We start from the raw sequence: 138205 nt of genomic DNA, 5'->3' as shown, positions 1-138205 counted from the left end.
CGCAATGCTGCGGTGGCTTGATCCTACCGTGTGGGATGGCTTGGTCAACTTTTGGTGTGAACCAAAATCAGAAGCAAAGAGTATCAATAGCCGTAAGGTCATGTGCATTGGGGGTTTCTCACCCAGATTCTGGGTAATATTAAAAACAAAAATAATGAAAAAGTTGAGAGATGAGAGAGAAGAGATTCTCATATGAGAAACTATGAGAAACTTGGTGAGAGACTTATATCATACATGGCATCATTTTATTGGTTTTAATTTATCTTTTATTTTTTTTGAATTTAAAACAAAAACTAATTTATATGAAATAGATTAAAATAATATATCTGAGAAACTTTTCCTTGTTCTACCAATGCACATGCCCTAATGCTCGCTACAGTGATCCTGATGGGACCGGAATATATATAAGTACCGTTCTGGTCAGACCTCTTTTAAAGCCCGAGCACGAAAGCTTGTAAGTATCTCTGTTTAACACAAGTTCATTAATCATATCATATCTACAATATAGTAATATAGTTGTTTCATTTCTCTGTTTTTAGTCTGAGAGGACTGGTGAGCCACTACCTGATTTCCTGCGAGTCCTAGAAGACACTCATAGGAAACCTGATGGGTCGTTTGTTGATGGACTGTCTGAGAAGGTGTACAATGAAGTATCGTCAAAGATAGCTGAAGCTGAGTCTGAGCTATTATCAGCGGATAACATGGAGAGTAGTGCTTCCGGCGGATTATCAGTAACTGTGAAGAACCAAATTTATGTCGAGGTAAAACATGCTTCATTGTTTATGTTTATGTTTGTTTAAACACTTATGTTTGTGTAAACACTTATGGTTTACCTATGTTTTGTTGGCAGGTTGCTCCGAAGAAAAAGAACCAGATATATGGGGTTGGTAACATGCAAGCAGAAGCTTCTTCAGCTCAGATTGGTCAACCGCCTCCTCCTTCTGAAGATCCACTTGTTCTAGCTGCAAAGCTTGCTGCTGTGGAAGCAACTCTTGCAGCTCAGGCAACTCAGTTACAGAAGATGCATAGTTATGATGCATACTTTGATTATCTTGCAGAGAAAGATCCAGAGTTTGCTGCAAGGTTTCGCTGAGAAGATCCAGCTGTCGGAGACACAACCAACGGAGAGGCAACCGGCGGTGAAGCTACCGGCGGCGAAGCAACCTGAAGAAATGTTTGATGGTTCTCTCTCTCTTAATGTGTAATGTTGTAATGTTTAGCTTAGAACTTGATCTCCTTTGTAAACTTATTTTCTTATTTGAAAACTTAGTACTTCTAATTACAGCTTTAATTTGCATAAGTTATAAGGCTTAATTCTAATTACAGGTTTAATTTTAATTATAGGTTTAGTTCTAATTAAGCTAACCAAAATAAAAAATTTAATTTTTTTAATACCATTATTATTATTTGCGACGGAAAAAATAATTGCAAATTTATCGCAAATTTGCGAGGGAATTACTAGATACTACATTTACGAGGAAATTGCTTTTTAAACAAGTGCAATTAGTTTGCGAGGGAATTTTATTCCTCGCAAAAGTTGCGAGGAATTTGCGACGTTGACCGATTTGCGAGAAGCAATTTGCGAGGAACGGACTTTCCTCGCAAACCTCTCGTTTTTGTCGATTTGCGAGGGATTCGCAACATATTCGTCCATCGCAAAACGCGTGTTTTCTTGTAGTGAAACCATGATATATCACATCTCACTCTCCAAACTCAGATAATTCATCTCTTAAGATTGTCCCCAAAGCAATGAAGCCAATACAAGGCTTTTGTCTTTTCAACCAAACGGTGTTATCTAACAATTGTGCAAGTATGCAGATGCTAGTGTAATGACAAATTTGGGATCAGTTTTGTCTATTGTTCACCAATTTCTCTACACAGGTTGTGTTATGCATGACAAAACACAATTTTGCACATACTGTATATATTTTCTAAGACTCGGTTAATCTCCATATCTCCTACTATCTCTACACTCAGAGTGTTAATGTGGTACAATATCCCAAATATATACCAACCCATAAATTGAAAAATGATGAAACTCCATCCACTCTACGCCTTATAGACTGAGCTATACTACAAGTCTTTTGAAACACTAGATTGTATTAAGTATACACCTATCGAAATGCATATCAGCATAAACTACAGAAACCTTACAGCTTCTTCAATGAACACAGATGAAGCAGCTCCTTTCCACTCGAGATCACTGATCAGAATCCCTAATAATTAGAAGCCTTAAGGATCTAAGAATCGGAACGACTACAGAACAGAGCAATACATCTTCTACAGCAAGCCACACATCACAACCAAATCAACAACAGAAATTAAGGAAACTGGTCTGTAGTGTATGCCAAATACTAATAATGCTCGTCAATGTGATGACCTAAGCAATAACAAGTTACAAATGAGGGAAAACATGTGAACAAATCGGGAATAACCTTGATTTTACTATGGTTAATGACCAAGAATCAGTAATCATTAAGATTTTTTTTTGAATTTAATGTTAAATTATATTCAAAGAAAAAAATAAACGTTTTACAATCCTTTCATAAACTGTGCTTTGAGACATTTTATTTGAGAAACCAAAAAACTTTTAGTAGAATCTTGCTGCGAACCACGCCTGAATGTGGGTGCCCTCCTTGTCCAACATTGTACTCAAGCTTACCGATCAAATGTATAACTAATTTGAAATAAATTACAAATTTACTCAAGCCACTAAAAAGTACACAATGGCTAATATAATTAAAGTTCCAAGAAGATGGTGAAGGAGCTACGAAAGTACAGAAACTAGTTTGGTCTCATGAGAGACCACGAGAATTCCGCTTTGTCATATTCATCTCTTCACTTTCAGACGTAGCTTCCTAAGCCAACTCCTAAAACCTGTATGTTTACTGGTTTTGATGTTTTCATCTTGAGATAACTTGGAACCTTTTGCTTCATAGTCTCCATCTCCATCAATGTTGTGATTATCGCCGCCTCCAGTTTCGTAAGAATCAACTTGCCTGCTGCTACTCTCAGTTACATAGCTGCCGAGTTCCCTGTTGCTGCTACCCTCAGCTTCCTCTGTCATGATCTGTACACCACACTCAATAATCTTGTCACCTTTGTACTTGTGGTTGAACTCAAATGTAATCTCGCTCATAGTCATATCCACTTCGCTCGTAGTCACATCCACTTCATGGCATTTGCTTCGTTGGCGAAACAAGTCACCATGACATATAACCAGATGTTTTGACTTAAAAGACAGTCTTGTGGACCATTTCTTTGTAAATTTGGTCCTCAACCACATACCAATTCTTTGTAAATTTGGTTCTCAACCACATACCAACCAACAAAATTTTTCTCTCTCCCACTGACTATTCCAGTCTCATTCCTGTAGATCTAACATTTGCAGACAGTGGGAATGACATTGGCTTTAATTATTCAAAGCGCTCTACCTGTTAAGTGTATCGGAATCCTTAGGAGCACATATATCCAAAAATATGTGTGTTAAGTGTTATCTACATTCTCAACTTTAGACGCCTCAACATTTTGGTAGCAGATGTTGCCTACGGCTTTAGGTTCACAATCCGAATAGTCATCATATCCATCTTTCAAGATCAGTATTCAATAATCTTGTGGTTATCTGAGGCAGGTGAATTCAAACAGAATCTCATTTGTATTCACATCCACTTCAGGGAATTTATTGGGATATTGAGAGGATATGGAGAACCGGAAATCAACGGTCGAGATAACAAACCCAAGAATATGTAAATTATGAAGATTGGGAAGAATCTAAAAGATATAGTTTAGGAATATTTACATTTATCTAAATATATTATTTACATTTATCATTATCTTAGTTTAGGAAACTCATCTCTATATAAGAGAATATATCTTGTACAATTATAACTATGAGAGTCTAATATAATTCTTCCTTGAATACATTATGGGGGGTGTATTGAAACTATGATTTTGGAGGATTTGATGGGACTTAAGAAATTTGGAATTCTGATAGATTTTAGGGGATTTGATATGATTTATGGTAAAATTCTTTCAAATCTCAACTAAAACCATGAGATTTGGATTTCTGTATTTTTAACTAAACAAATCCTCTAAAATCCTACAGAATCCCAAAAATTTATTAAATTCCAAATTCACGTGGATTTTAAAGTAGATTTTTAAATCATTAGTTCAATAACAGTGGATTTCATGAGACTTTTTAAAATCCATGATTGAATAACATAGGATTTGTAAATTTTACACAAATCACTTAAAATGTCAAGTTGAATATACCCCCTATGTGTTTTTACTCTCATCAAATTTATCATGGTATCAGAGCAAAGATTTTTGATGTGGTTTATGGTTCCACGACGTTGGAGTCTTTCTTTCTTTTTGTTCTAGTTGTGAGTTGGTAATGAGATTTATCCAAACTCCATCGACTATTTAAAAAAAAAAAAAAAGCTGGTATTTTATTTTCACACACACGTGAGTGTGTCTTGTGTGGCCATGATTTGGCTGGTGGTGGTGACTATGAATATTAACCAAGACTTATGGTTGTGTTCGGCCTGTTGGCCAAGTAAAAAAAATAAAAAAAAATAATGGTGTTTGTCTCTTGTATAAGAGATTTGGGCATAATAGCACATGTCTGTGCTATTTTACGTATCGTCATGTGATTTCTTTGTTTTACTTCGACGGAGTCACGACGATGACTTCGACGGATACGATGCTGATCCGGCGATGATAAATTCGAATTCGACCATGACTACACAAGTTTTTTCATGAACAAGAAGTTCGAAAAATGATCCAAACTTGTGTTTTTTTTAAATCGATGGAGATTGACTCTATGGCTGAGTATAAATGCCACGAAGATGACTCTACGGCCGAGTATAAACATCGGGTATAAACATCGATGACCTAGCGGCTGGGTATTGTAGCCGCATTGAACCCTACGACCGGGTATAAATGTCGATGATGACCTGACGGCCGGGTATAAAGCCGTTATTTTGAAGATTTGTCCAATCTCATCCGTGTTACCACGTATGAGCTTGTCGGGGGTATTGGGATATGGAGAGGATATGGAGAACCGGAAATCGACCGAGATCGACGGTCGAGATGACAAACCCAAGAATATGTAAATTATGAAGATTGAGAAGAATCTAGAAGATATAGTTTATGAATTTTTACATTTATCTAAATATATTATTTACATTTATCATTATCTTAGTTTAGGAAACTCATCTTTAAGAGAATGTATCTTGTACAATTATAATTATGAGAGTCTAATATAATTCTTCCTTAAACACATTATGTGTCTTTACTCTCATCAAATCTATCAGAATTCCGTTTTGTTGATGTGACAAGTCACCACCAAAGTATAAAGAGATGCTGCGTTTGAAATTTTGGAGGCTTCTCTGAAGTCAATGCCAAATAGTTTATCTGGTTAACAACCACACCTTCTTTATTTCTTAGATAACAAGTTACATGAAAAAGTGATTTGTCCTTAGATTGGCAAAAGCAGGAGGCACGCCTTAAATCTTGAGGAAGCACTCCTTGGGCAGAAGATGGCTATGGAGTTATATATCACATTAAATTGACATTAGAGTTAGTTCAAAATGTTAAACATCATTAAGGATACTTACAAGTATATTATGGGTTTTAAACATTACTTCCTAATCAACATATACTTCACCTTATGAAATCTCTTAGATACATCATTATATGAATCGAAATTTAACATACTAAGATGTTTAATAGCTTGTCAGTGTCTCCGGATTTGTAGCTTAAATAAAAGATATACAACCAAGCCACAGAGTACATATTAAGATGTTTATGATGATAGTGAAACTAGATAAGAGAAGAAGGTTTTGGAAAATATTCTTGATCATCGTCTAGGTACTTGAGACTGAATTTGCTTCTCATTTTGCTACTAGGAAGGATAGAGCAAGTGCGGCTCCTACAACGCCTCCTGCAGCGGCTGCCGCAGCTGCTATAACCATAGCGGTTATTTGGAGGCCGCCATTTCCACGGGAGAGTCTCCTCGAAATCAGTTTGCAAGGCTTGTCAGCTTCTTTGTAAAGAAAAGAATTGGCTACTCCTTCAGTGATGGCATTTTCGTTCTACAGGCATAGATAGCAGGTGAGGTCAGATCTATGAAGATACACCTCAACCACAAAATCATTTAACACAGTCAATATCTGCAACTCCTTGTTAGGACACTCATGTCCCTTATACAATTTGCCCTGGCACTTGAAACAAATACTTCGCCTGCGCATATCATCCAATTCGGCACTAGTTCTATGCCTTTGAGGACGCAGAGAAGCTGGTGGAGTGCCCCTCTCCACTGTCGGTTTCTCCATGGGTTTATTGCCTTCCGCAAACGTGGATTTTGCGTTCCAACTATTCAATGGAGTGGGAACATAAAACCTAGCCGCAGGCACCAACTGCTTCTGAGCTTCCACCACCTTAGGTAGCCCCCGTTGCATAACAGTCCTCAAAGTACTTGACTCCATCGAAAAAGCCACAGCAATCAACTCAGGTAAATCATGCGGTTTCATCATATACACCAATTCCTACATTTCTGGTCTTAAACCATTTAGAAAAATACCCTCCAACTTCACATCATCCAAACCAGAAACCTGAGCAGACAGATCCTCAAATTTCCTCACATAATCCGCCACAAAACCCTCCTGTTTGATGCAGAACATGCTCTGACCAGGAATGAACACTAGCACATCACTAGCTCAATTCAACATAAACTCTCATATGCAAGATCTTTCACAATCTCATATGCAAGATCTCATATGCAAGATCTTTCACACAATTCAACATAAACTCTCTAAACAATGAGAAAACGCTTATATACTAAATTGAAATCCCAATCCAGATATTTTTAGAGACTAAAAATATCTTCTTATTCCTTCTATTAGCCTAACGGCATAATATTCAAACTTGCTCACGGGCCTCCTCGTATGCCACTTCACACGCGCGTGCCTTATAACGTCTCACATACACCTTTCTTAGCTTATCACTCTCTAACGAGTGTTTGAGCGTTTCCATAGCTATAAGATATACTAACCCAAGACTTGGAAACTGATGAAAACTCCATCAACTTAGGGGTCTAGCTTATAAATGCCACACTCTATCAACAATGACAAAGCGTAAAGACAAGAGATACATACTTTACAGAATTTTTAAGAGGTGTCACTCATTCAGATTCACAAACTCACAAAGGTTTTGCAAGACGAAACAGATTTTGTAAATCCCAGTTACTCTCCATATCTACTAATACACATTCGTTTTCATTTAGGGACTTGAGCGAGGGTGGAAGAGTCGGAGTTGTCATGAGTTTTGAGCAACCGTCGTTTACTGGTTTTGATGTTTTCAATCTGAGGGAACTTCAAACCTTTGCTTCATAGTCTCCATCTCCATCTCCATCTGTGTGGTGATTGTTGTCTCTTCTAGTTTCGTAACAATCCACTTCCAGTTTCGTAACAGTCCATGGCCAAACACGTCACCATGATATATAAACAGATGTTCTGACAGAAAAGACAAAGGGAGGGATGGAAACTCGCAGCTATCAACTGTAACACCTCCTTTGCTTCTTATACTTCTTATATCGGCTGCTAAAGTACCTAAACCTTTTTAAGACCGCAAGTCCACCCTTGGCCCACCTGGTCTCATGGCCTGCAGGAGTCCTAATACACATTCGTTTGCATTTAGGGACTTGAGCGAGGGTAGAAGAGTCGGAGTTGTCACCAGTTCCGGGCAACATTCGTTTACTGGTTTTGATGTTTTCAATTTGAGAGAAATTGAAACCTTCTGCTTCATAGTCTCCATCTCCATATCCATCTGTGTGGTGATTGTTGTTGCCTCCAGTTTCGTAATAATCAACTTGGCTGCTACTCTCAGTTTCAAGGATGTCCAATTCCCTGCTGCTGCTACCCTCAGCTTCCTCTGTCATGATCTGTACACCACACTCAATAATCTTGTCCCACTCGTACTTGTGGTTGAACTCAAATGTAATCTCTCTCATAGTCATATCCACTTCGCTCATAGTCACATCCACTTCATGGCAATTGCTTCGTTGGCGGAACAAGTCACCATGACATATAACCAGATGTTTTGACTTAAAAGACAGTCTTGTGGACCATTTCATATTGTTGACTGTAACACCTCCTTTGCTTCTTATACTACAACTTATAGCTTCATAATTGTAGTCCGCAACTGGCGAAATGAGAAAGCAAGCCTTAAACCTTGAGGAAGCAGAGACAGTACCCGGAGCCAGAGGGATGGTTATGGATCTCCCTGTATCTTTGTGAGTGAACTCTGCAGGGATTTTTTGACCTGATAAGCATACATAATCGTAAATTGATTTTTGTATGATTCTTCTTCTTGATTCTTCCTCCAGTTTCAAACAGTTGTTGAATCTGAGTCTCTTGGTTGGGTTATGCAAAGAGAAGCTTACTCTCTTGAGTGATACACAATCTTTTGCATCTAGGCTATGGAGGGAGGGGGGAAGACCCGGAATTAACTCGAGTTTTCTGCATCTATCGATGTTAAGCCATGATAGACGAGTGAGACCTATGACGCAATATGGAATACTCTCAATATCACTGCCACTTAGAACTAGTGAAGTTATACAAAGTGGTAAATGTGTCAAACTCTTGAGGTTTCTGCTGGAAATGTTAAGGTGCTCGAGACGAGAAAAATATTCAACAAATGATGGAGGGACATCTTCTATCTCTGTATCATTGATATTGAGAATCTTGATGTTTTTGGAGATATCTGGAAAACTTCTCAACCGTGAGCAATGACTCATTTGGAGTCTCTCAAGAGATGCTAAGTTGATGTTGGTGGGAATAACTTGCAGCATAGAGCAGAATTCAACATTTAGAATCTCCAGTTTTTGTAGATTCTTAATAGAAGAGGGAAGCTCCACCAAACTTGAGCAGGCCTCAAGTATCAATCTCTCGAAATTAGTAGCATTTGAAAGATTTGGGATTTCTTTCAATCTACGGGATCGGTTTAGATCTATGATCTTGAGATTAGGAAGGGGCTGCATGTTAAAAGACAACAAATGAGAAATATCTTATTTAGTCGTCTGAATCATTATAGAAGCACAAGAAATATCAAATACCAACCTGGATTCCTCCCCACAGCTTCTCGAGATCACTAAATGGCATATGAATTTCGACGAGACGTTCCGGCTGAAATGTTGGAGGAAGATTTTTTCTCGGATAATGAGTCCAATGTAGTAACCTAAGACGAGGTAAAGACTCCACATCTTCTGGTATTTGCAAAGTACCTTTGCCATAGATTCTTAGGAAACGGAGATTAGGCATTCCTTTAAAAGCCCCCTTACTTACAGAAACCTCTCCGATCTTGGATGTATCAAATGATACACCTTTGACAGATCCAGTACCCTACCAAATATTGCAAAATAAGACTGATGAAATTGTTATCACTAAACATAAGTAGGCAATTAATATTACGGAATATATATAATTATATATGTAAGAAGTTAAACTTACTGTTTCGCTTACGAGTACATCACGAATCTCTTCCGCCTCTGTTAAAAATTGACGTCTCCCGGGCTCGTCAGACTGTTCAATAACTATTTCTTTACCCAATTGTTGTAGTAGATGGTGCATTACTATATGGTCATAGGTAGATATATGCACGAGAGATTTATTGGCTAGGGTCTCTAACCCATTTCCAACATCCAAGTTACTATCAGAAAGCACAGATATCACATGACCAACGACTCCATAGTTGAAGAAGCATGCAATGTGAAGAAACAGAGATTGGTTTTTCTTCGTCAATCTGTTATATCCCACTTTTAACACGTTCTCAATTTTTCCATCAAGACTAGCTTCGATCCTTGATAATTGAAGTACCCAGTCTTCCATGCTCTCCTCACGCAAAGATGAACCCACGACACAAAGGCCTAATGGAAGATTACCGCAAAGCTCAGCTACATATTTGGCAACCTCTTCAAAACCATCTGGTACAGAGCTTTGTTTAAAAGCAGAGAGACATAAGATCTCAAGTGCTTCTTCCTCGGATGGAAAATCCACATGGTAGATATCCTTAATCTTGTGTGCCTTCAAAATCTGCTTATCTTCTGTGGTAATGATGATCCGACTTCCGTCACCGAACCAAGAAAGATCCCCAGCCAAGGCCTCTAATTGCTCCAGATCATCTACATCATCAAGAATGATGAGCACTCTTTGATCGTGTAGCCGGTCTTTTATTGCGCTTAAATTATCTGTCTTTATATTATCTTGGCTCAAAATCTTAGACAGAAGGTGCTGTTGCAGAGACTTCTTGGATTCAGGGCCATCAACAGCCATTATGTTCGTAGAACCTTCCTTGCGGTTCTCCATCATATATTTAAGTATAAATCTGCTAGAGAGTTGTTCATATAAAGCTCCAGCAATAGTAGTCTTACCAATCCCTGCAGGACCGCAAATCCCAATCATCTTTGCCTCATTACTTTCCAAGCATAACAAAGAGTTCAATTTTGTCAAGTGAGCTTCCATCCCCACCATCCCCTCAAAATCCCTTGAAGGTGTAGTACGATTCAGTTTGTTTGAAACATCTGCAGCAATCTTTTGGATCATCTCTGTTTCATTAGCCCTAATAAAAGCAAAACAAAATGGCGTTGGTGGGTCTAAATTACAAAAGAAAATTGAAGCATTGTTTTAAGAAAAATAAAGGAAATGAGACATTTTTAAGAATATACTAAATTTTTAAAAAAATTTGAAAATTATACTTAATCCTACTATCCTACTATATTAATTGAGAAGTACAAATATGAAACTAACCTTAGAATGTGTAAAAAATTACATTCAATTGCCATTAGAAAAAATTAATTAAACATAATTAACTAATTTAAATAAATATAATTAATTAAAAATAAAAACACTCACAGATCAAAGATTAAAAAATCTAAAAAAATCTAAAAATATATTTTCTCTCTCTAATAAATTATGGACGAAATTACTAATTTTTTTAAAAAAAAATAAGTAAACCAATCAGAATTTTAAATACTAAGATTTTATATCCAAGTATACAATACAATTAACTAAATTCAAAAATTTTGTTAAGATTTCAAAATATGATTCTCCTATCATGTTTATTTTATTTCATTTACAAATTGTTTGGAATTTTCATATAATACTTATAATTAATAAAATGCATATTTTTTTCTGCATATGTTGTGATTTGAATTTTTTAAAACGAAGATATATTACTCAATGTATGAAAATGTGTGTTTTAATTTCCACATTGGCGGGTTGGTAAAACTAAATTTCTATAGATGATAAATTAATAATTTTTATTTGCTCACAATTATAATATTAAAATTACTATTTTATATTTCAACAAAAAATGATGCAAATACAACAAATAAACAATATAAACTGTAATAATACGTTAAAAATAAAATAATATAATTTTCTAAAATAATTAGTATTCAAATAGACTAATAGATTTACAAAAAAAATAAAAATAAATATTATCTCAAACAAAATAATTTAAAAAATTATTATTATTTTATATTTATTTTTAAAAATGTTGACCCGTGCTTTAAGCACGGGATATATCCTAGTATTATAGTTATTTGAAAACTACACATTTTGAAATGAAAATGGACAGATATACCCTTTTTATTAAAAGTTATTTTAACAATTAAATAAAAATAATAAAAACAATAAAACAAAATTTTAAAATTTAAAGTAATTCAAATTTAAAAATAAATTACTTTTTAAAATTGTTAAATTCGGAATAAATTATTAATAAATATAAATTATAACAAAAATGTATTTATTGTATTTTACATAATGATTACATAAATCAATTTTTTATCTTAAAATTTTGAATAAAGAAAAAGAATTTAAATATTTTTGTTGAATTTAAAATAAATAATTCAAAATTATACAATTTTTAATATATATATATATTTGTAATGTCGACTTTTTGAACAATCGTTTTGTTTTTTACTTCTGTTAACTTAATTATCTTTGTCATCAACTTATATTAAAACTATTGACTTATGTTATGGCTAGTGGATTTATAACATAGTCGATTTTTTTAACTGTTGACTTATTTTTTATTCATCCATTTATATTTTTTTGATTTGTTTATTTATTTTTGACTTATTACATTTTACATTGATTTATTAATAAGGTCGATATTTTGAATGGTTGATTTAAGTTTAATTTTTGTCGACTTATTTATTTTTCCATCGATATATTTTAAAATTCTCGACTTTTTTTTGTTTGATTGTTTTTTTACATAGTCGACTTTTGATGATGTTGACTTATTTGTTTTTTTGTTGACTTATATTTTTTTCTCGTCGATTTGTTTGGTCTTAGTAGACTTATTTCATTTTACGTTGACTTATTAATAAGTTTAACTTTTTGAACTGTCGACTTATATTTTATTCCTACTGATTTATGTTTTTTCTTTGTTGACTTATATTAAAAAAAGTCGACTTATTTTTTTATGAATTGATTTGTTACATAGTCGATTTTTTTGAACTGTTGATTTATTTTCTAAAAGCTCACAATATTTGATTATTTTATTAAACTTAATAATTTTTAAAATAAATTAAAATTATGTAACTTATACTCAAATTTTCAGTAACATATTAATATACTCCCTCCGTTTCAAAATATAAGATGTCTTAGAGAAATTTTTTGTTTCATAATATAAGATGTTTTCAAGTTTCTATGCATCTTTTAGATTAATTTAGTATTTTATATTATGCAGTATTATTTCTGATTCGTTGAACTTGTTAAAAGTAAAGGCTTCTTTAATCTACGTGTTTTATTTAGAACATCATATATGTTGAAACGGAGGGAGTATCAAAATATATATTTATTTTTCAAAAAAATTTATTGATTGAAAAAATTAAAGAATTATTAGTGAATTATATATATATATATATATATTTAAAACTATTATTATCTGAAATTTTACTAATCATAAATCCAAAAGAATAATTTTAATTAATTTTATTTTATTTTTATATAATAAATTTTTGAAATTAAATTACTAAATCATACCAGATATTTTAATTATTACTTAAGGGCATATTTTATTTATTTTATCTGAATTATTATCTTTTAGTTATTAAATAATATTATATATAATAAATTAATTCATCATTTTCTAAAAAAAATTAACAAAATTTCGAAGTTTAGGCCCTGCTTAAAAATGTGGCCGCCGAGACCGATTAATTGCCGATTATACGCTTGGCGGAGGGTAACCGCCGCGATTTTATCCTATGCGGCAAACAAATCGGAAATTTTCAAATAATTCAGTTTTTCACGTTTTTTAAGTTCGAAATATGTTTTTCTTTGTAGATCTATGATGTTGGGACTAAATCTACAAGTAAAAAAATAGAAACCGCATAGAAAAAGAAAAAAAAAAAGAAGCGGCACTGATTAGGTTTACAGGTCGCAAACACACAGGGAAGAAGACAGGGATATATTTATTATTTTGTTTATAATTAAGTATAATTGTAAGAAAATAGATAAAAAATATACTACCGCGTCGAACCATGGTACATAGAGTTTAGTTTACACCATAAACCACTAGACTACGCTACAACTTGGGTTAACAGTCACAAATTTACCATATTATACATATATCTACATAAAATACCTAAAACTAGTTCTCGATTAATCCTCGCGTAATCTCCGCTTAATTGATTAGACGCTAGGCACTGCCTCACCGCCTGATCAGCGCCTAGCGATTTTTAAAACTCCAGGCAATGTTTTTAGAAATAATTTTGTCTAATGAATTAATTTAGTTATATTGTATTTATTTTTAATTTTTAATTATGGACAAAATAGTTATTTTATGCAATATATAAACTATATTTCAAAGACTTCAAAAAAATTAGTATAGATTTTCAAATTTCCTACTAAAATTAAGGTATGTATTCAAATTTTTTCTAAAGGAAAAGCAATAAAATTCATTCCGACATACCAATGAAGATAGTGTTCCCCTTCTATGTTTGCGACATCAGTCAAAGCATTCTTCCAACTCTGTTCACCTCCTCGGTTCTACCTAGGCAAGTCTTGTCGAAAGCCCTCCCGAAGTCTCCCCTCTGTTTCCGAACATCAGAGGGATCAACTTGGTAAAAAATCGTCATCACAATCTGCTTCTGATCTTCTTTGCACTTGAAGATCTCAACCAGTTCATCTAAACACCAGCTTGAAGAAGCGTAATTCTTCGAGAGCAACACGATCGAGACTCTGGATTCTCTAATCGCTTGTACTAGCTCAGGTGCGATCGTGTGGCCTCTCTCGATCTTCTGATCATCGAAAGTCGTGATACCTTTGTTTGCAAAGTGATTGCGTAAATGACTGAGAAACCCTTTACGGACATCTGGACCGTGGAAGCTTGGAAAGACATCGTATCTCCTTATGTGAGTCAAACAAGATGAAGAAGCCATGACAGAGATTAAAAAAAAAATGTGCTTGAAGTTTAGGAAAGTGTTTTTGGAATGGTTTTTAAAAGAAAGTATGATTGGGAATGCAAGAGTTCGTGTGGCTTATGTAATGAACTAATGAAGCAAAACGCGTTGAAGGAGAAGAGAAATTTCGAAGAAAGTTGAATGTTAACTGGTACTTGCCAGTGGACCCTTAAAAAAAACATTAAAGATAAGGAGACGACGAAGTAGTTGACGACTCATTTGAAGCATGTTTCATTATTAGTCGTCGAGGACCAGTGGCCCCTTTTTTTTTTTTTTTTTTTTTAAAGCTTTTGTCATTTTCCGGTGAAATGAGCAGAGAGATGAAGTAGTTAGCAGTAGCTAGCAGAGAGTCAAGTTGGAAGAAGACGACTAATCAGGAAGATTCAAATTAGGGGGTTCTGTTCTCAACCAGATACCAATTATTTGTAAATTTGGTTTGAAAGTAAACGGGCCGGGGTCTTTTAATTCTTTTCTAAATAAATAATAATATCGAATTGACCATCAAGAACCAAACTTACTTTGCAAAGTTTGCAAACGCTTTGTAGTACTAGTTTAGGTTTTTAACAAGAAAAAAAATTCTTGTTTTTGGATGTGTAGTTTAGGTTTTATTCCTGCCAATGTTTTTCTGTTGTTGTGACTTACGTGTTACGCTATCGTTTGGCTTCCTCAGTTTTTTTTTTTTTAGTTTCTAGTCCTTATTGGTTTGGTGGTTGCTGCTACTACTCTCAGTTTCATAAACCATCTATGGTGGTTCCTTGTTAAATTACACTGGAAGCAAACAGGTTTGGATAATCAGTGTAATAAACACAAGACAATAACTAACCCTAATGTACAATGTTGCTTGCATTTAATAATCTTGTTCTCATTGTCCCAGTAAATGAACTCGAAACAGAACCCCTCGGCCCTTGCTCATGGTCACATCCACTTTGTAACATATCTTTTGTTGATGAAACAAGTCACCAACAAATAATATAAATAGATGTTCTGCTAGGTGCACATCTGATTAAAGACATGCAAGATTACTCTCCTTGATTATATTCCTCCAGTAGTCCAGTTTCACACAATTGCAGCAAATAACATCAATGATTCACACTTGCTTGAAACGAAGCACTACAAACAATCGAAATGTGACACAGATCAGTTTTCATTATTCTCTCTCCACCTGACGACTTTTCAAGTCTCATTCCTGTAAATCAAACATTTGCAAAGACAGTAGGAATGACATTGGCTTTGATTGCTAAGAGCTGACTCCATGACTCGATTAATTTTTTTCCTCAGTTTCATCATCTTCAAAATCTCTGAAATTATCCGTTTGCAGAAATGATAATTTTTTTCATTCGACGATATGACTTCTGCACAACTAACTAGCTCTGGAATTTCGGTTAGTCTGGTTACGAATTTCAAAACCGGAAATAACCAAAATTTTATTTTTCTAAAGGGTGTATCTGACTTATGTTGGTTGACTAATCTCATTCTGGTAAATATTGATTTTGACATAAATTTATTTGATAGTTAAAATAGTATATTTGAAAAATATTTACGTCATAGTTGAGGTATAAAAAGTAAAAACTATACGTACTTTTAAAATTGTTTAAATTTGGCCATTTAATTTAGCCAACCGGTCCTTGTGTTGTTCGTTTCACAGTTTAGTTTTTTTTTTTTTTTTTTTTTTTTTTTTTTTTTTTTTTTTTTAACTTTGAAAATTGATGTCTAAAATTTTAATTTTCAAGTAAAAACTTAAAGTATATGGATCTATACGATACATTCTTAAGAAACTAATTGGCTAAATTTTTAAAATAATAATTATCTTTAATTTAATTTAATATTATTTAGTTTAAATTTATTATAGTTTTAATTTAGTTTTAAATTAGGTTAATTTAGTTTATTTTTTTTGTATTTGTTTTATTATATATTTAATACTATTATTTATTTTATTATTAATTTTTATTTTTCTTTTTTGTAGTCGCTAAGTTGTTTGTTTATTAGTTTTGAATTGCTTTAAATAAATAAAAAAATATAACACAGTCTGGTAGTATGGAAACCACAATTGATTATGTGGAAGATAAAATTAGAAATGAATTAGAGGAAAGCAAAATTAGTCATATATAAGATAGAACTAGTAGTAAACCAAAGGAAATCAAAATTGATCCTCTATAGTGCATATCATAAGTTACTAGAAACAAAGACGCATGAGACAATACATCATGTATGTGAAGATAATTCTAAATACATCTTGAGGTACCATGGGTTATGGTTTAGATGTCGCTGACAGTTTCATTTATGTCTGCCTACATCTATGGGAATGCACTCTAAGTGATTTAATCAGTTTGCGTTCAACTAGACTAATCAAGAAAATATATTTATATGAGAATCAAAAACACTTTTTGAAGAAGTTTAATGAAAACAATAAGTTGTAGTAAAGTACTAGTCCTTGAAAACTCCTTTGTTGTTTAATCAGAAACATAGTTGCTAGTGTTGCAAATTTGCACGACTATAGGATTGTTCACTGAAATATAAACCCAAATCGTTTTCTCATTATTTCCAAGGGGAACTTCTTGAAGTTTTCCCATACTCAAAAGTTTTGCAATAATCTCTTTCCCTTGATAATATTTTTTTTATCATATTACATCATTATATTAGTCATTAGACACACATCCAAATATACAAAGTCATCGTTATCCATAACATCAAAACCAAACTTGCGAGAAATAATATATTATACGGGATTCCAAAGAACAAGGACTATTATATGGTGTGATTTTTGTATGCTCAAATGAGCGATCCTTGACATTTCAGGGTTTGCCTCAAAATTCTATTTAAGGATGTCTAAAATGCTCTTTAGTCGTCTCATTCTGATATACTATATAAATTGCAAAATAAAATTGAATTTTTGATTGGTTATGTTTTCCAGCATTTATATATACAAAAAGGGTTTTGGATACAAACAAATGTCCTGACAGATCTTATGGAAAGTTGAGTTGAGGGCAAGAACAATAGATGAGTGTTAATAATTATAGCAAAGAAATTTATAACAAAAGAAGTGTTAAAAATTGTATAAATTTATATACTCAAGACTCATTAAAAATGGCCACTTTAGGCTTGAACAAGGAGAAGCTTTTAATTAAAAACCTTTCACAATCCCTAAATGATTTTGAGGTTCTACAAAATCAGATCACTCCATGAATGCAAGTTCAAGATCAACTCTAGGCCAAGAACAGTAGTTCAAGGCTAACTATAGACTTATATAAAGAGTTTAATATACCATTTTTTTTAACTTTCTTTTTCTGAAATACCATTTCTGGAAGCTTCTATACGCATATACAGTAAAACCTCTATAAATTAATAATGTTGGGACCATGAAAATCTATTAATTTGTAGAGATTTTAATTTTTCGATAAATTAATAATTATTACTTTATAGAGAGACTTTCCTAATTTGGTAAAAAAATATTAAAAATAAGATTCAATCGTTATAACTAATATTTTATAAATTCAATTACAAGGAAAATAACAATTATCATGTTTTGAAGATAGCACTTAAAAATTTTTATATAATAAAAAAATATTAAAAATGAACTCTAGTAAAAATTAATGTATATATATACATATATTTAGATAATTTTATATAATTATTAATTTATATTATTGATGGGACTATATATTTATAAAGAATTTTTAAAAAAAATATTATCTTATTATATTATTGAATAGTGTCTAAAATTACACTAGTCTTAACTTGAGACAAATTTTTTTATTAATTTATAGGTATTATTAATATATCGAGTATTGATTTATAAAGGTTTTACAGTACCATTCCTCTTTTTTGAATGACCAAAATGCCCCAATTACACTTCTCCATAAACCAAAGCGACACGACCTGCACCCATTGGCCATTGGAAACCACATCACGCCACTTTCAAAGTAAAATAAAACATTTAACATTTACTACTTTGCCAAATAACATTAAAAAAAACATAGTCATTTGTAAAACCACATCGTCGTTTAACCTCTTTGAAATTCTCGCTATAATTTCTGATCCATCGTTTATTCAAGTTTGTCCACATGATTGACTTTACTTGTACACCATTTTTAAGGTTCATGGCAAACCTCACACCATTATCCTAGGATTGCTTTTTTTCTTGGTTGTACCTAGTGATGTTAAATGGGACTACCCTGCCTATTTAGACCCTGTCCATTTAAACTTTATCCGTTTTAGACCCGTTTATATCCTGCCCGTTTATACCCTGCCCGTTTAGATCATGTACCCCTTTAGACTTTGCCCATTTATTTGACCCGTTTAGACCCGTTTAGATGGATTTTTTTTTGCTTTGTCATTCTCAGAGTCCAAGAACTTTTCAACAGCGCTCCTACGCAGCTCAACACAGCTCGTTTCCAAAAGCTCTAAACTCTTTGTGCTACTCTTGTCAACACTGTTTGCTCCTGTACAAATCAAACAGCAAAATTAACACACAAAAAAAATCACTAAACAACTCTTAATTACTCTAAACTGAATCCAAAATCACAAAGATATGGTAACACTAACTAAGTATAAGAAGAGGTTCATTTAAAATTAAGCACTAGTACTACTCGCAGAGATAGCGGTCTTTTTACTGTCAATTTATTAAGACATCATGACCATGAGCTAAACTTTGATGGTATCACATAAAAGATGGTGGACCACTTCTTTCATGCGTTTTGCCTTTTTATGCTCACAACAGAAGGCACTGCTCCAAGAACCTGGAACTGATTGGACCATATGTTTGGACTTAGTTTTTGTCTCTGGAGAATCAGTGCCGCGTCAAAATTCCCTATCTCCTACCAAGGAGAAAGAAAATAATGTTAAGCGTCATATTCATGTAAACAAGAACCTTCATGAATCTACATTCATGTAAACAAGAACCTTAAGGAATCTTCCTAGGATAGCTTGATTCACATAAGCTTCTAACGCTGACGCAATCTACATTCTAACCAGAATCAGTTTGCGTTCACTCTGCTAAATGTAACTTGCAGCTCACACGTTGTTCTTATCAAAAAATAGTGTATCGTTCGTCCCTGGAAAAAAAGTCTTCAAACTCAGATAATACATCTCTTTAGAATATTGACAAATCAATGAAGCCTATACAATGTATTGGGATATGCTTTGTCACAAACTCAGAAAGGTTTTGCAAAACAAAACAGATTTTGTGAATCCCAATTAATTTCCATATCTCCTAATACATGAAGTTACTTTTCTTGATTCCTCTAGCTAGTTTCAAACAATTTACAAATCAGACCAAGCTTCCTGAAGCAACTCCAAAAATCTGTGTGTTTAGTGTTATCTACATCCTCAACTTTAGACACCTCAAACACTTTTGTAGCAGATGTTGCCTACATCTTTAGGTTCACAATCTGAATAGTCATCATATCCATCTTTCAAAGATCAGTACACCACATTCAATAATCTTGTGGTTATCTGAGGCAGGTGAATTCAAACAGAATCTCACTTGTATTCACATCCACTTCAGGGCTTCCGTTTTGTTGCTGTGACAAGTCACCACCAAAGTATAAAGAGATGCTGCGTTTGAAATTACGGAGGCAATTCTCTGAAGTCAATGCCAAATAGTTTATCTGGTTAACGACCACACCTTCTTTGTTTCTTAGATAACAAGTTACATGAAGAAGTGCATTGTCCTCGATTGGCAAAAGCAGGAAGGCACGCCTTAAATCTTGAGGAAGCACTCCTTGGGCAGAAGATGGTTATGGAATTAAATATTACATGAAATATTGACATTAGAGTTAGTTCAAAATATTATACATCATTAAGGATACTTATAAGTAGATTATGGGTTTTAAATATTACTTCCTAATCAACATACACATCACCTTATGAAAATCTCTTAGATATACTTTATATATGAAATCAAGAGAGCCAATTCTTGAGCATCGTCTAGGTACTTAGAGACTGAATTTGCCAATTCTCATTTTGCTACTGGGAATGATAGAGCAAGTGCGGCTCCTACAACGCCTCCTGCAGCGGCTGTCGCAACTGCTATAACAATAGCGGTTATTTGGAGGCCGCCATTTCCGCGGGAGAGTCTCCTCAAGATCAGTTTGTAGGACTTGTCAGCTTCTTTGTAAAGAAAAAAATTGGCTACTCCTTCAGTGATGGCATTTTCGTTCTACAGGCATAATAGATAGCAGGTGAGGTCAGATATGAAGATACGGGTGACATTACTAGTTATACCTTACAAGAGTTTAAGAAAGGCATTAATTATTGTGACAGGAATATTCCTTCATGACTCATTTTATGCTTTTATGCTTTGCTGTAACAGATACATTAAAATGTAATCTGGTTCAAGTTGGTTTAATTGTTCTTTGGTCCGGTTTGTGGTCCAGAGTGACACTATGTAAGGCATTTGTTGCCATTTCAGGAAAACCTAATAAATGAGTGTTGTCTTTTATCCCTCTTATCTCTCTCTCTCTCTTCCATCATCATTTGCGGCGCTTAAGCTTGTTTCCATCATGAATCCAGTCCTTTGAGGTGATCCTTCTCATCATTTGATCATCTTTCAGTTCTGTTTTCACTATTCTTATAACTCACGGTGAGTTCCTAGAGTGGGTTTTACCTTGTGGCTAATTTACTGTTCCATTGGTATCAGAGCTTACTGATCTTTGGACCGACGCAACCATGGCTGACGCTACTCGTTTCCAAACTCTGAGCAAGCAGATCGATGACCAAAAGCAGACGACCGACGAGATTAAAACCCAAATCGCAGATATGGTGAAATCTCAGGTGGATTTGATCAAGTCTCAGTCTTCCCTAGAGTCTATGGTGAAAAAGCTGGTGATGCAAAACTCTGGGCAGTCAAGGGAGCTAACGAATCTCCGATGACGAGCTCCGGTGAGTTAACTGGGTCTTCACAATAACTGCGACCACCGGATCCGCCAGATCTATCGAACAAGTGTCTCACATCTTCTGGCAAACGGCCTATGGGAACAGACCGCGCACCTCCTCAACAAATGGCCCCAAATGGTTTGTCCACACGGTTAACCAAGGTTGGTTTTCCGATCTTTAACGGAAGCGCGTTGAGAGACTGGGTTTACCGATGCGAACAGTTCTTTCTTTTGGACCACACCCCAGCCGAAGGAAAGGTTCAGCTAGCCTCCATCTACATGGAAGGTAAAGCGATGCAGTGGCTACAAAACTACTTAAACAACCGTTTTGGTGTCTTCCCATCATGGTCCGACTTTATCATGGCTCTATCCAAGCATTTTGCGGAGGCAAATGATGACCCGTTATCCGCCTTGGTAAGCATAAAGCAGGCTGGAGACTCAGTGGAGGACTTTCTAGAGAAGTTCGAGGATGCTCTGACCCGGTTGACTCTGCCGGACCAACATGCTTTGAGCATCTTCCTAACCAACCTCAACCCTCAGCTCGCTCTACATGTCCGCCAGTTCGAGGTAACCACTGTACCTGATGCTGCTCGGTTAGCTAAGCTCCATGAATCTTACCTATCCGTTAGCCAACACAAACAAAACCGAGCTCCCTTCAATCCATATCCCAAACAGAGCACCCCAAACCACTCAAAAAACCCAAACACCTCTCCCATATTACCTCTACCTGAAAACACTACCCCCAAACACTCACCCTACAGACCAAACACCTTTCCCAAACAACCAGATTAAATCCCGCGGAAATACACTTATCCTGAAATGCAAGAAAGAAGAGCCCACGGGCTATGTATGTTTTGTGATGAACCATACTCCCCAGGTCATCACCTAAAACATAAGAAATCACAAATCTTTGTGATAGAGGTTGAAGATGATGAGTGTCAGGAGGAAGAGGAGCTCATCACAAACCACCACGATGAACAAGCTGAGGAGATAGCTGAACCAGGACCAGTCATTTCCGTGAATGCGTTGAAAGGTACTGCACATTTCACTTGTATGATTATGAATGGTCATTATGGAAAAAGGAAGCTGCATATGCTGATAGATCCTGGAAGCACACACAATTTCCTCAGTCGGGCGGTCGCGAATGAAGTAGGATGCCTTTTGGAACCTACTAGGCCACTTACCGTGATCTCGGCTCTTGGTGGATCGATAATCTCCAAGAACAAATGCTCAGCTTTCTCGTGGAAGTTGCAAGGGTACACCTTCACCACAGAGGTCAGACCAATACCTCTAGACTGCTATGATCTAGTCCTTGGGGTTCAGTGGTTGGTTACTCTCGGACCTATTCTATGGGACTTCTTGAATCTGCGAATGGAGTTCAACTTGAGTGGGGTTAAGCACGTACTAGGAGGGACCAAGGTGAACTACAAGGAGGTTAAAGGGGGAAATTTGAACAAGATAATGGATCAGACTTCACAGATTGCCCTCCTGCAGGTTCAGTTGGTATCAGAATCTCCTGATCAACCTTCATTGCAGCCCGAAGCACTCCTCTCACATATTGCCACCCACCAATCAAACATGTCGGAGGACCCCTCTTTACAGTACCTGCTAGGTTCATTTCAAGACATCTTCGAGGAACCCTCTGAGCTACCTCCATTTCGAGAAGGGTTTGTTCACCAAATACCTCTATCAGCCGGTTCAAACCCAGTGAATCTCAGACCTTATCGTTACTCATCTTTACAAAAGGATGTTATTGATAAGATGGTAAAGGATATGATCTCTCAAGGAATCATACAGAGCAGCACAAGCCCCTATGCCTCTCCAATCGTATTGGTCAAGAAAAAGGACGGCACCTGGCACTTATGTATGGACTACCGCAGCCTCAACAAGCAGACAATTAAGGACAAGTATCCTATTCCACTGCTAGAGGACCTACTGGATGAGTTGGGAGGAGCCAAATACTTCTCCAAGCTGGACTTGCGAGCCGGTTTCCACCAGATCAGAATGTCCCCTGATGATGTGTACAAAACTGCATTTAAAACGCACGCAGGCCATTATGAATATCTTGTGATGTCATTCGGCCTCACAAATTCCCCCTGCACGTTCCAAGGCTTGATGAACCACACCTTTCAAGAGGTTATCCGGAAGTTCCTGTTAGTGTTCTTCGATGATATACTGATCTATAGACCTACCTGGGAACTGCATCTCCATCACTTGCAGCAGGTTTTCTTGATCTTGAGGGGTCAACAACTTTACTTAAAGCCATCAAAGTGCACGTTTGGTGCAACCATCATAGAGTATCTAGGACATTTCATATCGAGTGAGGGCGTGAGCACAGATCCTGGTAAGATTAAAGTGATAGAGCAATGGCCAACCCCGACGAATCAGAAACAGTTGAGGAGCTTCTTGGGTCTGGCAAACTACTATCGTCGCTTTATAAAGGGGTATGGAGTTATCACCAGAGCACTCACCAACCTGCTCAGGAGGGATGGGTTCCTTTGGAGTGAAGATGCTGACAAAGCCTTTCAAAATCTGAAAAAGGCCTTGACCACTTCACCGGTTCTGGCTCTTCCAGATTTCGAAAAGGATTTTGTTGTCGAAACTGACGCCTCTAACGTGGGTATTGGGGCGGTCCTTATGCAGGATAACCACCCAATATGTTTCATCAGCCGAGCACTGGGACCAAGACATCAAGCTTTGTCAGTTTACGAGAAGGAATTGCTTGCTGTTGTTCATGCGGTTCAAGTTTGGAATGCCTACCTTGCTCACCGTCCATTCATCATAAAAACGGACCAAAACAGCCTCAAGTTCCTCATGGACCAAAAGGTAACAACTCCATTCCAACACATGTGGCTCTATAAGTTGATGGGTTACACATTCGAGATTTAGTATAAGGCAGGAAAAGAAAACCACGCAGTTGATGCTCTGTCTCGTGTAACGGGGCTCAACTATTGCATATCACTCTATCCCAAGCACACGATGGTTTTTATGACTCTCTGATGCTCCTCTGGCAAACTGATACTCACCTAAGGAAGCTGATCTCTGAAATCAAGGTCAAACCATCATCTCACCCCAACTATACCTTCATAAACAACGATTTAAGGCGCAAGGAAAAGCTTGTGGTTGGTAATGACCCTGAGGTAAAGATGAAAATCTTCAGATGGTTGCACAATTCAGCTATAGGAGGGCATTCGGGCAGAGATGCAACACTGCACAGAGTGAAATCTTTGTTCTACTGGCCAAGAATGAGCCTCGAGGTCCAAAACTATGTACGAAACTGCAACATATGTCAGCGAAACAAGTATGACAACGCAGCTAAACCCGGCTTACTGAACCCTCTACCAATCCCTAAAGGTGTCTGGGAATCGGTTAGTCTGGACTTTGTGGAGGGCTTACCCCCCCCCCCCCTCTTCTAGCAAGCATTGCATACTGGTAGTGGTGGACAGGTTGAGCAAGAACACCCATTTCCTTCCCATGTCTCATCCATATACAGCCTTGGACGGTTATCAAGTGTACTTGGATCAGGTATTTAAGCTTCATGGGATGCCTAAGGATATCACCAGCGACAGAGATCCCACTTTCCTGAGCGAAGTGTGGCGAGAGATGTTCAGAGTCCATGGCACAGACCTGCAATTCTCCACGTCGTACCATCCTCAAACCGACGGCCAAACAGAGATTACCAACAAAACACTGGAAACCTACCTTCGTTGTATGATCTCTGAGGCTCCTCAAACGTGGAGCAAGTGGCTCCCCCTGGCTGAATGGTGGTACAACACCACTTACCACACAACAATCCGCTCAACCCCATTTGAGATAGTGTACGGGCAACCACCGCCAATTCACCTCCCATACCTCTCGGGTGAAAGCTCATCTGTTGTGGTTGATCGTACCCTACAGAAACATGAGGAAGTGCTGAACATGCTAAAGTTTCACTTGCTCAGGGCACAGAACAGAATGAAACAGACAGCAGATTCTCAGCGGTCTGACAGAGAGTTTAAGCTGGGGGATTTTGTGTACCTGAAACTGCAACCAACCGCCAGAACTCCTTGAAGGCGAAGAATGTCCCTCACAAGCTGTCCCCGCGGTTCTACGGTCCTTTCAAGGTCATCGATAAAGTCGGCTCAGTCGCTTATAAGCTAAAGTTATCCTCTCAATCCGCTTATCCACGATGTCTTCCATGTTAGCCAGCTGAAGCTTTGTCCAAATCCTCCAACCGATGCACCAGTATTACCACAATACTTGCTGGACATTGGAAACGCTAAGGAACCCGAGGCTATCTTAGACAAGAAAATGATCAAGTACCAGAACAAAGCAGTCACTAAGGTTCTTGTCCACTGGAAAGGTTCAACGCCCGAAGCTGCTACATGGGAGTTCTACCAAGACTTCATAAACAAGTATCCAACATTTGATCCTTGAGGACAAGGATGCTGTGAAGAAGGGAGTATTGTGACATGAATATTCCTTCATGACTTATTTTATGCTTTTATGCTTTTATGCTTTGTTGTAACGGATATATTAAAATGTAATCTGGTTCAAGTTGGTTTAATTGTTCTTTGGTACCGGTTTGTGGTCTAGAGTGACACTATGTAAGGCACTTGTTGCCATTTCAGGAAAACCTAATAAATGAGTGTTGTGTTTTATCCCTCTTATCTCTCTCTCTCTCTTCCATCATCATTTACGGCGCTTAAGCTTGCTTCCATCACTGAATCCAGTCTTTTGAGGTGATCCTTCTCATCATTTGATCATCTTTCAGTTCTGTTTTCACTATTCTTAGAACTCACGGTGAGTACCTAGAGTGGGTTTTACCTTGTGGCTAATTTACTGTTTCAATTACCTTTATCCTCAAGTTATGTATAACATCATTGACAGTGAGAGTATCACTCGGTGATGATAATAGTTTGAGGGAATGATCCTTCCATTCATCTGCAAGCTTTTTAAGAAGAGCAACACTAGCTTCTATGTTCTTTTTATAGAGAATATCCCACTGCTTGAAGCAATCAACGTTTTCAGTCACACACCTGAAAGCGATTGTTGTAGCTTCCTTGGCAAGAAAAGGATTTCCTGTAACTACACCATCTCCAAATAATTTGAAGGAAAGAGTGAATATCTGTTTCACTGTGTTTCTTCCTGGTGCAAACGCTACATCCTTCAACAAGGGGTAAACTGTCCCAAACCTCTCTGTTTCCTGTGCGCACCATGCATGCTTGTGATCAGAATCGACAATCGCATCAAGGTGTTTGTTTTGTTTATATAAACTCCAATACTACTACTACTACTATTTACCTCTACTCTAGCGGATGACGCAGGGAATGTAAGCCGCATCAAGATCTCAAATGAATAAGGTGGAATCATCAGCTGATCTCTCTTCCTAACATCAGCTTCTTTTAGAAGTATGGTCCGAGCGTCTGGCTCTGACAAAATGCTGATTTAAAAAGAAAAACAAAATCAGATGGTTGTTACATTACATAGAGCAGAAGAGGGAGGGAGAGGGAGATGAAAAGAGAAGAAAAAAACTGGACTCACATCTCAACAAATCGGAGGATGAGATCCACTGACTGAGGGCTGTAGCCCTTGTTATTATCGGCTAGTGGTAACAAGTTATTCGCCCATGAATACAAGCCAGCAGATAAATCACCTTTGAAGTAAGCCTGTCACCATTGTACAGTTGAAGGAAAAATTAACAAAAAAACACAAATTTCAGACACACTCGTACGTGGTCCTCCTATCCTAGCTAGTTTACAAAAATTAAAAATAACCTGAGCCATCATCCAAACAAAAACCGGAAGCTTGTCCTCGCCATGATACCTAGGTCTGTCCCTCAGCATGGGCAAAAGATAAGTCAAAGCAAGAGGTTTACTACGCAACATGATCGCTAAAGCAACAAATGATGCCACCTACAAGTAGAAAACAATGGAGTACGTATAAGAGAAACTAAAGGGTAACCGAGTGAGTGAATACAACACTACACCGGCCGTACCATTCATGTCATTCAATCACAGAAAACAAAATAAACCACCTGAGAAGAACAAGTAGTAGTATGTGCAGCCCAATCAATGAGAAGTAGGCGATCAATCGCCCACATAACGAAAGTACAGTGTTTATTAGTTTGAAGTTGGTTGATCCAAGCGCCTGATGTTTCGTAGACATATTTAGGAATAAGAGATGATGAGACATCATGGGACCAAGGAAATTCCTTGAACACGTTCAACCATTGTGATGATACTTGGGGGAATGCTTTCTCGAGGTGAAAGTAAAAACTCCATAAAGCGGCATCCGGCACAGCCTGATAACCCAAACCAAGGACAAACAAGGACTAAATAAAATTGAAATTTTGATTTTTATTTTTGTGGGGTTTAGGGTTATCGATTTTAAAAAACCAATATGTACCACCGAGCAGAGAAAAGAAATTTCACATTACGTTTCCTTTGGCGAGGAAAGCCGCAAGATCTGAGGGAACGATCTTTGCCGCAGCTTCGGACAAAGACACTAACGCCTTTTTGGTTTCCTCCGCCACAGCTTCGGGACAAGAAGACACTAACACCGCCTCCTCCTCCGCCTTCGGATTAGATTTGATCGGAGAATCCATTAATTAGGTTTTCTCGCTTGACCGGGTCGCTTAAACACACAACAATTTTGACCGCAGCCTTTTCAAAATTTAGGCTTTTATATCATATCCAAAATAAATAAATTATTAATTTCGGAGATGGTTAATAAATTATTAAATTTCCTTTTTTTTTTTTTTTGTAAATTTTCTATATAAAAAAAAAGAAATTAGTTTATATAAAAAGAAATACCAAACTCGGATGATGATGATTCCAAGTTAGTTACTCAGTCGAGGATTATGGGGAAGGGAAAGCGAGAAAACCTAATGGATCAATCGAATCCGAAGGCGGAGGAGGATGGGGAGGAGGAGGAAACCGAAACCCGAAAGGCGTTAAAGTCTTTGTCCGAAGCTATGGCTAAGCTGCGACAAAACCTAATGGATCTTCGAATCAAATCGAATCCGAAGGAGGAGGAGGAGGAGGAGGTGGTGTTAGAGTCTTCTTGTCCCGAAGCTGCGGCAGCGATCGGACCCTCACATCTTCCAATTTTGCCCGACGAAGTAGTAGAAGAAAACCCTAAACCCTAAACTCACAAAAAAAAATAAAAAAAAATAAATGAAACTCAATATTTTAGTCTTTGTTTTTTAACTAACAGGCAGCTACGACGACCGATAACGTCTTTGTCCGAAGCTGTGGCAAAGATCGTTCCCTCAGATCTTGCGGCTTTCCTCGCCGTAACATTGGTAAGTGCATGCAGGCTGCTTGTTTAATTTCGATAACCCTCCCTAAACCCAGTATTTAATCAAAACTTATTAAACTTACTCGATCTTGTTTGTTTGTTTAATAGGACGAGCATTGGCCTATTCCAACTAAGCAGATGTTGATATTCGTCGAATACTATGATGGTAAACTTTCCCAAGAATCATTCCGATGGGTCAAGATGTTCCAGGAGACTCCTTTATCCACGCTGATCCACGTGAGCGAGCTATATATAGTTTCTTATCAAGTCTATAGACGTTGGTTAATTAGTTTCTTGAAGCTGACCATATCTTGATTCTTCTTAATTAAATAAAATAGGTTCCGTTTTCTCAAATTCCTACATCTGTCTACGAATTATCAGTTGATTTTATCAACAAAGTTCCATGTGAAGCATCACTATGTGCCTATGTAATGTGGGCGTCTGATCTCATTCTCACTGAATGGCCTGGAGTTGTCAAAAAAGAACAAAACAATGCTATTGTTGGAATTTATATAAACAAAAAAAAACCTAGATGCATGCGCTTGTCGTTTCTGATCACAATCATGGTGCACACAGGCAACAAAGAGGTTTGAGGCAATCTATCCCTTGTTGAAGGAAGTAGCCCTTGCACCAGAGAGTGCGACAGGAAGCAATACAATGAAACAGATATTCACATTTTCATTGAGATTAGCTGGAGAAAGTGTTGGTAACAAACGAAAACCTTGAAATATTGAGTTTTCTACTTCCCTCTCTCTGTTTGCCAAATAGATTTGTAATGGATTACCGTTGTTACAGGAAACCCTTTTCTTGCCAAGGAAGCTCTAGCTATCGCTATCTGTTGTGTGACAAAAAACGTTGATTGCTTTAAGTACTGGGATAATCTCTATAAGAAGAACATAGTAGCTAGTGTTGCTCTTCTTAAAAAGCTTGTAGATGACTGGAAGGATCATTCCCTCACACTATCATCTTCACCAAGTGATACTCTCGCTGTCAAGCATACTATATATAGCTTCAGGATGAAGGTAATGTCTCTCTTTAGACTCGTATAAGCTATACCTAATTTCAATTTCACCCATATTTTCTTCTCTGACCTCACCTGCTATGTCTGTAGAACGAAAAAGCCATCATCGCTGAAGGAGTAGCCAATAGTATTATTTACAAAGAAGCTGACAAGTCCTGCAAGCTGATCTTGAGGAGACTCTCCCGTGGAAATGGCGGCCTCCAAATAGCACCCATTACCGCTATGGTTATAGCAGCTGTGGCAGCCGCTGCAGGAGCCGCAATTGCTCTATCTTCCTAGTAGCAAACATCTTAGCAAAATTGTAAAAATTGTATAGAACTCAAGAGAAGCATTCAAATGGCCATTTTAGGCTTTGAACCAGGAGAAGCTTTTATAAAAACAGTCTCAGCCGCCAGATGTTCTTAAGGTTCTCCAAAATCAGATCACTCCATAGAATGCAAGTTCTAGGGCCAATTGTAGACTGTATAAAGTAATTCACCAAGGCCGATGGAAACATTATTGTGATTCTAGATTCAAGATCACAAAGACAACAAGACTTTTTCTTATACTTATACCGCTAGTTAAGGCCAATGGAAACAGGATTACGATTCTAAGAGTAATCAATCTTCACCAAGACTTGAAAACTGATGAAACTCCATCAACTTAGGGGTGTAGCTTAGAAATATCACACTCTATCAACAATAACAAAGCGTACAGACAAGAGATATATACTTAACAGGATTTTGTGAATCCCAATTAATTTCTATATCTCCTAATACATGAAGTTACTTTCCTTGATTCCTCTAGCTAGTTTCACACAAATTGCAGCAATAACAATAGAATCTCTTCAATGATTCACACTTGCTTGCATTTAGGCACTCAAGGGAAGGGACTATAAACAATCGAAATGTGACACAGAGTTTTCATTTTTCTCTCTCCCACTGACATTTCGAGTCTCATTCCTGTAGATCAAACATTTGCAGACAGTGGGAATGACATTGGCTTTAATTGTTCAAAGCGCTCTACCTGTTTTACTCCTCAAGGAGGCTACGTGTATCGGAATCCATAGGAGCACATATATCCTTTGGCCGGATTCTTATTTTTGAAAAATATTGTTTTCAAAATAAAAATATTTGAAGTAGAACATAAATGTTTTAAATGTGTAAACATTTAAAAGAGAAGGTAAAGATGAGCTTAAACTCATGAAGAGAAAGATCTGAGTTTACTCTTTCATAGATGTTACAATACCTTCATGATCTTGGAACCATCAAGACGGTAACGAGTACGCTTTCCAACAATCTCAGCGGGGAAAGCAACATCTTCGAGCATTGCTTCATGAACAGAGGTTAGAGTCCTGTTACGTGGCCTCTGAACAGCAGCACCTTTCTTGGGAGGACGCATTATCCTTCTGAATGGGACGTAAATCACAACAACTTTGCGGTTTCCAGAGATATCCATGTGCCTGCAATGAGAAATCAAATTATTTTCCCTCTGTAAAACAGAATGCAACCATTAAATGAGAAGGGGAAGACACTAAATAGAGCAACAAACAAAGCCTAAGAGAAGATGAAAGTTTGTTAACAATCAATAATTCCACAAAGGAGGACAAAATTACAAACAAAGACATAAAAAGGTATTAGTTACCTGAGCAACTTGCTCCTCGCACTCTGTTGGTTCAGCATTCTTATCCTTCTTGATCTTGTTCTAAGCGGAGAACATCTTCACAGATCCTGAATTGCAAAGAAACAAAACAAGAAAAGGTCAGACTTTAGGCATAGGAGATTACTACTAACATAACAGGTGACCTTGTAATGTAAACTCAAGCACCCAGATACGAATCATTTCTACAAAATTCAGGAATACACATTTTAAAAGTCCATGAACGCAAACTGACAAGTAATAGTTTCAACCAAGGCTGAAGGCTTTCAATATCTAGAGAACAATCTATCAAGAAGACGTAAACACAAAATTTGTTCGATTCAATCATACTAGTCTACAGCAAAAGACAATGCTTGATAAACCACAGAGACTTAAAGTATATCTTAACCACAATAAGACAACGTTTCAGAAGACTAATCACAGAAGCTGAATTTTTATATCACCATTTTACAAAGCTCTAAGATTTTAGTAGAAAACATCAGCATTGCCTCTGAATCAATTTCAAATGTGATCCAAAAATTACGGTTTCTAGCCTAAGAAGACATAATTTTCAAAAATTAAAGAACCCTAATTTCCAAAATCAAAGAACACTAATTTCTAAATCCTTACTAAACAAAAATTGATACAAAAATAAAGACAAACATACCATGAAAAAGAGATTGGTGATTGAACATTTCTGAATTGGTGAAGGAAAGGCTCCGATTTGGTGGTCTCCGATTTCATCCAACCAAGTCGTCGATTAATTCACCGAGAGTCGCCGTTGAGATCTGCCATTGGTGGAGAGGCTGAGCTAACGGCCAAGAACAGACGAAGGGTGACCAAAAATCGAATCAATTTCGCAACCTTTGTCGCCGCTAGAGTTCACTGCAAGAGAGAAGAAGAAAAAAATTACATTTTTATCCTTATATATTAAAGATTACATCCAACCATTTTTTAGCACGTTTCTTATAGATTCTTAATTGCTATTTTTGATTTATTTTTAATCAGATTAAAGTTAAGAAACGTGACTAAAGTCCCCATCAGTTGATTTTATCAACATACTTCCATTTGAAACAACACTACGTGCCTTTGTACTGTGGGCGTCTGATCTCATTCTCACTGAATGGCCTGGAGTTGTCAAAATAGAACAAAACAATTCTAACAAATCTAAGGTAATTAAAACGGAACAATGCTGGAGTTGTCAATTTTGTGTCATTGATTGAATGGGTGTATTCACTCACTTAACTTTGTTTGTTTGACTGAGACTCCAATGTTTTGTTTTCTACTTGTAGGTGGCAACATTTGTTGCATTAGCCATGCTGTTGCGTTGTAAACCTGATGCTTTGACTACTGTTTTGCCAAACCTGAGGGAGACCCCTACTTATCAAGGCGAGGACAAGCTTCCCTTTATTATTTGGATGATGGCTCAGGTTCATGTCCTGTTATTATTATTATATTTGTGAACTAGCTAGGACTGTACCAGAAATTTGTGTTTTTCTTTAACTTTCCAACATTTATACAGGCCTCCCAAGGTGATTTATCTGCTGGCTTGTATTCATGGTCACGTAACTTGCTCCCACTAGTCGGTAAAAACAAGTGCTACAGCCCTCAGGCAATGGATCTCATCCTGCAATTTGTTGAGATGTGAGACCAGTTTTTTATGTCATCTCCCTCCCTCCTCTGCTGTATGTAACAACCATCTGATCTTGTTTATGCATCTAGGATTTTGTCGAATCCAGAGGCTCGGACCATACTTGTAAATGAAGCTGTTTGGGAGGGAGAGCGGCTGATTCCACCTTCGTCATTTGAGATCTTGGTGCAACATACATTTCCTGCTTCATCCGCTAGAGTAGAGGTAAGTGGTAGTAGTGTTGGAATTTAGATAAACAAAACAAACCCTTGATGCATGCTATTGTCGTCTCTGATCATAAACATGGTGCGCACAGGAAACAAAGAGGTTTGAGGCAATCTATTCCTTGTTGAAGGAAGTAGCCCTTGCACCAGAGAATGCGACAGGAAGCAACACAATGAAACAGATATTCACATTTTCATTGAGATTAGCTGGAGAAAGTGTTGGTAACAAACGAAAACCTTGAAATATTGAGTTTTCTACTTCCTGCTCTCTGTTTTCCAAATAGAGTTGTAATGGATTACCGTTGTTACAGAAAATCCTGTTCTAGGCAAGGAAGCTATAGCAATCGCTATCTGTTGTGTGACCAAAAATGTTGATTGCTTTAAGCACTGGGATAATCTCTATAAGGAGAACATAGTAGCTAGTGTTGCTCTTCTTAAAAAGCTTGTAGACGACTGGAAATATCATTCCCTCAAACTATCATCTTCACCAAGTGTTACTCTCGCTGTCAAGCATACTATATATAGCTTCAGGATGAAGGTAATGCCTCTCTTTAGACTCGTCTAAGCTATACCTAACTTCACCCATATTTTCGTCTCTGACCTCACCTGCTATGTATGTCTGTAGAACGAAAAAGCCATCATCACTGAAGGAGTAGACGATAGTTTTATTTACAAAGAAGCTGACAAGACCTGCGAACTGATCTCGAGGAGACTCTCCCGTGGAAATGGCGGCCTCCAAATAGCACCCATTACCGCTATGGTTATAGCAGCTGTGGCAGCCGCTGGAGGAGGTGTTGCAGGAGCCGCACTTGCTCGATCTTTCCAGTAGCACTTGCTCGATTTGCAACCATCTTACCAAAATTGTAAAAGTTGTATAGAACTCAAGACTCATTCAAACGGCCATTTAGGCTTAAATCAGGAGAAACTTTTATAAACCAGTCTCAGCCGCCAGATGTTTTTGAGGTTCTCCAAAATCAGATCACTCCATAGAATGCAAGTTCTAAGGCCAATTGTGTAGGCTGTATAAAGTAATTCACCAAGGTAGAAATTCCTCTAGTGTACACAAGCTAACATTTGCATTGGAACCACCCATGTAAACTCTTAAAAATTGGAGATTACGCACTTTTTCAAATGCTCGTGCACTTATAGACAACTCCCTGGTCTTGGACATATCAAAAGATATACCAATGACAGATTCGGCACTCTAACATGTACCCAAAAAAAATATTGGTTGATCAGTTTGTTATCAGTTATCACAATAAGCAAGACGTACCAAGTAAAATATATGTAAGAACTTACTGATCTATTTGCTAGACTGTACCAATTACACTCAGAACATCTTCGGCTTTTACTAAAAACTGACGCTTTCCTGGCTCGTTAGACTGTTCCACAACTTCCTGCCTACCCAATTTTTGGAGTAGATAGTGCATCATTACCTTCCCATTGGTAGATATATACACGAGAGCTTTATTGGCTAGGACCTTCAACCCATTTTTGACATCCAAGTTACTATCAGCAAGCATTGATGTCACATGATCAACATCCTCATTATTGAAGAAACACGCTATGTGGAGAAATACAGCTTGATGTTTCTTCAATAATTTTTGTCATATCCCACTCTTAATATGTCCTCAATTTTACTATCAAGAATAGTTTCTAGACTATATAATTGAAGTTCCCACTCTTCTTTGGTCTCAATTAGTCATGTATTCGTCCTCTCATATCCCACTCTCAAGAGCTTCTTTCATAGATGGAAATCCACATGGTAGATATAATTGATTTCATGTTCCTTAAAAATCTTCTCATCTTCTGTGGTAATGATGATCCGACTTCCGTGAACGAACCAAGACCAAGAAGGTTCTTTAGCCAATACCTCTAACTGCTTTTGATCATCTACATCATCAATAATGATAAGCACTCTTTGATATTGCAGCCAATCATCTTTGCATCATCACTTTCAAGGCATAACAAAGAGTTCAATTTAGTCAAGTGAGCTTCCATCCCCACCATCCCCTCAAAATCCCTTGAAGGGATAGAAAGGTTAAGTTTGTTTGAAACATATGTAGCAATCTTTTGGATCATCTCTGCTTCATCAACCCAAAAAAAAAATTAGAGCATCGCTTGTGAAAGATGATAAAAACACTAATTCATTCAATAAAGACATACCAATTAAGAGAGTGTTCGCCAGCAATGATTGCAACATGTGCCAAAGCTTCGGTCCATCTCAGCTTCACTTCCTCAGTTTTCCCTTGACAAATTTTCTCGAAAGCGCTTCCGAAGTCTCCCCTATGTATCCGTACATAGGAGGGATCAATTTCGTAAAAAATGGTCATCACAATCTGCCCAAAAGCTTCTTTGCACTTGAAGATTTCATCCAAACACCAGCTGGAAGAAGCATACTTCTTCGAGAGCAACACTCTGGATTCTCTAATCGATAGTACTAGCTCAGGCCCGATCGTGTGGCCTCTCTGGATCTCCTGATCATTGAAAGTGGTGATACCTTTGCTTGCGAAGTGATTGTGTAAGTGACTGAGAAACCCTTTGCGGACATCTGGACCATGGAAGCTCGTAAAGACTTGGTACCTCCTGATGCGAGACGAAGAAGAAGAAGAAGCCATGAGACAGAGAGAGATATTGAAGAAGGTATCTATTGAGATTAGGAACCGGTTTACTTCTGGTTCAATGTAATTAATTGGTTTGGTAGTTTGGTTATCTTACTATACTTGTATATAAGAGAATAGTTGTACATTTGTGGATAATTATCCGAGTAATTTCAGATAATCTTAACAAACTTTGGATTCTTTTCTCTCTCACGATCGATAATATGGTATCAAAGTTCATGGTTGGTCCAACAAGCAAATTCTCACCAAAATGGTTTCTCACATATATGACTTATATAAGTAGCATGTATTATTGTATTTTCGAGATATTGGGATAGATCCTTGGATAATATATATGTGATGTGGCAATTCTCCTCTCTTGAACTAGCTTTTGAGAGTGAGTTAGACCCACAGTTGGTTTTGGATAAAACTATCTACGGAGGAGAAAACAAGTCCCTTCGTTTGTACTTTTATATACAATTGAAGCAAAACGCGTAACGAAAGGACTGAAATTTCAAAGGACAAAAATACAAAAAAATGTTTCCCCCATAAGGTTTGAAATTTTTGTGTAATTCGGAAATTTCTCAGTTTTATTTCGTAAAGATTGCAGTTGAGATGAGCTCAGGCCTCAGAACTGACTCCATGAGAGAAGATCAGAGGAAGAAGAAGATAAAAAAGAAGCATACATTTTCCTCAAATTAGGGATTTAAAAACCCAATCCACTTTGTAAATTTTGGTTTGTAAACTAAACCGAAATTGTACAAGAAATACGGATTCATTAAGTAACATTTTTTTCCTTTGTCGTCGTCAACGTCAACTATTAAATTACTAACATTTAATTAAAATACCCTTCTTAAAGTATTCATTTTCGAGAATACCAATTTTTTTAACATTTTTATTTTTTTATCTTTTACATAATTCTAATATACTAAATTATTTTTTTTTTAATTAATTTTTTTTTAGGTTTAAGTTCTTTATTTTATATTTATTATATAGTTTTGATGAGGTAGGGTTTAATATTTGAAATTTAGGATTTATAATTTAGTCATTTAATTCATAGAAAACGAGTATTTTTTAAAATAAGTAACATGAAATGATATTATTGAAAAGTGACATATAAAAAATGATATTTTTGAAAATACCCCTTAAATTAATAACATTTAATTAATATTTTTTATCACATCATTTATGGTTATCTAATTCCATAGGAAGAAGGAAATCCTACCTCCATATGATTGATTCTCGCAATGTCTAATAATATTTTTCTTGTCATCCCACCTCATCATTACACAAGAAACACGCATTCAAATATTGAAAATCAAAAGAAGTGATTAACAAGCAAACAATAAATATAGCACCTGCTAGAACAAAATTAGTGAGAGTTTTAAGAGTAGTCTTTTGGTACAAGATCTAGCAAAAATTTGATAGATGAGAAGCAAACCGATTGCTATGGCGAGGTTGGTCAAAGCTATTGTCCAGGTATTCAGATATTGCTCAAAGAAAATGTACAAGACATAGTATGAAAAGACTTCGATCTGCATTAAGAAAGGCGTGCTTACTATATAAGAAGCATAGCATGCAGAAGAAAAAAGACACATGATGGATATGGACCATCCTCCTTCAAGCAAAGCCAGCTAATCTATTCTTTCTTACCGACTAAAATGGCTAAAGATTGTACTATTTTGGGTGTTCCAAGTTAACTTACAAGTAAGACAACGAATCCATGCAAGAAGTCGATTATAACCAAAGCCACCATTTGGAAGTAATACACCTGTAATGCACCAATACATATCCATTTGCAGGATACATCACCTGAAGACTGAAGCTAACCATAAGCACATGTTAATAAGAGGTTAAGCAATAACACTGCACGTCACCTCTCTTTTGCAGGGTGCCTTGACCTCATCCGTTCGGTCCTTTGGAGCATAGTTAGTTTTTGGATGAGTGCTTTTCGACTCCCACGGGAAGCCATTACCGAGCTGGACAGTTTATGTTCTGCGTTTTTATGGTCTGGTCCGACTCTGAATACTAATAAGGCAAAGTTACCCTGGGCTGTGGTGTGTCAACCGAAGTGTGAAGGTGGATTAGGACTGAGATCTTTGAAACAGACAAATGATGTAAGTTGTTTAAAGCTGATATGGTGTTTGGTCTCTGGGGGAGTATCATTATGGGTTCAATGGTCAAAACTGAATTTATTTAAAGAGGGTTGCTTTTGGTCGATACCGCCTGCATCACTATCTGGCTCCTGGATGTGGCGAAAATTGTTGAAATACAGAGATTTGGCAAAAACTTTTGTTAAGGTGGAAGTGCAGAGTGGAGCTCTTACGTCTTTCTGGTATGATAACTGGTCGGTGCACGGGCGATTGTTGGATAAAGTGGGTCCACGGGGTATGATTGATTTGGGTATCCGAGAACATATGACCCTCCATGCCGCATGGTACGAGAGACGGCGAAGGACTCACCGTAATCCCGTGTTGAATGACATTGAAGAGGTTTTGCATCAAGTGTATCAGTCTAGAACTCCTTCTCAGGCAGATCGTGTACTATGGCGCGGTAAAGGTGATGTTTATAAGGACACATTTTCTACAAAGGATACCTGGAACCATATACGCACAGCTTCAAATCAAGTTGCTTGGCATAAGGGTGTTTGGTTTGCTCATGCAACTCCGAAATATTCTTTTTGCGCATGGCTTGCAGTTCATAATCGGTTGTCGACGGGGGATCGAATGGTCACTTGGAGAAATGGAGGTGCTGTAAGCTGTGTGTTCTGCTCTGTTCCGGTGGAGACAAGAGACCATTTGTTCTTTTCTTGTCCTTATACCGCTGCAGTTTGGTCTGGTATAGCACAAAATCTTTATATGACTCGTTTTACTACCTCTTGGTCACAGCTACTCGACATTATTTCTGGAACGCAAGCTGATCGGGTGTCCGGGTTCTTAACTAGATATACCTTTCAACTCACGGTGTACTCTGTCTGGCGGGAGCGTAACGCAAGGCGCCATGGGGAGACTCCTACATCTGCGACAAGTCTTATTAGCTGGCTTGACAAGCAAATAAGAACTCAACTTTTGGCCATTGAAAGGCAGGGTGATCGACGCTATGCTATGGGTCTCCAGGCTTGGTTAGCTACCCGATTTTGAGGAGATAGTTTCTTGGCTTTAATAACTTAGGGATTTTGTTAAAACAGTCTAAGTTTTATTCTTTCAAACAAAGCTGATGTAAAACGTTATTTTTTCTTTGAATATAATTTAACATTTTATTCCAAAAAAATAAAATAATAAATAAGGCAATAAGACCAACATCTCTAATGCATTGACCTTGTTGGTGATGAGTGCTAAGAATTACGAACAAATGAGTATGAGAACAATAAAGAATAAGATAGAATGAGAGAGAGATTCTCATGATAATGACCTAGTTACAAACTATTTATAGGAATACAATGGAGTCTATATAAAAAAACTACTATAATGTACATTTATAACGTAAGGAGAACGTGTTATTAAAACATAAGGAGAACACATTTTTATAACATAAAAAGAACACGTTCTTAGTATATTCATGTTCACAATGAGCATATTCAGCAAGAAAACTATCAACCTACAACATCACAAACATCCTCGTTTGTGTACTAGGTACTTGCATATTGTTCAATAACCGAGACACAAAATGATATGCTGATATACAGTGAGATATATATTACATTTGTCACCCGAAGATCATCACATCATAGACAAAAGAAGATAAATAATTAAACTAACTTTTGTTAGTGAAGTAGAATATGAAATCCTCTTCCGCCTTGAAGTGTTTGAAGACGATATTGTGCACTTACACCATCAGATCCGGATGCTTCTTCGTAAAATACTCCAATATTGATGTTTAAGATACTCCGACTATTCCTGTAATATCAACAACAAAAAATACAATTAGTAAATACTATGTTTAGAATGTGTTATAAATTAGTTGGTAAATATGTGTAAAAATACAAACCTTGACATCATTATTGTTTTCACGGATATGCGCTAGACGTCCTGAGCTTTTTGTTTTGCTTGGTCACCTCCGTTCTCTAATATGCCAATCACTGCCTCATATAACTATTTGTGTATTTTTTTGGGTTGTTGATGTCAATAAACTTTGATTTAGAATACCCAGTGCCAGTCTGGCAACATCCGGGGCCAATTAGGGCTTTTTAAAAAAAAAACTGATTTATTTTTTGTTCATTATGGATTTTTAATAATTTTTAAAACTAATTTTGGGAAAATTATTGTTTTTTTAGCCCAAAATATTTTTTATTAATCATTGTTTCCCATAATTTTGTTTTTGTTAATTTGGGGAATTATGGGGATTTTTCTTAATATGGGATTTTTTTTTGCTAATTTTGTAGTTTTTTTTTACTAACTTTGGGCTATTTTATTAATTATGAGGCCTTTTAATTAAACTTGGGTTTATTTTTGCTAATTTTTGGAGCCTTCTTTAACTATCGAAGTGAGACTTTTTATTAATTATGGATCTATTACTTTATTACTTGTTTATATTTATCAATTTTTTTTTTAATTATTTCTACAAAATGGGCCTCGAAAATATGAGGCCTAATACAAATGTTTTTTAAAAAAAAAATTGGTGCATGACCGGGCCTAACAAGACCCATAAACCGGTGACTAGCCAAATTACAGAAGTTCACATTCTTCTGACATGACCAAAAAATCAAAAATGGTTCGCCAATGTTGTTTCTGCAGTTTTAATAAACTAAGGAGATTGGTTGGTTTGTTAAGTTTATTTAAATAACTACAAAAGAAGAAACAAATAGCATTATTGGTATGTATGAGGTAGAAAAAGACATCGTTTGGCAAACCTTTTCTTTATACACTAAAATTACAAAATATATTCACTATATCATATGATGAGCAGTATCTTTGATCTTGGATGTATAGTGTTATCGAGCAAATTATAAACAGTGTCACTAAAATATGTTGAATGATATTTTTGTAATTAGAACTAAAAATAAGGATAAATGTTGTTTAAAAAAAGAAGAACAGAGAACTAATAAATTTATAACTCAGACTATATAATTTATTTTTCAGTCAACCATGTATATTAATTAATATACCCCATATTATTATATTATATTATATGATATGATAACTCTTTTAACTCAATAGTTAAGCATGTAAGACATACGATGTGCAATTATCATGATACTATAATATTTAACATATAAATAAAATAGTTATCTACACAAATCAAAAATTACTTGACACTATTTGGTGATAAATAGTATAATGGATATCAGAAAAGCAAGTTTATATCGATATCAATAAATGTAAAATTGTAAACTTATCGTGATTATTTGCTAAAATTACAAAATATATTTACTATATTATTATGATAAACAGTATTTTCGATCTTGGATGTAAAGTTTTATCGAGCAGATTATGAACAGTGACAATCGAATATGTTGAATGATATTTTTGTAATTAGAACTAAAAATAAGGATATACAGTAAAACCTCTATAAAGTATTAATGTTTTGGAATCATGACATTTTATTAATTTATCTAAAAAAATAAAATTATAAATTTATAGTGTAAATTAATATTAATTTATAGATTGTATATTTTAATTTTTGTCAGTGGAGTGGTGTACAAATACGAAATCCTCTTCCGCCTTGAAGTGTTTGAAGACAATATTGTGCACTTACACCAACAGATCCGGATATTTTTCTGTTAAATACTCAAATATTGATGTTTGAGACACTCCCACTATTCCTGTAACGTCAACAAAAAAATACAAATTAGTAAATACTAAACACTATGTTTGGAATGTGTTATGAAATAAAAACTAGTTAGTAAATATGTGTAAAACTACAAACCTGTATATCATTACTGCTTTGACGGACATGCGTAAGACGTCCTGAGCCTTTTGTTTTGTTTGTTCGCCTCCGTTTTCTATATGCCAATCATGTCTTCCATAACTATGATCTAGAATAACCAATGCAGGTCCCGCAATATCTGATGCCAAATAAGAAAACAAATTTTGGACCTTTTTTAAAAAAAATGATATATTTTTTGTTCATTATGGGTTCTTAATAATTTTTTTTATTAATTTTGGGGAAATTTGTTAATTATTTTAGCCCAAAATAATTTGTTTTATTAATCATTTCCTCCCATAATTTGTTTTGTTAATTTTGGGGCTTTTTCCTAATATGGGATTTTGTTTTGCTAATTTTGTAGCTTTTTCTGCTAAATTTTGGGCTATTTTATTGATTATGAGGCATTTTTGCTAATTATGAGGCCTCTTAATTAAACTTGGCTTATTTTTGCTAATTTTTGGGGTCATTTTAACTATTTTAGTGAGACTTTTGTAGCTTTTTCTGCTAAATTTTGGGCTATTTTATTGATTATGAGGCATTTTTGCTAATTATGAGGCCTCTTAATTAAACTTGGCTTATTTTTGCTAACTTTTGGGGTCTTTTTAACTATTTTAGTGAGACTTTTTTATTAATTATGTTCTTAATACTTGTTTAGATTTAAATGACATTTTTGTAATTAGAACTAAAAATAAGGATAAATGTGATTTAAAAAAAGAGGAAGAAAGAGAACTAATAAATTTATAACCGAGACTAGATAATTTATTTTTCAGTCAACTATGTATATTAATTAATATAGCCCATATAGTATTATATTATATTGTATGATATGATAACTCGTTTAACTCAATAAATATGCATCTAAGACATAAGATGTGCAATTATCATGATACTACAATATTTAACATATAAATAAAACAGTTGTCTACACTAATCAAAAATTATTTGACACTATTTAGCGATAAATGGTATAATAGATATCAGAAAATAAAGTCATTAAAATTAGATTAAAAAGAAGTATATATCAATAACAAAATCTGTAAAATTGTAAACTTGTTGTGATTATACGCTAAAATTACAAAATATATTTAGTATATCATATGATGAACAATATCTTCGGTCTTGGATGTAAAGTGTTATCGAGCAGATTATGAACAGTAACAATGAAATATGTTGAATGATATTTTTGTAATTAGAACTAAAAATAAGGATATAAAGTAAAACTTTTAAACTAATAATGTTGGGAAATGACATTTTATTAATTTATAGTGATATTAATTTATCTAGAAATTAATAATTATTATTTTATAGTGTAAATAATATATGGTGTAATTATTAATTTATAGATGTATATTTAAATTGCTTAAATTCTTAAATATTATGAATTAAGAAAATTTTAGCAAAAGAAGATTAGATTTTCTGATGTTATAAATTTTATGGTTTTACAACTGAATTTGTAATATTTAGAAAAAATTAGTGACGATAAATTATAAATACTATAAACAAATTCACTTATACGCATGACATACACAAATTCAAATTTATGAATAATAATATCAATTGTCTTATTTTATCTAGAAATTTGAAAATGATGTAGTTATTGTCATTTGTCAATTGTCAATTCAAATTTATGAATAATAATATCAATTGTCATTTTATCAAAATGAAAATGATGTTTATCTAGAAATTTGAAAATCTTTAGCTATTTTTAGGACATGTTATAGAATATTTTATATTATTGTAGTTTGAAAATACAGCATAACAATTTTTTTATAGTTATGAGCTCTAGGGAAAATTCATAATCTTAATGCATGTGTGTAAATTTACATGATTATTAATTTATGATTTTATTGGGACTATCTTTTACATAGAGATTTTTAAAAAGTTATTATCTTACTATTTTATCGAATTTTGATATTTTTTACATTGGTCTGACTCGACAAGCAAAATTTATTAATTAATACGGTATTAATTTATAGAGGTTTTACTATATGTGATTTTAATAAAAAGGAGAAAGAATGAGAACAAATAAATTTATATCTGAGACTAGATCTTTAATTTTTAAGTCAACCATGTATATTAATTAATATAGCCCAAATTCAAAACCATCAAGCAAAACATTCATGTAAATCAATCATTTGCAGACAGTGGGATTGACATTGGCTTTGATTAGTTCAAAGTGATCAACCTATTTTACTCCTCAAGTAGGCTAAGTGTGTGGGAACCCTTAGGCGGCATATATATGCTTTGGATGGAACCTGTTCACCTGATAGGTTTGTGACTTGAATCAAAAGATTATTATTCCAAATTGTAGGAAAAGATGAAATAGTTAGAAATTTTACAAATCAGAATGGGAGCGTTTGACCAAGCTTCCTGAAGCAACTCCAACAACCTGTGTGTTTTAGTGCTATTCTCAGCTTTAGACACCCCAACAATTTGGTAGCAGATGTTCCCTACAGCTTTAGGTTCACAGTCAAAATAGTCATCATATCCATCTTTCAAGATGTGTACACCACACTCAATATTCTTGTTATTATCTGAGCAGGTGAATTCACGATCATTACACCTTCTTTGTTTCTTGACAACAACTTGGTATTGGACATATCAAAAGATATATGTACCGTATAAATGACACATTTAGTGCCCTATAGCATGTATCCAAAAGAATAAGCAGAAGATTTAATCGATCAAGTTTTTTTGTAAAGACTGCACCTGAGATGAGTTCATAGCTGACTCCATGAGAAGATTCGGAGGAAACAGAAAATTTCCAAATTAAGGATCTGAAAACCCAATCCATTTGTAAATTTTGGTTTGTAAACCAAACTGGAGTTGCATTTTTTTAAAACACAATTAGTAAATTTTTAAAACACATCATTTCTGTTTATTTAATTCGTCTATAAAATGTTGTCATGCCACATATCGATATTTTTTTTTGTTCGACAGCACAACACATTCACGTATTGAATCATTTAGTGCTGAGTAAAAATCTGCAGGACGCATGGATAATTTGGCGACGTGACGACCATAACATAAAAAGTATCTTATAGTATGACAAAACTCGCAGGATGACATTATTACTCCAACGAACCAGGACATGTTTTCAACGATTAATCACAATTCTGGGAAAGAAAAAAAGAAAAAAAACGTTTCTGTCCACCTTTTGATTCCTTTCTCCTTTGAATCCTGCCCGTGAATCTAAGTTCATTGTCCGGTACGGTGAGAGACGTTCTCTACAGGTAAAATTGAGACGGTTGATATTTCCATTCTCTCTTAAAGATTCTAAATGCCGGTTTGATGAGATTCTTGTTTGGTGTGATCAGTATTTTTTTGTGATTGTATTATGTGATTTTTGTATGCTCGCTCCATTGATCGATTCTTGACTTTCTATAAAAGGATCTTCGTTTTAGGTTTTTGTTTTTGCCTCAAAACCCTATTTAATAATGTCTGAAATGTTTCTTTGGTCTAATTCTGATCTGCTGTAATTGAAATTTTGATTGGTTCATTCAACAGTTTTGTTGGTTTTGATTAGAGAGATAAAAGAGATTTTGAGGATTTTCACAACAGAACATTTGCTGTCTGATGGAGCAATTCAGACAAATCGGCGAAGTTCTTGGAAGTCTTAATGCACTTATGGTATTACAAGATGATATCTTGATCAACCAAAGACAATGCTGTCTCTTGTTAGATATCTTCAGTTTAGCTTTCAACACCGTTGCAGAAGAGATCAGACAGAATCTCAAGCTTGAAGAGAAGCAGACTAAATGGAGAGCTCTTGAACAACCTTTAAGGGAGCTTTACAGAGTTTTCAAAGAAGGTGAGTTGTACGTTAAGCATTGTATGGACAGTAGTGACTGGTGGGGTAAAGTTATCAATCTTCATCAAAACAAAGATTGTGTTGAGTTTCATATACACAACTTGTTCTGTTATTTCTCTGCCGTTGTTGAATCCATCGAGGCCGCTGGGGAGATTTCTGGTTTTGACCCTTCTGAGATGGACAGAAGGAGAGTTGTGTTCTCAAGAAAGTATGATATAGAGTGGAATGATCCTAAGCTGTTTCAGTGGAGGTTTGGGAAACAGTACTTGGTACCAAGGGATATTCTCAGCCGGTTTGAGAATTCTTGGAGAGAAGATAGATGGAATCTGGTGGAGGCATTACAACAGAAGAGGAAATCAGACAGCGATGATATTGGCAAAACCGGGAAGCGTTTAGCTGACTTGCTTTTAAAGAAGTTAACTGGTTTGGAGCAGTTTAACGGGAAACTGTTTCCAAGCTCTATACTTCTTGGTTCAAAAGACTACCAGGTGAAGAGACGGTTAGATGCAGATGGACACTACAAGGAGATTCAATGGCTAGGTGATCGCTTTGCACTAAGGCACTTTTTCAGCGATCTTGAGCCGCTAAGTTCTGAGATTTCATCTCTTTTAGCGCTTTGTCATTCTAATATACTTCAGTACCTATGTGGATTCTATGATGAAGAAAGGAAAGAATGTTTCTTGGTTATGGAGCTGATGCACAAAGATTTGCAGAGTTACATGAAAGAGAACTGCGGACCAAGAAGAAGATATCTCTTCTCGGTACCAGTAGTGATTGATATCATGCTGCAAGTTGCAAGGGGAATGGAGTATCTCCATGGAAACGATATCTTCCATGGAGATTTAAACCCTATGAACATTCTTTTGAAAGAGAGGAGCCATACTGATGGTTATTTCCATGCGAAAATCTCTGGATTTGGTTTATCTTGTGTCAAAGCTCAGTCTTCTCGGTCATCCTCGAGACCAGGCACTCCTGATCCTGTGATATGGTACGCACCTGAAGTTCTAGCAGAGATGGAGCAAGACCTGAATGGTAAAACTCCTAAATCCAAGTTGACGCATAAAGCTGATGTATATAGCTTTGGAATGGTGTGTTTTGAGCTCATAACAGGTAAAGTTCCATTTGAAGATAGTCATCTTCAAGGTGAACAAATGGCCATTAACATTAGGATGGGAGAGAGACCTCTATTCCCATTCCCTTCACCAAAATACCTCGTTAGTCTTATTAAACGGTGTTGGCACTCAGAACCGAGTCAGCGTCCTAACTTCTCTTCGGTTTGTCGGATACTACGTTACTTCAAGAAGTTCCTGGTTGTGAATCCAGATCATGGTCATCCTCAAATGCAAACTCCACTAGTTGATTGTTGGGATTTAGAAGCAAGGTTCTTGAGAAAGTTCCCAGGTGATGTAGGGTCTCACACGGCGTCCGTGAACCTAATCCCTTTCCAACTATACTCATACCGGGTTCTGGAAAGAGAGAAGATGAATCCAAACACAAAAGAAGGCTTAGAGGGAAGTAGTGAATCTGAAAGCGTTTCAGTTGTTGAAGATCCACCCAATGCCATGATTACAAGAGATACAAAGTCATTGAGTTTAGATACAATATCTGAATACTCAGATACAAGATCAGTCTACTCAGAAGCTCCCATCAAAAAGGTCTCAGGTTTAAAGAAGAGCGGCGAAATGGCAAAGCTCAGAAAAAGTCCAAGCTTAGGTTAGTCCTAATCACTCTAATTATCACTATATTGACATGCATGATTTTTAAGTTGTTAGATCATCAAAAAGACAACTATCTTTACGTTAATATCATCAATGCAGGTTCAGAGAAGTTGAGATCCACAGGAACTTCACCGGTAAAAGCAAGATCATCGCCAAAAGCATCACCATTGAGTCCATTTGGAAGAAGCATCAAAGCAAGGAAAGATAATAGATTGCCTATGAGTCCAATGAGTCCTCTAAGCCCAGGAATACGTAGACAACAAACTGGTCATGCTTCAGATTCTGAGCTTACTTAGCTTTTCATCAAAAATAGAGAAGAAGAAGGAGAAGATCCATGAAAAAGCAGAGGACATAGTTTTTTGGTCAGTATTCAAAGCAGAGTTCGTAGTTTCATACATGAAAAAAAAAACACGAAATCGAAAACAATGAGATATTTGTATACAATTTGTGGTTAATATTTAGAGATTTTGTCTTCAAGATATGGTTTATTTGGTAGTGGAAGTTTGGAACTAGACTCATATTGTGGGGCCAAGAGTGAATTTTCAAGATTCAAATTTTTGTAACCCATTCAATAATTCTCAATAATTATTGATGTGTGTCGTCGTCTGGGTTACTATGTCACGACTCTTTCAATCTTTTTTTCTTTAGTCTCCACAAAAAAAAAAAAAAAAAAAAAAAAAAAAAAAAAAAAAAACTAGAAAGAGAACAATGAGTGAATATATTACAATTTTCCTGATGCTGTCATGCATGTTTTTTGGGTTTAAGTACTCCATTCCCTCCATTCAATATCACTCCCTGCTCATAACTTTTAGAGACACCGAAGTGTTTCCTTTTGATTCTCACTTACAAATGGTGACTAAAAATGATACTTCTTCAGTAAGTTCTTCATCATATGAGTCTTCCTCTAACGAAGAGGAACAAATATCCACTCCATCCGGACCATCAGTTACTACTCATACTAAATACACCTTGAGTTTGCAGACTAAATCTTCGTCGTCTCAAGAAGAAGAAGAACATTGTGGTGAACAGAGCTCCGAGGAGGATGAGGTTTCCTCCGATTCTGAGCAAGAGGAGCTCACCACAGAACAAACTCCTTCCAAAGCTGAGATAGCCAAGGAGAAAAAGATTTGTGACTCCTCCGAGGAGGAAAAGAAGAGAGCTACGAGGAGGATGAGACTTCCTCGGATTCCACGAAGGAACAAACTCCTTCCAAAGCAGAGATGATAGCCAAGGAGAAGGAAATCTGAGTCTCATCGTCTGAGGAGGAAGAAGAGGACAGTAGTGGAGAAGATCTCTCTGAGAAAGATGAAGCTTCTTTGTATAATGAAGAAGTTTCCAAAAAGAAAGAAACACCTTCCAAAGCTGAGATAGCTAAGGAGAAGGAGATCTGTGTTTCCGGCAAGGACAGAAGCGTGTGAGTGAAGGTTTTTCGTCTGAAGACACCAATGCTGCAAAGAAAATGAAAACGAGTGGCAAGAAGGTTGTCCCTCTACGGTTTTGGAGGGAGGATGACGAGGTATGATTGCTTCATTACAATGCATGTCAAAAATTACATCACTCATGATAAGCTCAAATTGTAATACCCTATTGGTACTAACAGCCTCGCAGTTGTAATACTCTAGGGGTCGAATCCACAGATACTCTAGATCACACAATAGACTTATTAATCTTTTAATTATGCTAAATCAAAATATTAATTTAAAAGCAATACAAAAACAGAATTCAAAAGTGTTGTAAATTCAGAAATTAAAAACGCTAGGTCTAGGGAAATTCTCAGAAATTTATGAAATATTAAATCAATTAATAAATTAGGATTCAATCAGTTAAAATCAGATCTAAAACTCTAAAAACAATTGTAAAATAAATCAGTTCTATATGCAAATATTATCTAAATTTAAAACCCGAAAAAATTCAAATCTCTTTGCAAAATTCAAGGTTAAAAATCAGCTATAAAAACAAGTTTAGATTGTTCACAAAATTACTAAATCAAATCTCTTTGCAAGAAGTAATTTTGCTCATCAATGGTTTAATCTGGAAAATCAATTATATTCTCATAACAATTTATTTTTCTAAGTTATTAATTCTAGGTGATCAATCAAGAATTAATATTAAGAACACCCATTATGCTCCAAATCTTCATATTTTAGCTCTATTATGTTCCATCCGTGTCAATGAGTACCTAATCCTATAAAGACTCAAAAGCAACCTAGGAAACAACTCAAAAGACTCAAAAAGCACACTTATATCATGGTTAAAAACCATAAAAACCATGATCTTAAACTGTCTGCTTTGAAACCTCTTGATCTTAAAGATTTTGAACTGTATGAGAAGATTTGGGGAACCCCGTTAACAGGAACGATTGCTGCTGAAGATTCAAAAAGGAGTGAAAGAATTCAGAAGCTGGAAGGTGGTCAAAAGGATGTGATGAATTATGGACAAGGAGGAGATTGGTTTAGCCACTGGGTTTTGCTTCGTTCGGTTGCTTATCTTGGCAGGGATGAAGATGCAGTGAAAATGGATTGGGGTCGGGTTCCAGATCAAGAGAAGAAGAGGGAAGTGATGGACCGATGGAGAGTCTTGAAGGCCAAAGATGACGAAACTCTCTTACAAAAATTAGCCTTTTTGGATGATATTGTCTCTTTTATCCATCGTTGATACCTTTAGATGCAACAATGTCTCTTTGCAACTTTGGATTTGGTTTATGCTTTTTTGATTATTTCTTTTGATTTTGGATTATGCTATCTTTAAATCTACTGGTTTATGTTATGCGTTATAACTTTGTTTTGGGATTCTTACTTTTTATGTTAAGATATTGGTTTTATGTTTTGCTTATTTATATTGAATTTCGCATTTGGAATTAGACCAACTCTGTTTTAACTGGAGTATTCGTTTACTATGTTCTCTCGTTGATACAACTTTGAAGTATGAAGTGTTTCTTGCACAAAAGTTTAGTTGAACCGTTTTCTCCTGTTACATGTGAAACTGTAGTGGTATTGGTCTCACTTTGAATTGGCTAATGCTCTTCATTGTCTTGGTTCCGTATACATATATAGGCACAACTTCTGCATTCTTAATAAATAAAAAAATCAAATTTTGTATAACTTTTTTTTTTTTGGTTCTAAACATAAACACATCAGCTTTTGTATAAGAGATCAAATTTTAATTATTCTGTTTTGTTTTGTTTCTTTAAAACAATTACGCAATTTATGTTTGTAGTTTTTAACATTGTTTTTGAACAAATCAATCACCCATTCATCAATTTTTTTTTTTAAAAAAAGGTTTCTGTAAATGGAAACTAGTCTTTGATTTTAGTAGCCAATTTTCAAAGAAAATGTACAAACCCTATTATTTTGGATTTTTTTTCTCAAGAACTTCCTTTTTCACATAAACTATTTTTCCATTTATTGAACGGAAAATAGAATATACAAATTTTCACCAATCAATATTCTATATGGTTCGTTGTTATAAAAATAATAAGTTCATAAATCAAAATTTGATATATGTGATCAGAGAGACCTACACATATTTAATGAATTTTAATTTTAATTAATATGAAATTATTTTTGTTGATATATGGTCGCAAACTCGCAATAACTATCAATATTTGATCAAGAATATGTCTTACCTTACGAGTCAGAAAATGTATGATCCCTTCCTACTCAGACTACGTCAGAGTTGGTATGAATAGAAAAGCCAATTACCAAGCAAAGGCGTGCCGATGGAGAGGGAATATGAGAAGATAAATGTATATCCAAGTATTCCATGTTGTTATCGTATTTTTATTTATTTTCTGAAAAAAATATATCATCATTTACCTCTGTTTTACTTCATACTAGTGATCGACCCGCACGTACGTGCGGGGACATTTTTTTTTAATGTTTAGAAACTTTTATACTGTTAGTTTTATCATAAAATTAAAGATTATGTAAGTCTATATGTTAAAATGTCATAGCAAAAGTAATAGGCCATTAATATTGAAGTCCAAATTTATTTTGGAGATGGTTCGTTTGTAAAAAGTTGGGTCATTATTGGGTCCAATATTCATTAACAATTATATGTATTGAACAAAGAAAACAAAGATTACTTCAAAAAAAAAAAAAAAAAACAAAGAAAAAAGATGAAACGACAAACACAAAAAGGTGTGTCCAAAACAAAAATCGATTCCAGCAAATTGATATGATTCATCCGATAATCTTTGAGGCGAATCCGAATCCAATCCAAAAACTCGATTAAAGCTCTATCATCAAACTATCTCGTTCGATTATCTAAATCCTGTTTTAGACAAATCCAAATATTTAAGGGTGGATGTAATTCCTTTTCCGTTTCGTCGTGTCCCATCTAATTGTGTCATACACTCTTTCCTAAATTCCTGTTGCATGAGATACTTTTTATTTCTGATTAAAAACGACATTTAGGCAAAAACAGGAATTTTTGGACATCCCGTATGGAGTAACACAAACACAAATATAGTATATTTATATATCATATGTTATAATATAAATATTACAAAATTAATTGACTTTTTCTTCTTGTTAATTTATAGATAATTCATCTAGTTTAAAATTTTTAATTGTTATATAACATATTATGTATTTAATTTTTATTTTGAACTTATGCTTGAAAATTTCCTGCGGGTTTATTTTAATTTTAACCAAAACGTGCGGAGTTTATTTTGAATTTTTTTCTTCTCAAACTATTTCTTGTTTAATTTTAGATTTTTGTGATTGTATGATTATTATTTATCATAGGTTTTTTTAAGTTTAGTTGTAATTTTTATAAAATAATGGTATTAGTGTTAGTATTGGCCTATTGGGTCATTTTGTACATAATACCCACAACATGTTAATGAGCCTGTATGATTTCACTTTAACTGGGCCGTAACACCCATGAAATGTTATTAGGTGTTTTGTGAAAAGAAAAAAAAGAAGAGAACGAAAGGACATACAAAATTGGATCTTCTTCTCCACTCCTCTTCGACTCTTATTCTCAACGAAGCATATACGATTACAGCTGAATCTAAATCGTTATTCTCTTTTTTTCTGAAATCCAGTTAGAATACTGATTGTCTGAACAAGTAAGTTAACAGTTGAAATTGTTGTTTCAATTTCGTTTAACAATTGAATTTGTTATTTGCCTTCTCACATACTTTTTGTCTATCGTTTTAATGGACTTTCGATGTGAGATCTGTATTCTTACAGATTATTTTAAACCTGGTTTTTGTTGGTTTTGAAGATTTTAATATCTTATTTTTTTCAAAAAAGTAGCGTTCTAAATAGAGTTGTTGTTAATTCATCAAACATGTCAACCGATTTCCTTAGGACAAACTCAGATCCACCACTACAATAACTGCTTTTTGATGTTACTGGAAATCGATTGAACTGGTAAGTTAATAGTTGGATCTATTTATCTAATTAAACCAACAGTTTAATTTATTATTTAATTTGTAATCTAAATATCTAATTGATGCATTTCGTTTGAATATAGCCTTGACGCGGAATTTGTCCAATGTAAATCCGGTATGAGACTTGTTGATCCTTTAGAAATAAGTTTGATTCATATTCTTTTTATTAAAATTTTATAAAATTACATTGTATACTTGTCAATTCTTCTTTTTAATTTTGGGTTTTATTGACCTTTTTCAGGATATGAAACAGTTGAGGACGACGATATCAAAGATAAGTAGCTAAACCAATTTTAAGTATAAATAATTACGGGTTTTAAAGTATACTAAACTCTAATACGAATTTGTTTTTTTACATTAAGATGAGTACACTAACAAACTGGCTGTGGAATAAAGAATACATCATCATTTGTTACTTGTAAGTTTTTCATGTTTCATATTCATCGCAATGTGTTGCTTTTTAATCTTGTCTCTGTTTTGTGATTATCTATGATTGACAAAGAATAATTAAAGAAAATAGTTTATATTCAATATTTTTATAAATCTAACAAAGGAATCAAATATTTATTTATAGAAAACAAAAGTTTTTAATAGTATGGAATTTTTTTTGAAATAAACTTACGATAGATATAGTAGGTATACTTCAAACAGGAAAAACCACATTAACTTATTACAAAATAATCTTAACAATAAAGATAAATCATTTATCCTTGAGATAATACATACAACGAAATTCCTTCACAAAAACGTTTCTCTGTAACAAAAACCATACTCTCTACACCATCTTCGACAGTCTTTTCATCCATTGTAATATCTTTTTCGAATATCAGAAGTGGTATAGGTTATATATTCAAAAATACGTAAAAATTTAAATCTTAAAAAATATTAAAATACAGATAACACTAAAGAAATGTTCTTACCTTGAGGAATGATTTCTAAGAGGTATTTCAAATTTTGAAACACTTCTTTGAAAACAACATTCATAGTTTCCTTACTTCTTTGAAAACAACATTCATAGTTTCCTTACTTCTTTGAAAACAACATTCATAGTTTCCTTATGAGGGTTTCCGTCTTTATCAACAATCAAAATCTTGTAATGACCATTGCATCATTTGCATCATGACATGCTGTCCAATTATTGTCATCAAACTTTCCACACAAAGTACATGGCAGATGCTGGTCAATGCATTGAAAATATTTTGTCTTTATTATGTTTTAGCTCTTTCTCAAGAGAGAAAATCTGTAATCACTACCTTGTGTCTCGTAGCTCAACCTCTAATCTCTTTTTCGGTTTGTCACTGAGCTCTGACGTTTTCATGTCACCAATAGAAAGCACTTGGCCAACAACATCTGCATTAGAAAATATTAAAAAAATATTTAATACTAATATTAGAAATATTAAGCTATATATAATTTAAACAAACAATACATTATACGTACCTATCCTGAAACTTTCAGGAGGCTCTTGTAAGTTAAAAGTTCTCTATTATTCGCCACTCACCAAAGACAATACGCCTTTGAAACTTGTTCAAGTGCTGCTTCTTAACAGTAGCATGAATGAGGGTACCCTAACAATGAGAAATAACGAAATTATATATTTAGAAAACCTTCCAAGATCATTGGAACATATATAAAATATGTCAAAAGTTTTTGAAAAAATAATAAACTTACTGCGGTATGAGCCAAAATCATCTCTAGAGTCTCTCTAGTGTATGTGGTATACTGCTTCTACATATGCATAATGTTGACTCTTATTTTCCATGTTGTTTTGAAGGCCTTAAGTTTGAAGACATGAGTGAAACCATCATTGGGAGCCATCTCTTCTACTAAGGTGAATTTTTGATCTATTTTTCTACGTTTCATGTGTTTTTAAGTGTATGTCGTATTCTCTTGTTTATATAGAAGTTTTATTTGAGTTGTTGCGATTGTGGTAATTGTAGAATATTCGGAAAATCAATTCTAGATTTTCAGTTAATGTTTTCATTTTCTTATTTGTTTGAAGAGATATGGTAGAAGATGATTGTTGATTGCATTAAAATTGTAACTGTTTTTGTTTAACATGATTGATATTATGGTAAGTTTTTGATATCAATATTGTTTTCATTCGCATAATTTTAGCAGATTAAATTACGATATGGAAATAATTTACTATGGTGATGATTATGGCAACATAATTGTTATGGTATATAATTGAAACAAAGCTGTTTGGATTCGCTGTGTTTTTTGCTGAATAATTGACGAACATATATGGCAATTATTTACTATGGTGACGTTTGTGGTGAATGGTAAGTTGTCTAAAACAGTTTTGTTTAGAATCCCTGATATATTATAAGTGTATCTAAACACTCTCTTCTTCTTCTTTTACATGTAGGATAAAAGAAATAAAAAAAATACATCATAATCATCATAATTGCGGAGGAAATATAAAAATGTCAACTAACAGAATCCCTCATGATCCTCTAGCGTATCATAACAAGAGGCGAAATAAAATCAAATCATTAACTGCATATATTTCAGTATAATCACATATATTCTCATTTCAGGCAATCACACCAACCCTTACCTCTTAATTACCATTTGTTCGTACCTCAATAAATAAGTAAATCAATAGTCAAAACAGAAAAGGGAAACAATTTGATCCAATCCCTATTCTTACTATCCTATATCATATCAAAATACAAAATCAAATCAAAAACAGAAAATCTTCTATTCAATGCAGCGAATATTCTACCTTTCACCCAAAGCAACATCAACTACTATATAAACCATAGTATAGAACGTCAATATTAAACTCATCAAACATACAAACAAACTGAATAGAAAATAGAAAATCACCTTCATATGGCTGCCACCGATGGTTTCACACATGTTTCCAATCTCAAGGCCTTCAAAACAACATGGAGGATAAGAGTCAGTATAGTTCATACTTGGAAGCAATAAGTGAGTCTATGAATCTACCCCATCATCATCATCTAAGCGAGTCTATGCATCTGAACAATCATTAACACCCAAGAAGTTGTCTAGACAACCAATACATTTGGAGAAATATGAAGAAGAAAATGGTGAGCATACGAATGATGTGGATTTGACTGACAAAAAGATCGAGACACTAAAGCTGAAGGTTGAGAATAAGTGATTTGTTGTCGTTTTCTAGCAGTTTAGAATTTTAGATTATGTATAAATCTGTTTATCCAGCTATAAACATTTCTATGAAGAAAATAGAGAAATGCAATGAATTTCTATGACGAACAGAAATTTTTTTTTGATCAAGTAACCTTTAGAATCTTTATTAGTTTTATTCACCATACTTTAGCTCCTCTATATTGAAATTTTTTTCATCATGTAATAATACAAAATACGGTGAACTGCACCTTACCATTGACTTAATGTATATAAGGTTTGAAAGTATATAAAAACGTACCAGGATCTGTAGGAGGAATGGAGGATAGTAGATGAAAATATGAAAGCAAGTCCAGCAAATCTGTGCAATCAAGAAAATATAAATCTCTTAGACCACAAGAATTCATACACTCAGATATAAGTTTGCTATAGCCTGAGCATATCTTTATTTCGGTTATATGAGGAGGCCTGGAATCCCACTTTTGCCTTTGCATCAAATCAAATATACATTATGATCCTATTTGTATTCTCAATAGTAAAAAAAAAAAAAAAAAACATGTACTATTATTATTCTGTTATTGTCTCAGTCTGATTTGTTTTCACTTTGTCTGATACCAAAAGCAAAGTATGAGATGATGATGATAAGCAAATCGTTGAGTTAAGATGAGAGATTAAAAAGGAGTCAATAAATATATATATATGACTATGATAAGAACTAAAATCTGAAACATGATTACTCTACTTGATAAGCCATTATAAAGAGGTTTTGTGCTGTTGCACTTGAACTGCGTGCATGCGTTAATCTCACATCCCATAACAATGCTTTCCATTCTTTTTCGTTTCTCTCCTCTGCAAAACTGAACAAACAATTAATGAGAAAAACAAAGGAGCGGCAGCAAAGAAATAATATAAAGATTGAAGAGACAGCTCAAGTCGACGGATTCAAATTGAATACAGGAGAAGGATGATGGAATTTGGTAAATAACGTCAAAACCCAATTGGGGCTGCTGCTAATAATAATAAAAAAAAAAAACAACAACTTATTGTAACTAATTAATTAATTAAGCTTTGTGCTTACTTAGAGTGTGTGTGAGAGAGAGAGGGGATCGTAACTCCAAAACTAATACCAGTGACATGGAAGCTAAAGCAAATCCAGCAAATGGAGTCAATCTAATTAAAGAGCTTCAAGTCTTAAACTTACATTGTACCAACAACAGCAAATCTGAGCATTTTATAATTAATCTGGATCGGAAACTTGATTTAGAAAGAAAAAAAGAAGCAAAAAAAAAACCCTCGCTCACAAATTTAAAAGTTCATGAAACACACAAAAAATCCCAATATGAGTAACTCAAGACTCAAATCTAAAACATAGCAAATCGACTTGAATCTGATTTGATTTTGTCGGAAAATAATACTAATATGAAAGAGAGGTGATTAGATTTACCTATGATGGTCATAGCCTCATAGGATTAAGCTCAGAAGATTTAGAGATTCATAAGAAATAGGAATCGAAGGTAGAAATGAGAAGAATGAAGGAAAAGGAAAAGGTATCAAGGAAGAGATCCATTGGCTGACAGGTAAAATAAGAAATTGTTTTCTCAGGCGAAACTGAAGGCGGAGACGGCAAGAATGATGTTTTTGTCGTTTCATTTTTTTCTTTTCTTTTTGTTTTTGTTTTATTTTTTGTTTTTCCCTTTTAATAAACTTCAACCAATACAAAGAATGAGATCCAATTAATTTTCAACATATGATCTATTAAAATATTAATGGACTTCTAAAATTATGGTCCTTGGGTCGATTTTTTTTTTTTTTAATCAAAATTTAACTACTATAACTCTTCTCATTATTTTAAAGTAAAATCAAATTTATAAAAAACCCCGCACGAAAGAATATATGTGAAATAGTTTAATAGTTTATAATATATATGAAATAGTTTAATTTCTATGGAGATTCGTGCAACCCTTAAGGTTCGGATATTATCCCATGAGGTTCAGATAAACGGATTTAGGTAAATAGAACCCATTGGTTATTTTTTGATATATGGGTTCGGTTTGGTTCAAGTATTACCGGGTTTAGGTATCGTAAAAAAATATTTAAATAAATTTAGTTAAATTTTGACTTATCTAAGAAATAATTTTAGATATTTTGATTATTTTTGATGTTTAGGTTTAAAACTAATTGAAAATTGAAATATTCAACATTATAACTAAAATTTTGGGTAATTGAATTATATTAATGCTAAATATTATAAATAGTTTTTTAATATATTTATATATTCGGGTTATGATGGATACCCGAATGGATATCGAGTATTATCCAATCATGACCCTAACCCGAACCCACGGTATTAGAAAATAGAAACCAATAGAGTTTTGTAGGTAAACCCGTATCCAAACCAAACCCAGTTTTTGGGTCGGATTTTGGGTTGGGTATTCGGATACGGTTTTTATGCCCATGCCTATTCTATATTATACAATCTTAAAGTAATTTGTATATTATAATTTTTTTATTGAAACGTTTGTTATCCATAGGTTTTGCAAAATCAAACAAGATGAATGGAACACATTTCTCTTATGGGTTTCGCGGGATGGGTTTCTATAGTTAAAAAATAGCAAAATCATTACAAGGCAGGTCTAACGAGATAGATTTATCCAGCTACAAAATTTAGGTCATTTGATTTGACAAATTTTAATTAATATTACTGGTAAATTTTATCGGTTTGATAGTTCACGGGAGGATATGAGACGAGTTTTTTTTGTTAGTTCCGGTCTGGGATGGGTTTTCTGTTAGTTCCGGTCTGGGACGGGTCTTCAGTTAGTTCCGATTTGGGATGAAACGGTTTCATAGTTCACAGAAAGGGAAGAGATGTGTTTAAACTTTAAACATATCACCTTTCTCTTACATTTTTTTAATGTGCCACTAATAATAATAAAAACAATCAAATCATTTTTTTCTCTATACCGAAGTAGTAACAAATCAACGAATTTGGACTATGAATGTTAATAATATTTATATAAAATACGCTTACAATATAATCTAACACGTACATAACATATTGCAAACTTGATCGTAAACTTAGTTTTTGAAATCAACCTCGCACGTACGTGCGGGTCCGAACCTAGTAATGGATAAAAACGGCCGACAAGCTATAGCATAATTACTATACGAAACAAACAAAAATGAGTGAAGCCTATGAACAGTGCTAATAGAAAGTCGTCTAACTTTGTGAGTAGGATATGGTACGTAGAACAATGGATATAAGACGATTATTTTGATCTTTAATTAATTCGCTTTGTGTGAGAAAACTTGGCTTATTTATCAAAGAAATATCATGAGCCCAATCATATCCTTTGAGAAAAACATTGTGTTGGTTATTGAATAGAGATGCATATATGTTAGTATTTACGTACGGTTGCAGAAACACTATATATACGCCTTAGTACATATATTTGGAAATTAAAATGTTTCAAAAATTACTTATAACAAGGCAAGCTATACATAATGCTTTAGCGGAAGTGTAAACAAATAGATCAGTTTATGATACTCAATGTGCACAATTTGGTGCAAATGAGTTAATGATTAAGGGTTTGAATGATTAATGCGGTCAGGGCGGCCAAATCCGTTTGCGATCTGGACAGCTCTATTTTTGGGGCGGACTACAGACCGCTGCGAATTAATCCTATTTATATGCAAAAGTGGTACTCAGTTGGTCTGCAGCGGTCTTCTCTCTGCTTTATTTGGACCGCACCACTGCGGACTACATTTGCTGAATGATAAATAAAAAGCGGTCCAATCCGCAGACGGATTTGTCTGCCCCAACCGCTGTAACCATTCACACCCCAAATATTTTCTATCCGAATGTATATATCATGCATGCTACATACATGAACACTCTCTAATATACCATCGACAATGGGCATACCCAACCCAGGCCAACATTATATGTTTATTCAACCATTTTTATTTAGCAGTACTTGTTGACACAAACAAAAGATTTGATAGGCAATAAGTGATTTTTATTTAAATTATATTATCATTCAGGTCTATTAAAGAAAGATAGACAACAAAAACTAACATCTAGGTTTCTCTAAATATCAGGGAAACCAGTCTTTGATGATTTTCGTAGCCAATGTTTAAAGAAAATGTACACAACCTATGATTTAGCATTTTCCCTCTCAAAATTTTTCTTTATAACAGAGACTAATTTTCCATTTATTAAAGGAAAATGCTATATATAAATTTCACAAAACAATTTTATATACTGTTAATTGTTATAAAATTAATTTTAATATATTGATAAACCAAAGTTTGATATCTTTTTTTTAACATCTAATTTTAGTATCTTGAACCAGAAATTACATGATTATCCATAAACATACATATACAACCAAAGTTTGATATCTATGATCAGATAAATATACATAGTTAATGAGTTTTAATTTTAATTAAAATACAATCATTTTTATTAATAAATGTTTGTAAATTCATTTCACTAGTTTTGAAAACAGAAAATTAAAATTAAAGACCAAAGACTGAGAAACTATAATATCTTTTCTATAGTTGACAACAAGAAATAAAAATAAGCAAATTATCATTCAATATTTTAAAAATTAAAAATTAAAATCTATAACAAAAAAAAAACAAAACTGCATACCAATATCTGAAACTCATTAAAAAATACTACAATTAGAAACCTAAATATTACTTAGTGATTGATTTGTCTTACAAAGAAAAAAAAATAAAGTCCAACAAAATCATTAAAAGTGAATAAGTGAAGATTTATGAAGATTCTAATTTATGAAGATTTTTGAAGAGTTCAATAAAATCATTAAAAGTGAATAAATGAAAGATTGTTAAAGATTACTAGAGAGTTTTGTTGATTAGTTTTCTAAACTCTTGTAAAATCCTCCAAAAAATATATGTATTTTTATGATACTTTTCATGACTTTGTTTTGTATAAAAAGTGTCTATAAGCATGAACCAATAATATAATAATTGAACTCATTAATAATCCTAGATTCTTTTGTTTTAATTGAATAACATAAAACCTTTAATAACTTTATAAAAGTCTGAATCAAAAAACCCAAATTTGTTAAGATTTTAAATGATTCTTTTGTTTTAATTGAATAACATAAAACCTTTAATAACTTTATAAAAGTCTGAATCAAAAAACTCAAATTTGTTAAGATTTTAAATGATTTTTTACAAATCACAAATCACAAACTAGTAACACTAAACTTTAACAACAAATTTTACCTAGCATTTAAAAATCTTTAAAACTCTATCCAAATCTCAAACCAATAACTCCCACTAAAATAATTGATAATTACAGTATCACATTTATTTCTATTTGAAACCTTATTGATATAAGAGATGCATCGGTTTAAAAGGAAACCAACATAACTTTTAGTAATAATATATAAAGAACAAAATGGAGGTAGTAAACAATCTCCAATAGATAACCTCTATTAATTAAGTTGCTTATAATTAATTATTCTTGACAAATTAGGGTATCCTTTTCACTATAAGTAGGGGATTAATCATCCAACATTTCATATTCGAAAAAAAAAACTTTTTCTATTTGATCTAATCAGAATAATTATTCCTCTACACAATGGCGACGATGAATAATTCTCCGACAACGATGATGAACGAAGACGTGATGCTAGAGATCATGTCTTATTGTCCTGCAACGGAGATGGCAAAGTTTCGTCTACTGAACAAAGAGTGCAACAAACGAAGTTACGAGTTGAGTTTTATTAATCGTAATCTCCATAGAACCAACTCTTTCTTCGGTTACATATTTCTTTACCGAGAGGTCCGGAACAAAAAGTTTGCGCCCTATTATTGGTATCACTCCAGTTTTGTCTCTGTTTTCGATAGTAAAGAAAAAAACCGAATCAGTCTGGATATTCGTCCTCCCTGTCGCAATAATGCAGAGATCAAAGCTTGTGATACACATCATGGCATTTTGCTCTGTGTCAAAGATGATAATTTGTGGGGAAGAATACCACATTACATCGTCTGTAAACCGGCTACAAAACAGTACCGGTTAATACCAAATCCGGAGACTCGGTTTCACACTGTCGCAACCGGTTTAATGGTGGTATCCTCTAACCCGTTTCGGTGTAAGATCATTAGATTTTCTTATATAAATGCCTATAATCTCTCTTGTGAAGTTTACGATTCCGATTCGGACGCGTGGAAGAGACTGAGTAACTTGGAATCTTCCGAGTTTTATCATAGAGGAGTGCAACCGGTATCGGCCTACGGTTGCTTGCATTGGTTAACGGAGAAGAACAATGTGATGCGGTTCTGCATGCGAACGGAAACTTGGTCTACCTTCCCAGTTCCGGACGAACTAGTAGACGATAACTGTCTCCTCTTGGTCAGTTACGAAGGGAAACTAGGTGTGATCCATTCGAGATGGGGAGAAGGATCCAATATATGGGTTTTGGAGAAGAGTTTTGGAACATCGTGGGTAAGATTTGAAGATGTGAAAATCAAAGCGTTAGAGGATGATATCTCCAATGAAGAACCTATATGGTTCCCAAGTAATGACACCATATCAAGGGCGGCCAGTGGTAAGCTCGGTCTCTACAACATGAGTAACGACAACTATCGTTATTTGTATACGATACCAGATTTCTACTATTACCTCCCTTTCTACTCAAACTTCGAGAGAGTTTGTTTGCATAAAGATGACGTTGAATAAAAAAAGGAGTATAAGTATTTGTAGATGATCGAGATTCGAGAATAAGGAATATGAAGAAAAATGGAAGATAACACTCTTGTAGAAGTATTTGTTTTTTGTTATTATATTGTTATTTAAATCTCTTTTTTTCATATCCTCAACTCTCTAAAATATATCTTGGGTAAGTTAAATACATTTGTAAAACAATCACCATGGATGCAAGGCTATTTTAAGATTTTTTTTTTGTTTTTTTTTTTAATTTCAAATACCTTAAATTCCAAGACAAATAATTTAGCACAAAGTGCAAGTATTTACCCAATGACATCATTCAATTATGTGAACTCTATTCCTCTGGTTTAGGTTCTTGAACCATTTAAAATTGGTGTTGTTGACAAAAACAGAACATTGAACAACCAATCAAAGATTTGGTTTTTTAGTCTTAAATATTTCATAATTTTTTTTTATATACTCTTTTTAAGAACAATTTTGATACATCAAATAAATTGTATTTCTATGATAAAAAAAAATTATAAACACACAATTGTTCAAGTTTTTCAAAAAGACATTCAACAAAAAAAACCAGAACAGAGACACATTAACATTTAATAAAATCATTAAAAACTTACTGCTATTAGGAATAGAAACTTAATGTAAAAAGATTGACATGTCGTTCAAGGAGAAAAATATGAAAAGGAAAAAATGAAATATACTATAAATTAAACGGAAAAGGTGATTTAATGTTGTTGTTTTGCTTCTTTTTTTTCTTTTTTATTTTGGAAAATCGCAAATAAGAAAAGAAAATTTTGTACCCCCAAGTCCTCGACAAATTACTATTTATTTATGGATTAGGGTAATTATTTTATTCTCTATATATAGATAAAGGATAGAGCCATCCAACTTTCAGATACGAAAAGCCTCTTTTTCTCTGATCAATCTAAAAACAATCCTCTCAAAGGTTTTTTCTCTGTCCACGCGCGATGTTGAACCAAGACGTGATTCAAGAGATCCTCTCTCATTGTTCAGCGACGGAGATTGCAAGATTCCGTCTACAAAACAAAGAGTGCAACAAACGAAGTTACGAGTTGAGATTTATCGATCATCATCTCCATAGAGCCAACTCTGTTTTCGGCTATTTTGTTCATTACGAGGACAAATGGTTTAGGTATCGCCCCCGTTTCGTCCCCGGCGTTGAAGCAGAACAAGAAGAAAAAGAAGATAAAACCCAAATCTCGCTTCAGTTTCTTCCTCAGAACAACGCAAAGATCCAAGCTTGTGATACACATCATGGGATTTTGCTCTGTATCGGTGATAGGTTTAAAGGAGCCAAAACGATACCAGAGTACATCGTTTGTAAACCTGCTACAAAGCAGTTCCGGATCATACCAAACCCTAAAACTCGATATCTGACGATCGCAACCGGTTTAATGGTGATTTCTTTGACCCCGTTTTGGTATAAGATCATTAGGGTTTCTGAACCAAGGACATGGATGAACAAGGAGGGTTTCTATAATCACAACTGTGAGGTCTTCGATTCTGATTCCTTCGCGTGGAAGCGACTGAATGATTTCGAGTTATCAGAGTTTTTCCCGAGAGAAGCAATACCGGTATCAACATACGATTTCTTGCATTGGTTAACAAGGAAGAACAACGTGATCCGGTTCTGTATGCGAACCAAAACTTGGTCTATTTTCTCTGTTCCGGACGTACTATTAGGCGATAACAGTCTCATCTTGGTCAGCTACGAAGGAAAGCTAGGTGTTACTCAATATTCGGAATCAAGAAACGGAGCTGAGTTATGGGTTTTGGAGAACAGTTTGAGAAAGTCTTGGGTAAAAGTGGAAGACGCAAAAATTACAGCGTTGGAAGATGATTATGTGCAACCCTTTTGGTTCCCAAGTAGCGACGTCGTATCAGTGGCGGCTAGTGATCGGCTCGGTCTCTACAACATGAATAGCAACAATTGTCGATATTTGCATAAGGATAAATTGTTCTCGTCCGGCCACCCACCCAGTTATCATCTTATACCTTTCTACTCAAACTACGACAGAGCTTGTTTGGATAAAGATGAAGCTGAAAGAAAAGATACGAAAGGAGTGAGAGATGGAGAGAGTAAGCTTTAATATGGTCAAGAGAATAGTAAAAAAACATAGAAGATGATTGTTAAGTAAGATTTTTTTTATTGTGATCGGACAGATTATGTCTCTCTTTTTTTTTTTTATCTTGTTTTCTCTGTTGTAAATGAACATATATAAAAGATTTATTCTATTAAGATTATGAAATTTTATCTTCTAAAGTAAATCTAAATTTAGTTTTGATATATGAATATTAAATCATGTGTTCTAAAAACCGAAATAGTAAACAACAAATGATGAAAAAACTTATATTTTGGATATTAATGGAAGATATATGATGATTCATAAAATGTTTATGGAAGATTTGACTATATATAAATCTATTTAAAACAGATTAATCCAATAACAAATGAAATGATTCTGCAATTTTATTTTCTAAAGTAAATTTAAATTTAGTTTTGATATTTGAATACTAAATCATGTGTTATAAAAACTTAGTAAACAACAAATGATGGAAAATCTTATATTTTGGATATTAATGGAAGATATATGATGATTCATAAAATGTTTATGGAAGATTTGACTATATATTAACCTATTTAAAACAGATTAATCCAATAACAAATGAAATAATTTTGAAGTTTTATTTTCTAAAGTAAATTTAAATTTAGTTTTGATATTGAATACTAAATCATTGTTATAAAAACCGAGATAGTAAACAACAGATGATGGAAAATCTTATATTTTGGATATTATTGGAAGATATGTGATGATTCATAAAATGTTTATGGAAGATTTGACTATATATAAATCTGTTTAAAACAGATTAATCCAATATCAAATGAAATGAGATGTCATCTTTACAAAATAAAGGTTATATTTTTAATTTTCTTCTTAATGATATCATATGAAGTACTATATGATAGACCTTACTTAAAAATTTTAAAATATCACAATAAAGGAACATTGCATGTAATAAGTGTGAATAAATTTCCTAATGACACTAAAAGAAAGCAATTCTAGAGATGGTAGCAAATTTGCAATAGACAATTTTGTTATAATATGTTTCTCTAAACAGACGTGGACCAACAATGAATTTAACTAACACATTTGTTAAACCAAATCTATAAAACTACAGAAGCTAAAAATTGACAAAACAAAATATATATAAACCCTAAACAAGTCATCTTGCTAACTTCTCTCTATCATCAAAATGAGTTATCCTGCAATGAACCAAGACATAATCTTAGGAATTTTGTCTTACTGTCCGGTGAGAGCAATTGAAAATTTCAGATTTCTAAACAAAGATTACTACAAACGAATGTCGGAATCTTGGTTTATCAACCTGAATCTCCTTAGAACCAATCCTGTCTTTGGAGTTTTTATCCAATACAAAGGATCTTTTTCAACATTTTATTCCACTTATTATGTCCTCACTTCTGAGAACATTCATAATAGATCTAAAGTCCCCCTCGATTTTCTACCGGTAGAGAAGGTAAAGATCGAAGCTTGTGACCCAAGTCATGGGATTTTGCTCTGTGTTGATCCTAAGTGCTATGGAAGAACAACGTATATTGTTTGTAAACCAACCACAAAACAGTACCATACTATATCAAACCCGGAAACCGGATGTTTTCGGACAACTGTAACGGGTTTAATCGTCACTCGAGCAAATCCTTTTCGATATAAGATTGTCAAACTATCTCACCAAAATAAGATAACGTTTTTAGAGAATGATAATTGCTACACACTCATATGCGAAGTTTTCGATTCTGATTCGTTTACTTGGAAACGATTAGACGATGATACCAGAAGGAGAATTCTTAAGGATTTCAAGTGTACCGGTATCGATCAACGGATTCTTGCATTGGTTAACGACTTCGAACAAGAATGTATTCCGGTTTTGTATGAAAACCGAAACATGGTCTCTCCTTCCGCTTCCGAACGATTTAACAAGAATTAGTCCTCTAGTGTTAGCAAAGTATGAAGGTGAGCTAGGAATAATACTCTGGAAACCGAAAAGCGGAGAAAACTTAAAGGGGGTTTAGGTGCTGGATAGTACTTTTGGAAAGACATGGGTGAATATGAAAGAAGAGAAAAGTATAGTAGAAGAAGATAAATTAGTTAGACCTGTGTGGTTACTCCCACAACTTAACGTTGCAGTGATGTGTGGTTTTGATTGGGTTGGTCTTTATGATATGAAGACTAATAGCATGAAATCTGAGCGTTACAAGATAAGCCTTCCATTTACTGTTGATTACAATTCTTCTTCCGTTGATTATTTCCCTTTTTACTCTGACTATGAAAGACTTAATCTGAACGAAGGTCCAACAGTTGTTAAGACAGTCAAGAGTGTGCCAAGATAATTGGTAGAATGGTAGGTAACCAACTTTTGTTGTATTGAAATTATCCTTTATTTTTAGTAAATCAAAGACTATAGAGTATGTTATTTATGATTTGTAAAATTATATTTGAGCATATTCAGTGTTTTCTTGATGAATTTGTAGAGTATATAAAATATGTGAACAACATATATATTTTTTTAATAATTATTGTATTTTGTTAGAGTTTTTAATTGTAATCATTTAGATTTTAATATTTTGGAAAAAGGAAAAGAGTTCTTAAAATGAAAATATCGAAAGATAATTGTGCAGAAAAAACCGGTTCTGTACACTCTCTGAAGAAAAACCTACATTAATACCGGTTAGCAAATTTAACAGCCAAAAACCGTGTCAATCTGGTTCAAGATCCACAAACTTCTTTTGCCGCTTCCCATAAATCTGAAGTGTATCTCCTAAACTTACTTAACTAAGCTGGAGTGATTTTGCGGTGGCTCTGTTGTCACGAGCCGGGGAACTAATGTATCGCACTACTTCCAGAAGGAAACAGTTTTGGAACTGGGGAAGCTCCTGGCCATTTGGATACTCCTGGTCCTGGAAGTGGATTAAACTCCTCGAAAACTCTCTGTCTTGTAGAAGTCATATACATACTGCAAACTGCAAATGATCAAAGTCCAGCCTCCTGCAAATAGCTAACACATGCGAACACGGGTACTAGTAAACTTTTTTTTTTGGTGAAAGGGTACTTGTAAACTTGCCATGTTACACGTGCAAAGTCGATCGCTGCACTAAGAAAAATATTTCTTGTTTCCATTTTGCAGCACTTTTGTGACCTGGAACCTCTCTGCAGTCTGGTCTATAGGCAATACATGGTGTGTTCGAGAAGCTAACGTGTACTCTTCTAGCTTTGCCATGACATGTTTAGCATAGACCTCTCCTCTGTTCTTTTGAGGCTCCTCGAGAAGACCATGTCGCGATTTGAAAAGCTCTGCCAGTGCCAGGTGATCAAATATTAGCAAGATGCAGGCTGTGCTTTGTTTACAAAACTTCTGATGCACGAAAAGAACCAACACCAAGTACCAGCTGACAAAATATTTTGGGTAATAATCGCAAACCCAAGTGGTAAAAGCATGTTTTCGGCATCAAATCCTGCAGCAACCAACATTTTTCCATGGTAATTACCTCTCAAGTCTACTGAATCCACAATAATCAGAGGTCTGCAGTAAGGAAACCCTTCTGAAACGCCCAAAACACAGAACGAAAGGATGCACCTTTGGTAACAGAAAAAATATCATGTTGCCATTCCAAGAGCATCTTGTTAGATGAACTAAGGGCAGCCAGAAAATCTGAGCTCACATCTTGTAGCTTACAGCTATGCGGACCGGTATGTTCTATTATCTCAAAGACATTGCTTTCCGTTTAGCTACCTTGAGAGCCCATCCGCAGTGTCCCTTGCATACAAATTCACATAAATTTTCATACGCATTGTACTCACGTTGCCATCTATTAGAGTACAACTTCACTGCTTTCTCCAGCTCATATCTATCTCTAAAAAGCATCGCAACATGAACTCACATTCATCAAGCCATGAACTAAAGAAATTAACTGTTTTGCCACACTATAATTGAAGCTTGATTGACCTGGCTTTTTTCAAATCCAAATTCAAATTATTACCACCATTTTTCCACAGTTCCCAGCATCCGTACTCTGCTCATACTTAATCCACCCGTTATTGGTATGATTTTGCGGAGTTCTTAGTGTGTTATCTCTTGCACTTGCATTTACATCAGCATCAACATAAGCATCTTCTGTCCGAGAACTCTTTTGGGTAGCCTGATTTGCGGAAGAACTAACATTATTTGCCAATGGCGACTGATGAGAAACAGGACCAGAATCGGTTTCATCTCCAAGTACAACTCCACATTGTTGATAGAAGGATGGTAGCTTGGAACCTCAAGCATGATGGTCTCAAGGATACAAGCCTACAATCATCCACAACGGGCAAACACATGTACTTCACCAACGATTGTTGAACAATAGAAGGGTACCTACCAATCAAATCAATCTGAAACTTTCCCTTCTCAAAACCAGTAACTCGATGCAGATCCTCCAACAATTGTGATAGTTCAACTTTGCTATCAACTCTGATCACTCTTGGGCTTGATCCTTGGTAGAATAGACCATCAGGACCATCTTTTATACACCCATTCCAATAACAAAACACTGAAATCTTTCTTGTATCCATGAGCACCACAAACCTTGAGAAAATACAAAGAAACACAAAAATATCAGTCAAGGGTTTGGATTGAAATACCCAAAGCCATGTTATTGATCCTAAACGAGAAAACCCTAAAAACTTAATTTCAAACGATCAAGGAGAAAGCGACGACGACAAAACCCCATCAAAAGAATAACTTGGAACTGCGAGGATAGGGACAATAACGGTATATTTTAAGGCGGGAAAAACTCAAAGAAAAGTGGAAGAAATGTACGTGATTCAACGCGAATGAGGAACCCTAAAATTCAATTTCATACGATGATGGTAGCAGTAGCCAGCAGGAACAGTAGACTATTCTAATGTAAACAATGTTGGAACTACAATTTTGACAACATAGCTTTAGCCATCTTTCCGGTGAATTTTCCGGTGATGTTCATCATCGGAATGACCGGTTTAAGGACTCTTTGGATTCCTTGTAATGAGCACTATAACATAGTGTAGTTACTTGTCAAAATCGTTGTTATAATGAATGAGAAGTGGTTAGCTTGAGATGAGTGACTGTTACAAACCACACATGCCTTTGTGTCGTATCAAACTGAACTCGAGTTTGGGTCTTGGTTAATGGGCCTTTAGGTCCAACAAGATATATCGTTTTGCATAATGAAGTCGAGAGTTGAAATCTTATCAACTCCAAACGGAAGAGTTAGTCGTTCCGGAAATCTCACTAACGTGTGATACTCGGGCGCGTCTTCAGCTCACCTCAACTCCCCGATATCTCAGTCGACGAGCCCAGATTTTGTGGAGAGCATCTCGTCGTTCTCTCCATATAAATACAGAGCTCTCTCGTTCATTGTTTCATGCACTTGCGAAGAAACAAAACTCAAAACAGCAAAAGTCCAACTCTCTCTCACTCCTCTTTCTCTCTCTAAGAAACGTAAGTGTTATCAAGAGTGTATCGTTGAGCCAACGTTCGTTTGAGTCCGAAATCAAGTGCTGTGATTCGGGCTCGTCTCGGTTGTATCCTAGGATCCATGTACTCACTAATCCGCCACACTGCGGGAGCTACTTTGGGTTAAGGAAAGAGATCATATCTCGCCTCCGAGAATCTATTCTTTCTTTATCGTTTTACATAGGCATCATATTCGTTATCTAATATATTTGGATTTTCGCGGTCCTACAGTCTTAACCCAAAGTAAAGATTCGTTTTCTACATATAGTTTAAAACGGATCTTACGACGCGAACAGTTGATAAACGATTAATGCCGTAGTGTAATCGATTTGTGAATGTTTATGTGAAGGCCTTCGGGTTGTATTTCGCAAAACTTCACTACAAGATTCTCGAGATTCTAAAACAGTTTCCATGAAGACCATGCATGTGGTAGTTTCGTGAAACAGTTCTTCGAGCAATCAAAAATTGTTTTTTCTACAATAGCTTTATTGCAAACGTGTTATAACGTTCTATAAAGCTATCTACAGAAAATAATTAATTTTTAGCAAATTAAATTAATTGCTAACTCTTGATTAATAATTATATTTGTTCAAAAATATTGACATATCTTTTGTCTTTTATGAACAGATGACTAACGGTGTTGATAACAACAACAACGGAGGTGCTTTCGAGGAACCTCGTGAGTCGACAACCCAACCTGGGTACGGTCCACCACCTGCTCCTCTCCTTCCGACCGAGCTGAAACCGAGTATCCCGAGCTCTGCAGTGACGCCCAACAAGTTTGATGGCACAAACTTTGAATTGTGGCAACAAAAGATGCACTTCTTCTTGTGTACACTCAACCTGCAGAAGTTTCTCACCGAAGATGCTCCGGCACTGCCTGTTGATATCAACGACGTGCATGCGAATGCAAGCGTTGATGCATGGCATCACTCGGACTACTTGTGCAAAAATGCCATCCTTGTGCACATGGAGGAAAAGCTGTTCAAGGTGTTTAACAAAGCACTAACCTCCAAGGTTCTCTGGAATCTTTTAGAAACCAAGTACAAAGTCTACAATGTGGGCTCAGGGAAACACGCCACAAGGGAGTTTCTCAACTACCAGATGGTGGATTCCAGGCCCATAATGGACCAAGTACATGAGCTTCAAGTGCTTGCACAACAGTTAGCTGATGAAGGAATGAACATATGTGAGACATTCACAGTGAATTGCTTCATCGAGAAGCTACCTCCAAGCTGGAGCGACTTCAAGCAATATCTGGATCACAAGCAGAAGCCAATCACCTTGCTCAACCTAATCTCAAGGCTGCAAAACCAATCAACTGAACGTGACAACGCTGTGTCCGTCATTGATGAGAATGCAAATATGGCTGAGTATAGGAGAAAAGGGAAAGCCAAGGTTGTCTACGGCAACAAAGGAGCTTCACCAAAAAAGGTTGTACCAGGCAAGATGGCACCTCAGTCCTCCACGTTCTTCAAGAAGCAAGGCGGGGCTAAGAAGTTTGCTGGAAAGTGCAACTACTGTGGCAAGAAAGGTCACAAAACCGCTGAATGTCGCAGCAAAGACAAGGGTAAAAATCAAGCCAATTTGACTGAAGAAGACTTGTGTGCGGTCGTCACGGAAGCAAATGTGGTGATGAACAATGAGAACCCAAGGGAGTGGTGGTACGACACTGGAGCCACTACCCACATCTGCATTCACAGAGACATGTTCAGCACTTATCAGAAATCCAAGTCTGGTGAGAATCTGATGATGGGCAATGTGTCTCACTCCAACATCGTTGGAACCGGAAAGGTGGTCTTGAAGATGACTTCCGGAATGGCCGTCACGCTCCACAACGTGAAGCATGTTCCAGACATGAGGAAGAATCTGGTCTCTGGGACCATATTGAGCAAGCATGGCTTTGCTGCTAACCTTGCGTCCGATCAGATGACTCTGAGGAAGAATGGTGTCTTTATTGGCAAAGGTTTTGTTAAGGGAGGACTTGTTAAGCTGTGTGTTGCAACAATCCTTAAGAAAAATGATGTAGCTTCTACTTCTGTTTCAAACAATTCCATGAATAAAAATTCAGTTGCTTATTTGGTTGAGTCTTCTAATTTATGGCATGAACGATTAGGACATGTGAATTATAAATCTTTGCAAAGATTAATTAATTTGAACCTAATCCCAAAATGCAAAATACCCAAAGAAAAATGTGAAGTATGCGTTCAAGCGAAAGAGCAACCAGTGTTTATGACCTGGATTATGGTAAAAAAACTTATGGGCTGCACTATGGTAAAGAACCAGCAGTTTTAGAAGGATACAGTGACGCCAATTGGATAGCTGATTCCAAAAACTCAAAATCCACAAGTGGATATGTCTTTACTCTAGGAGGTGCAGCAGTATCATGGAAATCTGCGAAACAGACTCTAACGGTTGGATCAACCATGGAGTCGGAGTTTATAGCTTTAGATAAAGCCGCAGAAGAAGCAGACTGGCTTCGTAATTTTTTGGAAGATATTCCGATGTGGGAAAAACCTTTGCCGGCATTATGTGTACACTGCGATAGCCAATCGGCTATTGCCCGAGCACACAATACTCACTACAATGGCAAGAACCGTCATATTAGAAGACGTCATAAGACCATTAGAAACTTGATCACTACTGGTTTAATTACAGTAGATTACATAAATACAGTTTTTAATCTTGCGGACCCCTTTACTAAAGGGCTAGCTAGAGATCAAGTTGTAAAATCATCAAGAGGAATGGGTCTAAAGCCTACAATCTAAGAGGATGTTTGATGGAAACCCCACCTAAATGACTGGAGATCCCAAGAATTAGGTTCAAAGGGAAAACTAAATCAAACAAAATCAATCTGGAGTACTGTATGACTAATAGTCACAGCCCAGTTCCTAAGATGAAAAACAGTACTTCATGTGTCTTTAGAGGTTAAGCAATGCTTTTAATGATCAAGTCCATAAGCTTTGATATATCAGTGGAGCATTTCCTAAAGGAAAACTTCTTAAAACAAACGCTAATGGCGAATCACCTAGTGAGTGTGAAATCAGGCCGTTTCTAGGAGAATAAAATGTAAGGCTATATTCTCCAACTTCACTCATGAAATCCAGGCATGTTCATGGCCAAAACGAACACAATAGAGAACTTGGTTCTTCGAGAAAAAGAAGCTGGGTTATACATGTTGTCTCGGTTTACATAAATATCCGGGTGGTTCAAGACATCATGTTCACCTCCTGGCCAGTAAATCCGACAGATATTAACAATAAGTAGTTCAAAGCTGAAAAATGCTACTATCTCAGACACAGTTATTTTTCGCATACACTCTTGAAAGTCGAGTCAGTCTAGTTCGTCTAGTCTTTTAGTCTATTAAGTTTAGTTAAGTCTTCATATGTCTAGAGTCAATTCTATTCATGTGGGGGATTGTTGGAACTACAATTTTGACAACATAGCTTTAGCCATCTTTCCGGTGAATTTTCCGGTGATGTCCATCATCGGAATGACCGGTTTAAGGACTCTTTGGATTCCTTGTAATGAGCACTATAACATAGTGTAGTTACTTGTCAAAATCGTTGTTATAATGAATGAGAAGTGGTTAGCTTGAGATGAGTGACTGTTACGCAAACCACACATGCCTTTGTGTCGTATCAAACTGAGCTCGAGTTTGGGTCTTGGTTAATGGGCCTTTAGGTCCAACAAGATATGTCGTTTTGCATAATGAAGTCGAGAGTTGAAATCTTATCAACTCCAAACGGAAGAGTTAGTCGTTCCGGAAATCTCACTAACGTGTGATACTCGGGCGCGTCTTCAGCTCACCTCAACTCCCCGATATCTCAGTCTACGAGCCCAGATTTTGTGGAGAGCATCTCGTCGTTCTCTCCATATAAATACAGAGCTCTCTCGTTCATTGTTTCATACACTTGCGAAGAAACAAAACTCAAAACAGCAAAAGTCCAACTCTCTCTCACTCCTCTTTCTCTCTCTAAGAAACGTAAGTGTTATCAAGAGTGTATCGTTGAGCCAACGTTCGTTTGAGTCCGAAATCAAGTGCTGTGATTCGGGCTCGTCTCGGTTGTATCTTGGGATCCATGTACTCACTAATCCACCACACTGCGGGAGCTACTTTGGGTTAAAGAAAGAGATCATATCTCGCCTCCGAGAATCTATTCTTTCTTTATCGTTTTACATAGGCATCATATTCGTTATCTAATATATTTGGATTTCCGCGGTCCTACAAACAATAAAGGAGAAAGCTTTTCTATTGAAGAAAAACCCTAATTTCTATCACTTGGTTAGTTAGGGTTGAAGCTCAAAGTCAGACTACCCGGAAAAAGGAGTTCTGCCGGCGTTGATTTCATCGGAGAAGAAATCAAATCCACTGTTGCGAGATGTCGGTAAATACTAAATTTAATAAAAATAAAAATAGAAAAATGCTTTTAATTATTAAGCGAACCGGTCTAAACCGGAATATTGTGTTTAGCGTTTAAGTATAGTTAACTTAGAGCTTATGTCACCAATTCAATATGTGCCTCAGTGGTTCGAATTGGTACCTTCGATGTCGGCTCTTCCCTGAGGTAATTTAAATTACCTTTTCCTTTCTTGCTTTTGTTTAATTTTTTAAAATATGATATAAAAAACATTAGATTAATAATTTCTCTTTTTTTTTCTTAGGACATACAAACAAATAATTTCTAACAACAAAATACAGTACTTGTACATTATCAAAATACAAAAGAACATCTCCGCACAACAACCAAAACTACTTTTGAGAAAACATTACATGAACAAAAAACCGGTTTTATACACCCTCAAAAGATATACATTAACCTGGTTAGCTAGCATACTTTTAACAAACAAAAATTGTTCCTAACTGGTTCATCCACCCAATTCTCGTCCCTTCTAAGTTTACTTTCTCCTAAAATCTAAAATGGCAATTATTTTGAAACATAAAATTAATATTAAAATAACACTATTCGTGAAACAGAGAAAATAATTTCCAACAAAAATTTTAACTTAATAAAACAATTTTTGACTCACATAAGGCTCTCCAGCAAAAGAAAATAAAAACTCAGGTTTTCCAGACTTAAACAACAAGGTCCCAATGTTATCAAGCATAATATTGGTGAAGAAAAATTAAAAAAAAAAAACTGAAGTTTTACGGAAATAGATTAAAAAAATTGGATTATCACCATCTGTTGTTGGTGGTGTCAAGCGACACCCTCTACATCTGGAGAATAAGTTCAAAAATATGAGTTGGAACTGTTGTTTAATGTGACTAGGTACTAACCTCCGGTCTTTACCGTGGACTGTACTTTTTTTTGTTTTAATGTAAATTTGTAATAATTTATTTTGTTATTATATCATTTATAATCGTTTATAATTATAAATTCGGTTTGCTTATATAATAATTTTGTATTTTAAACATATTTATTGAAAACCTCTGCATGTAACGATGAATAAAATTGTTTAAAACTTTGTCAATAAAAAGAATTCCTTGCTATAATTCTAAAATAAGTAAAAAATGTAACTAACGTTACTGTCATGTATAGTTCATCAGACGATAATAAACCACTTGTCTTCAGAATCTTGACGCGAATAAGCCATTAATTCTTAAAAGACTTTTGATCTTTCAAAGGCCTGAAAGGTAATGGGAAGGCTAACATTATTATAGTTATGTTTTCTAATAAATATTCGTGTGTGGGATTTGATGATGGTGTGAAACAGAAAAAAAACCTTCTATATATAGGGTTGAGGGTGATTATATGGAATATGGTTAGGACCGCGTACTCTAGTGATATCGTGGTGAGTAATTTTTTTAAGATACGGTATTTTTTATATTATAAATATAATCTTATTTTTCGGTTAAAGAAATAATCGATGTACCTCATGAGATGTTAGTTTCTGTTAAGAAGATAAAGATTCGGAAAGTAGATATGATATTGGACATGTTTGTTTGCCTGTCGCCAGCGATAACGACAAAAAGTTGTTTGTTTGTTTGTGGCTAGTTTAGCGATCAGTCGCAGCGACTGTCGTCAGCGATCAGCGATCGTAATTTTTAGTCGCTAAAATTATCAGCGATCAGTCGCTGAAACTAGTCGCTGGATTCAACGATAGGCAAACAAAAAACATAGCGACCAAAAAAAATTAAAAAAAAAATTGATGAATTAAAATATGACCAAAATTAAAGTTAATTAAATAAAAATATAACTACATATAGTTATTAAAATTAAACTAAATTAAACTAAATAAAATAAGAAATTAATTTGCATATATTTAAATAAAATTCTAAAAAAATCATTTATTAAATTTAACAATATTAAAATGAATAAATTAAAAATAAAATTTAAATTAATTATTTAAAAATATGTAAATATGTTTTTAATTTATTTTCATCAGTCTATGTAATTTATTTTTAAAAATAAAACTACAAATTATCAAAAATAAATTTTATTAATTTTAAATATATATATATATAGTAATTAGTCACAACGACATGCAAACAAACAACTCAACGACAGTTTCTAGTAATTAGTCACAGAGAAGGTGAACGACGACGTACTAGACGAACACACCCACAATGAGATAACCCATCAATAGAATTCTAGACACTCCGGAGACACTCAACAACATACTGCTGGAATGGGTCTTGATCCGTGGGTGATGCAGGAAATTCTAGAAACTCAAACGGAGAGGTGCAGAAGACGAAGAGGCTCTGTGTTTACCCCCAGCAGAGTTAGTAGTCGTAATGTCCTCCGCAGGTGTAGGAGCAACACGAGGAGGGGCACCTCTGCGACGTCGAGTGGTCGGCTGAGTGACAAGGTCACACGGGTCAGGCTCAAATTGAAGTTGGTGATAATCCTCTCCAATGTCAGTAAGATCAGCTTGTGGCAACTGAACCATATATGCCCCTCTGTTGTCACTGAAAGGCCACAACAAAGTCTTCTTCATCCACTGAGCATGCATCATGTACTCAGCATCCATAACAGGACAATCAGTAACAATCCTGCAACTCTCTAGGTCGATCCTAAAGTGCCTGAAGATCGGAGTCAAAAGACTTCCAACGCTCTCTATCTTCTTCCCCTTTCCAGTAAAAGGTTTGGTCTTCAAGGAAACCAAATGATGCGCGAAAACTGCACCCATGTTAACAGGCCTATCCAACTTAGACCTAGGGCAAACTTCAGCAATCAAGTCTCTCAATCCAAAGTACAATAAAACCATCTCAGTGACCCTCATCTACCCAGGCTCCATCTTGCACAAAAATGTGTGCCCAATGAGACGAGTAACATACCTTAGGACCGGATGTCTAACGTCTGTCTGTGTAGATGCCTTGAAATCATACAGCCCGTTTCCGAACAGGTTCTAGAAATCCTGCGCCATAGGAAAATGAGCAGGAAGTACAACTTTTGTAAAGTTTTTCTCAAAACCATAAATCCCGCAGAGATCCCTGAGTGGTAGCCTGTAACGAATACCTCTAATAAAGAAAGACAAAATTCCTTCATGTGCATTCTTCGATCGCTCATTCTGATAGTATACGCCCACTGTGGCCATAAATTGACAAACAAGATCTGGATACATCTCATACTGCATATATGCAATGGTCCCTAAACCAATCTTATCCAACAAAGATAAAACCGCAGTCTCAATTCCCATTTGTCTCGTCACAACCCGATCAAGAATCATAGTAGTAGGGGTGTCAAGTTGGATAAACCAACTCAAACCAACCCATAACCATAGAAATTTAGTATTTATTGGATAATAAGTCAACTCAACTCATTAAGCAAATGGTTTGGATCAACCCACAACTCATATAGTTTAATGAATTAATGGGTTAAATGAGTTGATCAATTTTATATCATAATCAGAAATTTAGACCTTGTATAATTTTATAAAGTCATCAAAGTTTGTGTAATTTTATACATAAACTATTTATATATATATATATATATATTTTGAAAAAAAACATAATATATATATATATATATCTCCAATTATTCAAATTTTGAAAACCAGAAATTTTAATCTTCTTAATCTTGAAAACCAGAAATTATAATAATCTAGAAAATAACACCATCAACTTTCTTAATCTTCTTCTAAGTTGTCTTCTAAAATCAGCTTAGCAAAACCCAAAATCCGATACAAATCTTACAAAATAATAATGATAACAAAAGAAACAAATCAGAAAAATCTGGAGCATGAGAACAGAATCAATCAACGACATGAAACTTCGACAACCACACAAAAACTCTGATCTAGGTTTACTCATTTATCTGGGTTTATCTCTCTCTCTCTCTCTCTCTCGAATCTGGGTTTATCTCTCTCTCAATCTGGGTTTATCTTCTTGTTCAGTCGATCAATTAGAAGAAGAAAGAAGTTGAGTCGAAGAAGATGAAGTAGGAGAGAGTTTGGTTTGGTTTTGTTTATTTTGGTTGGTTCAATTCGGTTTACTCATTTAATTAAAAGAAAAATCGGTTTAATTTGGTATTCGAAATCATTTTAACTATTTTTGGTTTGGTTTTGGTCAACCCATCAACCATTTTATCTCAATCCATTTCAACCTAATCCATTAAACTCATAAACCATTTTGATCCATTAACCCATTAAAACTCAAATTATCAATCCAATAAGTTTTTAGATTGGTTTGGTTTGGGTAGATCCATAAATTTGGAACCATTTTGACACCCCTACCTAGTAGGCTTAAGCTCTACTCCTAGCCAAGCATTATAGAACAAAGTATCATACTCATCCCAATCATCTAAAGCAGGCCGATTGATGTATTCCTCCTTTTCAAACTCCTTCCTAACACAATCATCCCAAAATCTATTAGAACATATCCTTTTACCTTCAAGCTTGGCCCAAAGAGGACGAGATAGACCTGTAGCAGCTGAAGAAGAGGCCGCCGGAGGTGGAGGAACACTCATCGGAGGCGACGGTGGCCGGCTGCATGGTGGGATGGAGGTGGAAGGTTGGGAGGCGGTGTTCTTTTTGTGACACTTGCAGCGTTCACTGACGTCTTTCGTTAGAGTTGGCTTTTTCAATTTTGGATCCTTTTGTGCAACCCCGTTATCACAACAGTTTTCGGCATCTGTACTCTTCTCATCTTCAATCCACCCATTATGGTTATCCTCCGGCACATCTGTACTCTCCTCATCTTCAATCCACCCATTATGGTTATCCTCCGGCAGACTTCTTAGTTTAGTATTCCTCACAGTCACATTTACATCTGCATTGACGCTAGCCTCCTCCTCTTGCCGAGAACGCTTTCGGTTTGCATTATCTTCCAATGGGGACTGATGATACAAGGATGGTAGATTGGAACCTCTAGGACGCACATACTTGACCGTCTGTTGCTGAACGATGGAAGGGTACCTACCAATCAAATCACTCTGAAACTTTCCCTTCTCAAAACCAGTAACTCGATACAGATCCTCCAACAATTGGGATAATTCCATTTTTCTATCAACTCTGATCACTCTTGGACTTGAACCTTCATAGAATGGACCATCAGGACCATTTTTTATACATCCATTCCAAAAACAGAACACTGGAATCTTTCTTGTATCCATGAGCACCACAAACCTTGAGAAGAATGCAAAGAAACGCGAAAAAATCAGTCAAGGTTTTGAATTGAAAACCCCAAAGCCATGTTACAGATTCTAAACGAGAAAACCCTAAAAACTCAATTTCAAACGATAAACCCAGCAAAAGAATAACTTGGAACGCAATGTACGTGATTCAAAGCGAATGAGGAACCTTAAAGTTCAATTTCATAAGAAGATGGTAGCAGCAGGAACACAATACTATCCTAATGTAAACGATAAAGGAGAAAGCTTTTCTGTAAAAGAGAAACCCCAATTTGTATCACTTGGTTAGTTAGGGTTAAAGCTTATCTGGAGAAGGAGTGTTTTGAGTCGATTTACCCGGAAAAAAGCAGTTCTTCCGCCGGCGCCGTTGATTTCGTCGGAGAAGATATCAAATCTACTGTAGCGAGAAGACGGTAAAAACTAAATCCAATGGATTTTAACTATTAAGTGAACCGGTCTAAACCGGAATATTGTTTTATTTTTTTTTTTATTTTTTTTTTGGCAAACATCTAAACTGGAATATTGTATTTTAGTATAATTAAATTACAGCTTATGTCACCAATTCAATATGTGCCTCAGTGGTTCAAATTGGTACCTTCGATGTCGGCTCGTCCCTGAGGTAATTTAAATTACCTTTTCTTTTCTCGCTTTTGTTTTTTTTTTTTTTTTTTTTAACGACTTTCTTTCATTTATATTGAAGAAGTGTGATTCTGGCTTTTGTTTAATTTTTAAAAATATGACATGAAAAATTAAAGGAAAACTAGGTTAGATCCGCGTTATGCCGCGGGATACTTTTTTATAACTATTTTTAGATATATCAAATTGTTGATTTTTTTTTTGTAATTGGATTAATTGTAAAAACAATGGTTTATCCAATAATAAGATATAACAATGCACTAATAAAATAATAAAATAGAGAAATCTCAAATAGTCTAACTAAACCTAATGTATGTTCTTCTTTTTTATTTACCTTTTGTGAGAGATATATTAGTGTAGTTTGAATTTGTAGTTTTTTTTTAATACAAATTTAACCACATAATTGTTATAGAGTATTTTTTTTGTTGTTATAAAAGTTATTATTTGTAAAAGTACATAGACATATTTTTACTTTAGTCTCGTTTTGTGTGTTATTTAATATTATTAGGGGCATTTTAAAGTACCATTTTGCAAAAATACTTTCTCTTATTTTCTATTTTTAATAATACATTCTTTCAATATACAAAATGACTAAATTATAAACTCTAGACTCCAAATACTAAATTATACTCCTTAAAACTATACCCTAAGGTAAAATAGAGAATCCAAACCTAAAAAAAAAATCTACAAATCAATTTAACACATTGTAATTATGCAAAAGAGTACAAAAATGAAAATAACCAAAAAATGATATTTTTGAGAAGGGTATTACTAACATTTTCTCATATTATTATACTTATGTTGAATAGCATAGCAATTAGGTTAATTGTCAAAGTAATTTTAAGTCACTGATTTTAAACTAAAATATAAAATCTTCAATTCTGGAACTTAAATATTGTTCAATTTATCATTAGTTGGTGTTCTTATATATAAAATCACTATCAACATTAATCTCAAATTTTATTTTATTTATTTGTTGTGAGAGATATATTAGTGTAGCTTGATTTTATGGTGTATTATTTTTGTAGTTTATACAAATTTAATCACATAATTTTTATATAGTTTTTTTTTTGTTCTGAGAGAAGTTATTTATTTCTTTTTTTGTTCTTTTTTTTTTAAAATCTAATTGTTTTGTTTTGTTTGATACTAATTCCATGTAAGTCAATATACACATACATAGTTTTACTTTAGTTTGGTTTGTGTTATTCGTGGTTAATCTTAATTTATATTCTATTTGTATTATATTATATTTATATTTGACTAATATTATACTTTACTAATATGATACTTATGTTGAATTGATTTTATTATTATACTTGGTTAATATTAGTATATTTTTAAAAGTTATAAATGATTTATTAATTTATTTTAAATTTAAGCTATAATTTTAAACCTTTGTTTTTGGAAAATATTATTATTATAATTGGTTAACATTAGTATATTTTTTAAAATTAGAAATGATTTATTAATTTGTTTTAAATTTAAGCTATAATTTTAAACCTTCGTTTTTAGAAAATATTGATACGACATACAATGATTAATATACTTAGTTGATATTATTATATTTTGAAAATTGTAAATGATTTATTAATGAGATTTGTTATAAATGCCTTTTTAAGATACCCTTTTTCAAAAATATATTTTTTTAATATTTTTATTTTTGCCCTCTTTTACACAATTACAATATATTAAATAATTTTTTTTTTTTTTTTAGGTTTGGGTTCTCTATTTTTACATTTACAGTATAGTTTTTAGGGGGTAGGGTTTAAAGTTTAGATTTTTTTTATTTTATATATTAAAAAGGGGTATTTTTGAAAATTGATACCATTAAGGGTATTTTTGAAAAGTGACATAGAAAAAATGGTATTTTTGAAAATCCCCCTTTATTAATTTAGTTTAAATTTAGGCTATAAATTTAAACATTTATTTTCCAAAATTATTGATGATTTTTATTATTTCTTATAATTTAATTGGTTACATAATTTTTTTTTGGTGAAATTGGTTACATAATTTAAATAATGTGTTAGTTCCTAAAAATATATAAATACTAATGTGGAACATGAATTAATTATTATTGGCTAATAGATATGAGTTGTATTAATGAAATATTTTCATTGGTAAACAAATAAACTGATGTGTCAACTCTTCCTTCAATTAAAAAGCTGATGTGTCAACACTGGAGAGCAACTCCTTCTACTTTTATTGTATTGATGATACACACAAACACAACTCATAAGGAACAAAATACTTACATTAGCAAAATACAAAAGTACATCTCCGAACAACAACAAAAAAACTACTTTTGAGTTGTTTTTTACACCTACAAAAGACCTACATTAACCTGGTTAGCTAGCATACTTTAACAAACAAAAATCGTTCCTAACTGGTTCATCCACCCAATTCTCTTTAGTCACGGCTTCTAAGTTTCCCCTAACATCAATAAGCAAACAAACACTAACCATCTTCTCGATGCATATCAATATTTCTACCATTCAAGTCCTTATTTGACATATCTGCTGTTCGGCTTCTTTGGTCGCCCTGATCGTCTCGTTTCGCTTCCTCCTATCGCTCCCATGTCCGCATCATTTGGCTTAGCTGACTTCCCGCAGGGTGACTCGCTAGCCACTGGCAGGAAAACTGATATCTGACCACTTCCACGAGGAAACAGTGTTGGAACATCGGAAGCTTCTGGCCAGTTGGAGACTCCTGGAAGTGGATTAAACTCAGCAGCATAAACTCCAAGAAAACTCTCTGTCTTGTAGAAGTCATTTACATACTGCAAATGGTCATAGTTCAGCCTCCTGCAAACAGCTAACACATGCGAACACGGATACTTGTAAACTTGCCATGTCTGACACGTGCAAACTCGATCGCTGCAGTGAACAAAATATTTCTTGTTTACAGTTTGCAGCACTTTTGTGACCTGAAACCTCTCAGCAGTCTGGTCTAAAGGCAATACGTCGAGTGTTATAGAGGTTAACTTGTACTCTTCTAGCTTTCTCATGACATGTTTAGCATACACCTCTCCTCTGCTATTTAGAGACTCCTCGAGAAGACCATGTCGCGATTTGAAAAGCTCTGCCAGGTGATCAAAGATTAGCAAGATGCAGGCTGTGATTGGAAGATCACGGGACTTGTTTACAAAACTGTAAGTTGTAAAGATTAAGTTTGTAGTCATGATCCCGTATCTCAGCCTGTCACTATCGTGAGCCAAAGCCCATTGGTGCAGAGGTATCTGGTCTAACCATTTCCGAGCCTCCGGATTCATCTCTTCGATTTTCTTCAAGTACTTGTCAAAGATTGATATATATTTCGTGGATCCAGCCTTGTATACAAACTCTGTCATGAGATTGTTATTGAAAACATCATAAAACTTGAAGCACAGATGCCTAAGACAGAACCGGTGTTGCACCCACTGACACTCAGGTTCCTTAACAACTGCAGCGATGTCAGTATTCAGACTTGTTATCAGACAAAGGCCTTCCCTTTGCCTTACTTTCTTTTTGATGCACGCAAAGAACCAACGCCAAGTATCAGCTGACAAACTTTCTTCGGTAGTAATCGCAAACGCAAGTGGGAAAAGACTGTTTTCAACATCTAACCCAGCTGCAACCAACAATTTCCCAGGGTATTTACCACTCAAGTCCACCGTATCCACTAAAATGAGAGGTCTGCAGTGAGGAAACCCTTCAACTGACTGCTGAAACGCAAAAAACACAGAACGAAAGGATGCATCTTTGGGATCATAGAAACTATCATATTGCCAATCTAAAAGCATCTTATTAGATGAGCAGAGAGCTGCCATGAACTTTGGCAACACGCTAAAACTCTTGTCGAAATCTCCCAAGATTGCAGTGATCGCTTTCTTTTTAGCATTCCGCATACTATCATCCGAAACTCCGTAGCCAAATTCTTTTTTCACCCACTTAATCAGCTCTGCAATTGAGAGCGAGGGCTGAGCTTTTAGTAGACCTTTGATTTCACCTGCAAGAAAATCTGAGCCCACATCTACTGGCTTACAAGTATGTGCATCTGTATATTCTGTTATCTCAAAGCCATGGCTCTTCGTTTCAGCTGCCTTGAGAACCCACCCGCAGACTTTCCTTTTCTTGCACGTGAATATATTGTCTTCGTACGCGATGTACTCACGTTGTCTTCTATTAGAGTACAACTCTACTGCTTTCTCCAGTTCAACTTTATCTCTAAAAACCATCCCAACATGCAACTCACGTTCATCAAGCCATGAACTAGAGAAAATCACCTTCTTTGAGACACTATCGCAGACCCCTTTCATTAGACCTGGCTTTGTCATCCTAGAATCCTTCTGTGCAGTCGCTTTACCACCACCAATTCCACAGTCTCCATCATCCAAATTCTCATCATCTTCAATCCACCCGTTGCTATTATGCACCAGTGGAATTCCTAATGTGTTATCTCTCACACTCCCATCAAAAAAAGTATCCTCTTGTCGAGAACGCTTTCGAGTCGCCTGACCAGAAACCGGTTTGACCTCTAGATACAACTCCAGATTGTTGATAGAAGGATGGTGACTTAGAACCTCCAGCATTATCATCAAACTACAATCATCCACAATGGGCAAACGCACATACTTGACCATCTGTTGTTGAACAATGGAAGGGTACCTACCAATCAAATCAATCTGAAACTTTCCCTTTTCAAAACCAGTAACTCGATGCAGATCATCCAACAACTGGGATAGTTCGATTTTGCTGTCAACTCTGATTGCTCTTGGACTTGATCCTTCATAGAATGGACCATCGTAACCATCTTTGATGCAACCATTCCAATAACAGAAGACTGTAACCTTCCTTGTATCCATGACCACCAGAAACCTTGGAAAAAAAAACGCAAAGAAAGACGAAGATTAATCGAAGGTTTGAACTGAAACAACCAAAGACATGGAAGACATAATTTAGTTAAAAGGCGGGAAACTCTCAAAGAGAAATAGAAGAAATGACCAACGGATAAACCTTAAATTCATGATTTATAGCGAATGAGGAACCTTAAAGATCAATTTCATAAAGATTAAAGCTTTCGATACGAGAAGCCCAGTAGAAAGGATAAACCCTAAATTCTTCAAAATGGTCGAATCCAAGGAATTGAGAAGATAAAGATGAAAATGGCTCACTTTCGGAAGAGCCTTTTGAGTAGTTTTTTTACCTGAAGTAGAACGTCTTCCGCCGCCAGCTCCGGTGACCTCGTCGGAGAAGAGAAACACTTAAGACTGCGCAAAAATGGTAAAAAAGTTGCTTCTTTTAATCCTTCGGCAACGACGACGATTCAGTTGTAAACGATAAAAAAATATCAATATTCATGAAAATGACTGAAAAAGCCCTCTAATTTCTAACAAATATCAAATAGTGCCCAAACTTTTTTGTATTTTTTTGGGGGTACAATTTAATAAAACACGAATATAATGTCTCTTCGAAAACACATATCTACAGAAAAAATACAATTATCTTAAGAATAAAATGCCTTTAAATCTACTGTATTAGTTCGAAGAATTGTAATTTTAAAATTACGGTGTTTTCTATCCAACAACCCTATGTGCCTCGATGCGCCTACCACATATTGTAATCGGAACGGTGTTTGGTGGTATAGTTTCTATATTTATGATTTTTCGGTTATGTGGCAGTCGTTATTGCCTCGTGATGAAGTCGATGGTTACGGTTTTCGTGGTGGTTTCTCTTGATGTTTGTCGTCGGTGTATGGGTAACCATTCACTTCTATCTCGAGTTTGGTCTCTCGATTGTTGACGTCAATGTTCGTTTTAAATATTTTGCTTCTCTTCTGCTTTTGAAATAATCATTTGTCGGCCCAATATTATCAGATATGCATATTTAATGAGTTTTAATTTTAATTAAAATATAATCACTTTTATTAATACTAAATGTTTGTTTATCTATTCATTTTTCACTTATATTGAATACAGAAAAATGAAAATCTAAGCTTTTTAATTATAATATCTTTTAATTAAAATAAGCTTTATAATTGGCAACAACAAAAACTAAGGTTTCTTCTGAAGATGTTCCCAAGTCAATATATCCTCTGTTGCCAATTAGTTTTTGTAGCCGCCCCAAACGCTAGCAGCTTTAATCAAACCAAAAAGAAGGTGGAGTGACTGGAGTCACCATTTTGAACGTTTATCTTGTGAAACTCTGCAGCATTTTTTCTCTATACTTGATCACCAACATCGTCAAATTCTCAAAACGCAAAAGTAAAGGAGAATTCAGCTACTACTATGTTAATCAAAACTCTGCAAGACTTCAATAAAGCGATTTGGAACATATATATATATATATGACTGAATTTACTGAATTCTGAAGAATTACGGTGTAATTTTAGTTCAATTAGTTCAGTTTAGCTATTGTTTAAAACATAAGTAGAGAGTTACTGTTTAAAACATATGTAGAGAACATAAGTAGAGTTACTGTTTAAAACATAAACTAGTCGTCGTAGGTGTTGTAGTGCTTTGCAGCCTTTTTGCTGCTCAGGCGTGTAGCATTCTTACTCTTGTTTCTCAGTATTTGCCTAGCTCTGGCAGCCTTGAATTCTTCAAATTTTATGGACCTCTGCATTAACACATAGAGAGAATATCATCAGATCAGCAAAGATAAGACAAAAGAATATCAGATCAAAGGACAAAGGAAGAGAGACTTAGACTTACATTAGGAGAGCTAGGGGAGCCAGGGGTCAAGACAGGATCAGAAACCTAATCAAGGCATGAAGCTTCATTACAACTAACGGATAGGGCATTGAAGAAGACTTATATGGTAACATTTCCTATGAGCACTAAACTAACGATAAGGTATTGAAGAAGACTTATATGGTAACATTTCCTATGAGCACTAAACTAACGGATAGGGTATTGAAGAAGACTTACATGGTAACATTACGGTGTAAATTTAGTTCAATTCATCGAAGTGTAATTTTAAAATTACGGTGTTTTCTATCCAACAACCCTATGTGCGATACGCCCTACCACATATTGTAATCGGAACGGTGTTTGGTGGTATAGTTTTTACGTTTATGATTTTTCTGTTATGTGGCAGTGGTTATTGGCTCGTGATGAAGTCGATGGTTACTCTTGAATTTTAATGTTTGTCGTTGATGTATGGGTAACCATTCCTTCTATCTCGAGTTTGGTCTGTTGATTCTTGACGTTCTTGGAATGAGGAAGAAGGAACTATACTCATTATCAACCTTTTCACAATGCCGGTTGGTAATGAGCCGTCAATATTCTGGGAAGAAGGAACTATATACTCATTACCAACCAGCATTGTGAAAAGGTTGATACTAGACCATCAGTACTTGGAACCTTTGCATCAACATCTTGGAAGCAATGAAAATCAACATCACAGGGGAAACCATATCTACAAAGTATTAAAAGATTGGACAGTGCAAAGCATCAAAGGAGTAAAGAAAAAGAGATCCACAGAAAAGTATTGCTAGTTTTCATGTGACAAAGATCACATCTGCTTTTTAACAAATAATGAAAAATATTAAAAATGACAAAAAAAAAAAAAGTATTTACCATTTTTTTTGTTCTCAATCTTTATAACTAAACCATTTTTCCGAACGTATTAGGAAACACTACAACAAGATGGAGAGGCTCTACTGATTATGCATTACAAACTGAAATCAAAACTCAGACTGAAATAGGCGGATTATTAACCTCAATAAACTCAATACCTTAGTCACCAGCTGAATGTATCCTTAGACTTCTCAATTTTGGTCTTGTGTGAACTCTCTATTTCTTCCTGCATGAGTGCAGACATTTCATTAACATACATAACTCTTTCAATAACTGTATCTGAACCCTTAAACATACTACGCATCTATTCAGAACTGTGGGTAAAAGTAGAGCAATATTGAGTGATTAACCATGCAGGATTTTAGTAATGGTTCTAGGAATGAGGATCTGAAGAATTTGATTGATTTCCCAAGTCAAATTCTCTCTTTTTTTTTTTTTTTGAACAAATCCCAAGTCAAATTCTCAAAACGCAAAAGTAAAGGAGAATTCAGCAACTACTATGTTAATCAAAACTCTGCAAGACTTCAATAAAGCGATTTGGAACATGTATATATATATAGGACTGAATTTACTGAATTCTGAAAAAACTTACTGAATTCTCCTATAATAGGAGCTTTTACAAGTTGCTATCTGATTAAAAATCCTTGTTAGCTTTCTACAATTTTGTTTTCGGCTTTCATATGCACACACACACACACATACCTAATTCTGAAGAAAAGAAAAAGTCCGAGGATATATATATTATAGCTCACTACGCATTCATAAACAATGTATATTAAAGTAGATCACCAAAAAGTATTTTCCAAAAGCGAAAACATTAAAGAAAATTCAGCTACTCTGTTTATTAACTTAACAGAATCAGCCCTATTTTTATAATTGACTAAAAAAAAACTTGTAATTACTCCCTTTTGCCTGCCAATACCTCCTCAATGAATTTGAACCAAACTAGGAACATAACTGACGAGAAATGGCCAAACAGTACCCTGTGGTTCTTGTACAATCAAATTATGAACTTGTATACCCTCTATAGCAAAGTAAAATTTTGCCATGGTATCAGTCAATCTTGGTAACTCTGTATATCAACACACAACCATTTTATTCTTCTCGTCAACCAAGAAACTCATAATATGGCTCCTCACATCTGGTCCTGGTAACATAACTTTACCCAAATCCACTACTAAGAAGTTGCTCCACGACAAGTCTTTGGCCTCATCGATCATCTTAGTTTTGGTCACCCATATATCCATCTTTAATGAATCTATACCAACCCCATGTTGTTGTAACAAGGCAAGTTTCTCTTCTCTAACAACTGAGAGAACCACACCAGCATAACTAGTTCTCTTAAAAGATAGAGGGAGACGCATACGTCCAAATCTCTCAGTAGCGAAATCAAACTTCAGTATGAAAACAAAGAGGGGGTCTTCTTTATCTGAAGCGTACCAGTAGGCATTTCCCTTGAGAGTCACGCCATTAGAGTGAATGAAAAATTTAGGAGAGACGTCATCAAGAATCCTCCATGAATATTCAGAGTTGAACTCATAGATTTCAAACTTAGGAGGAGAATACTGTAGGCAGCTTTGAAAATGGTCAAAAGCCAATATTTTGTAGCTATCCCAAGATTTGCCGCTGTTGTTTACGTATCCTAAGACATACTTGTATAAGAATATACGATGATCATCGGATTGGATCCACCTGGTTTGACCAGTATAAGGGTTCCAAACCACGAGTTTACTGTCCTCTGTAGTACACAATAATAAACCCTCGCAGTGAATTAAGATGGACGATAGCTTGAACAGTTGAACTGTTCTTGTTAAGTTTAACTGCAACCTCAAAGGATGGATCAAAGCTGTTTTGGATTCCATGGAGATTGACGCTATGAATTAGAGTATCCATTAATGTGGCTGAATAACCCTTGTAATCATTAATTAAGATCACCTGCGCTGCTGCTTTGCCAAAGTTCTTCTTGGCAAATCTCGGGTCTCTGAATAAAGCGTACCAACGTTTGCAAGTAGTTTGCAATTTCTGTAGACAAGTGGCCGGAACCCTAGAGAGTATCTCTGTTTCTAAATCATGTGGAAGATCAGTAACCATCATAGTGTTTTGTTTGTCTTGTGATTTCTATTATGACGAGACCTGAGGAAGAAACAAGAAAGCGACACGACTGCGCTGATCGAAATTAGGGGTTAAGAATTGGTATAAAACAACTATAAACCGAGATATGTGAGCCAACATTGAACCGCACCGGCAGACCCGATTGGCTTCTTATCTCGGTGTAGGCATAAACGAAAGATATCGTGAAAAAAAACGAAAGTGCATACACTGACTACTGCATACAAATACATCATCATCACAAACGTTACCCTAGTCCAGACATTACAGGAACCAAACCGGTTTTCATACAACCTCCCAAAAAACAAACACTAAACCGGTTAGCATATCATACAAACAAAAAAACTTTTACTACTTATTAGGTTTAAGCATTCACCAAACTACTTTAGCCGCTTCTTTGTACATATTGAAAAAAACTGACTTTTAAGTTTCCCTTAAACTCAAACTGAACCAAACCAAAGTACATCGGTAACAAACGTAACCATCTTCACCATTTTAGTTCAGTTTGGTTCAACGTTTAGGACCTTTGTTTTTGCCAGTGTTGGATCGTTTTTGGCCTCCAATAACCTTGCTTGGCTGAGCTGATATCTGACAACTTCCAGGAGGAAACAATCTTGGAACTTGGGAAGCTTCAGGCCAGTCAGATACACCCGGAAGCGGATTGAAATCAGCTGCGTACACTGCAAGAGAACTTTCGGTACTGTACTGCAAATGATCAATGTTCAGCCTCCTGCAAACCGCTAACACGTGTGAACATGGACTCTTGAAAAGTTGCCATATCCTACAAGTGCAAACCCGATCACTGCGATGAACAACAAATCTCGTTTTTCTAACTTCCGTGACCTGAAACTTATTCCCCCTCTGGTCTAGAGGCAATACATCGTGCGTTCTAGAAGCTTCCTTCCACTCTTCAAAAAAATCCATGACATATTTAGAGTATAGGTCTCTTCCATTCGGTGATTCTCCAAGACGACCACGTTGAGATTTGAAAATCTCTGCCAGGTGATCAAAAATTAGCAAGATGCAGGTTGGGATAGGAAGATCAAGAGATTTGTTTATGAAACCATATGTCCCAAATATTGTGTTTGTTTTCATGATTCCAAATCTCATCCCACCATCATCGTAAGCCAGAGCCAACTGATGTGGAGGTATTTTATCTAACCATTTTCGAGCCTCCAAGTTCATCTTTTCGATTTTCTTCAAGTACTTCACGAACTTTGATACGTACTTCGTAGATCCCGCCTTGTAAACAAACTCTGTCATGAGATTGTTATGAAAAACTTCATAAAATTTTAAGCACATATGCCTAAGACAGAACCGGTGTTGTGCCCACTGACACTCACGCTCCTTAACAACTGTAACTATGTCAGGATCCGGACTCGTTATTAGACAAATGCCTTCCCTTTGTGTTACTTTCTTTCTGATGCATGCAAAGAACCAACGCCAAGTATCAGCTGACAAACTTCCTTCGGTAATAATTGCAAACGAAAGTGGGAAAATCTTGTTTTCGGCATCAAATCCCGCTGCAACCAACAGTTTCCCAGGGTACTTACCGCTCAAGTTTATTGTATCCACTATGATCACAGGTCTGCAGTGAGGAAACCCTGCAATTGACTGCTGAAACACCCAAAACACAGAATGAAAGGATGCATCTTTGGGATCAGGAAAAGGATCATATTGCCATTCCAAGAGCATACTGTTAGATGAGCTAAGGGCAGCCATGAATTTGGGCAATACACTAAAACTGTTATCCAAATCTCCCAAGATTGCAGTGATTGCTTTCTTTTTAGCAATCCACATATTAGCAAACGAGACTGTGTAGCCAAATTCTTCTTTCACCCACTTGTTCAACTCTTCAATAGAGAGCGAGGGCTGAGCCTTTATTAGACATTCGATCTCACCTGCCAGAAAATCTGGGCTTACATCTGCTGGCTTACAAGTATGTGGTCCTGTATATTCTGTTATCTTGACGACATTTCCATTTGTTTTAGCTGCCGTGAGAAACCATTCACATACTTTCTTGCACGGTATTTTAAGGTATCCTCATTGGAATAGTCGTATTTACTGTACTCACGTTGCATTCTATTAGAGTACAACTTCACTGCATTCTCAAGCTCATCTTTATCTTTAAAAATCATCCCAACATGCAACTCACTTTCATCAAGCCATGGACTAGAGAAAATCAACTGCGGGCTTTCTTTATCATCTTTATTCTCCTCATCCGTACTCTCCTCAGTCTCATCCATACTCTCTTCATCTTCAATCCACCCATTATGGTTATCCTCCGGCGGACTTCTTAGTTTAGTATTCCTCACACTCACATTTACATCTGCATTGACGCTAGCCTCCTCCTCTTGCCGAGCACGCTTTCGGGTCGCATTATTTTCCAATGGCGACTGATCATGAGATATAGGAACAGTTCCTTCATCAGACAACGGTTTGATCTTTAAATACAACTCCAGATTGTTGATAGAAGGATGGTGACTTAGAACCTCTAGCATCATCTCTAAACTACAATCATCCACAATGGGCAAACGCACATACTTGACCATCTGTTGCTGAACGATGGAAGGGAACCTACCAATCAAATCAATCTGAAACTTTCCCTTTTCAAAACCAGTAACTCGATGCAGATCATCCAACAACTGGGATAGTTCGATTTTGCTGTCAACTCTGATCCCTCTTGGACTTGACCCTTCATAGAATGGACCATCAGGACCATCTTTTATACACCCATTCCAATAACAGAGCAACGGAACCTTTCTTGTATCCATGAGCACCACAAACCTTCAAACAGAAACAAAACAAATTATGGGTGTCAATCGGAATACCCTAAAGCCATGTTCGCAATTTTGAGAAACCCTAGAGCTCAATTTCAGAAGATAACAGTATCAGCTACAATACGAAATGGAAGACAACAATAAAGGAGATGACTTTTTCAATAGAGAAGGTGATTCAATAAACCCAGTTAAAGGATAAACCCTAAAAATTTGAATTTTTGTTTTTCTTTTGTCGAATGCGACATAGTATATGAAGTTATGAACTCTGAGTGAGGTCAAAAACTACAAATTTTTAACTTTTAGTTAGGTGGAAAATGCTTACTTGCAGTTGCAGCCAGCAGGACTCTTTCAGATTCTTCGGAGATGAGAACACTTCACTTCACTGCAATGGTAAAAAGTTCTCCTTTTTTTCCTTTTCCGACGGTTCAATTTTCATTAAGCTTTTTGTGGTTTTAAAAAAAACATCTAGAACAGTCCATTTATCTTTAAAATATTCATTTATTAGAACACACTGTTTCTCATTTACCCTTAATAAATTATAAACCTTCAGAATTTCAGATAGAGGTGATGATAATCAAACCCACAAACATTTTTTTTTTCAAACCAATAAACATATATAGTACAGACGCTTCTTTGATAGAAAAAAAAGAAAGAAAAAGTTGATATTTTAAACATTTTATTGAAGTTAAATCAAGAAGAAGAAATAAAACATATTTAAATAAAAGCATAAACAGGTGCTGAAGCAGAAGAATCTTTTGGTTAGCCCATGGCATACTTCTGAGTCCAGTTTCTTGCAGTTGCCTCGTACTTGGCTCTGTCGGTTTTGTACATGTGTGCAATCTCTGGCACCAACGGATCATCTGGATTTGGATCCGTTAACAGCGAGCATATCGAGAGCAACACCTACCAAAATCGTATTAATCATTTCCATTAAAGAACTAGAGCAAGATCCTAGCTGAAAATGTAGATGATCTTTACTATACGTTTGGAACATAAACGAACATTGGAGAAACCAATATTTCCAAAAGATGTGAAACTCACCTTGGAAATGGTTAGAGCGGGGCTCCATTGCTCTTTCAAGATGTCGAGGCAAATGCTTCCATTGCTGTTGATATTTGGGTGAAACACCTTCGTCCTAAATGCAACCTACAACAAAAAAAACAACACAACCAATCTAAGTGTCAAGATTAAAGGAAATATACTAATGAGAAGTACCACACAAAAAGAAAAAGTTTATGAATAGCAAATCCTTTACTAAGCTTTTAGGAAACCTTACTAAACCTAAAGTTTCTGGTACTTTTTAGAGTTGTTCAATATTGAATACCTTTGGTGGCTTGAAAGGATAATCCGGAGGGAAGTGAATGGTAACGAGAAACACACCGCCTGAATACGGACTCTCTGCAGGACCCATAATTGTAGCTTGCCAATGAAACATGTCTTCAGCAACTGGACCTATAAATTTTCATGCAACTCAATTTCTTCAGTCTGTGACTCAACTAGTAAACTGAGTTAATCTTAGATAAACAAAAGCCAAATTATAAGCAAAAAAAAAAAAAAACACAAGCAAAGAAGGATTCTACATTTCTCAAATCTTCTAACTCTGATTAGTCTTATAACTAGAGAAAAGTAACAACTGATAAACTGAGATTCGTTACAGAACATTAGATAAACATAAGCCAATACATAAGTAAACAACAAAAAGAAGGATTCTACATTTCTCAAATCTTCTAACTCTGATTAGTCTTATAACTAGAGAAAAGTAACAACTGATAAACTGAGATTCGTTACAGAACATTAGATAAACATAAGCCAATACATAAGTAAACAACAAAAAGAAGGATTCTACATTTCTAAACTCCTCTAACTCTGATCAGTCTAATAATTAATTAGCAACAGAGTACCTCTGTGATCTCTAGAACACTAAATATATGGCAGATTTGTGATCATACATAATAGTTAATCAGAAAATTAAGTAATGGATCCAACAACAAGAGTTCGGGATTTTGTTTTTTTTTGGAAGTAACCTGCACTGCAGGAGGTTGGAGGGTCTTTCTGGAGATCCTTCAGCTCCTTCAAGATCCGTTTCGACGCCATTTTCTCACTGAAAAATCCCTAAAAAAAGCAATACAAGTTAAACCTAGATCAATCCAGCTCAAATCCGATGAACTTTTACCAATCTGATTGAATCGAACAAAAAAAGAGACGAGCTTTTTTGAATTTTCCTATAAAGAAGCTAGCTTTGATCTCATATGGGTTTGTTAATCAAAAAGGAGAAAGCTTTGTTACCTCAGAAAGAATCCTCCAAATTCGACTTTTTTGCGAATCACACTCCTGCCTGCAGATTGCTTAGAAGAAAGCAAAAACGAAAGAGAAAAGTTTGGGTTTTTATGCTTAGAAGAAAGGAAGAGAGAGAATCATATTTTTAATTGGATAAAATATTATTTATTGTAGTAATAATTGCTGCTTAGGGAAATATCTGTAAAGTTTTAAAATACTACTCCTATGCCTGTTTATTTTTCAAGAAATTATAAAGGGTGGGGCTATATTTCAATTGACCCCACTTAGATTCCAATGATTCTGAATCATGATGCAATTTAAAATTATATATTTGTCTTTGCTACATATTCTATCTTTTTCCTTGATTCTTAAAAATATAGCCAAGTGTAGAGATATGAACGGTTGAATATATTTGTCTTTGTTAGAAATAGCAATGAAAAAATCAGTACTTTAATGAAAATTTTATCTAGTTTTTTTGTGACAAAATTATTTTCAATCTCTATCTCAAACTAAATATATTCTGATTTATCCATACCAATTACATTTTTCATTGAATGTAAACTTATTTTTTTTATAACCCTCAGTTAATATAAGAATATTTATTTAGTATTGTAAAATAATTTTTAAAATTGTGTGAAAATCTCAAAAGGTATAGATCTTTAAGTTTTGTAACGATAATAGTTTAATGTCATATCATGCAGTCATCATGTCGTCATAGTGGGATTCGTATTACTGCAAATGACTAATGGTAATATCACGAATTAGTTATGGATAAATGACAAGATAGGCAAATGGTTTAAGACGGTTCTTTTCTAATCAGAAGGCATAATGGTGGCCTAGTGGATGGATGGATATATATAAACTCGATATGGTGAATGAATTAGCTATCAAACAAATATTAAGAGTTTATATTTATTTACTTACAAGAGTTTGTTTGAAAAAGTTGTCAAAAAAGAAGTACATCTATGGTTGAGATGGGAAATTATTTATTTTATACATCAAATAAAGAGATATGTGTGATTCATATTACAATTAAAACATTAATCTAAATTTACTTTATTGATTTTTAAATTTATGCAAAATCATATATTTGTTGTTACAATGACAAAATAAGGGAATATTATTCAATTTGGCTTGGTTATTTTCGGTTGATCTGCTCTAAACCGGTTACGGTAAGCCAACAAATATCGACTTTGATAAATAAATAGATAATTCTTTTCAATACCAGAGAATTAATCGGTTCAGTTTATAAAAAGAAAACGAAATAAGAAAAACCAGTTTTCGATATATCAATTTGGCTCGGTTTATATTCAATGATTCCTTTTAAAACAAAATGTTTTTGACAATTAAAAAAAGAAAGAAAGAAACATTGTTCTATTTCCACCATTGCATATCGATCGCTTCCTCTCTCACCTTTGCTCCTCTCCGCAGTCTCGACGTTTGCCGTCGGTGGGAAATGAGAGCCGTAATCGAAAGAGCCTCTCTATCATCTTCCTCCGTCACGGTTAGTTACACTCGTTCTTCTAAATCCCCCCCCCCCCTCCCTCCCCAAATTTTCCATTTATTTTGTTTGAACTTGGTTGATCGAATCGTGCGTGTCTCTTGGGTTTTTAATCGGGATTCATGAATCAGATACACAGATTTTAACGCCGATTACAAAAGTATATCTTATTAATTCTTCTTCGATGTTACGGTTTCATTTATAATTTTTTTTTTTTGTAGATTTTTTCATAAATAATTTGTATGGATATGTCGAACATGAGATTTGTTACCTAATGCAGAGAGACGGAACCAGGAAGAAGAAGAAGAAGAAGAAGAAGAAGCACGATGTGCATCTTTAACAGGTACCAATAGAAAAAGCCCAGCCCAGCCCAGCCCAAACCAGAGTCCGTTATTGTACTTTTTTATAAATAAAAAGTAAACTAGGGTTATTTGAAATTATTGATTGCTTGCTGCTCTCTCAACGCTTCCCGGACAAATATACACAAACCGCTCTTATCAAAAGCTTGTTTTCATCTTCTCCGATGGCCAAAGCTAAATATTTGGGTTTGTTATTGGTGGCTCTGAGCTCTTTGTCTAATGTTTTACTACACCCACACTTACTCTTGTCTCAAGAGGTCTTTTTTTTTTTGGCTGCTCTTGTTGTTAGGTAAGCGAAAGCTGGAAGATGATTTGGGGACCAAACCCACTCTCAAGAAACAAAAGAAAAAATCCAAGAACAAGGTATAACCTAAGATTATACGGATTCCTCTTGTTTCTTCGCACGTACTGTCTTCTAATGCCTTACTTATGTAAACAGGACACAACCAAAGAATCTGCTGATAGTCTCAAGCAGGTTGAGTTGTTAGAGCCAAAGTCTGATCAGGCTAATGTGATCTCAGCGAAGGTATAATTTTTTGAAAAATGTTGTACTGTTTGTTGCATATATTGCACAAGTTCATGTTCTATCAAGCAATTTGAGTCTTTTTCTCCTTAAAGTTGTGCTAACACCTTCATGGCTGTTCAATTCAGGAAGCTGCCGTAGGAAAAAAGACTCTCTTCGTTGACAATCTCCCTTGCGAAACTAAAATACCAAATATGTAAGTAAACAACACTTTTTTATATATATTTTTTTAATTTCCTATTCCCTCCTCAGAGCAAGTTTTTCTAGGACTGATAATTATATCATCAATTTTCACAGCATCGATTTCTTTAAAAATGTTGGACAAGTTGTTCGTGTTCGACTTCTTGTAGACTACAATTTTAAGCTTGTGGGCTGTGCCTTTGTTGAGTTCCCTTAAGCTGACGAAGTAGAAAAGGTGAGAGTAGTTTTCATAGTAATGATGAAAAAGTTATTTAAATAGTCATCTGAAACGTGGTTTATACTTATGATGAAATATATACAAGTAGTTATTTGTAAGTACGATTTCTGACTCAAATCTTTTATACTCTAGGCGCTGGAAAAGAAGAACGGTGAATATTTGCAAGATAATAAGATTGTTCTTGATGTGGCTGATATTGTTCTTGATGTGGCTGATAAGGGAGCTACATACCTTCCACCCAAGTAAATGTTATGGATATTTGTTTCTGTAAAACTGGTTGTAACTTATTACTAGAGTTTTATGACGATTATAGAAGACTAACGCTTTTGTTTTTGTGAATTAGGTATTGCATAGATCACAAGGTTTGGTAAGGGATTTAGCTATTTGCATATTGAGTTTGTCATTAAGAGCACATTTAGTCAAGTTTTTTGTATACATGTAGAGATCACAAGAGATTTTCGATATTTCAGGTATGAAGAAGACCTTCGACGAGAAAGCCTTCCGATAGAAGAAGAAGATGAGACACCCAATTTTGTTGAGGTACCTGTTCTTATATCTTCAAAACATCTCAAAAGAAACGCACAACATTTAATAATAATTGTTGCCACAAAGTCTAAAAGATGACTTAATTCTGCGGATGAATCCTTAGATTGGGCTAATTTTTGTTGTTATTAAATTCAGGAAGTACTCTTTGTTGCCAATCTCTCTCCCCAAACTAAAGTATCAGATATGTAAGTAGCTCCGTAAATTTCCACTTTCATGCTTGGAGCAAGTTGTTCATAGACTGATATTTTGTCATCCACTTTTACAGTTCCGATTTCTTTAATTATGTTGGAGGAGTTGTTAGTGTTCGACTTATTGTAAACAACGAGGGTAAGCATGTCGGCTATGGATTTGTTGAGTTTGCTTCTGCTAAAGAAGCAAAGAAGGTGAGGTAGTTTTTGTAGTAATGATAAGAAAAGTAGTGTATACTTGTGATGAAAAATATACTAGTTATTTGAAAGTGCCGTAGCTGATGAAATATTTTAAACTGTAGGCGCTGGAAAAGAAGAATGGTGAATATTTACACGATCGTAAGATTTTTCTTAACGTGTCTAAGACAGCTCCATACCCTCCACGACCCAAGTAAATTGATTTTCCATGTTATGGGGTTTTGTTTCTCTAACACTGGTTATAACTTATTGTTAGACTTTTGATGCCATTACAGAAGATTAACACTAATACTTTTGTTAACTAGGTACAACTTTGCAGAGAAGCTTTGGTAAGGGATTTAACTCTTTGCTTCTTGAGTTTGTTATCAAGAGCACATTGGGTGACGTTTTTGGTCTACTTTACATGGAGATATCACTAGGGTTTTGATATTTCAGTTATGAAGACTACCTTCGACGAGGAAGCCTTCTGACAGAAGAAGATGGGGCAATGAAAAGACTATATGAAACTCCCGATTTTGTTGAGGTACGTGTTCTTCTTATCTCCAAAATATGTCAGGCTCAGACGAAAAGCTTAGCTTCTAATAACATAACTGTTTGTACTGGGAATTGCACAACACTAAATAAATATCGATTTTAGGGGGAAAGAGTGAAGTTTGTTCTTTATTAACGATAGGAATGTGAGGTCGTCACTAAAACGAGTCAAGATCGTGCTCGTCAGTTCACAGGAGAACTGACAAGTGAGTCACGACGAGCTCGGAAGCTAACAGAAAATTATACAGAGAATAACAAGAGTTTTTAGACGCAAAGTATTGCTCTCGGGGTATTGTACGCGAGTCTCTCTCCTTTCTCCAGTGAGTACTGTTTCTTTATATAGTGGACTGTAAACCGAGGGTTTTCTAGGGCTCCCATCGTGAATTCCCGAGATTGCCCTTTACGGATTATTAGTGACTTGCATCCATTTTGGTCGGGCCGAAATCATAGAATTCGTCTTGTTGGGCCGAGTGGCATATTGGGGCGCAGCCCATGTCCAACAATAGTCCCCCCCTTAGTCCGGAGAGCGTCAGTTTTTCTGCGATCGGCGGGCATGCTTGATTTATTTGTAATATGCCTGCTCGGCGCAGATCGTCTCGGATTGCTTCTGGGAAATGAAATTGCTACAGTGATTCTTCTACAATCTCTTCTGTAATTTCCAGATTCATTTTTCGAGAGACACTGGGAAAAATCCTTTGGTCTTTATTCTGAATGCGGTTTTCAATGATATCCCCAAAAAAGAGAAGAGAGTCGCGGATTGAGATGATGGATTTGACAGTAATTTTTCCATTTTATTTACTTATTTATGCACCTTCTTCCTTCCCATTTTCTTCACTTGCTCCTTCCTCTTCATAAAAGGTAATTTATTCTCTCTCTCATTTATTACTTTCATGCTTTTACTTCTTTCTTTCTCTACTTCTCTCTTTGGTCGATTGCATACCCAAAACCCTAGCCGCCGCCCGTCGATTATTCCTGCTTGCGAGGTCGCCAATGGTTGATCAGCCGGATCCGCCATTGGTCGTCCATTGAGTTGAGCTATCAACGCCTAACGACCATAGATATTTCAAGGTCGGCCGGAGTGAGACCCAGCTCGGCGAGGAGATTCGAGTGGAGAGATCTGAGGTCGGTGGATCCGAGCTCGGCGGATCTGAGCTCGGCGAGTTCAGGGTTCGGCGGATTGCGAGGTTTCCTGCGAGTGAGGCATTAGGTAGTCCCTCGGAGATTGACGCCGAGGTCGGCGGTCGAGTCGTTGGTGAGGTCAGCTCGAGGATTGGAGATTGGCATAGGGATGTCGATCTCGACATGGAGAGCTGGCGGGCCGAGGTCGGCGATGATGGAATCCGGGATCCAGTGTTAGGTAGTTCTCGCGTGGTTGAGAGGGACCGGCGAGATGAGATCGAAAATGAAGATCTACAGAGTAATTCGAATGCGTTCGGCACTTCTTTTGGGATCGGCGGGCTCGAGGTCGGCGTACCCGAGGTCGGCAGACCTATCGGCAGGTTTTGTGAAAGTGGGTTTGATAATGCAACCGCGAGGAATGATGAGGATAAGATTGATTTCGAGGGCGGAATAGTTGAGATGGGAGATCGGCGAGGAGGCATGAACGAGGTCGGTGGTTCCGGGACAGGCGGATTCAGTGGCCCTGAGCTCGGCGGTCATGGGATCGATGGTGGACAGGCTGCTTGGCATAAACGCGGATTCGTCAGGTGGTAGTGAGCTCGGCATGGGGCATGTTCGGCTGAGAATTCGGAGCTCTCAGGTTCATGAGACTGCGGTTGATGCCGAGCTAAGTGAGCGGCTAGATGGGTCTCGTTCATGCGGAACTGGGGTCGGCATGGAGGATTTCGGGGGTCAGATTGATAATTCTAGTCGCGTTGATTCTGACGCTTACTCCGACGATGGCGGTGCCGATCTTATGATGGGAGGTTGCGAGGTCGGCTTTCTTTGCAGGAAGGTTGGCCGACCTTCTACGAGTTCTCGTGTTCCAACACGTGCGCGTGGTAAGACTCCTGCGGGGATCCGACGTGCTTTCACGAGGGAATCTGGTACCGGCTATAAGAATGCTTCCGATGACGTTGGTGTTGACATTGGAGTAGAGTGTGGAGATTTTGATAGTTTGGCTAACGACTACGATTTCGCTGATATTTTCGAATTCAGCGAAGATAGCGACAGTGGTTCCGGTGGGAGTCCTATGGACGTTGTCCCGGCCGAGGATATTGGTCCCCGTTCAGCTGTTTTGGGTCTTAGTGCTGCATCGATTGGTGCCAGTCTTTCAGCCGGTCCGGCCGATCATGGTCCTTCGTTGTGCACATCAGATACTATTGCCGAGATGATGCGGTGGTGTAAGATGCCCGAGGGTTTGGTTTTCCGATCTCCTGAACCCCACGAGCGTCCTTGGACGCCTCCAGTAGGTTTTATCGCCCTCTATGAGCATTATTTTATTGATTGCGGTCGTTGGTTTCCTCTGCCGGAGTTTTTGACGCGTTACTGCGCGAGGCGTAAGATAGCTATCTCCCAGCTTTCTGTGGGAGGTATCCGCAACGCAGCTGGTTTGGCGATACTGGGTACCGATTGTGGCGTAGAGGTTGATGTACATTTCCTTGAGGAGGCTACCAGGTTTACGAAAGTCAGAGGTAGTCCGGGGTACTTTTATACTAGTGTTAAATCGGGTTATCTTCGCGTGCTCCTTCGACCCGCTCCCCTCTGTGGGTTCTCTCTATGATCCCGAGTTGTATCGGTCGTGGGCTCGGAAACACTTCCAGGTTGGTATTTCTTTATGTTCTTGATTGACTTTTCCCAATTATTACTTTGATTCTTTATTTCTTGCGTTTCAGGATGGTGGTGGCGTGAATCACATGGTCGTCTCGTACGAGCGTCGCATTGCCGAGCTGGAGAAGCAACTTGCTGATTCTCGTACCTCTGAACCATCGAGGAGATCGGCTGAGGAGCTTCGTCAGGATCTCGATAAAGAGCGAGGGATTTCTGCTGTTCTCACGAAGCAAACTGCCGGTTTCAGGAAGCAAGTGGCCGATCTCAAGGCTTCTCTTGACGCTTCCCCCTCTCGTCTTGAGCAGTTCGAGGTTGATCACGCGTTTCAGAAGGCGCAGTTGCAGCTGCTGCAAGCGGAGCGGCATGGCATCAATGTCGAGGTTGCCGACTACAGGTCTCGTATTGAGAGGATGAGGAGGCATATTATTGACAACAGAGCGGCGCAGGAGTCTCTTCTGACTTTGAGCCAGGTGAGCGGCACCTATGATTGTCTTCAGGAGCTGGTGAAGAGTGGTACGGTCATTCCGTCGAAAACTTTGCTCAGCTTGGAGGCTGACGTGAAGATGTGGGAGGACAAGGTTCTTGGTTTCGATATCGCCGATGTTTTGGACAGCGACCTCGAGGCTTTTCCAGAGACCGCGATCGTTCCTACGAACCTTCAGGCGGCGGAGGTTCCCGTAGTTGCAATAGAGGAGGTCGTCATGGCAGGGGCACCTGCGGGCTCGGGCGCTCAGGTTGCTGCCGAGTAGTGACTTGCTTTTGTCTTGTTTTATTAGAACCTATTCCCGCTTTGTAGCGGATGTTGAGCCGTTTAGGCGATGTATTTTCTTTTTGGGACCTTGCATTATCGTTGGATTGACCGGATATTGAGCCGTTTAGGCGTTGTACTTTTCCTTTTTGGAACTTTGCTATGTTTTATCCTCTCGTTTTTTGACATGCGTTGATCGTTTGATGGATGTGGTCTTCGAGGGTCACTGTATTGGCCACTTCACCTTGAAAATTGTATCTTTTGTTCTATAAATTGCTCCTCAAATGCTCATTTCTTGCCATTCCGCTTTTCCAACCATTTCTTTTTCTTTTTTTTTTAAGAAGAAAAAATCTCTCTTTTGGTTCTGAGCGGTTTGAGGTTGGCATTATGCCTGTAACCACGAGAGCGGCCTGGCTAAGGAGAGCGCGAGAGCGGCTTGCTGCGAGATCGGATGATGTAATTCGTTCCGAGCTCGAGTTTTATCGTGCTTGGATCCAGAGATTGAGAGCCTACACTCTAGCTTTGCGCCGTAAGTTCGAGCTATGCTTCCAGTTTGATCGTGTGGATGGGACTGTTGCGTATCTCGAAACTATGATCGAAGAGGGGTTCTTCGTTCCGAAATGGAGATGGGATCGTTTGCTGGAGGAGCGTTCTCGTCGTGAAGCGGCAGTGATTGCAGTGGAGATTCCTGATCTTGAAGAGGGTGATCTTGAACCTCTTAACACTAGACCTTTCGAAAGTAATGCGGAGATCGATGCTTGCCGAACTCGGATCGACGTATTGCGTCGTTACATTATTCAGCTAGAGTGCACAGACCATATCTTTGTTGAGGGCATCCGTGCTGAAGGAATCTGCACGTACCTTGAGAGCATGGCTGCTAGAGTTGTGGACGTTCCACTGGACACGTTGGAAGGTTTGCGTAACGATTGCCGAACTTTTCGGGAGACGGTCGATGAGCTCGAGTTTGATGTGCCCTCTAATGCTGATCTGGGGATAGATGATTGATCGTCTGTGCGCGATGCTTGTGCCGAGCGTGGCTTTATGTTGCTTGTTTTATTTTGAATCTATGCCGAGCATGGCCTTTTGTTAGTTGTTATTTTGAACTTGTGCCGAGCATGGCCTTTTGTTAATTGTTATTTTGAACTTGTGCCAAGCATGGCCTTTTTGTTAATTGTTATTTTGAACTTGTTTGTTCTTTGGTTATCGAATAAAATTGCGCTTTTCCTATCTTTGGTATCGAGTTGTACTTTACGGTGCAAGACGTCTCTTGGCTTATCCTATTACGTGTGTCGAATACCAAATGTTTAGGGTGGTAATCGAGATGAGCTCGTCATACCTTTTAGGTGCGGCCTTGGTGTCCGGCTTACCCTGTGTTTGCCACGAGGTCGGCAAGAAAGTGCGAGTGAGAACCCGGCTTATACAAACTTAACTGCCTGCTAGCTGAATGCGATCTGCGTCGGCTTATTTTGTGCGGATTATTTCGCCGCTGCATCCATGAGGAAGGCGTTTTAAATCGTTCCCTTGGCCAGAGGGTCGATGTAAGAGCTGGACATCTCGCTGAGACGGACTCGTTCGAGAGAGCTCGTTTTTGTTTTAAAGTTTTCAAACTTTTGTTTTTATTATTATTATTTTTTTTTTTTGGTATAGCTGTGCCTTCTGACGGGCTGCCTACGTACCCTTAGAAAGAGATTAAGCCATTCGTAGTTCGTATTAAAGAAGTTGAGCTCGGTAGTACGAGCGTTCTTTTTTTTTTTTTTTTTTTTTTTTTTTTTTGACGATGCTTCGTCTTCTAGTGGTAATAACGTTTCAGGTTTCCGGAATTCCATGAACGGGGGTTGGGGGTGCCATCCAAGGTGAGGAGCTCGTAGACGCCGGGAGTGACAACCTTGGAGATCAGGTATGGGCCTTCCCAGTGGGCGCCCATTTTACCGGCATTGAGCTCGGCAGTGTTTTCAAAGACTTTCCTGAGGACGAGATCACCTTCATCGAAGTGGCGAGGCCTGACTTTCTTGTTATAGAACTTCGCCGCTTGTTGCTGATAGTTCTGGATTCGGATGAGTGCTCTGCCGCGCTCCTCTTCGAGAGTATCTAGAGTATCGAGCATCATTTCTGTGTTCAGAGCAGGGTTATGGACGAGCATAGAGCGTCGCAGGGTTGGCACGCTAATTTCTTCTGGTGCAAGTGCCTCCATTCCGTACGCAAGGGAGAACGGGGTCCGTCCTGTAGATCGGCGGGGGGAGGTACGGTGCGACCATAAGACACCATCGAGCTCGTCAGCCCAGAGACCTTTCTTATCCTCAAGTCGTTTTTTGAGTCCGTCAATGATTGTCTTGTTGGTCGCCTCGGCTTGTCCATTTCCCTGCGGGTAGCGAGGAGTAGACTTGCTCAGGCGAATTCTCCATTTCGCGCAAAAGCCTTCAAATTGTAGTGAGGTAAACTGCGTGCCGTTGTCAGTGACGATCTCGTACGGGAGTCCGTGTCGACATATAATGTTTTTCCATACGAACTTTTGGACTTGCTCAGTTCCGATTTTGGCAAAGGCTTCTGCTTCGACCCACTTAGTGAAATAATCCGTCATAATCAGGATGTATTTCTTCTGACGAGAAACGGGGAGTGGTCCGACGATATCCATTGCCCACCTCATGAAGGGGTATGGCGGCGTTGTTGTCCTTAGGAGCTCGATCGGTGCATGGATGATGGGAGCGTGGCGCTGACATTTTTCGCACTTTGCGACAAATTTCTCGCAATCGTCGTTCATAGTAGGCCAATAATGACCATTGTTGCGTATGCGCATTGCGAGCGCGCGAGCCCCAGAATGATTGCCACCGGAACCCTCGTGGACTTCTCTCATTACGTCATCGACTTCTTTGGGACCGACGCAGGTCAAGAGTGCGCCAGATGCAGTCCAGCGGAAAACGTTACCATCCAAGAGAGTGTAATGTGCGCAGCGGGCCCGAAGGCGCCGAGCTTCCCATTTGTCGGACGGAGCAATGCCATCGGCGATGTAGGAACGGATATCTGCTTGCCAGTCATATGATCGTTCTTTTGGTTCAGAACTGGTCTGCCCTTGATTGACGGACTCGTGCTCGACAGATGCTTGTCCTGTTTCTCGTTCGACAGATATTCGTTCGGTGGATCCTTGTTCGGCGGATTCCGATTCTTCAGCTATTTGTTCGTTGGATATCAGCTCGGTGGATTCTTGTTCGGCGGACTCTGATTCTTCAGCTATTTATTCGTTGGATATCAGCTCGGTGGATTCTTGTTCGGCGGACTCTGATTCTTCGGCTATTTGTTCGTTGGATATGAGCTCGGTGGATTCTTGCTCGGTCGTGCGTCTCACAGAAGTTGATGGCGCACCGGCCGATGGTTCAGAGATACGCAATGTTAGCATGGGAGGACCCTCACCTGTTCTTTGTTTCTTTGAGGATGGCATGTTGATGCTCGCATCCTCCATAACCTTTTTCTTTTTATAATCTTGAGCAATGGGATCGATGTTCGTTGGGAGATTGATGCTCGGCTGATCAATACTCTTGACAGGAATGATTCGACGGAGGTCAAGGTCGGATGTTGAAGCGAGGACGGCCAGGGCGTCAGCTGGAGCGTTGTTGCTACGAGAGATTTTCGTCAATTCAAACGGCTCAAATGAGCCGGACAGCGCCTGGACAACCTTAAGGTAAGCGTCCATTCGGTCGTTTCTGCATTCGTAATCGCCGCTGAACTGGTGAGTTACTAGTTGCGAGTCGTAAAAAACTTGTAACTTCTTAACCCCGATTCCACCTGCCAATCTCATTCTTGCGATCAGGGCTTCATACTCGGCCAAGGTTGGATATCGGAGCTCAGCTCCATCGAGACTTTTACTCACATAGAAAATGGGATGCTGATCTCCCCTGTCCTCTTTAATGAGTACACCACTGACCGCCGAGCTGGAGACAGCGATGTACAGGTAAAGCGTTTCCCCCTGATCAGGTTTAGCTAGGACTGGAGGAGTAGCGAGATAGTTTTTGAGCTCCTGGAAGGCAGACTCACACTTATCATCCCACTCAAACTTTTTGTTGCTGCGAAGCAGCTGGTAAAACGGTAGACACTTGTCGGTAGATCGTGAGATAAATCGATTGAGGGTGGCAATTCGCCCAGTAAGTCGTTGAACTTCTCGAGTATTTCTTGGAGATGGTAGGTTGGTAAGCGCCGAAATCTGTTTCGGGTTAGCTTCGATACCCCTCTTGGTGACGAGGTATCCTAGGAACTCTCCAGAAGTTACGCCGAACGAGCACTTAGCTGGATTCAGCTTCATGTTATATCGGTTGAGAACTTCAAAGCACTTAGCGAGATGTGAAACGTGGTCGGCAGCGTGAGTTGATTTCACCAGCATATCATCGATGTACACTTCCATTGTTCGGCCGAGCTGCTCGGCAAACATCCGGTTGACAAGGCGTTGGTAGGTCGCACCAGCATTCTTCAGGCCAAACGGCATAACCTTGTAGCAGTAAGTGCCTTGATCGGTGATAAAGGCCGTCTTTTCTTGATCGTTTTTATGCATCATTATCTGGTTGTACCCGGAGTATGCGTCCATGAACGATAGAAGCTCGTTCCCTGCGGTCGCTTCGACCAGTTGGTCGATTCTTGGTAGAGGAAAACTGTCCTTTGGGCATGACTTGTTAAGATCGGTAAAATCGATGCACACCCGCCACTTGCCGTTCTTTTTCTTCACAACTACTGGGTTACTTAACCAGTCGGGGTACTTGTCTTCTCTGATGGACCCAGCCGTGAGTAGTTTTTTGATCTCTTCGTTAACGGCGGCCGTACGCTCTAGTCCGAGTTTTCTTCGCTTTTGCTTGACCGGTTTAAACGTTGGATCCACATTGAGTTCGTGACATGTTATGCTGGGATCGATTCCGGTCATACTGCTCATGCTCCATGCAAAGGTTTCAACGTTTTGGGACAGAAACTTTACGAGCTCGTCCTTGATAGTCTGCGGCAGGTCGGCAAATGTTTACCTGGATGATTAGCTCGGTGTTGGGACGGACACGACCATCTGGCTGCTCGGCGGGGTCTGAGATTGCGAAGGTGCGGGCACTACGTTGTTGTCGTTCGATGATGAAGCAAGTTCTGGCGATCAACGGGTCTCCTCGTAGCGTGAATATTCCTCTTGAGGTTGGAAACTTTACGCACTGATGGTACGTCGACGCCACAGGTTTCATCTTATGCAACCATGGAGTCCCCAGGATGAAGTTGTAGACGATTGGTTTATCGATGATGGCAAAATTGATGCAGTGCATCGTTCCGCCTACGTAGACTGGTAGCATGATCGTACCAACTGTCATAACCGTGTCGCCGTCAAAGCCTGTGAGGGGTTGGACGTCATGATCGGCCATTCGCAGGTCTACCTCCATCTGAATTAGTACGTCTTTGAAAATGACGTTTACCGAGCTGCCAGTATCAATCAAGATTTTGGTGACTATGCTTTCACCAATTGTCATCTCGACTACGAGGAGGTCGTTGTGCGGCCCGGCTAGGCCTGACGCATCGTCTTCCGTGAATGTGATCGGCTCATAGGTTGTGGTCGGCGATGTACTTTGAGCCATCCAGTCCTGCTTCACTTCTAGTCCCCGCCGATAAGCTTTGATGGAACACACCGAGTCTCGGCAAGTCGTTAGGCCGCCCATAATCATATTAATTCTTTGGCGCGCAGCTGGAGCGTTTGGGTCGTCGGCCGGCTCGGGGTTCCTTTGAAGGGTTGGTGCTGGGGGCGGGGGCAGGGGTAGGGCCCTTGTGCTGTGCTGTGGCGCCGGAGCTGTGCTGTACTGCCTACTGGGGTTCTCGTTCTCAGGGTTAAAAAATTGATTATCCCTGTGGGCCGTTGTTAGTCGTCGCTCGTGTTCGACGTCAATGTGGCCTCCCTTGAATTTATCCAGCAGTATTTGCTGGAGGGTGCGGCATTCTTCAGTGGTATGCCCTGCTCGTTTATGGTAGTTGCAGTACTTCTTTCCACCCTTACCCGATGGGTCCCGGACCCATTTGTTATTCCAGGGTTTCGATGATGACGCTTAGGGGTCCTCATCGCTAACAGCGAACGCTTGAGCTTTCTTTGCTTTTTCCAGCTTATCAGCGTATTCCTTGTCGAAGTGCTGACGAGGCTCATGATGCTCGTCCTGTGCCTTTTCCTTTCCTTTGGCCGACTTTGAGGTTGGCGGTTCTGGCAATGGTCGGTTCGCTCTCGATGCGTTTTCTTCGTCCAGCTCGATGTACCTGTTGGCGCGGTGTAACGCGTCATCCAGGGATAGGGGCTCGTGGATGATGATGTCTTCCCGAAATCGGGAACCATGAGTAAGAGCATTACGGAGAGCTGAGATTGTTGTGTCGTCGGCGATCGAGAGTTTCGAGACTATTCTTTTGAATCTCTCCATGAATTCCCGGAGTGACTCGTTGTTTTGTTGAAACATGTTCCAGAGGTCGGCATTCGAGGCACCTCGAATCATGAACGTGGAATGGTGTTGTAGGAAAGCGGTTGTTAGCTCGTGATAGCTTCCGATCGAGTTCGGCGGGAGCCGGGAGAACCATCCTAAGGCCTCGTGGGCCAAGTTTTCAACAAATAGCGGGCAGCAGCCAGCTTCGTACTCCTCCTCGCTGAAATGAGCTTGGCCAATCGCAACACTCATTGAAGTTAAGAACGGTTTTGGATCATCCAATCCATTATACGGGGCGAACTTGAATTTGTTCACGTAATGAATGCGAACGCGGGAGATCCGTGCTGTAAATGGCGAGCGCTGGACTTCCTCCAGTACTCGATCGAGATTGGGAGCGGAGCTCGTCGCCCGGTGTACTCTCGAGGAGAGCTCGTGGAGCATCGTCTCGAGGCGCCGTATTGTTTCATCCTTGAGGTCTCCTTCAGACTGTCGGGCCGGTAATGTCGGAGTCCGTGGGCTTCGGCTCCGCTGGCCTTGACGGTCCTGGTGTTCGTCAGCTGGTTCCCGCCTGCTACGTCGATTGATGGATCCTACAACTATAGACGCTGGGCGGCGTCTGTGGCCTTCGTAGCGTTCTTCGACGGACAGCGGTGCAGGGGGCGGTGGATTCGCATGCTGCTCGCCATGGTCGTTCTCGCTCCGGCGCTCGCTCCGTCGTTGCTGGAGCCTGCTTATTTGATTTTGCGATGCTTCTTGTGCCGCCACGATTGCTTCGAGCCATTCGTTTGTTCGCGCTTCCTGACCGTCGACTCGATCGAGTATGACTTGCATCAGGTCGTCGAGCCCGCTCCTCTGGACGGGCAAAGCATTGGGGAGGGCGGCATTGGGGTCAGCGGCGGCGTTGGTGAGAGTGGCGCTGGGGAGAGCGGCGGCGTTGGTGAGAGTGGCGCTGGGGAGAGCGGCGGCGTTGGTGAGAGTGGCGCTGGGGAGAGCGGCAGCGCATGTGAGGGCGGCGCTGAGGAGAGCGGTGGCGTCAGTTACCAGCTGGTCGGTGACAGGTCTGGGTCCGGCTGCAGCAGTTGTAAGAGGCTCGAAGGGCGCGTCGGGCGCTGGCGGAGGTGTCGTGCTCGGCAAGGGGCCTTCGGCTGAGACGATTGAAGAGGGTAGAGGCGGTACGGTTCGTGCTCTCGTTCGCCCCCATCGCTGCTCCGTTAGTTGCTCCGTCGGTTGCTCCGTTGCTTCGTTGAGATCGTCGCTAGGGTTCGTCATGAATCTTGAAATTTCGAGGAAGTGAGGACCGTCGGTATTGATTCGTCAAAAAGAAGTGTTCTACTCTTGCCCCACGGTGGACGCCAATTGTTTGTACTGGAAATTGCACAACACTAAATAAATATCGATTTTAGGGGGAAAGAGTGAAGTTTGTTCTTTATTAACGATAGGAATGTGAGGTCGTCACTAAAACGAGTCAAGATCGTGCTCGTCAGTTCACAGGAGAACTGACAAGTGAGTCACGACGAGCTCGGAAGCTAACAGAAAATTATACAGAGAATAACAAGAGTTTTTAGACGCAAAGTATTGCTCTCGGGGTATTGTACGCGAGTCTCTCTCCTTTCTCCAGTGAGTACTGTTTCTTTATATAGTGGACTGTAGACCGAGGGTTTTCTAGGGCTCCCATCGTGAATTCCCGAGATTGCCCTTTACGGATTATTAGTGACTTGCATCCATTTTGGTCGGGCCGGAATCATAGAATTCGTCTTGTTGGGCCGAGTGGCATATTGGGGCGCAGCCCATGTCCAACAATAACTGTTGCCACAAAGTAGAAAGATAACTAATTCGGGGGATGGCTCTTTAGATGAGCCTACCTTTTGCTGTTATGCAATTGAAGTCCCTTTTCTCTTTTAAGTATGGCTAAAAACACCTTTGGCTGTTAAATTCAGGCAGTTTCCGTAAGAAAAAAGACACTTTTTGTTGCCCATCTCTCTCGCAAAACTAAAATATCACATATGTAATTAGCACCTTTAATTCCCTCTTTCCTTCCTGGAGCAAGTTCTTCATGGCTATTATTTTACCCTCCACTTTTATTATTTTAACAGCAACGATCTCTTTAAAGATGTTGGAGAAGTTGTTCATGTTCGACTTATTGTAAACCACAATGGCAAGCATATGGGATGTGGCTTTGTTGAGTTTGCTTCTACTAACGAAGCAAAAGAGGTGAGAGCAGTTTATAGTAATAATGAAAAGTATTTTAGTAGTCATTTAAAAAGTAGTTATTTGAAATACGATTGCTGATTAAATATTCTATATTGTAGGCGCTGGAAAAGAAGAAAGGTGAATACTTGCACAAATGCAAGATTTTTCTTGAAGCGGCCGAGATAGCTCCATACCGTCCACCCAAGTATATTGATTTTCCATGTTTTGGAGATTTGTTTATGTAACTCTGGTTGTAACTTGTTTGCTAGATTTTGTATGCCATTACAAAAGATTAACGCTATTTATTTTTGTTGATTAGGTATTGCATAGATCACAAGGTTTGGTAAGGGATTTAACTATTTGCATCTTGCACTTGTTATCAAGAGCACATAAAGTGAAGTTTTTGGTAAACTTAAAAGGGTTTTTGATAATTCAGGTATGAAGACTACCTTCGACGAGAAAGCCTTCTGATAGAAGATGAGGTTGTGGAAGGACTTGATGAAACTCCTGCTTTTGTTGAGGTACCTGTTCTTATTATCTTCAAAATATGTCAGAACTGTTGCCACAAATTTGAAAGATGACATATTCTGGGGATGAATCAAGGTTTTGTTGTGATGTAATTTGAGTCATTTTCTTTATGGAGTTGTGCTAACACCACTGACTGTTAATTCAGGAGGTTGCTGTAAATAAAAAGACGCTCTTTGTTGCCAATCTCTCTCACGAAACTAAAATATCACATATGTAAGTAGCACCTTTAGTTTGCTCTTTCTTTCTTGGAGAAAGTTTTTCGTGAATGGTTTCTTATCCTCCATTTTTACAGCATCGATTTCTTCAAAGATGTTGGAGAAGTTTGTCGTGCTCGACTTATTGTAAATCACATGGGTGAGCATGTGGGCTGTGGCTTTGTTGAGTTTGCTTCAGCTGACAAAGCAAAGAAGGTAAAGAGTAGTATATAGTAATGATGAAAAGTATAAGTAGTCATCTGAAAAGTAGTGTATACTTATGATGAAAATTGTACAAGCAGTTTATTTGGAAGTACGATTGCTGATTAATTCTTTTTATACTTTATGCGCTGCAAAAAATGAATGGTGAAACTTTGTGCCATCATAAGATACATCTTGACGTGGCTGAGCTAGCTCCATACCCTCTCCGACCCAAGTAAACTAATTTTCCATTTGGAGATTTGTTATTTTCTATAGTTTTGATGTCATTACAGTAGGAGGTCTAACGCTATTATTTTTGTTAATTAGGTACAACCTTGCAGAAAGGCTTTTTTGGTAAGGGATTTAACTATTTGTCTTATGAGTTTTTTTTTTAAAATATAACAAGAGCGCATATATTGGGTGAAGTTTCTGGTATGCTTGGAGAGAGATCATAACAGTTTTTGATTTTCCAGGTGCGAACGAGAAAGCCTTCTGAAGAAACATAAGAAGAAAGAGAAGGCACGTAAGAAGTTCGAATTGTGCGGTACAAAGGTTACCTTCTCTTACGACGAAGACTGATAGAAGAAGATGAATCTCTTTGGTGTGTTAAACTTGTGACGACAATGCAACTTATTTTTATTACTTTCTTGTGTTCTTTTTGTGTGAAAAGCTTTGTTGTTAAACCATGATCTGCCTTCACTATATTACCTATGTATGTGATTTGGTTGTCAAGACTACAGTTTCCCGAGGTACACAAACAAATTTACTTTTCTCATATTTGGTCTCAATTTGATTAGGTAGATTCAGTTTTTCATATCTTTCACCAAAGTGAAAAGGAGAAGTTGCATGTAGGTAACTCGGCACAGTAAAAGTATCATATACTTAAAAATTACCATGAAAATTATATTTAAAATCAAACTATATTTGTCTTAGACACAAACTACTTTAACCCAATTAGATCTGCCAAATTTGTAATTAGTAGACAAGAAAAATGAAATCTTCTGAAGGTAAAGAATGTCAATATAGAACCTTCTCCCTGATTCAGAGACTTCAATGCTAACTTTAAGAAGAGCGAGCCTTTAGGGTTTTGGCTTCGAGCAAAAAAGGAAAAAAAAACTCCGCTACCGAGAGAGAAAGGAGCGCGTCCTGTGAGATCGGAATCAATGGAGTCTACAATCTCGTTGAAGACCAAAGGAAAAGGGAAAGGATCAAAGGGAGCTTCGTCTTCCGATGACAAATCCAAGTTTGATATCGTCAAGGAATGGAGCAATTGGTCATTGAAGAAGGCCAAAGTCGCGACTCACTATGGCTTCATCCCTCTCATCATCATCATCGGCATGAACTCCGATCCCAAACCTAATCTCTTCCAGCTCCTTAGCCCTGTCTGATCCGAATCCGTATCGAATCCGATCATTTCCTGGTTTGGCTTTATTATATCTATCTACGCGTGTTCTTCGATTCGCCGAATCTTCTTTTATAAGTAGCTAGTTTCGAATTACTTCCTCTACTCTATGGTTCTGTATTGACTCAGATTTTAGCTTATGATATGTTGTGAAATCGAATCTGGGAATTTTAATAAGTAATGATGGAAACAAATGAATGCTTTAAAAGATTTGAAGTTTTTGTATCATCAAAGTGTTGGAATGTCTTGTATCATTTGTACAACATGTGTTATATGAGGTCGATCTTGAGGTTTCAATGCAACACAAGCCAAACCTATTTGCAACATCTCCACCATTTCTTCTTGTATACCCATTTGCCTCATTAGCTCATTGTCGAATACTTCTCCTGTCCACTCTTCCCACACCACCGACCTTATCCAGCTCGCCAAGTCCATGTTTTCCTCGTCGTCGTCTTGTGATAGCGGACTCGCTGGAGATTTCCCTGTTAGGAGCTCCAGTAACACCACACCGAAGCTGTATACATCAGAGAACTGTGTGGACTTTCTTGTGTCTGTTATCTCTGGTGCGTGGTAACCCGAAGAACGTAAGGTAGTCTGAGGGAGAGATCTCATGATGGGTGTTAAGCCGAGATCACAGATGCAGCCGTTGCATTGCGAGTCGATGAAGATATTGGAGGTTTTGATGTTCCCATGGACAAACCTCCCATCGTCTGCGTCATGGATCATAGCCAACCCTCTTGCTGCACCTATGGCGATTCTTAACCGCGACTCCCAATCTAGAGGTACTCTGTTCTCTCCTTTATCTCCTGCAAAAGTTGAGTTCAGAGGCAGACCAGAGGAATATAGGACCAAGGGAAAAAACGGAGATAACTTACCGTGCAGCATCTCAAATAGGTTTCCTTTACTGTAGTAGCTGTAGACAGCGAGCTTGTCGTTTTTGGAATAGTAGTAGGCTTTAAGCTCAGCTACATTTTCATGCCTGATTCTACCAACGATCTCCATTTGTTGCTCAAACGCACTTCTTCCCACAACCACCTCCTCCAATCTCTTCACTACTACTGTGACCGTGTCCTCCACAGCTACCTTGTAGGTTGTAGCAGAAACACCTTTCCCCAAAATTTCTGCAGATGCAGCCAACAAATCATCCAAATCAAAGGTATAGTTACTTCCTCCAAAGAATACGATTTTTCCATCAACATCGTCATCTTCTGGTGTCCAGTTACGGGAAGGAGACGAATCTCTCTTCTTGGACCTCCATGAGAGTTTACCTTTCATACACCGTTTCTTTCGCAAGAAACAAGCCATCATCTCTCGCACTTTGCACCCAGAATGTTTCCACAGTAGGAAAACAATCACTTCTAGAGGTAATTTAAAAGCCTCACGATCGAAATCAATGTTCTCCCAAATCTCTAAGCTTGGTCAAACCTGGTAAAAAGCTTTTAGGATAGAAGCAATGGGCCCCGAGAGCCGGTTATGTTGACTTTTCCCGGTAGACAAGAAACTCTAAATCTTCCTCTTCTCAAGGAGTCGAGCAAAGTGTTCTTCTTCTTGTTGTCATCCTCTTCACAGAGCTCTATGTTTCCGCAGAGAAGCCAAGACTATATATCATCTCAGCCATTGTTGAAAAGAGTTTTGTCCCTATCTGTAAACAAAGAATCTTTTGTAACAGAAGAAAGTCAAAATAATGATTAAAAAAAATGATACGCCGGTCGTTAAGCCGGCAAAAAATCTTGGTTATAGGTATTATCTATAAGTTGACATGCATAGTTTAGCCGCAAACGCATCATCGTGTTCGTCTTCTTCTTTCATTAGATTTTCGCAAACAAACAACAACCCAAAAACAAATCTCTCATATCTTGATTATCAAAAAAAAAAAAAAAAAAAAAATCTCTCATATCTCAAAATGCATATGAATTTTGTTTCCATATTCTCTTGTTTTAAGTTTTTTATATATTTGAATAAGAGATCAATATTTAAAATAGCAGAGTGGCGCAGCGGAAGCGTGGTGGGCCCATAACCCACAGGTCCCAGGATCGAAACCTGGCTCTGCTATAAATTTTTGGATTTTTTCCCTAGTTTGGTTCAGATGGGACCAATTCGACTCGGTTAAATCAAAACCGAACGTTTCCAAAATTAATAAATTAAAACGTCGTCGTTGAGGTCAGCGTCTTCTTCACCTAACAAAACGATCGAGATTAAAAATTAAAAAAAAAACGCTTCACCAGTTTGTTAAGTCAGTAGAGCCTTTTTGCTTGTCTCTTGACTCCATCGACGAGTCCGTCACTTTCACCGTATAAATATCTCCGCCACTCTCTCTCTCGCTCCCCTCATCACCACCAACCTCCGTCTAAACCCCAACCTCTCTCTATCTCTCAACAATGGAGTCCGTCGCTCTATCTCGCATCGGTCTCGCCGGTCTCGCAGTCATGGGACAAAACCTCGCCTTAAACATCGCCGAGAAAGGGTTCCCGATCTCAGTCTACAATCGAACCACTTCCAAAGTCGACGAAACATTAGATCGTGCCTCCGATGAAGGAAAGCTCCGAGTCGCCGGTCAATACTCTCCTCGCGATTTCGTTCTCTCGATCCAGCGACCTAGATCCGTCATCATCCTCGTCAAAGCCGGTGCTCCCGTTGACCAAACTATCTCAGCACTCTCCGAGTACATGGAGCCTGGTGATTGCATCATCGACGGTGGTAATGAGTGGTATCAGAACACGGAGCGACGAATCGTTGAAGCTGAGAAGAAAGGATTGCTTTATTTAGGTATGGGAGTATCTGGTGGTGAAGAAGGAGCTCGTAACGGTCCTTCGCTTATGCCTGGTGGATCCTTCACTGCGTATAACAATGTTAAAGATATTCTTGAGAAAGTAGCTGCTCAGGTTGAGGATGGTCCTTGTGTGACTTACATTGGAGAAGGTGGATCTGGGAATTTTGTGAAAATGGTTCATAATGGGATTGAATACGGTGATATGCAGCTGATTTCGGAGGCTTACGATGTGTTGAAGAACGTTGGTGGGTTGAGCAATGAGGAGCTTGCGGAGATCTTTACGGAGTGGAATCGAGGTGAGCTTGAGAGTTTCTTGGTTGAGATTACTTCGGATATATTTAGGGTTAAGGATGATTATGGTGATGGAGAGTTAGTGGATAAGATTTTGGATAAGACTGGTATGAAAGGTACTGGTAAATGGACGGTTCAGCAGGCGGCTGAGCTTTCTGTTGCGGCGCCGACTATTGCTGCGTCGTTGGATTGTAGGTACTTGAGTGGATTGAAGGATGAGAGGGAGAATGCTGCTAAAGTGTTGGAAGAAGCTGGATTGAAGGAGGATATTGGTTCTGCGTCTCGTGGAGTTGATAAGAAGAGGTTGATTGATGATGTCAGGCAAGCTTTGTATGCTTCTAAGATCTGTAGTTATGCTCAAGGGATGAATTTGCTTAGGGCTAAGAGTTTAGAGAAAGGGTGGGACTTGAATCTGGGTGAAATGGCTAGGATCTGGAAAGGCGGGTGTATCATCAGGGCGGTTTTCTTGGACAGGATCAAGAAAGCTTACCAGAGAAACCCGAGCTTGGCAAGCTTAGTGGTTGATCCTGATTTTGCTAAAGAGATGGTTCAGAGACAAGCTGCGTGGAGGAGAGTGGTGGGTTTGGCCATCTCTGCTGGGATAAGCACACCAGGAATGTGTGCAAGTTTAGCGTACTTTGACACTTACAGGCGTGCCAGATTACCTGCGAATCTGGTTCAGGCGCAGAGAGATCTCTTTGGAGCTCATACATATGAGAGAACTGATCGTCCTGGTGCGTACCACACTGAATGGACAAAGCTTGCAAGGAAGAGCCATTAGTGCAATGGTCCCTTGAGGTTATTACTATTCTCTCTCATTCACTCTTCTGTCTTGTGTTTTATTCTGAATTCAGTGTTTCCAATGTTTGTGTAGGGCTTTTGTTTCATCATTTTATCTTTTGGAAAAAGTTTCATGCTTTAGGCATACAACACGAAAACAGATTGTTTCAGCGTATTTTGTTGAGTTATAATAAGAAATGCAATGCCCTGACTCTCTATCTCAGTCTCTCTGTTGTTGATATGTCTGAGAGTTTCTTTTGATTCTGTGTTCTGGTTTGGTTCATATTTTGAATTTGAATTTGATGAATTTTGAAAGCTCAAAGTCTTGACAATCCTGCAGTCTTCTTGCTCGTAAAACTGACGGAATTTTTTCCGGTCTTAAATGGCGCCAAAACTCAACAAGAAAACGAATTGGGCTTCTAGAAAAAGGAGCCCATTATTGTTTTACTAACATAATACGCATATCAGGCCGAACTATATATCAAAATATTTTGTTGGCTTAGAGCATGTTAAACCCAACAAAAATACAACCATTTTACGAGGACAAGTACGTGACTGAAAGTAGTTAACGAATCTAACTTTTACTTTTTGTCTAATTATATAAATCATATTAATATTTTGTTATGTAAGTTTGTCCGTAAAACAACACATATTTCCACCCGGTCTACAAAATCAAAATATGCTACTCATAAATGTAATGATGTAATTTTCAAAACAATGGTTTGACGAGACCAAGGAGGTCAGCAGATGAAGCATGTTCTTCAACCCATTTCGTCAGGACATTTCTAAGGTTGCTCTTAAGTTTCTTGGATATATAATTAGTTTGCTACGCCGAAGATTTATGGAGTTCTTAGCAAACAACAAAAAAGACTTGGAGTTGCAAACTAACAACATTGCCTGTTCACAAGCGGTAGCTTCTCTTTCTCTTGTAACCGGCCTGGTTCACTTCTTCTGATTGTAAAATATTCATCATCTGGTGTGAGACACATCAGATTTATCAGACCATTGTCCAGTAAATGAACTATCTTCTTGCCGCAATAATTACAAACGAACAAAAGATTCCTGGAAAAATATGGCCCATGTGGTAATGGATTAGACAAATGAAATAACACAAAGGCGTATACTTGATTGGACAACGAACAATAGCGAGCAACAAAAAAATGTATTTCAAATACGAAAAAAAATTCATCGTATGATGATGGATTCGAAGAAAATAAAACAGACCTCTCTAGAACTTGCTCGAACCAAACAAAAAGCAACTACTCAATTTATAAGATTTTGGTGAGAGTAACAAGTAATCTCATGGAAAAAAAATCATTGAACTTACTCAATTATTGTAACACAAGGAAGGACAAACTAAATCTTACCTTACTCGATTCTCTCTTTCGCTCGATCGTTTGTGACTTTAACGATTGCTAGTAAAGCTAGGGTATATGTTTACGTTAGGTTACATTAGTAGTAATATAACTAATATATTTCTCATATAGGGCTATATTGATATATATTAACAAAAAAAAATAGAAAATGCATTTAGTCATGTCAAATATTGTCAATATTGGTTTTGTTATTTGTCAATTTGTCGTCACCGAGTTATTGGTGCTTGGGAAAATCTCTATTGGATGCCTGTCCCCATATTGTCTCCCTACTTCTTGATAATTAATAAACTCTTTCTTGAATCTAAGAATTTATTCCATAATTAATTCGTTCAATTGTGCCGAAATGATCATTTGGTAAATATAGTATTTTCATTGCCGACATTTGGTTAATAATAGCAAATATAATTAAAGAAAACTTTAATTATGCTTAATGGAATTTATTCTATTGATGTGATATTATCGGATATCCAATCATTTATGATATAACTCTTCCAGTCTCAAAAAAATTCATAGTGTTTATAGTTTTGAATCTATTCTGTTTTCAAATAAAGGTTCTAGATGGATATGTGTGGTGGGATATGGTTGATTTAGCTGCAGGAACGAACCAAATTGTATCATAATTCTATAGATAAATACTAGAATTGGACTCGTGTTAGAGCACGGTTAACATTTATTTTATTTATTTTGTAATTTTTATTTAAATTATTATATATGTGATTGTTTTATTTGTTTTTAATTTTTTTGTGCTCAAATACTATGCCATGAAATCATATGTTGAATATAATTTATGAAAATAACATCTATTTTATAAGATCTATTCTAGTAGATTTAAATTTTGACCCGCGGTACACTGCAGTTTAAGTTATTTGATAAAAATATTAATTTTTGTTTGTTAATTTTATTTGATTTGTTTAGTTTTTAAAATTATACATTATATTTTGATTGTTAATTATATGACTTAACCTACACTATACCGCATATTAATTATTTTGTTACAGTATTAATTAATCAATTTAATTAGATATGTCTATTAATCTAATATTCATATTGTTAACAAAATAATGAGATGATATTTTATCCATGTAGCACCGAATTAATGACATTTTAAGTTTCTATTAATATCTACTCAAACATGTCTAGCCATATAACCCGTCCTAATCTAGTTGAATTTTTAAAGTTATTAAAAGTTGAAATTCTTTAAAATAACGAACCATAATAAAATACATAAATTTTTTAATTTTAATGCTTGATAAATCAAGGTTTCTGCTCATTCGTTTTCAGAATCATTTTGGTCTCTTTTTTATTAATATGACTTTGAATCTTTGCCTAGTTTTCTTAGGTGATTTAGGGCATTTTTTAATATATTTTTTCATTCATCAGTTGAGCAATATATGTCTGTTTTAAAAAATTTAAATTACATCATATGCAGAAAAAATTATAAATTTTATTAACTAAATATATTAGATAAAAAATTAAAATAATTTAAATATAAAATAAAATAAATGTGAAAGAAGAATCACATATTTTTGTTTTAGTTAGGTTGAGAGATTTCATTATCTTTTAAATGTTACCTATAATTGATTTATATGTTACTGTAATTAACTAAATTCATACTATACTTACTAACCAAAAATCAGGCTAACCCGTATATTAAGATACACCTATGTCATAAATTTATGACAAAAAAATCATAAATATATTTATTATATAGTCTACTAAAAAATGCAGTGTACTTCCGTTTTATTTGTTAATGTCCCCTAGTTATTATCAGATTCATTTTTCCACTTTTAATATGAATATATATCGACTCTCTTACGATTATTTTATAGTATATCTAACTATTAGTTAAATTCTTTAATTAGTTGGAGGGAGAGACATTAGATGATGATAACCATGTTACCACTTCCATAAAACTAACACTTTACGGGACACGATTCAATGTTTTTGTACTTGTTGAAGTTCAATGTACATAAGATGTCATTTTAACCTATATAATATAGATTCGTATTACTTCTTTTCATAAAGCTAATCGATCAGGAAAATTATTAATATGTGAAAATATTTTTCTTTAATTATTTATGTGGTGTATGTTATGGTTTTATGATATTATTTTCTGAAAACACCATCGATCGTATAATGTTATTGGTTTTCCTTTTATGATTTTTCTTATGAAAACAATTTTGTGATTTTTTTTCTTTCCCTCTAATGTTTTATATCACAAAAAGCAATAAGTATCTATCGCGAAATGATTTTTTTCCAGTGTTAACATGTTAGAAAGAACAAACAAAATCTGATGTTACGGTGTACATTTGTTAATTTAGTTGATCGATTCATGTGTGTGAATCTGTGATACGTTTGTTTAACAACTAAAGTCTAAAGATTCTGAAAATATGATACACTGTGAAAATTATACTTAGCTCAACTCGAACATTGACAGATGCAGAAAATTTAACTAACCTTATTGTTTAGGAAGCTGCATGTTCTAGACAAACGACTGCTCAATTTGGAACATCAAAGTACAAGTTTATATGCTAAAATATTACTATAATTAATTAAGATAAAGATGCATCTTCCCAAGTTGGTCATTTACATAATAATACTTTATGTCATCATATTCTCTCTTTACATAAGCATATAACATATATAGTCATATTATATGCATCGGTAGATATATATTTTTATTGCTTTAATTTATGTGTACATATATTACACATAACATAAGCCTAATAATAGAGAAAAGGCTATGAAAGAAAGGCTATGTGTGACCAAGATTTTGTAGGTGCATATCTTGAATCTTTGAACTTCATAAGAAGCAATACAAGTACAAATTTAAATCTTTTATAAGATTTTTAAGTTACTATATATGGTTTTATATTTACTTCAAACTATGAATATTATAAAATATAATTTATTAATTTAAATGCATAACCTTCTATAAACTTGACAATATTATGTATACTATAATAAGATACTAAATTAAAATATTTCTTATCAACTTCAATTATCTTTTCAAGTAAGTAGAGGCATGTGTATTTCACAAACAAAATTCTTAATGATTTATTGTACAAGATCTCACAAATAAGCATTCAATAATTAATCCTTTGGACTGAACAAAAAATTACTCTTTAAAAAGTTATAAATTACTTGTATTACCTATTTATTATATAGATTAAGAATATTTGTCCTTATAATGGATTTTTTGTTTGTCTTCTCAACCGTAGAAGCAACAGGCAGAATATCCACGTGTTCTTTGTAGACTAAATTAAGATCCCTTTTTTTTTTTTTTTTTTTTAAAACAATATTCTTATGTACTTTTTTTTTTCTAAGAAAAAGCAAGTTTCCCGGGAACAAGGTCCGGCCGCTCGAGTGTAAAGCAGACAATTATAATGAAACATAAAGCAAATTTCTAAATTTTAATTGATTACATAAAAGAAGAAATTTTTTTAAAAAAAAATTCAGCATATTGAAGGAGTAGTCATGTTTGTTTGATGTGTTACGGTTGGTACAAGTTTTTTTAACACCAAGACTTGCCTCAAATTTTGGGACCTATATATATATATATATATATATATATATATAGCAAGAAAAAGAAAAAAGACTTTTTATATTGGTAAATGAAATTTAAGCACCGGTTTGTGAAATATTAGACATGATTTACATTTTTTCCTAACCGATCAGAAAACAGTTCTGAAGTACATATTTTACCAATATACCAAATGAATTTCTGACAATTGGGATCTTAAATTTGATAGTAAAAATATATATCTTGATGGTTATGAGGCTTTCTAATATATATGATCTATCTTGATTATCAAATTTTTGGGTCTTTTTGTTTTCTTGTTTTTTTAGAACTCTTCTAGTTACACTAAGCAATTAATATCGTAAAGATTTCATAAATTAAGTAATAGTACTAAAGAAAATTGAAATCTTTATAAATGAAAAAAAAAACTAAGAATCAAACAAAAACGTGGTGAAAATAATAACCACCCACTTATTAGTAAACATATATATATATATATATATATATATATATTCGAATTGTTAGTGCAACAACAACAAAAAATGCATATAACATTGTGGGTTTTGCCGGTTTATGGTACACCTTTGTTTTTGCTATAAAAAGCCAATACTCCTTCATTTTCTTTAGACATCTCTTATTCTCTCATCATCTCTCTTCTCTTCCTTCTCTTCCCTCTCTTCTTCTCACTTTTTCACATAAACTCTTTCTTATATTAATTCATATGGTGCCTCAAAGAAATCTATGGCCATCTAGGGTTATCTTGAAGATTAGAGTTTATTCTAGCACACACATAGTGGAACAGCGTTGCATCATGAGTCCAAACATGGGCTATCTAACTAACTGTATTTTGTGTTGTTATATATGCTATATAATATAGTGTATTCATATTCCTGATGTGCTTTGTATATATGCATCTAGTAATAGAGTTGTTATCATGTTTATAAATGTTGAATTGGTGGAGGAAGAGAGCTTTCTTCGGTCCACTCATGGAGTAATATGTGAGATTTAATTGACTCTCGACTCATTCATCCAAATACCATATGAATGAATATGCCCGCATATGGTAAATGAATTAATGATGCGAGAGACAAATTGAGTCTTCACTTCTCTATGCTTGGACTGAAGGGAGCTCCCTATTTTTACTTTTCTATATGTAGTACCACATTTCATCTAGATGTATACAAGCATTGATTTTTTGTGTGTAACTAATGATCAAGTTTAACGTTGATATGATATATAAGTAAGTACCTGACACTCGACTTATATGAGTGCTTCTGGTGTTGTTTTGCAGGATGCAGCTGTGGACCTCCATGAACATTTTCGAGTCCAATCTATGAAGATTATAGTACCTTTCTCTTTGAAATGAGTTGGCATCTAATGAAATAAAGTTTAACTACAAAAAGCAATAACAATATTTGTAGATAAGGTTTTACTAATTCATCACCAAATGTATTTTTTCTTCTTCTTTGCATTTCATGTAAGGTATTATGTAAACAGCTTTCGCTCAATGAAAGGTGACTTACTTGTAACTAGTTGTTACAATATTACTAAACGCAACTGCAAGTTCAGAAATTGATCTCTAGCTTTCGATCCATACAATCAGAATATAAGAAAACCAATTTAAAAAGTTGATTTATGAAATGTTCAAAAACAATCGCTTTACATGTGTTTGAATAATTAGGGTTTTGACAATAAAACCCTAAGATGGGCTGTAAAGTATCAATTCAGACGACATGGAGAGAGAGAGAAAGAGATCTCAGTGTTCAACGACAACATCACCTCGGGTCTTGATCTCTTTTCACTGCAACAAGTTCCTAGATATGTCTTCTTCATGGTTGGAAATAAAAACCCTTTAATGACTAAACTACCCTCATGATAGGGTATCCTCTAGAGGGCAAAATCGTATTAAGATCGAAGTTTGACGAGTGTCAACATCATCATCATGCATTGATCTACATTTCGTTCACATATATATTTTCCATTGTACTAATTTACAACTTGAAATTTGAATTTTTTTTGTGAAAAAGAATCATTCTTCAAATCGGGGGTTACTGAGCGTAATCTTCACATAATCAAAAACTATCATTTTTATCTAGGTTTATAATAATCCATGGAGCATGACTAAATATATGTTTGAGATTCTAGTAATGATGCCACACATCTCCACCCAATAGAAAGAAGAAAAAAAAAAGAATTTTAACTAATTGAAGTTAAAATAATTTATATGTATGTGTAGACATAGTTAAGAATAAGATACCAATTTTTAATATTAATTAATAAGTATCAAAATTATGCTATTTTAAAGCATACAATTGTATGCCAAATATAGGTGACAATCTTTTTCCAATCCACTTTATAATATTGTGGTGTATATGTTTTTTTTCTTTATTGTTTTACTCATTGTTCTTTCTACATGTGTGGATTTATGGGTTTTGACATGTGGCATAGTCCTATGAGAAGTGACCTTGACAGACATGTATACATACTGTAGATATGTATAGAGTATGAAACTTAATTACTAAATGGTTTGGTTTGATTGAAGAAGCTAGCGCATGTGTTAGATTAGTTATGATGGAATTTCCAACCTATGCTTAGATATTGTGTGTGAAATGTCTAAATTTGACAGCTATTCTACAATATGTCAGCTGAAGGCCTGAAGCGTCTTAACATCTTTTTAAACTATAATTAATGACTGCTAAAAACCTGAATCCAATCTTAACAAAAACGGTTAAGGAAAAAACAAGTAAAAATACGCATACGATTCGTAAGTCATCTTTAATATATATACAGAAATATGTTTTTAGGTTTTGCTACTACGTACCTTCTATTGTTTTATTATAGGAATATACTTTTTCAGAGTAGCTAATAGATTGAATTCCACGACTCAAAAACTCTATCTTATATAGTACTATATAGTAAGAGTATGTAGAGCATCGTAATTAGATCCAAACACACCCCTAAATTATTAAAATAAATGTGCTTTGTAGATAGTTTTATACTTACAAATTTAGGGATTAGAAGAATACACCATTTCACAAACATGATGAGACAGAGAATATTTTTGGTGGATTATGGCATTTGACTTTAATCCCATTGGCACACTAAAAAGAGACAATATGGTGATGAAGGAGAATTAAGAATGCAGGTCTCATTATATTATAGGAGGTTTATACACATATTTTATATGCAATACACAATTAACATTTATATGTCTCTGTGTATGTGTATGTGAGAGATGGTGTGTGTGACATCACACAATCTCTCTTACAAACGACAATATATAAAGTGTGATGAAAAGCAACACCTGAGAATGTGCAATTATTATAATTGCTTAGTTGGGTACAGTTGACAGATCTTTTTGAGTATTTTTTCGTCTTTAATTATTCTAAGATAATTGTCACTAAGTTTCTATTCTCCAAAACATAAGTATTCACAAACCATGTGTGCCCCTTAACTTTATACAGTAGAGGAACTATATGAAGTATTTTTTTTTATTGTGAATTAGTAACTCCATACTTTTGGTCAGAACTTGCTATTCTTAAAACTGGTTTGAACGTTGAATAGTTGTGACTGTTAAAATATAATTTAGGATTTGTATAACTTATCTTATATGAATCTTCTAGCTAGCTAGCTAGTACCATTTATTTGTGATGATTTTGTATAACTTATCCATAGAAGTCGTTAAGTAATACAATTGACTGTCTAGAAACACATTCCATGAGAGCAAATACATGTATAAAATATACTCTCGATCGAAAACCAGTCATATCAGTGGATGCAGACTACTAATGGATGCAGTCTCTAGTACTTATCACTTTGATCAGAGTCTAGGCCACGTAATGACTCTCTTACTACTAGACTCTAGATACCTTAGAAGGTGTTAAGATGTATTACCAAAAGTACACGATTTGATCACCTAGTATTTTGTCATATTTGACAAGGGTGATTCGATTCTTGCATTGCACGTTGTGAAGGGTAAAAAATGTTAAAATTACAAAAATATCTAAATAAGTAAATTAAAGCTCAAGATGAAAGTGCATTGGTAATGTCCAACATTTAGGATTCGGTGCGTAATTTTTGTTCTATTTGTTTGTAACCAACTACAAACATAATGGTCCCCCAAACTTATCATAAATCTAGAGAAGATCTTTGAAATAATCAACCCACTTCATACAAATTTAAATCAGAAAAGAAAACCATGGCGGGCGGCATGGGCTAAAGTAGCAATGCTCCAAACCTCGAGGGCAGTTTTGTAAAATGCTGACCTAACAACATTTGTCAACCCTTCAACAACTACAAAAGCACTAAATAAAAACTCCCATTAAGTCCACTTCAATGGATCTTGTCAATTTCAAAGCATTGTGTAGAAGAAATGAATCCGTCACTTTCAGGATATTATTATATACAATGAAGGGAACATTGACTTGAGAAGAAAAGTTTCCTAAAGAAACAATATGAAGAGCAAGTTAAACATGAACCAATATAAACTTATCTCCTCCACAACGAAAAAGTTGAGTAGCATGTAAAAGTTACCTATTTATCTATCTGGTCCTTTGGTATCGTCATTTAAGCCTTATCAGAATCATAATTTCCCTAAGATGTGTTTAGGATCCCCAAGTTTATGGTACAATCTTTTACTCAATAAACTTCCTAGTCGCGTCCTATAAACTAAGTGCGGGACATGCGGTTGGTCTCTTGGGCCTCAAAGTTTCACCTTTTTCAACTTCTCTAATAGTGGCTTCCTTTCAGGCTTCAAATCCGATTATATGCCTACGCAGCCTCATAAAGGCCTAACATGTAACCATCGGGGCATCTCATGGCCGCAACCTAGTTGATCAAAAAAAAAAACAACCGCAAAGATACTTCACCATGTTCCATTTAAGAAAGCGATCGAGTCACAGATGAAACTTGAACATCTTCAGAAGAAACTAAACTTGTTACCTTTCCATGAATCTCATACTTGATAGTGCCATCTAATTCTGCTCCTAAGGCCATAAGTTTGTTCACTGTTGTATTGATGTCCGTAACCGTGAATGACAGAAGCGATGAGTATCCCTTCTCCGCAATATGATCACTGCGTAAAAAAAGAAAAGTCTTTGAGAACCACAAGACTCTAAGGAGCAGAACAAACAACAGATATATCACAAAGAGTCAAACCCATAAGAGATGAAGAGTGTTAAGTATATAGATGGAGAAGGAAAGCTCTTATCCGCTTAAAACAGAGTACCATTTTCAATATTCAATCATATATTCTCGGAATACAAAGGTGAAAAGACCAACGGGGATGATGAAAACTAGAGCTTTATGAAAGTAACAGAGATCAACAATTCAAAAGCATCAAACTTGTTCTTCATCAAACCAATAACAAATGAGTTTTCTCTTACAACAAAAATTATTTATATTTGCAATCAAACTATAGTGAATTGACTTGAAGAAACATAACAAAAGGTTGCAGCTTCATCAGATGAAACATTTTAAGAAGGAAAATAAACTTTTAGACGAATAAACTCAGAAAAGTTATCACTGAGGCAAATGATCAAACAGTTTGTGTGCATTAACGATAATGTAACAAAAAAGAAATAAAAACCTAGGAGATTGCATAAGGGCTAGCTTGAGAGGACCAGAATCGAGCTCAGCCCAGCGTAAGGTGACGACATTGACGGAGAAGTCGAGACCTTGCGCGTAGAATCGAGCAGCTTTTGGTACGTCTCTGTGAAGCTGCAGGATCCACCTTAACGACGCCGTCGCCATCTCCCTCCTCTCTAACAAAAGACGACGAAAGAGAGAATGTGAAATAAAACACCTTCAAAACAGTTACCCACTAGGCCCAATACACATTATTGGGCCTCTCTGAGCCTCAGTTTTAAACGCTGCCGTTTTGGTGTCGCGCTCTGCACTAGACCAACAGAAAAAAAAACAGAGTTCACTTAGCTTACTTACTCACAATCTATGTTAACTCAAAATCTAATCATCCAAAAATTTGCAATCGATATACAAATCTGTAGATGCGTTCGATTTACATTAGAAAATGAATACGAAAGTCAAGTATGTATCCAACAAGAAACTCTCGTTTTTGTGCGTTTTCAACCGAACCACTCTTTATGGGTTAGCCTTTGAATAGCCGAAGACGCGACTTTGAACTCTTTGCTAGCTTAGTTTTCAAAGTACTATACTTTACTCCATGAGCTGCCGCATTATCCGACGAGCCAAGAAGATCAGGTGCGACGGTTCTTGAAATCCATTGTCGAATAGGACTAGCTTGTCTTCGAGAAGATGGGAAATTGCAAGACGCTTCATCGATTTCACGAGTTTCAGACAATAACCTTCTGTGTGTTCGAATCATTTCCCCCATTACATCGTTCTTGTTCGTAGTAGCACACTGATCAATCTCATCTTCTGGTTTCTTAACGTTATTGCTGTTCTCAGGCTTCACATCTTCTTCTTCGTCTTCAATAGCTCGGGAGGTTTTCTTCTTTCCGTTACTCGATATTGCCCACGCCATTTGATCCTCGAAGTTAACTTGGAAACTCGAAGGGCTTCCGGTTTTGCCTTTCGGCTTTTCATCAATCGAACCGTCTTTGTTAAGTTGGTTAGGTTTCACAGTTTCGTCTCCGTGGGACAGAACAGGTTTCTTGAGCTCAAAGCAATTCGAATCGCTTCCTGCTGAGTCTTCTTCACAGTCTACATCCCGTGGTGGTGCACTCAAGGTGTTGAACGGGACAGATTCAAGTGAGTTCCGGCGGTTTCTCGGTACTTCATTCCGCTTCTCCTGAAGAAACGTCTCGATCTCAACCTCAAGCTTATCAAGCACTGATCTGTTGTTACCATTCAATGTATCTCCACCTTCTAATCTCATCTGCGTCCTTTCGTCAAGCCAAGATTCAGCAATATGAAGAACCAGTTGATCTCCTCCAGCTCGACCCGCCCAATCTTTATCAAGACTCTTCTTCTTTAAACCGTGAATCTCCTCTTCGTAACTCTTGATCCCTTTGGCGAACTCATCGCAGAGTAGCTCCATCATCTTATTTGATTTAGCCCCTCTCTCTAGCTCCTTGACACAGTTAGACAACGAAGACTTCACTTCCGAGAGCTCACGTGCCAGTTTCCTATGCAAACTCTCAGAACGTTTCCTAAGTTTCCTCTCATCTTCTAACTCTTTCCTCATAGACTGAACCGCAGAGCTTATCCGCTCAACTTCCTTATTCTTCCTCGACATTTTTTCTTCAGCTAGTTGCTTCACCACACCGTCTAGCTCGTGTCTATCCGCTTGCTGGTACCTTAGAAGCTCCTTGATTCGAAGACGTGAATGAGCCAGCTCGGTTTTCAAAGCTTTTATCAAGGAAATATTTGAGACATGCTGCTCCTCGAGGCTCCAAATACGGTTCAATACTTTAAGAAGTTCAGTTGATGTCTTGAGATTGTAGTGAGGTTCTCTAGACAGTCTTCCTCTGAACTCCAATGAACTACTTGGAGTTACCGCTTTGTTGTATGTCGTAACCTGCAAAACCGTAATCCATATGTTTGAATACAAATCTCCAATGATGCATCTGATGGATTCCTTAAGTTGAAAAACAATGGTTTAAACCTCAAGAGAGCTTCCGTAACTAGCAGGAGATACAGGCTGAAGAGCATGATTGTTACGGTCGATAGATTGATGATGCTTTATCAACATTTGACCAATCTGCCTCCTTAGACTTCCAGCACTATCTGGCTGAGATAATAATGTAGAAGGACCATATCAGATATTGAAAGAACTCTAAAACTAAATTAGATCAGATAAAGAACCATAACCTCTAACTAAAACACCAGCATCAATCAAATTGTCTTAAGATTCAAGTAAAACAGAATCACTCTCGTCACGCCTTCGAATTTGAAACCTTGTGAGACTTATAACAAAAGATGTAACCTTTTTCACAGTGAATCCAAATACTAATCACTTGCTGCAGTAAGAACAGAGTAAATCTTGACTAAACCAGAACACACAAAAAAAATCATCAAAATTCACACAAATCATCACGACCCAAGTTTCAAAATCCAAACTTTAACACTACCCATAATCCTAAACCAACTAATTCAAACGAATCAACCAAAAAAAACCAACCTAGAGAAAAAGGGTTAAATCCTAGAGAGAGAAAGAGAAACCTGATGATCAGGAGAAGGATCTCGAAGATATTGAGAGAGGTCAAGACCATTCTCCTTAACCACCGCCTTGCCGTGACGTTGTCGACGGTTATTACTAGCTCCGGCGAAACCATTAGCGCCGCGGTGCATTATATCAGAAGAAGCAGAGGAGTGGTAGTGATGAAACTCCCAGAAAGCAGCAGCGAGCTTTCTAGAGGAGGAAACAGCAAGGGTTGAGTTAGGGACGAAGCTAACGTGCACTGGAGTTGATGAAGATGGATTAATTCGATGATTATGATTCTTTAACTTTTCCACCAATCTTTCCACTTTCTGTCTCTCTTCTACTTCTTCTCCTCCTCCTCTCACTTTACTTTCCATCAAAAAGACTAAGTAATAATAAAGTTTCCACCTTTTTCCACCTTTTTCTCTTTAATTTCAATCAAAAGGTTCCCATAAATTTCTCAAAGTTGTCTTTTGAATTTTGTTTCACCTGTAAATTTTTGAACGTTGGATACTTTTTTTTTGATGTGGGGTTTCAGGATTATTTTGTTTTCTTTTGGTTCCTATTTAAAAGGATTTCTCTCTATATATCTTCAAATGGCTACAATCAGTTTCTTTGAGTAAAACATCACTATCACACTATTAATTGCACTTTACCAGCTTGAAATTAATTATTTTTTAAAGAGAGAACATTCACCTTTCTCTATTCTCGGGGATGCTGTAATATATCGACAGTACCGTAACTTGGTACTTTTCTTTGGCTTTGTGTGTTGGCATTTTCCTCGTTCTTTGTATATCCGAGAAGTGAGAATTGGCTTCCTCCATTCAAGTTCCAAGATGTGTGTTGCTTCCTTTGTGTGTGTGTGTGGGTGTGGCTGTGTCAAAGACACTAGCTATCCCAGAAGTTCGATCATTTAACTAAGCAAAAGGCAAAGAGGCACACGTTTCTAACGTAAGAATTTTTTTCACTCAAATATTTTGTGGTTGATCTATGAAGTGAACAAAGCAAATTGTTCCACGAGGACCACGTCACACTTGCGAAATAAATAGTTTTGCCCATTAACAGAGACTGAAACTAAACGTTTTTGTCTGATCAGTTTGGTTAGCTCTAACATACTCATACAGTTTATGCTCAAGTTCTCATTTAACAGCATAAGTTCCAACCACTTTTATTCCAACAGCTAAATATGTTCCACCACCCTTCAATGCGAAGGAGTTTTTTCCAAGTGAACATGCAAGTTTCAAAATCTATCTTTAACATTTTTTTAGTACATTTTTGTATCATCCTCTCTTATCTTTGTATTCAAACAAGTCACAACTAAATTCTCTATAATCATTACAACCAAATACAATGATTTTCTTATTTGATAATATTAATTTCCTAAAATCTATCTACCTAATTTAAAGCAATATATTAGATTAAATTATAATTCTCCTTTCACTTTTATTTAATCTTATATTTAATTATTTAAATTATTATTTAATACATAAAGTTAATAAAATTTTAGATTTTTTTCCAGCATATGATGTGATTTGAATTTTTATAAACGGATATATATTTTAAAAATTGTTTTAGGATTTTTGTAACCAAACAAGTATATTCGGATATTGATTATTTTACATTTGAGTTATTTTAATATATAATGAATATCTATCTTAACCTTTTTGAAGTACATTTTTGTGTCATCCTCTATATGTTATCCGGATTTCCACAAAATACCCTTAGGTTTAGACAATTAATCAAAGCTTATTAAGGTTATTTGTGTGATCCTAAATGTCGGGTTGGTTTTAATTCTCAAATCAAAATCCGATTGCACTAATCAGATCTTTTTTAATTATAAAAGAAAAATAAGGTAAACATGAAATTCTACAAATAAAGGAAGAAGATAATATCTACGATGGTGTGAATAACAAAACTGTTTTGAAATGATAGAAGATACAATTAATAGATTCTGATAAATAAGGTAAGATGATTTCATTTTCCAATTATAAGATCTTCTCACAAAACATAAAAGTACACTCATTAAAACATAGGATATTAGAAGCATATTCCGAATATAGTTTCCCGAAATTTTCATTTTGAAATCAAATCAAAATCTTCTAAACTTGCTCATCACGATTTTTGCGAATCCTAAATGAAAAACCCTACAATCTTAACTATACACTATAAATACTCTTCCTTCACTTCACCTTCAAGCATCAAACTCTTCCACTCTTCTCTTAAGCGAAAGCAACTAAACTATGGCTTTCATTCACCTCACCTAAAATCACCAAGTTCGACACCCTTATTCCAAAGCACAAGCAAACAAATTAATTATGACATCTCCAATGGTTCGCTTTCTTATACATTTACTCAGATGATATTGTGTTATATGAAGTTCTTCTATATGTCGTATTAAATATGTCTTATTTTTAAAAAAATTGCAGGTGACTCATTTTCAAAGTGGGTGTTGAAAAGGAGAACAAGTCAGATCATATATCACCAAGCAAACTTCAATCTTTATTTAAGTTATTTCATCGATATATACAGAAAACTATATACTTATATGAGTTTGTTTCTAACATTTGTCTAGATTGATTGCTAATGCCTTAGCTTCTTCCTTTTTTTTTTGGTTCATAAAACTTCACCTACGAAGCAAAAGATATGTATCTATCTTAACATTTTTGGAGTACATTTTTGTGTCATCCTCTCTTATCTTTGTATCCAAACAAGTCTCAACTAAATTCTCTACAATTTATTACAACCAAACACAATCGTTTCCTTATTTGATAATATTAATTTCTTAAAAACTATCTACCTAATTTAAATCAATATGTTAGATTAAAATATAATTCTCCTTACACTTTTATTTAATCTTATATTTAATTATTTGAATTACTATTTAATACATAAAGTTAATAAAATTTTAGATTTTTTTTCAGCATATGATGTGATTTGAATTTTTATAAACGGATATATATTTTTAAAATTGTCTTAGGATATTTATAACCAAACAAGTATATCCACATAAAGCTCGAAATACATTTTTGGAGTACAATAGGGTGCCATCATTTTTTGGCTTTTTGCCAACTTCGGGTCAGATTTATAACTAAAATTATAACCGATTCGATTATCCGGATCTTCCTTAAGATTACCGAATATTTTGGGCCGGTTTTTAATCTATAACATACTTATTTACATCCAATTAATGTCAATTAATGTCCATTGTATCTTAGGAAATATCTAATTTACATGCCGAAATTTTATGGCTGAGTTTGACAAAAAGAATTGATAACACAACTTCTATAATCACATCTCTATGATATAACAACTAATTCAAGATGAATACATCTTAGGAAATATCTAATTTGCGTTTAATAAACAATTACATATTTGGTAAATTCTTATTAGCTTTAAATGTACATTATTAATCCAATAATATCAATTGAGAATCAAAATAAGAATATGCCATATCATTCATTCCTAAATCATAACTAACCAAATCATAAAATTTATATTCTCAACTTGTGAATCAAGAGTTTCTACTAGGCCTGGGCATTCGGTTAACCGTTCGGTTTCGGTTCGGTTGTGTTCTGTTTCGGTTAGTTTGGGTATAGTAATATAATAACCATTTGGATATTTTAGAAATTTCGGTTCGGTTAGTTGAAGAGCCAACCATAATTAACTTAAATTATATTGAAATTAACCAAATAAACTTAATATAACCAAAAGTAACCGAATATAACCAAAATTAACCAAAAATACATTACAAAAATATAAAAAAGAGGAAAAATGTTGATCCGGTTTTAAAAAATAGTATGTAACTTTGTAAATTCAAAATAACATCATTTATACATATTGATTATTTAAAGTATTCAATTGTTTTGAATGTAGAAATAATAAATATTTTAAGTTTATTTTATAGTTTTGTATAATACTAAATATATTTTTTGGATATATTTTAGGTTTTTGGATATTTTGGTTAACCATTTAATTGTCGGTTCGGTTCGATTCGGTTTCGGTTAGTTTAGATATAGGATTTTACTAACCATTCGGTTATTTGAGGAACTTCGGTTCAGTTTTGGTTTGATTTTTTTCGGTTCGGTTTGATCGGTTATTTGGTTAACGGTTATTTTGCCCAGCCCTAGTTTCTACAAAACCTATCTATAACCGTTAACAGTATATATATAGATGCAATTCACCATCGACTACAAGCACCACTAAACCATTACAATATTATATCAACAAAATAATATACATGTAGTGTACGGGGTAAAACCTAGTATAGTTTTCACTTGCACTCTTTTATTTTATTAAGTAGACGGGGTAAAACCTAGTATAGTTTTCACTTGCACTCTTTTATTACCTACTTAATGGGCTTAGAGAGCGTGTTAATAAACTTCGTAGTGTGGCCACATACAAGTACTATTACCTACCAATAGACCAATACCCTTCATTCTCACTCTTCTCTGTTTTATCTGTTAGTAATTGGAAATACTGGATTGAGAAATCGGTAATACTGAAAATATAGTCCAAAACTAAACCAATAAAAAACAAGAGAATTCTTCAATCGTTTATATTTTTTGGTTAATTTGGGGAAAGTTAATTAGTGATTAGTTAAACGAAAATGTCATAATTTCACAAAAGTTACTTAAGTGACGAAAAATTGAGAAAATTATTTTAATAACAAAGGTTGATATAGTCTAACGATGTTTTAACTCTATGAAAGGAGATAAGTAGTAGTCTGAAAAAAAAAATCAAGGAAACCTAAAAATATATAGAGAAGTGGGGCATAAGATAAGAGGGAGAACCGAAGAAGAATAATGCAAAAATAAGACATGAAAGATTTGACCAATAAGATACTAAGATGTATGAATCAGTAGGTACAGACTACAAGACTTTGCATTACCATCAAAGACTTCAAAAATCATAATGTAACACAAGTAATATTATACCATGTTATTAATTAGCTGGAGAGTTGGAGAAAAAGTCCGACGATTATTAGATCATAGATAGATACTTCATACAAAGTCTTTCTTTCAATAATAATAAAAAAAGATAGATACTTCATACAAAGTCTTTCTTTCAATAAAAAAATAAAAGATATTTTATTCAATTTTCCATATTATTTTAATTTAAATTTTACTATGACTTTGGTATATACAACCAGAATATTCGAGGATTCAATTCACATTGCGTGTGTAGAGTGTAGATTCACCCAAATATCCATGATCCCATCGGTCGCACCATATTCTCCAGAACAAACGTAGCCATGATACACATCACAATCATTATTAATTATCATGTTGTTATACTTTTATTTAAAAATATATTAGGGATTGTAATTAAAAAATAGTCTTTTAACAAAAATATATATATATATATTAGGGATAACATCACTTGTTCATAGATTTTGCATTGCATCATTGGTCTGGTATGAAAGGGTCTGTTTAAATAATACAATAATGATGACCTCTTTCGGCTGGGAAAAAAAGAATATAATTTGCTTCAAAAATAACTAATGGATGATGAAGCAAATTTCAGAAAAAAAAAAAAGTAATGGATGATACGATATATGAAGCAAAGCCATAATCCAAACAGTATATAACATATTAACATGCTAACATAAACCAAAAAATTACACATAATTGATAATTACACAATAATAATAATCGTCTTATGGTTATCATCAGCATGCATATAATTTGAATTTTCTCATCGTTTTCTTCAGAAAATAAAAACTATTAATATCACAGTAAAATATTATATTATTGTTAACAGTGTTTTAAAAAGCATTTTTATACATTTATAAATTCAAAATATAAATTAAAAATATATTTCTGTCTATTTTTTATTTACCATTTATAAGTTATATATATTTTTATAAAAAAAATTAATAGAATATATGTTTTGTGTTGTAAACGTTTAAACTATCTAAAATTAGGTGGCTCTGATTATATATTTTAAGTGTTCAAACACTCACACACTTACTGTCTAAGTGTCTAGGATCTTTTTATACATTGATTTTTAGTACTTTTCCATTATACAGTATATGAAACAAATTTAGATGACAGGAGGAAGAAGGCGACAAAAGTCTATATGAAAAATATATATATCTTCAAGTGGGATATGTTAGTTCTTTGTCTTAATAATAAGTTAATTACATAAATGCCAACCGTACATATTTAAGAACATTAAGAGGGATCGAGATAATTTATGAACATGTGACGGTAGCATGATAAGTAAAACTCGTAGCGCACCGTTGAAGCCAAATTTAGGTATTACGTTTATGGGCGGGCATTGCATTGGGTGCGTCAAAACGTGATTTTACAATAATGATGCCACAAACAGCATGTGGAATCTTCAATTCTTTGGTTTGGGTTGGAGTCTGGAGAACACTTTATGAGGTGATATTTTTTAGATGTTGAGATATATGAAGAAGTACACAAAGGTGTATTGTTGTCATCCAGGCTTTTTAGGAGACTTATGGGGGAAACAACAGAGAGGCAACAGCAACGGTTCTCCTTAATTTCTATAGTCGTGGGGAGGACTGGGTCAGGGTAACATTCTTTTTAGGAGTACGTGCATATATTCTTGGAGTTTAATAAGGGAGTGTTTTCTGACATTTTTATGCTAAATGTAACTAAAACATTTCACAAGATTAGGTTGGAAACTAGAAAAGAAAAAGAGAAATTAAAAGCTAAATAAAATATGTGCTTAAGTGCTTTTCGTAATATATAGTTTGCAGTATGTTCAGGTAATTATGTAAGCTATTTTTGGTAAAAAAAAGTTTAAAAAATGAAACAATTACTGTATATGGTATATCTTAAATATTTTTAAAATTATAGTGTAGATTTTAAATTTCTAATCAGACTAAATTGTACTATCAAATTAATCCTATTTCTTTTGTAGTTTTCTTAATCACAAAGAAACTTTATAGTAGTATATTATAATGGATCCATAAACATTATTAAATCTTGCCAAAAAAAATTATTAAATCAGTGCCAAACAAAAGTTGACTTTATCAGATTCCTTTTTTTTTTTCAGCTACTTATATTAAACAGTACAAAACAATAACAAAATTGGGAACAAGTAGCAAATTCCTTATAAAAAAATGCAAAAAGTAATGAGATAACTCGTAAGCATTAAGAATCCCAAAGAGAGACGGCAGAAATGGACGACTGAGCGATTTTAAACTCTGCTGGCTGCTGTATCTCTCTCTATCTCCCTCTCTATTTGTTTAAGTTGTAAACTTGTAATCTTAGTATGACTACGTCTATATTGGAGACTATGTCACAGACTAAACATGTAAAAAATGTTATCCTCTAATTATTTGGAAGAAAAGTCAGCGTGGTAATCTTTCTACTCTACTATGTAGTTATTTTCATTGGATATTTATATAAAAAACAATCTATAATGAAATAGCAAAAAAAAACAATATAATAGACAACAAAATACACTTGCGCCAAAAAATATTCATATACTTGGATTGTGAAGGTGTGAAATGATCAATAATCAAAGAGGTAATTGGTCGAGGCTTAGCATTGATTTTTGATTTAATTCACAAGTTAATGGTCATAAATTACACACTAAAAGAAGAAGAAAAAGCTATGTAATGGAAGGGGATACCACTATATCAAGGGACCTTTTTTTCCCCTCACCAAAATACTTACTAATGAATTACTAAAACTTCTGATATTCCATAGATTGATTGGTTTATTCTCATCTCATACGATGGAACACATAATAATGAATTAGTAAAGCTTATGTTTTTTTGTTTTTTTCTTCATGTTAACTCTTTTATTTGATTTAGTGTTTTATCCACAAAAACTTTGA

At 36.0% G+C, this 138205-nt stretch overlaps 19 protein-coding genes, 1 long non-coding RNA gene, 1 other non-coding gene and 4 pseudogenes across 39 annotated transcripts; 11 read left to right on the top strand and 14 right to left on the bottom strand.

Annotated features, from left to right (window-relative positions):
- Positions 1-5630: 5630 nt before the first annotated feature.
- LOC147934658 (uncharacterized) lies at positions 5631-27833 on the bottom strand. Its single transcript, XM_087476472.1, has 6 exons — positions 27356-27833; positions 27096-27233; positions 26863-26987; positions 26623-26761; positions 26174-26524; positions 5631-6095 (listed from the first exon to the last, which is right to left on the bottom strand). The coding sequence occupies exons 1-6, from the start codon at positions 27419-27421 to the stop codon at positions 5895-5897; spliced, it is 1020 nt and encodes a 339-aa protein (XP_087332598.1). The 5' UTR covers positions 27422-27833; the 3' UTR covers positions 5631-5894.
- On the bottom strand, positions 7070-14582 carry LOC104724545 (disease resistance protein RML1A-like; annotated as a pseudogene). Its single transcript, XR_015573112.1, has 4 exons — positions 13978-14582; positions 9510-10617; positions 9120-9401; positions 7070-9034 (listed from the first exon to the last, which is right to left on the bottom strand). The product of XR_015573112.1 is annotated as a disease resistance protein RML1A-like (transcript).
- Positions 27834-28180: 347 nt separating the features above from the next.
- On the top strand, positions 28181-33941 carry LOC109127369 (uncharacterized). The gene is made up of 16 exons (XM_087472728.1): positions 28181-28371; positions 28537-28624; positions 28729-28857; positions 28959-29120; positions 29182-29326; positions 29416-29642; positions 29732-29919; positions 30997-31113; positions 31970-32093; positions 32293-32430; positions 32551-32688; positions 32781-32902; positions 32981-33113; positions 33205-33334; positions 33424-33650; positions 33738-33941. The coding sequence occupies exons 1-16, from the start codon at positions 28181-28183 to the stop codon at positions 33939-33941; spliced, it is 2463 nt and encodes an 820-aa protein (XP_087328854.1).
- LOC104724544 (small ribosomal subunit protein eS7x-like) lies at positions 30720-32207 on the bottom strand. Its single transcript, XM_010443044.3, has 3 exons — positions 31926-32207; positions 31265-31350; positions 30720-31082 (listed from the first exon to the last, which is right to left on the bottom strand). Exons 2-3 carry the CDS (start codon positions 31300-31302, stop codon positions 30860-30862), a joined length of 261 nt encoding a protein of 86 aa, XP_010441346.1. The 5' UTR covers positions 31303-31350; positions 31926-32207; the 3' UTR covers positions 30720-30859.
- A 41-nt stretch (positions 33942-33982) lies between the features above and the next one.
- On the bottom strand, positions 33983-35466 carry LOC104724542 (disease resistance protein RML1A-like). Its single transcript, XM_087472727.1, has 4 exons — positions 35279-35466; positions 35009-35199; positions 34429-34716; positions 33983-34316 (listed from the first exon to the last, which is right to left on the bottom strand). The coding sequence occupies exons 1-4, from the start codon at positions 35313-35315 to the stop codon at positions 34146-34148; spliced, it is 687 nt and encodes a 228-aa protein (XP_087328853.1). The 5' UTR covers positions 35316-35466; the 3' UTR covers positions 33983-34145.
- Positions 35467-44572: 9106 nt separating this feature from the next.
- LOC104724541 (uncharacterized) lies at positions 44573-47730 on the top strand. 2 transcript variants are annotated; one of them, XM_087471811.1, is made up of 3 exons: positions 44573-44810; positions 45085-47101; positions 47206-47730. In XM_087471811.1, the coding sequence occupies exons 2-3, from the start codon at positions 45154-45156 to the stop codon at positions 47400-47402; spliced, it is 2145 nt and encodes a 714-aa protein (XP_087327937.1). In that variant the 5' UTR covers positions 44573-44810; positions 45085-45153; the 3' UTR covers positions 47403-47730. The 2 variants fall into 2 exon arrangements, with proteins under 2 accessions (XP_087327937.1, XP_010441344.2); XM_010443042.3 differs by lacking the exon at positions 44573-44810 and having other exon boundaries at positions 45025-47101.
- A 225-nt stretch (positions 47731-47955) lies between these two features.
- LOC147934657 (GLABROUS1 enhancer-binding protein-like) lies at positions 47956-49763 on the top strand. The gene is made up of 3 exons (XM_087472726.1): positions 47956-48264; positions 48515-48622; positions 49300-49763. Exons 1-3 carry the CDS (start codon positions 47956-47958, stop codon positions 49759-49761), a joined length of 879 nt encoding a protein of 292 aa, XP_087328852.1. The 3' UTR covers positions 49762-49763.
- Positions 49764-53505: 3742 nt separating this feature from the next.
- Positions 53506-57305, bottom strand: LOC147934656 (uncharacterized). Of its 9 annotated transcripts, none has more exons than XR_015570499.1 (6): positions 57072-57305; positions 56370-56484; positions 55929-55988; positions 55343-55392; positions 53948-54075; positions 53506-53857 (listed from the first exon to the last, which is right to left on the bottom strand). It is a non-coding gene; the product is annotated as an uncharacterized LOC147934656 (long non-coding RNA). The 9 variants fall into 9 exon arrangements; XR_015570500.1 differs by having other exon boundaries at positions 56370-56476; positions 57072-57300; XR_015570507.1 differs by having other exon boundaries at positions 56365-56484; positions 57072-57299.
- A 3767-nt stretch (positions 57306-61072) lies between these two features.
- Positions 61073-62558, top strand: LOC104724540 (F-box protein At5g49610-like). Its single transcript, XM_010443041.3, has one exon. It carries the CDS (start codon positions 61242-61244, stop codon positions 62340-62342), a length of 1101 nt encoding a protein of 366 aa, XP_010441343.2. The 5' UTR covers positions 61073-61241; the 3' UTR covers positions 62343-62558.
- A 652-nt stretch (positions 62559-63210) lies between these two features.
- Positions 63211-64614, top strand: LOC104728457 (F-box protein At5g49610-like). Its single transcript, XM_010447431.2, has one exon. The coding sequence runs from the start codon at positions 63299-63301 to the stop codon at positions 64439-64441; it is 1143 nt and encodes a 380-aa protein (XP_010445733.2). The 5' UTR covers positions 63211-63298; the 3' UTR covers positions 64442-64614.
- A 2470-nt stretch (positions 64615-67084) lies between these two features.
- On the bottom strand, positions 67085-68977 carry LOC147934655 (uncharacterized; annotated as a pseudogene).
- Positions 68978-78574: 9597 nt separating this feature from the next.
- Positions 78575-79456, bottom strand: LOC147934654 (uncharacterized). Its single transcript, XM_087472725.1, has one exon. The coding sequence runs from the start codon at positions 79454-79456 to the stop codon at positions 78575-78577; it is 882 nt and encodes a 293-aa protein (XP_087328851.1).
- A 2822-nt stretch (positions 79457-82278) lies between these two features.
- Positions 82279-85900, bottom strand: LOC104724538 (uncharacterized). Its single transcript, XM_087476470.1, has 2 exons — positions 85292-85900; positions 82279-84963 (listed from the first exon to the last, which is right to left on the bottom strand). Exon 2 carries the CDS (start codon positions 84948-84950, stop codon positions 82611-82613), a length of 2340 nt encoding a protein of 779 aa, XP_087332596.1. The 5' UTR covers positions 84951-84963; positions 85292-85900; the 3' UTR covers positions 82279-82610.
- Positions 85901-88591: 2691 nt separating this feature from the next.
- LOC104728455 (putative F-box protein At3g17265 pseudogene) lies at positions 88592-89759 on the bottom strand (annotated as a pseudogene).
- Positions 89760-89957: 198 nt separating this feature from the next.
- Positions 89958-93168, bottom strand: LOC104724536 (uncharacterized). Its single transcript, XM_019232548.2, has 2 exons — positions 92877-93168; positions 89958-92561 (listed from the first exon to the last, which is right to left on the bottom strand). The coding sequence occupies exon 2, from the start codon at positions 91572-91574 to the stop codon at positions 90285-90287; it is 1290 nt and encodes a 429-aa protein (XP_019088093.1). The 5' UTR covers positions 91575-92561; positions 92877-93168; the 3' UTR covers positions 89958-90284.
- Positions 93126-95073, bottom strand: LOC104724535 (ubiquitin-conjugating enzyme E2 8). The gene is made up of 5 exons (XM_010443033.3): positions 94841-95073; positions 94579-94666; positions 93879-94006; positions 93596-93700; positions 93126-93457 (listed from the first exon to the last, which is right to left on the bottom strand). The coding sequence occupies exons 2-5, from the start codon at positions 94646-94648 to the stop codon at positions 93314-93316; spliced, it is 447 nt and encodes a 148-aa protein (XP_010441335.1). The 5' UTR covers positions 94649-94666; positions 94841-95073; the 3' UTR covers positions 93126-93313.
- A 992-nt stretch (positions 95074-96065) lies between these two features.
- Positions 96066-102800, top strand: LOC104728454 (uncharacterized). 8 transcript variants are annotated; one of them, XM_087476463.1, is made up of 16 exons: positions 96108-96335; positions 96613-96675; positions 96981-97054; positions 97131-97217; positions 97343-97410; positions 97512-97629; positions 97765-97874; positions 97976-97999; positions 98103-98172; positions 98314-98363; positions 98444-98561; positions 98669-98757; positions 98870-98893; positions 99000-99087; positions 99202-101857; positions 101930-102800. In XM_087476463.1, exons 15-16 carry the CDS (start codon positions 101684-101686, stop codon positions 102611-102613), a joined length of 858 nt encoding a protein of 285 aa, XP_087332589.1. In that variant the 5' UTR covers positions 96108-96335; positions 96613-96675; positions 96981-97054; positions 97131-97217; positions 97343-97410; positions 97512-97629; positions 97765-97874; positions 97976-97999; positions 98103-98172; positions 98314-98363; positions 98444-98561; positions 98669-98757; positions 98870-98893; positions 99000-99087; positions 99202-101683; the 3' UTR covers positions 102614-102800. The 8 variants fall into 8 exon arrangements, with proteins under 8 accessions (XP_087332594.1, XP_087332590.1, XP_087332589.1 ...); XM_087476466.1 differs by having other exon boundaries at positions 96613-96877; XM_087476467.1 differs by having other exon boundaries at positions 96167-96335; positions 96554-96675.
- On the top strand, positions 96288-98761 carry LOC147934653 (polyadenylate-binding protein, cytoplasmic and nuclear-like). Its single transcript, XM_087472724.1, has 12 exons — positions 96288-96348; positions 96613-96675; positions 96981-97054; positions 97131-97217; positions 97343-97410; positions 97512-97581; positions 97765-97874; positions 97976-97999; positions 98103-98172; positions 98314-98363; positions 98444-98561; positions 98669-98761. Exons 1-12 carry the CDS (start codon positions 96288-96290, stop codon positions 98759-98761), a joined length of 888 nt encoding a protein of 295 aa, XP_087328850.1.
- Positions 102801-110604: 7804 nt separating the features above from the next.
- LOC104724534 (uncharacterized) lies at positions 110605-112904 on the top strand. Its single transcript, XM_019233228.2, has 10 exons — positions 110605-111021; positions 111110-111227; positions 111326-111411; positions 111526-111549; positions 111643-111727; positions 111880-111947; positions 112027-112144; positions 112318-112364; positions 112457-112483; positions 112603-112904. Exons 2-10 carry the CDS (start codon positions 111180-111182, stop codon positions 112706-112708), a joined length of 609 nt encoding a protein of 202 aa, XP_019088773.2. The 5' UTR covers positions 110605-111021; positions 111110-111179; the 3' UTR covers positions 112709-112904.
- Positions 112905-113224: 320 nt separating this feature from the next.
- On the bottom strand, positions 113225-115418 carry LOC104724533 (probably inactive receptor-like protein kinase At5g41680). The gene is made up of 2 exons (XM_010443030.3): positions 114407-115418; positions 113225-114337 (listed from the first exon to the last, which is right to left on the bottom strand). Exons 1-2 carry the CDS (start codon positions 114837-114839, stop codon positions 113760-113762), a joined length of 1011 nt encoding a protein of 336 aa, XP_010441332.1. The 5' UTR covers positions 114840-115418; the 3' UTR covers positions 113225-113759.
- Positions 113293-113759, top strand: LOC109127180 (mitochondrial import receptor subunit TOM7-1). Its single transcript, XM_019231609.2, has one exon. The coding sequence runs from the start codon at positions 113293-113295 to the stop codon at positions 113515-113517; it is 225 nt and encodes a 74-aa protein (XP_019087154.1). The 3' UTR covers positions 113518-113759.
- A 93-nt stretch (positions 115419-115511) lies between the features above and the next one.
- Positions 115512-115583, top strand: TRNAM-CAU (transfer RNA methionine (anticodon CAU)). The gene has a single exon. It is a non-coding gene; the product is annotated as a tRNA-Met (tRNA).
- A 114-nt stretch (positions 115584-115697) lies between these two features.
- Positions 115698-117588, top strand: LOC104724532 (6-phosphogluconate dehydrogenase, decarboxylating 3, chloroplastic pseudogene; annotated as a pseudogene). The gene is made up of 2 exons (XR_015573111.1): positions 115698-117390; positions 117467-117588. The product of XR_015573111.1 is annotated as a 6-phosphogluconate dehydrogenase, decarboxylating 3, chloroplastic pseudogene (transcript).
- A 9044-nt stretch (positions 117589-126632) lies between these two features.
- On the bottom strand, positions 126633-128164 carry LOC104724531 (uncharacterized). Its single transcript, XM_010443028.3, has 3 exons — positions 127856-128164; positions 127210-127342; positions 126633-127095 (listed from the first exon to the last, which is right to left on the bottom strand). Exons 1-3 carry the CDS (start codon positions 128017-128019, stop codon positions 127039-127041), a joined length of 354 nt encoding a protein of 117 aa, XP_010441330.1. The 5' UTR covers positions 128020-128164; the 3' UTR covers positions 126633-127038.
- Positions 128165-128218: 54 nt separating this feature from the next.
- LOC104724530 (uncharacterized protein At5g41620-like) lies at positions 128219-130950 on the bottom strand. The gene is made up of 3 exons (XM_010443026.3): positions 130411-130950; positions 129854-129979; positions 128219-129766 (listed from the first exon to the last, which is right to left on the bottom strand). The coding sequence occupies exons 1-3, from the start codon at positions 130765-130767 to the stop codon at positions 128375-128377; spliced, it is 1875 nt and encodes a 624-aa protein (XP_010441328.1). The 5' UTR covers positions 130768-130950; the 3' UTR covers positions 128219-128374.
- Positions 130951-138205: the final 7255 nt, after the last annotated feature.

Source organism: Camelina sativa, chromosome 11, assembly GCF_030686135.1.
Source record: "Camelina sativa cultivar CO46 ecotype springtype chromosome 11, ASM3068613v1".
Classification (NCBI taxonomy): Eukaryota; Viridiplantae; Streptophyta; class Magnoliopsida; order Brassicales; family Brassicaceae; genus Camelina; species Camelina sativa.
Note: the sequence above shows the minus strand (reverse complement) of the source record. Positions and strands in the feature narration are given on the sequence as shown.

What these genes read in the sequence shown, in the direction of transcription:
- LOC147934658 (XM_087476472.1), bottom strand. Translation starts at nt 27,421, where the DNA reads ATGTGGGCGATTGATCGCCTACTTCTCATTGATTGGGCTGCACATACT. An exon ending in CTACTACTTGTTCTTCTCAG is followed by an intron (nt 27,234 to 27,355) that starts GTGGTTTATTTT and finishes TTCTACTTGTAG; the next exon opens with GTGGCATCATTTGTTGCTTT. An exon ending in ATCCTCCGATTTGTTGAGAT is followed by an intron (nt 26,762 to 26,862) that starts GTGAGTCCAGTT and finishes TTTTTAAATCAG; the next exon opens with CATTTTGTCAGAGCCAGACG.
- LOC109127369 (XM_087472728.1), top strand. Translation starts at nt 28,181, where the DNA reads ATGGGGAAGGGAAAGCGAGAAAACCTAATGGATCAATCGAATCCGAAG. An exon ending in ATTAGCTGGAGAAAGTGTTG is followed by an intron (nt 29,327 to 29,415) that starts GTAACAAACGAA and finishes CCGTTGTTACAG; the next exon opens with GAAACCCTTTTCTTGCCAAG. An exon ending in TATATAGCTTCAGGATGAAG is followed by an intron (nt 33,651 to 33,737) that starts GTAATGCCTCTC and finishes GTATGTCTGTAG; the next exon opens with AACGAAAAAGCCATCATCAC.
- LOC104724544 (XM_010443044.3), bottom strand. Translation starts at nt 31,302, where the DNA reads ATGCTGAACCAACAGAGTGCGAGGAGCAAGTTGCTCAG. An exon ending in GCGAGGAGCAAGTTGCTCAG is followed by an intron (nt 31,083 to 31,264) that starts GTAACTAATACC and finishes TTCTCATTGCAG; the next exon opens with GCACATGGATATCTCTGGAA.
- LOC104724542 (XM_087472727.1), bottom strand. Translation starts at nt 35,315, where the DNA reads ATGTTGCAATCATTGCTGGCGAACACTCTCTTAATTG. An exon ending in GCTTATCATTATTGATGATG is followed by an intron (nt 34,717 to 35,008) that starts TAGATGATCAAA and finishes GGGATATGACAA; the next exon opens with AAATTATTGAAGAAACATCA. An exon ending in TTCTGAGTGTAATTGGTACA is followed by an intron (nt 34,317 to 34,428) that starts GTCTAGCAAATA and finishes GGTACATGTTAG; the next exon opens with AGTGCCGAATCTGTCATTGG.
- LOC104724541 (XM_087471811.1), top strand. Translation starts at nt 45,154, where the DNA reads ATGGAGCAATTCAGACAAATCGGCGAAGTTCTTGGAAGTCTTAATGCA. An exon ending in CAGAAAAAGTCCAAGCTTAG is followed by an intron (nt 47,102 to 47,205) that starts GTTAGTCCTAAT and finishes TCATCAATGCAG; the next exon opens with GTTCAGAGAAGTTGAGATCC.
- LOC147934657 (XM_087472726.1), top strand. Translation starts at nt 47,956, where the DNA reads ATGGTGACTAAAAATGATACTTCTTCAGTAAGTTCTTCATCATATGAG. An exon ending in CCGAGGAGGAAAAGAAGAGA is followed by an intron (nt 48,265 to 48,514) that starts GCTACGAGGAGG and finishes CGGCAAGGACAG; the next exon opens with AAGCGTGTGAGTGAAGGTTT. An exon ending in TTTGGAGGGAGGATGACGAG is followed by an intron (nt 48,623 to 49,299) that starts GTATGATTGCTT and finishes AATCCTATAAAG; the next exon opens with ACTCAAAAGCAACCTAGGAA.
- LOC104724540 (XM_010443041.3), top strand. Translation starts at nt 61,242, where the DNA reads ATGGCGACGATGAATAATTCTCCGACAACGATGATGAACGAAGACGTG.
- LOC104728457 (XM_010447431.2), top strand. Translation starts at nt 63,299, where the DNA reads ATGTTGAACCAAGACGTGATTCAAGAGATCCTCTCTCATTGTTCAGCG.
- LOC147934654 (XM_087472725.1), bottom strand. Translation starts at nt 79,456, where the DNA reads ATGGATACAAGAAAGATTCCAGTGTTCTGTTTTTGGAATGGATGTATA.
- LOC104724538 (XM_087476470.1), bottom strand. Translation starts at nt 84,950, where the DNA reads ATGGATACAAGGAAGGTTACAGTCTTCTGTTATTGGAATGGTTGCATC.
- LOC104724536 (XM_019232548.2), bottom strand. Translation starts at nt 91,574, where the DNA reads ATGTGGATTGCTAAAAAGAAAGCAATCACTGCAATCTTGGGAGATTTG.
- LOC104724535 (XM_010443033.3), bottom strand. Translation starts at nt 94,648, where the DNA reads ATGGCGTCGAAACGGATCTTGAAGGAGCTGAAGGATCTCCAGAAAGAC. An exon ending in TCCAACCTCCTGCAGTGCAG is followed by an intron (nt 94,007 to 94,578) that starts GTTACTTCCAAA and finishes GAAAATTTATAG; the next exon opens with GTCCAGTTGCTGAAGACATG. An exon ending in ATCCTTTCAAGCCACCAAAG is followed by an intron (nt 93,701 to 93,878) that starts GTATTCAATATT and finishes TTTTTGTTGTAG; the next exon opens with GTTGCATTTAGGACGAAGGT.
- LOC147934653 (XM_087472724.1), top strand. Translation starts at nt 96,288, where the DNA reads ATGAGAGCCGTAATCGAAAGAGCCTCTCTATCATCTTCCTCCGTCACG. An exon ending in TAGACTACAATTTTAAGCTT is followed by an intron (nt 97,582 to 97,764) that starts GTGGGCTGTGCC and finishes TTTATACTCTAG; the next exon opens with GCGCTGGAAAAGAAGAACGG. An exon ending in AGACACCCAATTTTGTTGAG is followed by an intron (nt 98,173 to 98,313) that starts GTACCTGTTCTT and finishes TATTAAATTCAG; the next exon opens with GAAGTACTCTTTGTTGCCAA.
- LOC104728454 (XM_087476461.1), top strand. Translation starts at nt 100,753, where the DNA reads ATGGGATCGATGGTGGACAGGCTGCTTGGCATAAACGCGGATTCGTCA.
- LOC104724534 (XM_019233228.2), top strand. Translation starts at nt 111,180, where the DNA reads ATGGGATGTGGCTTTGTTGAGTTTGCTTCTACTAACGAAGCAAAAGAG. An exon ending in CAGCTGACAAAGCAAAGAAG is followed by an intron (nt 112,145 to 112,317) that starts GTAAAGAGTAGT and finishes TGCCATCATAAG; the next exon opens with ATACATCTTGACGTGGCTGA. An exon ending in CTTGCAGAAAGGCTTTTTTG is followed by an intron (nt 112,484 to 112,602) that starts GTAAGGGATTTA and finishes TTGATTTTCCAG; the next exon opens with GTGCGAACGAGAAAGCCTTC.
- LOC109127180 (XM_019231609.2), top strand. Translation starts at nt 113,293, where the DNA reads ATGGAGTCTACAATCTCGTTGAAGACCAAAGGAAAAGGGAAAGGATCA.
- LOC104724533 (XM_010443030.3), bottom strand. Translation starts at nt 114,839, where the DNA reads ATGATGGCTTGTTTCTTGCGAAAGAAACGGTGTATGAAAGGTAAACTC. An exon ending in CCTATTTGAGATGCTGCACG is followed by an intron (nt 114,338 to 114,406) that starts GTAAGTTATCTC and finishes CAACTTTTGCAG; the next exon opens with GAGATAAAGGAGAGAACAGA.
- LOC104724531 (XM_010443028.3), bottom strand. Translation starts at nt 128,019, where the DNA reads ATGGCGACGGCGTCGTTAAGGTGGATCCTGCAGCTTCACAGAGACGTA. An exon ending in GCCCTTATGCAATCTCCTAG is followed by an intron (nt 127,343 to 127,855) that starts GTTTTTATTTCT and finishes TTTTTTACGCAG; the next exon opens with TGATCATATTGCGGAGAAGG. An exon ending in AGTATGAGATTCATGGAAAG is followed by an intron (nt 127,096 to 127,209) that starts GTAACAAGTTTA and finishes TTGATCAACTAG; the next exon opens with GTTGCGGCCATGAGATGCCC.
- LOC104724530 (XM_010443026.3), bottom strand. Translation starts at nt 130,767, where the DNA reads ATGGAAAGTAAAGTGAGAGGAGGAGGAGAAGAAGTAGAAGAGAGACAG. An exon ending in ATCCTTCTCCTGATCATCAG is followed by an intron (nt 129,980 to 130,410) that starts GTTTCTCTTTCT and finishes TTATTATCTCAG; the next exon opens with CCAGATAGTGCTGGAAGTCT. An exon ending in GTTACGGAAGCTCTCTTGAG is followed by an intron (nt 129,767 to 129,853) that starts GTTTAAACCATT and finishes ACGGTTTTGCAG; the next exon opens with GTTACGACATACAACAAAGC.